The sequence below is a fragment of the Pseudonaja textilis genome, chromosome 12 (assembly GCF_049901715.1).
Source record: "Pseudonaja textilis isolate UNSWEBS1 chromosome 12, rPseTex1.2, whole genome shotgun sequence".
Lineage (NCBI taxonomy): Eukaryota > Metazoa > Chordata > Lepidosauria > Squamata > Elapidae > Pseudonaja > Pseudonaja textilis.
Window position 1 is genome coordinate 16959626 of NC_142001.1, and position 141038 is coordinate 17100663.

Here is a 141038-nt window from a genome sequence, read left to right on the forward strand (position 1 = left end):
TAGAATAGAATAGAATAGAATAGAATAGGGAATAGGAATGAGAATGAGAATGAGAATAAGAATAAGAATATGGATAAGAATAAGAATAAGAATAGAACAGAATAATGTTATTGTCCCCTTGAATGTACACTAATCAGCATATATTTAAATGAAATTTCGTTGCATACAGCCATCATATTGGAAAATGCTATCACGTCTCTCCTGGTCCTTCGCTTCCCTAGACTAGCCAGGCCCAGTTCCTGCAACTGTTCATTGTATGTTTTAGCATCCAGTCCCCTCATCATCCTGGTTGCTCTTCTCCGCACCCTTTCTAAGAGTCTCAACATCTTTTTTTATAGTATGGTGAGCAAAACTGGACAGTACTCTAGCTGTGGCCTTACTAAGGATAGATAGATAGATAGATAGATAGATAGATAGATAGATAGATAGATAGATAGATAGATAGATAGATAGATAGATAGGCAGACAGACAGACAGACAGATAATGGATAGATAGAGAGATAGATAGATAGATAGATAGACAGACAGACAGACAGACAGACAGACAGACAGATAATGGATAGATAGAGATGATAGATAGATAGAAAGAAAGACAGACAGACAGACAGAGATGATGACAGATTCGACCAGCCAAGCCCAATTCCTGCAACTGTTCATTGTTTGAGCCTCCAGTCCTCTCATCATCTTGGTTGCTCTTCTCTGCACTAGAGAGCCTCTAGAGTGTCAACATCTTTTTTATAGTGTGACGACCAAAACTGGATGCAGGATTCCAGGTGGGGTCTTACTAAGGAGACGCGGGCATTGCGCGTGTCATGGGAACGCAGCCTCGGGGGCTTGGCAAGATCCTGGGAGCCAAGAGGCGGAAGGCGCCCGGGAGGAGCCCGGCGTTGGCCTCGGGAGCCTGGCAGGCAGGCAGGCAGGCAAGCAGGCAGGAATCAGCCCGGTCCGCTCCCCGGCCGGGAACGCCCGTGGGCGGCGACTGCTGCTTGGCCCGGCCGCGGTGGAAGCGGCAACCGGGCGGCTGGAGGAGGCAGGAGAGCTCGGGGCAGAGACCTGGCGGGCAGGTACCGGAGGGGATGCGTGCAAAACCCTTTTGCAAGAGGCGGAGTTGGGGGTTGGGGATTGGAGGGGGAGGAAGCCAATGGGGGGGTGTCTCCCTATTTCTTTCTCCCACCCATCCACCCAACACCCCTGTTTGCATTGCTCCAAGTGGGGCGCTGGGCTGAGTTTCACCCCCTTTGCACGGTTTTTTTTTTCCCCCTGCACCCTTTTTTTTAAAAACAGATAATCAGAGTGGGAAGGGACCTTGTGGGACATCTAGTCCAACCCCACCCCCGCCTAAGCAGCAGACCCGACACCCATTTCTGACAAATGGCACTATCTCTGCCTGTTTCCCCGCCTCCCCTCCGTCGGTGGGGGGGTCTTTGGTGACCCACACGTCCTTCCCGTTGGGGGTGGGAACAGTAAATGAAAGCGCCCTCTGCCCATGCTCGGAGGCGCTCTCGTCGCCTGGCTTTTTTAAAAGCTTCCCTTCTGGGGGCTCCGGCTGGGCTGGCTCAAGGGAGTTGTGCGGGTTTGCCGTGTCGGGAGGGAAGGGAAGGGAAGGCAGGGTTGTTGTTGCTGCGGTCGGGGCGCTTCCCGGGACGGGTCGGGACTTGCCAGGGCCCGGAGCTCTTCTCGGAAAGAGAAGCGGCGCCTCTTAAAACAAACCAGCGGTAGATCTTCTGCTCGCAGCTGGGACTGGCCCGCTCTGGGAGTGTGTGTGTGTGTGTGTGTGCGTGCGTGCGTGTGTCCTTTTTGAGTGGGGACATATTCTTCTCTTCCTCCTCTTCCTCTCCTCCTCCTCCTCTCCTCCTCCATCTTCTTCTCTTCCTCCTCTCCTCCTCTTCCTCCTCTCCTTCTTCTCTTCCTCCTTCTCCTCCTCTTCCTCCTCTCCTTCTTCTCTTCCTCCTTTTTCTCTTCCTCCTTCTCCTCCTCTTCCTCCTCTCCTCCTCCTTTTCTCTTCCTCCTCTCCTTCTCCTTCTCTTTGTCCTCCTCTCCTCCCCCTTTCTCTTCTCCTCCTCCTTCTCTTCCCCCTCTCCTCCTCCTCCTCCTCTCCTTCTCCTTCCTCTCTCCTCCTCCTCCTTCTCCTCCCTTAGTGACAGAGGAAGAACCAGGTGGCCCAAATGGAATTGTGCTGTAGAGAGGGCATTGCCTTTCCCTTGTTCCTAGACAGGAATCTAGTGGTTTGTCTCCCTAACCCAATTTCGTTTCCAGGAAATCTGGATTTAGAACGAGACCCTCGGGGTTAAACAGTGCAGTGAAAGAAACAGGCTGGGAATCTCTTCCTAGCCTTAATCCTGGAAGGCCAGCCAGCTCATCCTGGCATCTTATATTCAAATTAAGGTGCAGGAGGAGCGAGGAGTTAAACTCAGGAATTTTTAAACTCAGCATTTTTGAATGGTGTGGTGTTCACTTCCCAGAATTCCTCAGCCAGATCACATACGGACTTCATTTCCCAGAATTCCCCAGCCACATCACGTATGGACTTCACTTCCCAGAATTCCTCAGCCACATCACGTATGGACTTCACTTCCCAGAATTCCTCAGCCACATCACGTATGGACTTCACTTCCCAGAATTCCCCAGCCACATCACGTATGGACTTCACTTCCCAGAATTCCCCAGCCACATCACGTATGCACTTCCCAGAATTCCCCAGCCACGTCACATATGGACTTCACTTCCCAGAATTCCCTAGCCACATCATGTATGGACTTCACTTCCCAGAATTCCTCAGCCATGTCATATATGGACTTCACTTCCCAGAATTCCTCAGCCATATCATATATGGACTTCCCTTCCCAGAATTCCCCACCATATCACATATGGACTTCGCTTCCCAGAATTCCCTAGCCATCACATATGGTTTTCCACTCCCGTGTTGACTGGAGAATTTTGAGCTGAGACGGACATATCTTAAGAGTTATACCCAGTTTGAAAAACTCTGTTCTTAGCTGATTATGATATTTGGAGAGTGGATTTCTAAGAGACCCTTAGTGAGGCGTTTGAAAGTGTGTAATGGAAATGTTGTGTTCTAGCAGGAAAAGAGAGAATGACTCTGTTGTTGACGTGAGTGCCGGAATGTTCCTTCCTCTTTAAAATCCACCCCAATTGCAGCTTTAAAGAGCTTTTATTTCTAAACCAGTAACATGACTGTCGTTATGGTTTGGTCTTTATTTTTTTTAAAGTTCATTTTCCATAGTTTGGTTTCCCTGCTATTTTTTTGCAGTCTTCTTTCTTTTTCTTTTTTTTACAAAAGCTGCTTTTCCACTGTTTTGTTTCCTGCTAATTTGTTCCACACACCAGTTATACAGCCTGGTCCCATGTATTGGTTTTTTGTAAGACCATGTTCTTAACCTGAGAGGTATTTTGCTTAAACTGTAGTAAATCAACCTTAAACTGGCAAAGTTCAAAGAATTTCCTTCACTTCCACTTTTTGTTGGCCTGTGATAAACCACAAACAAATGTCGGTTACAAACTGAATATATTATGTGAACACAAGCCAGACTCAAGCCAGACTTAAACCACATCTCGCCTCTTGTGGTTTAGTCAGCATGTTTTACTACAGCTGTCTTTGTGCAAATCCAGTTGGGTTTAATGTTTGTTGGATGCATGTTCAGTTTTAGCGTGGCTTTCTTGCAAAACTCAGGATAGCATGGTGGGAGCACCACAGAGCAGAACTTTGGCAGAGCTGCTCGTATTTTGTCTTTCATTGGTACTGCATATTCTTTTGCATTTAAATAAAATATTTTAGGTGTTAGAGGTCCTAAGTGACACAGAAAAACTCCATACCATTCAACCACCTGATTAGAGAAGGGAGACCACCAGAAGATGCTAGGATTGTAGGCTTGGTTGAAAAAGAAATCTTATTCAAGGTGAACCATTATGCAGCCAAGAAAGAATGACTTGGATATGTTGATATAGACAGAAGAAGTTAAATACCCCACTAATTAATTTTGGAAATATTGACAAATAATCAACCAAACTCAGCAAGCACCAAAGACTCTAAATGTTCATAAATACAGATAGCCCTCCACTTATGACCATAATGGAGGCCAAAGTTTCTGTTGTTAAGTGAGACATTTGTTAAGTGAGTTTGGCCAAATTTTCTTGCCGCATTTTATTAAGCGAATTGCTGCACGTTATTAAGTTTGTCACACGGTCGCTAAGCAGAACAAAAGCTAACCAAGGGCCTCGATGAGAATCTTACAGCAATTTTTATAGTCAAGGGGTGGTTGCATTCAATCTTGGTCCTTCCCCTAGTATTGCATGCATAACAGATAATATTGATTGGTTATTTGGATCTCAGCCCCCTACATAGCTAAATGTCACATCACCTGTGTTTCACCCCAGCTCACAGGTATCTTACAAAGTATCCTCGTTTCATGTGCCAGCTATGTGGTTTGGGGTTTTTTTTCTTATAAGCAAGCTATTCTTATTCCTAATATCCTGGCTAGTGGTTTAAGGTGCTAACTTCTGCCTCGCTAAGAATGTGCGGTTCCAACCCCTTTCCTATTGCAGAGCAACTCAAAGCAGCACCTCCACTCCCTGTGACCCCCCGCTCCTTCCACAGAGAAAAGTAAAAGCAGTTTTAACTTTGTCTGAGGCAGCACTCCCACTCCCCCCAAGGCCCCCCTCCTTCTGCAGAGAGAGAGAAGACAGGAAGGAGCCAGGCTGCCCAAGGCAAAGAAATGAAGACAAGAGAAAATGTTTTTTATCAGAATTCATATTCCTCACTCTCATGTCCATTCCATCCACACCTGGGTCCTATCTCCACAAATGACCCTTCCCCTGATCCTCAGGGCCTCCACTGTACATACATCCCATCATCTGATCCTTCACTGCAACGGTCGTAACTGTGAAAAAAAAAGTTATAACTCTCCTTTTTCAATGCTGTTGTAGCTTCAAATGGACACTAAGTACAGGTAGCTGAGTACATTGCACATTGTCCCCTGCAATTAGCAATGATTTGTTTCTGTAGAAACAGCAGCGCATTATAATTCTGCTGAGTCTACACTTTAAACCCACATATCCTCCATCCACTGGCCGATCGAGTGAGGAACGATGCAAGTTGAAGGCCACACCATCTGAGAACAACGCAGAAGGAAGCATCTCCCCCAAAACATTATTATCTGAGAAATAAGTTTGCTTCTCGATACATAGGAACTTCTGAATATTTTCCAGACTTCCTAACAAAAGAAACCTTGTCTCTCGGTGGCTGCAAGATCGTCATTCGTGGTTAAACCTTCCATTTTGAGGACGTATCCCTTTGTACGCCTCTTGGAACTGAACAGGCGTGTTTCGTGGAAGGCAGGAGGTTCTCTTTCTGCTTTCAAGCTGAGATTTTATTTATTTATTTCGTCAAACCCTTACAATACAATAGAAATAAGAATAAACATAAGTTTAAATATAACAAAATTAGGAACTAATAAATGGGGACAACAGGACAGGGACGGCAGGCATGATGGTGCACTTATGCACGCCCCTTACACGCCCTCTTAGGAATGGAGTGAGGTCACTAGAGGTTAGTTGGAGGATAAAGGAGTGGGGGTTTGAGCAGGTGACAACAGAATCAGGTAGTGAGTTCCAGGCATTGACCACTCTGGGGCTGAAATCTTCTGCAATCTGTACTTCCTGCAATCAATCTTGGAGTGGTTTACATTTAGTTTACATCTGTTGTGTGCTCTTGTTTTGGGTGCCTCTTTTTCTCTGGAATCCATCAGCCTCCAAATCATATCATTTGAGCACGGAAAGATGAACAAGTGGAAATGAAACAATTGCTCTTCTGTCCCAAAGGTGATTTTCTTTTTTTTTCAAGAGGCAACTGGACCTGTTTTTCTTTGAGGGCGTTTCGCTTCTCGCCCCAAAAGCTTCTTCAGCTCTGACTGGATGATGAGGAATGGAAAGATTTATACTCCTTGCAGACAGCTGGTCATTTGCATCCTTTCTGAGGGTCGTTGAGGCCACTTGGAGGTTTATCTCTGTCCTCAGGGTCACCTGAGTGGTGCAAATGGTTCTTGTAGTCTGCAGTTTTTTCCTCTCTGGAAATCCATTCCTGCTCCCACCCCATTCCAAGGGTCTTCATCCCAAATTGCAGAGTTAAAAGTCTGTAGAGATTCTCAGTCATCCAGGTCACGGTTGTCCCAAAGGTGCTCTTTCTTTCTTTCTTTCTTTCTTTCTTTCTTTCTTTCTTTCTTTCTTTCTTTCTTTCTTTCTTTCTTTCTTTCTTTCTTTCTTTCTTTCTCTATTTATCATCCATCCATCTATCCACCTATCCATCTATTCATCCATCCATCCATCCATCCATCCATCCATCCCATCTATCCATCCATCCATTGTAAAACAGGACAAAATTCACTCCACACGTGTCTCTTTTAGCAACATAAATTTTGAGCTCAGTTGTGGTAGTTAAGTCAAGGACTGCCTGTAATAATTTCCTTACTCCTTTGCGCAAAGTGATAGTAGCACCATTGAAGCTTTCTTAGGCCTCCTACATCCAGAGGACTTTTATTAAACTGTCAGCTCAAGTTAAATTTCAATTTATGGTGTGTGACCAGCACTGATAATAAAATTTCAGACAGAGTTAAAATTACATTTTACATTTTAAAGTTACATTTGCAAAACAGTCTAACAACTATGAAGTTTTTAAGAAGAGGCTGGACAGTCACTTGTGTGAGATGGTATAGGTTCTCCTGCTTGAGCTGGACTAGAAGACCTTCAAAGTCCTTTTCAGCTCTATTTTATTGTAAGTGAGATCTAGGATGCAGCCTATATTAAACCGTAATGTAAACACGGAAATTATTTTAAGTGGGACAGCCTCTCAGATTACATTACAGTGAAAGTATCTAAAAACTGTTATGTCAACAAATCATGCCTAAAAATGTCATGAATTACAGTGACAAAGTATGCACTGCGGGATATTGGCGCATCAGCACCAAGCAAACAGGAATGTTGGTTTGTTTGAACTTGCTCAATTGGAAATGAATCAGGTAGGGTTAGTCGATGAATCTGCAGATGTTCTTCAGAACAAAAGACTTAATCGTGTGTTTATGGGTTATGAGTTATGGCAATCCTAATTTTCATTTTCTTTCTTTCTCTTTCTTTCTTTCTTTCTTTCTTTCTTTCTTTCTTTCTTTCTTTCTTTCTTTCTTTCTTTCTTTCTTTCTTTCTTCTTTCTTCCTTCCTTCCTTCCTTCCTTCCTTCCTTCCTTCCTTCCTTCCTTCCTTCCTTCCTTCCTTTCTTCCTTTCTTTCTTTCTTAGATTTTAATGCTTGCATTTAAATCTGGTATTCCTGATACACAGGAATCACTTCTATTCTGGAGGTTGTTTACCTCCAATGCTTGTTGAGATGGCTGGCTTTAAAAATGGATTAACCCAAAGAACTACGAGTTCAGGTTTTGGCTGAAAGCAGTTTACACCACACAGAATTGCATTGTCTGATCAGGCCTCTCTCTGAAATCAAAGATAATCCAAAGGCTGAGATTTGACCACAAATCATGGTTTATTCAAGCTGCCAGGACTGTGTTCAACACATACACTGAACCCCATCCAAACAACCTGTATTTTGGATCTGTAAAAGTTAGTTGAGTGAGACCAAAAATTAACTTTGAGTACATACTTTTATTTATTGATTAGTTTATTAGGCCGTATCAAAGTGCAGAGTTCCAGAAACTAATGATTATTAAAATTGGATGTAATTTTGCAAAACAGTAAGCATTGGATCTCTGCTTTCAGGAAAAAAATGCTTTAATTACAGATAGAAAAAAATATTCTCAGTGCAGATACAGGTCGATATACGACCTCAATTGAGCCTAAAATTTCTGTCGCTAATCGAGACATTTGTTAAGTGCCTCCTTTTACGACTTAACATGGTTGTTAAGTGAATCTGGCTTCCCCATTGATTTCGCTTGTCACAAAAGGTTTACAATAACTTGCAGGCTTGTCCCAGGGAGAAAACTCTGAAATGGTGTGAATTAATGGCAAATCCCGATTAATTAAAAAATGATAAGGTTGCTAGATTGGATGAACCACGTTTCTCACGTATTTCTGATGTGAATGCTTTCTCTCTGAGTCAAACCGGCACGTAGAATTAGACAGATCTGCCCAACTTCTGCAAAAGTTCAAAAAAAAAAAAAAAGGAAGCGAAATAAGAAACACGAAAATGACTGGCCATCGGATGTTGCTGGCCACAGGAAGAAAAACGGATTGGTTGAACTGGTGGGAAGCCCAGTCAGAATATATATATATATATATATGTTGCAACAGTTTTGAGGCATGTTGGCATTTCTCCTTGCCAAAAGGAACAATTTGATATTCTTCCTGATAAACTGTTGACGCAGAGGCTTTTAGTTCCCTCACTCGTTCCAAATGTTTATCTGGAATGATTAAAACTATCCCTTTTTAAATAAAAAAATAAAAAATAAAATTTCCCAGGGAGATGGGACAGTTCCTTTTTTTTTTTTGTTCGTCCGGAGCCTCTTGTTATCGCTGCCCAAAAGAAAGCAATGGTTTAAGATTTGGAGCTAAGATGCTGTGGTTTGGTTGAGCTGGAAAGAGAGAGAGAGGGAGAGAAAAAGAGAAAAAGGGGAGAAGAGAGAGGAGGAAGGGAGGGAGGAGAGAAAGAGAGAGAAGCAAGAGAGGAGAGAAAGAGAGGTGAGAAAGAGAGAAGAGATAGAGAAAGAAGGGAGAGAAAGAGAGGAGGGAAAGAGAGAGTGGGAGGGAGAAAGAAAGGAGAGAGAGAGAAAGAAAGGAGAGAAGAGAGAGAAAGAGGAGAGAGAAAGAGAAGCAAGAGAGGAGAGGGAGAGGGAGAGAAAGAGAAGAGAAGGAAAGAGAGAGTGGTGGGAGAAAGAGAGAGAGAGAAAGAAGACAGAGAAGAGACAGAGGAAGGGAGGAAAGAGTGGGGAGAGGGAAAGAAGGGAGAGAGAAAGAGAGAGAGAGAAGTGAGAGGAAAAGAGAAAGAGCGAAAGAGTGGGAGGGGGAGAGAGAGAGAGAGAGAACAAGACAGGAAAAAGAGGGGAGTGAACAATTCGTACCAGTGTTGGGAACAATTCTGCAAAACCTACTGTGACTTGACATTGTATCAGCAAACCGGCTGTTGTATCTTTGTGGTTGCGTTGGGAAATTGGCAAGCGTGGATTTTCTCAGTGTTCAGTTAAGCAGCTCAGATGGGGGCAGGGAGACCCAGTTCTGCCTGCAAGATGAACCCTCAAATATTTGCGGATTGAGCGGCTGTAAGATCCGTATAAAAGATCATGGCAGGTTTTTACAACTGCCTGAAGACGAACAAGTAAGTGGATTTTCATTTACGCTTTCTTGCTTTTTCCTTCCTTCCTCTTCCTTCCAAAGAGAGCCCACGTTGAGCGGATGCTGGAAAGCAAAACACAACTCCTTACTTTACACTTACTCCCACAATGCGTTCCTTGTTACAACCTCTCTTCTTTCGTAGTAAATAGTTTTGGGGGTTGCTGCAAACCTGCAAGCAACCCCCTGCAGATCTTGAGATGCCTTTTGGAAGGAAAACACGCTTCAATTTGAGGAGTTTGCTAATAAAATTTGTTGCTTTTCTTGAAGTGTCATTAAATTAAAAAAAAGGTGGGGTGATATTGATCAGGAACATCACAATTTCTGCTGTTTTTTTAGAAAGAAAGAAAGTCCAGAGAGCTTCATAGTTGGGCAACCAAGAATTTTTCAGATACTGAACCGGTTTTTGATTGCAATTGATTAGTGATTCGTAATGGATTAGTAATGGATTAGAATGGGATTCTCTCGCATTCAGGAGGCATGGTCATTCAGAAAGAAGGATGCTTGAGTATAAGAAAGCTTTGGAGTTTCTATCCTTTCTGGGATTTTGGAAAGAGACCACAGTGAGCTTGCGATAAGAAATCAAGTCAGAAAAACTGTTTTATGAAGCCTTGGGTTGAACGAAGTGGAGGAGGTTTCACAACTGGACAGGACTGGAACATACAATCACAAAAAAATCCCCTATGCTGTCTGGGGAATTTTGGGAGTGGAAGTTCCCACATTTTTCAGTTGCCAAGTTTGCAAAATACTAATCTACAATTTCTGGTGGTGCAGGACATCTTCATTCTGGGATATCTTTAATACTACTCTGGTGTACAGTTATATATTTTCGGAAAGTTCTCCATCCATATACTATATTCAGGTTGAACCCAGCTCAGCTTCCCCAAATCAGCCTTTGATAAAATTATCCATCTTCAGTCAGCGGGACCCAAGTCGCGGCTGTGAGAACATTGTTATCAAAGCAAACCTTTATGATGGTCAAAAAAATCAGCTTAGCATTGTCAATATAACCTACTGAATTAGTTGGGACTCGATAGAAGCTGCAGTAGGGAGACAGGAAGAACAATTAACCAGTGGAATGACTTGCCACCAGAAGTTGTGGGTGCACCATCGCAGGAGATTATTAAAAAGAAATTGGACAGCCATCTGGAGGTACTAATACCACTCTATAAAACCTTAGTAAGGCCACACCTAAAACTTCATTCAGTTTTGGTCACCACACCATAAAAAAGATGTTGAGTCTCTAGAAAGAGTGTGGAGAAGAGCAACCAGGATGATGAGGGGACTGGAGGCTAAAACATACGAAGAACAGTTGCAGGAAGTGGGCTTGGCTAGTATAGGGAAGAGAAGGACCAGGGGAGACAGGATAGCAGTCTTCCAATATTTAAGGAGCTGCCCCAGAGAGGAGGGGTGTGTGGTTCAAGCTATTTTCCAAAGCACCCAAAGGCCAGACGAGGAATAATAAATGGAAAGTGAACAAGGAGAGATTCAACCTAGAAATAAGGAGAAACTTTCTGACAGTGAGAACAATCAACTAATGCCGTTGGAATTTGTGGGAGCACCATCACTTGATACTTTACAGCCGAGACTGGACTCCCATCTGTCCAAAATGGTGTAGGGTCTCCTGCTTGGGCAGGAGGTAGGACTAGATGACCTACAAGGTCCCTTCCAACTCTGATTATCTGTTATCTGTTAGAGAGAGAAAGAGACCCTTCTGGCAACTCAACTTAAGGGCGCCTTGCAGAATGAATTCCTTGCCCGCAGAACATCTGTATTGAATCCACTTGGACTCAAATAAACCAAGGGAGGGAAATTTAATCTCTCCACATTGCCTTCCGCCACCCGCCACCCCTCTTTAAGATGCCCCTTCCCCCTTCCAAGCCAATTGAAATGTAATTCTCCGAGCACTGCTGCGTCTCGGCGAGCTATTTGAAAAACGCCGAGCATTTTTCAGCAGGCCTCTCTGATCCGCTTCCAGAAGTATGATACCATATCCTGCATTTGTGGGAGGGGGGTTGGCGGTGGAGAGGAAATGAGAGGGGTGGGCTGGAGAAGGGAAATCGTTCTTGGTTTTTTGCAAAAAAAATTTTTTTTAAAGAAACAAGGGGGTTGCCAGGCTGAGTGCTATTCAGAGGTGGAGTTGGGACTGCCTGGGGAGTGAATTAGAAACACACTGGGTCCAATGTTTGTGGAGTCCTAAACATGGACATGAGGTTTCTTGCGGTGTTGTAGGACGGGCAAGAAATAACACTAAGCCCACACACGACACTTTCTCCACCATCTAGCTCAAGGGTCTTCAAACTTGGCAACTTTATTTTATTTTTTTTTAATTTTAAAAATAAACTTTATTAAATGTTAAAAAATATATATAGATAATACAAAACATTTCATAAAATATGAAACTAGAAAGTTATACATAACTAATAAACGTAAAAACATAAACATATCTAATTGCTTAGATGGTGTGATTATATCAAAACAGTTTTTCAATACTTAGTTCCTATAGGTGGTATATACTCCTATCATGACCTCTTCATATTTTCCCTTGCCTATCTGTTTACTCACAGGTTTCTATCCTTTATCCAATTATACCAGTTTTCCCAAACTGTAAAATATTTTGAGTCTTGCTTATCTTTGAACTTTTGGGTGAGTTTATGCATTTCCGTGCAGTCGTAGATCTTCTGGATTATCCAATTATCTGTTGGCATCTGGTCTCCCTTCCAACATTGAGCAAATGCTATCCTTGCTGCGGTTATTATATGTAAAAAAAAATGTTGGGAATAATAAAAAGGTGAAATCGCAAAAGAAATCAAACTTGGCAACTTTGAGATGTGTGGACTTCAACTCCCAGAATTCCCCAGCCAGCCATGCTGGCTGGGGAATTCTGGGAGTTGGAAGTCCACATGTCTTAAAGTTGCCAACTTTGGAGATCCCTGATCCAGCTTGTGTCACAACTGCCGTTCAGAGCCTTAAGAGCAAGCAGTAGAGACAATCATCCCACACGTTGCATGAAAGCCAGAGTTGGTTTGGTTTTCACACTTCCACACCACACTTCCTGAAATAAAGCAGAGAGGGATGCCATTTCCTCCTTCGTTGTGTTTACCTAACAAATCCTGCTGTAGAAATCACAAGGTGTGTGTGTGTGACACATAGAGCCTAGACTTGGCTATGTTGTGATTTAGTGGGTTGGCTGCCTTTAAAATAATTGACTTGCGCTGAGTGTGACCTGCTCAGCACGAAAATGGCATTTGTCCCATCCTGTTGGGTTGTGCTTTTTTTTTTTTGAAAAACATTGAACTGTTTAAAGATAATATATGTATAAATGCAAGACAGAAGATGGAAAAGAATAAAATAATGTGTCTATAATGTTAAGGAGATGAGATAGATAGCTGATAGATAGATAAACAGACAGACAGATAGATAGATAATGTAGGGGGGGAGGAAGGGAGAGATAGATAGATAGATAGATAGATAGATAGATAGATAGATATTAGACAGACCGACAGACAGACAGACAGACAGACAGACAGACAGACAGACAGACAATGTAGCTAGGGAGAGAGGAGAGAGAGAGAGAGAGAGATTTATAAATACAGGTATACATGTATGTTTGTATTTATATTTAGACAGACAGACAGATAGGGTACGTAGGTAGGTAGGTAGATAAGGTAGGGAGGGAGAGAGATGGTAGATAGATAGATAGATAGATAGATGGATGGATGGATGGATGGATGGATGGATAGATAGATAGATAGATAGATAGATAGATAGATAGATAGATAGATAGATAGATAGATAGATAGATAGATAGACAGACAGACAGACAGACAGAAAAGAAGGACTAGGGGGTGATATGATAGCGGTGTTCCAATATCTCAGGGGCTGCCCCAAAGAAGAGGGAGTCAAGCTCTTCTCCAAAGCACCTGAGGGCAGGACAAGAAGCAACAGATGGAAACTCACCAAGGAGAGAAACAACCTAGAACTAAGGAGGAATTTCCTGATAGTGAGAACATTTAATCAGTGGAACAACTTGCCTCCAGAAATTGTGAATGCTCCGACACTGGAAGTTTTTAAGAAGAGATTGGACAACCACTTGTCTGGAATGGTATATTTCTGACAGATGGCAGTCCAATCTCTTCTTGAAAGCCTCCAGTGATGAAGCTCCCACAACTTCCAAAGGCAACTTCTGTTCCATGGATTGATTGTTCTCACTGTCAGAAAATTCCTCCTTATTTCTAGATTGAATCTCTCCTTGTTCAGTTTCCATCCATTATTCCTTGTCCGGCCTTCAGGTGCCTTGGAAAATAGCTTGACCCCTTCCTCCTCTCTGAGGTAGCCCCTCCAATATTGGAAGGCTGCTCTCCTGTCTCCCTTGGTCCTTCTCTTCCCTAGACTAGCCAGGCCCAGTTCCTGCAACAGTTCGTCGTATCTTTTAGCCTCCAGTCCCCTCATCATCCTGGTTGCTCTTCTCCACACTCTTTCTGGAGTCTCAACATCCTTTTTATAGTGTGGTGACCAAAACTGGATGCAGTACTCTAGGGGTGGTCTTACTAAGGCAGAAATGTAGCCTGCCCTCTGTTCTCTTTGGCTTGGGTAAATATGCCCAAAGAATTCCCTTCTGGGTTGCTTTCAGAGGGGCAGAAGACAATCCACAGAGCAGATGCTTCCTGTTAGGAATTGTTTTATGGACACCGCTAAGTGGGGGATTCCCTTTTCAGGTGGCTCAAATGCTAATAAAAGCCTTGCCCTTCCTTGTGTTTCATGCTACAATGAAGGGACTCCCACTGTCCCTACTGTCATCTTTCCTCCACTCGGACAAATCTCTCTTGGATTGGGCAGTTGTCTGCAAAAATAAAGAGCAAAAGCCACCTTCATGCCAAGGTGCAATTGGTGACTTTCCCATAAAAGTAAAAAGGTTCCCCTTGCACATACGTGCTAGTCGTTTCTGGCTCTAGGGGGCGGTGCTCATCTCCGTTACAAAGCCGAAAGAGCCAGCGCTGTCCGAAGACGTCTCCGTGGTCATGTGGCCGGCAGGACTGCACGGAACGCGGTTCCCTCCCCACCAAAGGGGTCCCTATTTTTCTTCTTTCGTTTTTACATGGTTTAGAACTGCTAGGTTGGCAGAAGCTGGAACCAGTAACGGTTGCTCACTCCGTTACGCAGCACTAGGGATTCGAACTGCCAACCTTTCTGATCAACAAGCTCAGTGTCTTAGCCACGGAGTCACCACGTCCTCTCATGGTAGCAAAATAAAGTTTGGGATTACAGTGGCAAGCCGACCTTTGGCTGCACCTGATTTTTTGCCAGCGGTCGTTAAGTGATTGCTTGAAACCCACTGGTGGGATTCACATTTTTTTATTCCTAGTTCTGTGGGTGTGGCTTGGTGGGCATGGCAGGGGAAGGTTATTGCAAAATCCCGTTCCCTCCCCAGCCTACTAACCTGCTTTCCAGCTCTGTTCTCCTGTGCAGGGCAACCAAAGAAGATCCAGCCAATCAGCTGGGACTCGGGAGGCGGAGAATAGATGGGGGTGGGGCCAGTCAGAGGCGGGATTTGCCGATTCCCCAAACCACTCAACATTTCCACTACCTGTTCTCCAGAACTGGTCTGAACCAGCTGAATAACACCTCTGCTTGAAACCTCTAATTTTTATTTTTTATTTTTAAAAAAGTTACATTTGGTTAGAAACACCCATGCGGTGACTCTGTGTTTTCTTATCAAAAACACGAAGGACTAGAAGAGCCTTACCCTTAAAAATATTCCCAAGCCACAGTTTGGGACTGAGTCAATTTCAGGCTACAGCTTCCTGGATGGATGCCTGTCTGAGGTCTCCTTTTCAGCCGGAAAAAACATATTTAGGGTTGGGCCTGTGAGTTTCTTTCCTCCAGCGGTGTTAAAATAAAAATTAAAAAAAGCACGCAGCCTTTTAATGGTTCCTTGCCTCTCCTGTAAACCTTGATCCCGACTTCCTGAAAAGCCTTTCCGCAAAGCAAGGAGACTTTTTCCAGTCTGAGCCGTAGTAGAACGGGAGGCTTTGAGAAGCGCTCCAGCATCCTGGGGGCTCCCCAGAGGAGCTTCTGTGGTGTTGGCTGTGGGATGAATCCAGTGGATCGTGACCCCCCTGGATAAATGTCTTCCCTGCTTCCTTTGCGTGCAAATTTAGGAACTGCATCGCGATGACCACCCCAGAGACACTGGAAGGCGAGGAAGGGACCGACGCGTCTGCAGGTGAGTTCTTAAAAAGTTTCTTTCTTTCTTTCTTTCTTTCTTTCTTTCTTTCTTTCTTTCTTTCTTTCTTTCTTTTTCTTTCTTTCTTTCTATTCTTTCTTTTTCTTCTTTCTTTTCTTTCTTTCGTTCTTTCTTTCTTTCTCTTTTTTCTTTCTTTCTTTCTTTCTCTTTTTTTCTTTCTTTCTTTCTTTCTTTCTTTCTTTCTTTCTTTCTTTCTTTCTTTCTTTCTTTCTTTCTTTCTTTCTTTCTTTTTTCTTTCTTTCTTTTTTTTCTTTCTTTCTTTTTCTTTCTTTTCTTTCTTTCTTTCTTTCTCTTCTTTCTTTCTTTCTCTTTTTTCTTTCTTTCTTTCTTTCTTTCTTTCTCTTTTTTCTTTCTTTCTTTCTTTTTTTCTTTCTTTTTTTCTTTTTCTTTCATTCTTTCTTTCTTTCTATTCTTTCTTTTTCTTTCTTTCTTTCTTTCTTTCTTTCTTTCTTTCTTTCTTTTTCTTTCTCTTTTTCCTTTCTTTCTTTCTCTTTTAAATATACATCAGTGTCAATACACAAACAGCATGGCACCTGAGTGTCATTCATTTTGATACAAATAACAATATAATGATAATATTTATCACATTAATTCAACGTAATTTTACCATTACTATGCATATTCGTATGGTGCTTGATTTTATCTTGCGAATAGAGTAGGATAGACTAGAGTAGAATGTAGAATATGAAAAAGAGAATATGAAATGGAATAAGGACTAGAATAGAATAGGATAAAATATAATATGAAATGGAATAAGGAATAGAATGGAATGGAATGGAATTCTTTATTGGCCAAGTGTTTTTGGACGCACAAAGAATTTGCATAACCCTAATGCAGAAAATGCTCCAATTCAATCCACTATTCTGGGTGGCACACCCACCAAAGTTGTGTTAATTGCCTCTCTGGCACCCGCAGTCTCTCCAGCACAGCAGAGGGAAAAGCAGGTAGCCATTCTGTTGTTTGTGTCTCCCGAATGGACACGCCGCCTGCAGCGAATGGTGGTGTCACAGTCTCGTTCGCACCCTCCTCCCCTGGCACCAGAGTGTTTGGGCAAAGGGAGGGGGGGGGAGGTTGGGGATTTTAAAAAATCTGATTTGCAGAAAGGAGACGACAAAAGTCCCCCTTAAAGGAGGCTTTGTTTGTCTTTTGTTGCAAAGGAGTCCCCCCTCCCCCCCCCCAGCTGTGAGAAGGGACTCCGTGGCTGGTCTCTGGCGGAGGCAAAGAATGGGCTACAGTCCCTTCAGAGCCGGCCTCGGCCCCATCTCAGGATGTCTCCACAAGCCACAGGCGTCGGCCGCCTCACGCACGAAGCTGGCTTGCCTTTGGCACGGGGGCTCAAAGGGTTGCAAGCTTTCTCTCTGTGCGGCAGACACGCAGCCTAGAAACGCTGGGTCGGTTTTGGTAAAGGAGAATATTGGCAGCTCAATCCAAAGTGAAAGGAAACGCCATGCCTTAGTAGCACTGATGAGGTTACCTAGTTCGGTAATGAAACGTCTGAAAGGAAGCAACCAAGTTCAGAAAGCACCAAGGACCCCACGCTTCTCTTCCTTCTTCTCCCCTTCCTCTCCTCCCCCTTTTCCTTCCCCTTCCTCTCCTCCTCTTCCTCCTCCTCCTCCTCTTCCTTCCCTCCTCCTTTTTCTTCTTCCTTTTCCTCCCCCTTCCCTCCTCCTCCTCCTCCTCCTCCTCCTCCTCTACACCCCCTCCCTTCCAGCACTCATGACGTTCTCTAGTTTGGTAATGAAACGTCTACAAAAAAAATCAACCAAACAGTTATGATGATGCAGCATTGCAGGCTGACTCTGCTCACTGCCAAGAGTTCGAGTCTCACTGGCTCACGGTGGACTCAGCTTTCCATCCTTCCGAGGTTGTAAAATGAGGACCCAGATTGTCGAGGGCAAAATATTGACTCTGTAAACCCGCTTAGAGAGGGCCCGTAAAGCACTGTGAAGTGGCATGTAAGTCTAAGTGCTATGGCTATTGCTAATTCTGCCCACTGTCAGGAGTTCAATCCTGACCAGCTCAAGGTGGACTCAGCCTTCCATCCTTCCGAGGTGGGTAAAATGAGGACCCAGATTGTTGGGGGCAAGAGGCTGACTTTGTAAACCGCTTAGAGGGGGCTGTAAAAGCACTGCGAAGCGGTATATAAGTCTAAGGGCTATGGCTATTACACCAGTCAACGCTGGTGAGTTTTGTTTTGTTTTTGCACAGGGAAGAAAAAATCCAAGTTCCAGACCTTCAGAAACTTCTTTGCCAAGAAAAAGAAGGGGAAAGACCTCCCGTCCTCCCCAGAAGAGACGGAGCGGAAGCCAATCCAGGACCGCAGCGATGGCGGCGACTCTCCTCCACTGGACTCCATCTTGCTCCATTCGCCTGGGGAAATCGAGTGAGCTTTCCTGCTTCCCCTTGTCTCCCTCCAAGAGCCCGCAGGCAGCAAGGAAGCTCTTGGTCGCTCCTCTTGGTGCCACAAACGAATCTCACTGCTGGGTTTTGGAATTCAAGGAATTTCCTCTTTCCCTTTTGCAAGCGTGCCTCCCCTGCAGTTTCAAGCGGCCAAACGTTTTCCCTCGGGGTGGTTTCACTTGCAAAAGAGACGAAGTTGGGCTGCCCTTTTCCTGAAAAGCCCATCCAGATGGGGCTAATTAGCGGTGTGGGGGGGGAGGGGGGCGTTGTTGGCTTAAGTGGCCACATGTGTGTTGGTGCGTGTGTGCGCATTGTACTACAGTACACTGCATTGTGCAGGTAGTCCTTGAATTATGACTACCCCTGTTTCCCCATAAAGAAGACCCTGTCTTATAATTTTTTTTTGCCACCAAAAAAGTTACCGGGTCTTATAATTTAATATATACGATACAATATATATTTTATTTTATTTAATATATATTATATATAATTTAATATAGTATGTATAATATATTATATATAATACAATAGATAATATAATAGATAATATATAATAATATAATTTTTCGCCACCAAAAAGTTACCGGGTCTTATAATTTAATATATACGATACAATATATATTTAATTTAATATATATTATATATAATTTAATATATTATATATAATATATTATATATAATACAATAGATAATATAATAGATAATATATAATAATATTTTTTTTTGCCACCAAAAATGTTATCAGGTCTTATAATTTAATACATACGATACAATATATATTTAATTTTATTTAATATATATTATATATAATTTAATATATTATGTATAATATATTATATATAATACAATATATAATGTAATAGATAATATATAATAATATTTTTTTTTGCCACCAAAAATGTTACCGGGTCTTATAATTTAATACATACGATACAATTTATATTTAATTTTATTTAATATATATTATATATAATTTAATATATTATGTATATTATATATAATACAATAGATAATATAATAGATAATATATAATAATGTAATATAATTTTTCGCCACCAAAAAAGTTACCGGGTCTTATAATTTAATATATACTATATAATATATATTTAATTTAATTTAATATACATAATATATAATTTAGTATGTTTAATTTAATATATGCTCCCAAGTTCCTGGCAAGGCCCAGAGGAAAGTGATCACACACACACACACACCCCTCAAGCATCCTCTGCCTGCAAATAGTGCAGCACAACGCTTGGTTGCAAAGCAAGACATCCAGAAAGAATGCAAAGAATCCAGGGAAGTTCAAACGTCAGCACGCAACTCTCCAGGAATTCAGCATTTATTCCTCACAAACGCCCCTCCCGACGGCATCTCCTTAAGTCTCAGTCCCCAGGTGTGCCTTGTGGAGAGGGGTGGGGCGCTTTCCTCCCTAGTAGTCGGGTCAGCCTGCACTGTTCCCACCTTCTCTCTACTCTCCATGCTCAGGGATCAGGAGGGGGCGGTCCTTGCACATTGCCTGAGCTCCGTCTCTCCTTATGTCCATTGCTTGCCCTCCCTCAGTCGTCCTGCCCCCTTCCTCCCTGCCTACAAGCCATCCCAATCCTAAAAGGCCCCTGGCCTAACTGGGCCCGCTCCTCCCCATTTCCGTCTCAAGCCAACGAAGCCATCCCTTCGATCTCTGTCAGATGGTAACAACAGTTGTTAACGGAACCTTGGCTTCCCCATTGACTTTGTTTGTGGCCAAATGGGCTCATGTGAACCCCGCGATGCAGGCAACCGTCGTAAGAACCCGCCAGTTGCCAAGCCTCTGAATTTTGATCATGTGACTGCGCGGAATGCCGCGATTCAATGTAGAGAAAAGTAAGTCCTACACGTAGGCAAGCCAACATCTTTGCTCCTAGTTGGCTGTAGCAATCTTCAATTTACGGCCATATTTAGCAAGCTTTTGAAGCTATTTTCCACGAAGTCGTGGAAAAAATGACCTATGGATGGTTCTTCTACTTATGACCGTCACTGTACATGTCACTGTGATTCAGGTGTGGCACCTGGAATGTGTTTCTGGTGGTTGCAGAGTTCTTAACTCATACAATCCCCAGGTGTGTCTTTTGCAACCTGCCGACTTCCGACACGCACAGGGAAAAGCCAGATTCACTTAAGAACCGTGTGATTCACTTAAAGACCGCAGCAAAAAAAAAAAACAGTCTTAACATTTGCTTTCTCCTTTCTAGCGGGTGGCAACCTTTGAAAAGCTCAAATAGATTTATTTTAACTTTCAGGTTCAATGGAGGCACGAGGAACCACACTTTACTGCAGGACGACAAGTTCCCTTTCGAAGTGTTGTGTGACGTGGTTGGAGATGCATCCTTGCAGGAGAATTTCCCTGGGAAGGTGAAGAATTTCGAGGTGAGAGGGTTGATTTCTTGGGAATCCTAATCCCTCTTGTGCAGGAAACCATTTGGGCCTAAACATAAGCCTCAAAAAACCCACATGAGCGTATCCCTCTGTGATGACCCAAAGGAGCGTGGCACAAAGGCAACACAGTCAGATAATCAGTAGGAGTCCCTTTATTAGCTCCAACTTTGCCCCCAATGTCCAGGTTACCTTCTAAGCTGGAGAAAAACTCTCCCAGGAACAGCCTTTGGCTGCAGAGAATCAAGTCCAAAACGTGGTCAACAAAAACTGTAACTATAAGTCCAATCAAGGCAAAATGAGGTAATTAGTCCAGCAGGGCAAGAGAAGGAATTCCAGATGTGAAGGCACAGCAGTAATTCGAACCAGTTGGGAGGATGCCAGGAACCCAGATAAGCAAAGTCAACATGGGATAAACTCACGTTTGTTCCCAGCAGCTGCCTCTCTCAGCTTGCGTCTCTTTTAAACTCTCTTCCCAGCTATGATTAATGAAGGGAATCAGGGCCGTTTCCTCCCTTGTAAGCCACGCAACCCACATTGCTCCCTTCTCCGTTCCTCCCTGCCTGACCAAGGATGAAGAGAGGATGGGCCTTGGTCTTCCTCTGAACTTCCTCTCCCTTGTTCTACCTCTCCCCTGCTTTGCCCAGGCAGACTTTGCCCTTCCTCATTTTCCTCTACAGCCAACGGAGCCACACTCCTACTCCCTGTCAGTTGTCCGTCTTCCTCCTTGGCTCCACACTCTGACAGGGGCATGACAGCCTCCATAAAGAGAAGCGACGGCTCTAAACTTACACAATTCTTGAATTTCAGCCTTAGGTCTGGCAGTAAGACAAGCCCAAACTATATGAGTTCAAGGTTTCAATTTTGGAACTGCTGTTTCCAACCAGAAGGTGATTGTAATACGAGGTAAACCTGGCTAAGGAAGCTGTACAGGTGGGCTTTGACTAACAGCAATCTGTTTATCGACCATCTAAAGTTGGTCCGCACTGAGAAAAAGGGACTTATGACCGCTTTTCACATTTAAAACAATTGCAACCTTCCTATGGTCACTTGATCAAAATTCAGCCGCTTGGCCACTGACCCGTATTTATGACAGTTCCAGTGGTCATATGATCTCCTTTGGCAACCTTCTGACAAGCCCAAATCCATGGGGAAGCCAGATTCACTTAAGAACCATGTGGCTAATTTAACAACCGCAACGATTCGCTTAACAACTGTGGCAAGAAAGCTCATAAAACAGGGCAAAACTATTTCATAAATGTCTCACTTAGCAGCAGTCATTTTGAGTTCAATTGCGGTCATAACATATAACAGATAATCAGAGTTGGAAGGGACCTTATAGATCATCTAGTCCAACCCCCCGCCCAAGTGGGAGACCTTAAACCATTTCTGACAAATGGCAGTCCAATCTCTTCTTGAAAGCCTCCAGTGATGAAGCTCCCACCATTTCTGAAGGCAACTTCTGTTCCATGGGTTGATTATTCTCACTGTCAGAAAGTTTCTCCTTTATTTCTAGATTGAATCTCTCCTAGTTCAGTTTCCATCCATTCTTCCTTGTCTGGCCTTCAGGTGCCTTGGAAAATAGCTTGACCCCTGCCTCTCTGTGGCAGCCCAGAGAGAGGATTAGGTTACGTCGAGGATTACAATTCTTGAATTTAGCCCTAGCTGTAGGACAAGCCCAAACGATATGAGTTAAACGTTCCAATGCTATTTTCAACAACAGGCTGATTGTAATAAAAAGCCCAACTGATCTGGCTAAGGAAGCTGTATTTCCAGGAATAATTTTCTCCCAAAGCTAGCAATCTTGACATTTGGCTTGATATTTGACTCCTTCAGCCCAATTCATCCATAAACAATAGAAACAAGAGGGGTTTTTCTTTAAATCCTCTTCTTTTGTTGTCATTAAAAAAAAAAAAATCCACCTTCTACATTTCCTGTTGTAGCAAAATCTCTGCCTCGAGTCTCCACCTGTAATTTGCACCTGCGAAAGGATGGATGATCTAAACACTGTTTCAGATGATGATGGCTTGCCCAGAAGCCTGCTAGACATCTCCACCATCCACGATGTTTTGGCATCTTCTGCAACTCAGGTATGATCTGGTGAAATTTCTTAGCCGAGAGGTCACAGAGAACACCTCTGCTAAAATACAGCTAGTCCTCAAATTGCAACCGTTGTGTAGTGACTCAAACTCAATGTAAACCGCTTCAAACTCGATTGCAGAAATGCACCATTGTACCTACTGTCCCTGTCCTATTGTCTCCATTTATTCGTACCTATTCCCTGTCTTCTTACTCATGTTTATACTTATACCTATTATCTTGTAAGAGATTGACAAATAAATAAATGAAATAAATAAATAAAATTCAAAGTTATGACCAACCTGAAAAGGGGGACACGTGGCCCAGATCTGAAATTTAAATGCTTCCCCCCCCCCGGACAGTTATGGTTCACTTAATGACTGCCATGTTTACTTAACGACCCCCCACAAAAAAATGTAAAATCAGGTTTTGTCATGTGGACCGATCAAGTTTTTTTTAACCAATATGACTTAGGACCATAATCGTAGGCATCCATCATGGTTGTAACTCAAGAATGGCCCGTAATACATTTTGTGTATGTAGTTCACAACTCGCAGCAAATACAGTTATATCTCCACCAGAATTAATTTTGTCCTGCATTGCCTCTCTTTATATTGACCCATAAAGCCACATCCATCAAGTTTCTTTTGAGCAGAGATCGCTTGGATTTAAGGTTCTGTTTCAAGCAATATTCACCGTTCTTGGCCAGAAAATCCAGGTACAGAATTTGTGGTTATTTAGAGATGTGTCCTTGCCATCAATTGTGGAAAATATACAGATTAACAGAGTTGGAAGGGATCTTGTAGGTCATCTAGTCCAACCCTTCCCCACCCAAGCAGGAGATCCTACACTATTTCTGACAAGTGGCAGTCCAGTTTCCTCCTGAAAACTTCCAGTGATGAAGCTCCCACAATTTCCAAAGGCAACTTTTTTTTCATGGGTTGATAGCTCTCACCGTCAGAAAATTCCTCCTTATTTCCAGGTTGAATCTCTCCTTGATCAGTTTCCATACATTATTCCTTGTTTGGCCTTCAGGTGCCTTGGAAAATAGCTTGACCCCTTCTCCTCCTCTCTGTGGCAGCCCCTCAAATATTGGGAGACCGCTCTCCTCTCTCCCCTGGTCCTTCTCTTTCCTAGACTAGCCAGGCCCAGTTCCTGCAACCGTTCATCGTATGTTTTAGCCTCCTGTGTATAGAGAAGGAATCAGTAGGAATTAGAAAGTAAGATTATTACGAGGTTGTTTTTTTCCTCCATTTTAATGAAAGCTTAAAGGATTGTCTCATGGGATCAGCCTACTTTTTGGCAGACAAGCAAAATACTCGTTAGGTTTATTTATTTATTTTCCCTTCAGTCATCTTTCTTTAATCATTATTTGGATAGTCTTGGATGGTTCATTTGCTGTCTGAGTGATTTCCTTCTTTTTGTGGTAAAAGACCTCCAAGCCAAGAAATAAAATAATGAAAAAATTATTATTCCTGTAGCTCTTTCCAAGCCAAGTGCTTAGGAAGTAGGAGAAAAAAATCGTGTTTCTTTCTCCCTTTGTTAGTTTTGGATAGGGTGGAATTGAGTAGCCTAATGTTGAATGAGCTTTATGGGGTCAGAATATATGCCATTTGGTAGGTTCTCCAAAATCCTCTTTCTTATTTGCCTTAATTTTCTCGCTCTCTCTCCTACCTTGCAGCCTTCCAACCCTATCCAGCTCTGCAACTCTTTGAGTTCAGATGAGGCAGACGGCGAAGACAATCAGGTAAATATCAGTCAGGTACATACAGGTATTCTTCCGCGTATGACATGAATTGAGCCTAGGATTTATGTTGCTAAAGTGAGTTTTGCTTTGTTTTATGATCTTTCTTGCTACAGTTAAGTTTTATTGATTAATTGACAGATTAGCCCTTGGGCCATAGCAAAGTGCAGAGTTCCAGAGACAAATTCTTACTGAAATTTGATAAAAGAGATTTAAAACGGAATTAAAATGGAATCCATCTCATTCTGGGCACCCTTTTTTTTTTTTTTAACTATTACCATCTGGCAGACGGTACAGAATATTAAAAACAAGCACAAATAGGCTGAAAAATAGCTTCTATCCCAGGGCAGCAGCTCTTTTGAATTCTACTGTATAGTGCAGTGTTGGTGCAGCGTTGCGGGTTTTCGGTTCAATGTATAGAATGTGAAGGACGTGTGTTTGTGTTTATTTTCACGGTCATGATGTACATTGAAGAAAGAAATGGAAGAAAGAGGCTAACGAAAAACATATATTAAAAGTTTAAAAGTATGGCATGTAGAACGTAGATGAGAGCTGAAGTACGTTGTCATGTCTTCTTTTGTAGGTCACTTTGGGGTCTCCTTCTAAGCATCGTGGCTCCTTTTCTCCGGTGAGTCCCCTCTCGCCCTTCGGCCATGGGATTCCGGTTGATTTCGACACCCCGGCTTCTCCCCAGGCCTGCCTGGACACCTCGGCGGCCAGGCACAGGATTGCAATGAACCCACGGAAGCAGAAGGGGTTCGCGAAGAAGACTCACCCTTCTCCTGTGAGTAGCTGTTTGGGACAAGCAGCGGTGGCATTCTACCGGTTTAGACTAATTCGGCCGAGCTGATAGCTCCGACGATCAGCTATGAGTGAATCAGTTTGCTCTGACAATCAGCTGCTGGCCCCTCCCACCTGCCTTTATTTCCTGGTTTTCAACCTCATTGCTTCGCGCAGCACAGCGGATTGCAGTGCCTTGGCTGTTTAAGACACAGGGGGAGCGCAGGATTGCAGGAGAAGGTTAGTAGCAAATTCTCTGTGCAACTGCAAAGCCCGCCCGCCAAGCCGCATCCACAGAACCAGTGGTAAAAAATTTGAAAAGCACCACTAAGGACAAGATCCTTCAGGGAAAAAGAAAGAGAGAGAGTTAGAGGTTTAATTAGTGATGGTCACGAGACCACTTTATGCCCCAAAATGGAAAGATGTTTTGATCCCCGCCACGGTTGAATGACTGCAAAAGTGGATGGAGTTAGTAAAGATGGTTAACTTGTCTGTTTTGATCAAAGAAGAAAAAAAACCCCACACAATTACTTTTGTTTCTCCTTGGAAATCGCAACTGGATTGGTCTTTGACTTATGAACATAATTGAGGTTGGAATTATGGTGGGTTAAGTTGTACCGGCCACTAAACAGGTCACCTCTGTCACATCAGGTGGAGCAGATATTGGAGGAGCAGCTACTTTTGGAGCCAGGGGAAGAGAAAAGGAGCCCCTTGAAAATCCTCGATGAAACTGCTGGTCAGAAGAAAAGTTGGGAAGGTAAGGCCAATGGTGTCAGGGCAGGAAACCAGGATCCAGGAGAGAGTTTGGTGAGAATTGGCCCCAGATAAGAGTCAATGGAGTTGCCAGGGGGAGGACAGGACTTAGGCCTCTTTTGGGGCCATAGAGACTCCAGGCTGATGATGCATTTGACCCCAACCTCATGTTCAGCTTGGTCATCTCCTATACCCAGCATGGGATACATATTTCTGGAGGCAACAGAGAGCTTTCTTGTATTGAGATTTGAAGGGTGGAAGATGATGATGATGATGATAATGATGATGTTGTTGTTGATGAAAATGGTAGTGATGGTGATGAGATGGTGACAACGAAGAAGAAGATGATAGTTGTGACAGTGATGATGATGAAGTTGATGATGATGATGATGATAGTGGTGGTGTGGTGAAGAGGGTGGTGATGATGAAGATGATGATTTTGGTGATGATGATGTTGAAGATGAAGATGTTAATGATGATGAAGATGATGTTGATGATGAAAATTATGATGATGTTGATGAAGATGTTAATGATGAAAATGATGAGATGGTGACAATGAAGAAGAAGATGATAGTTGTGACAGTGATGATGATGAAGTTGATTATGATGATGATGATAGTGGTGGTGTGGTGAAGAGGGTGGTGATGATGATGATGATTTTGGTGATGATGATGTTGAAGATGAAGATGTTAATGATGATGAAGATGGTGATGGTGATGATGAAAATTATGATGATGGTGATGAAGATGTTAATGAAGATGATGTGATGGTGACAATGAAGAAGAAGATGATGATTGTGATACTGATGATGGTGGCGATTGTGATGAAGATGGTGGTGATGATGAAGATGATGTTGAGGATGATTGTGATGTTGCTGCTGCTGCTGAGGATGATGATGATGATGTTGATAAAGATATTGATGATGAAGATGATGGTGATGAAAATTATGATGACGATGTTGATGAAGATGTTGATGATGAAAATGTTGAAGATGAAGATGCTAATGAGATGGTGACAATAAAGGTGATGGTGATGATTGTGATGATGATGATGTTGAAGATGACAATGATGGTAATAGTGCTGATGGTGATGGAAGCGACAATGCTGACGACGTTACCCATTCAGGCTCTCCTGACTCTTGGTGATTCCATGTGTCTGGCCTCTCCACATCTTCTGATCTTTCCCTGCTTCTTTGAGTCATTCCATGCTCTGTGTCATAAAATATTGCTATGGTCTTTTTAGAGTTGCCAACAGAAAGGCAGGAGGGGGAAAGAGGTTTGAAAGAGCAGTGCGGCAGCTTGGAAACAGAAAGCGCATTCCATAAATAGTTTTTCAAAGATAGTAACCAGGTGACTGAAATTTTTGCCACACAAAATTCTAACTGGAGAACATGATTGATGACTCTTGGCTATGGATGTGTCCCATTGGAGAATGTGAATTATGATACTCCCAGGGGGGTGGGGGAAAACCAGGATCAAGGCTGACAATGAATGATGTGCCTCAAAGTCGGCTACACCCAGACAGTGCCGGACATATTAACTCCCAATAAATCCTTTAGAAGTTTTGGAAGTTTGGCTCGAGATTCATGATTTAATTGGGAGCAACTGCTGGAATCCTGACACTCCGGTTGGTATCAGCTTTAAGGGTGTCCAGCCATTTTGGCAATCTGGTTTCTTTCTCCTGCTACCTCTTCCCAACATAATTGCTTTCTCCAATTAATTCCCCTGCATGACATGGCCAAAAGAAATGAGATGCAGTTTTGTAAATTTTTGGAAACCCTTTGACTTTCTTTTCTCTTCATTTTTCTCATCTAGGCTTGTTGAGCCACCGTGGGGTAAATGTCAATGAAGATGGGACTGACCATGCATCAGCTGTGACCAGAACCTCTGAAGCATTGCCTTCTTCTTGCAGCACTGGCCTCCAGGGAGAAGGAACATCTGCCTTGATATCAGATGCCCAAAACTTGCTGGAGACTCAGCTCCAGTTGAGTTCCACTGAGCCCTCTCCAAATGTACCATCCTCTCTCATCAAAGATGGAGAAGGAGAGAATACGGACAAGAAGGAGAAGAAAGGAACTTGGGATCAGAAAACACAGAGTGGTCCAGAAGTCACGGAGACCTCCGAAACTTTCCACTTGAAGACCAAAGCCGTTGGACACCATAGTGCATCACCTTCTCCTTTGCCAAACAGTAAGGCAGGGAAAGAACTTGGAGCAGAAGATATCCAGATAGCTCGCTCACAACGAATGGAGGTCCGAGCAAATGTTTCTAAACCTGCCAGGAACCGACACAGAGCATGTGATACAGCTGTCTGCGGAGAAGCTTCTCCTTCCCTGGAGGTGGATCCTGTGCTGTGCGTTCCACAGCTTTCTTCGTCTGCTCTGAAGACTTCCTCAGATGCCCCAAAGGACTTAACGAAGAAGAACAGGCATGCTGTCAATGAAGATGGAAGAAGGCCTTCAGATATGGAACTTCAGCCTTCTGAAGGCCCTGGGAAGCCAATGGATTCTTTGCAGGGCACAATGTCTACGTTGGAGGTTGATCCTGATAGACCTGTGCTTCTGAATGCAGCGGGGAAGAAACCATGCTTTCTACCTGCAGACAGCATCGTTCAAGAGTTGGGGAGTCTTTCTTCTGGAAGATCATCCGTTGTGGGATCGACCGAGGTTGCTTCCAAAACTCGCCTTCCTGGAGTTCCACTGGGAAACATCATCGTTGAGGAAGAAAGCAAAGCTACAGAGATGATCCAGACCCAGACAAAGCCTTCTCCTGTGAAGCCCGTGAGATTCACCATCGCTCCGGCCTGGCAGAGGTCTCTCTCAGGAGGTTCAAGCTCCGTCGACAATTCCTGCCCTCGAAATTCTCCAACATCTCCTGTCAAACCAGAGCTGTTTGAAGGAGTGTCTCTGCTAGATGCAGGGTCACAAATATTAAACACTCCTGAAAGATCTGACAGGGCTAATAGAAACACGGGGGTCAACTTGAATTCTTCCAGTGAGGAAGTCCAAAACTGTGAAAGTCCCTTTGGAGTGAAACTAAGGAGAACTTCTTCTTTGCTAAAGTACCAAACAGAACATCACTGGGACCCGCCCAAGCTGATGCCACTGGCAGTTCCTTCACCATCCTCTGTAAAAATTGAAGCCAAGGCACCAAATTCTGGAGCCAACCTTCACAATCTTGCCACGGGTGTTAAGGGTTTGGTTGCAAACTCCGGCATCCAAGAGAAAAATCTGCAGAAGACCAAAGCTGGAGAAGAAGGCACCAAGCTGAAGAAGACCAAAGCTGGAGAAGAAGGCACCAAACTGCAGAAGACCAAAGCTGGAGAAGAAGGCACCAAGCTGCAGAAGACCAAAGCTGGAGAAGAAGGCATCAAGCCACAAGCAAGCAAACCTTCAGGTATTTCTCTTGTTGAGATGGGAGGACGTTGGCCAACAAGGTAGACCAAATGAAGTCACCAATGAATGCCACAGAGGTCATTGTTAAGCCATGCAACTTCCATTATAACAGCTGTAGTATCAGAATTGTGCAAATCTGATCCAGTTTTTCCTTTCCTCACATTTTCTTTGGGTGAAGGGGAATCTTTTCTAGTTGCTGTACAGTGGGAAATCGATGGGTGTTGTAGTAACAGAGCATACCCCAAGGTCTCCATTTTGCAGAAGGCCTCAGGCATGAAAAATCAGCGCCTCACATTAATTCCAGTTGAAGTGATTTATTGCTCACGCCTCTACACAAGAATCTAGTCAACTTGTGGTCAGCACTAAGCTGGTGCTGGATAAGAGTCAACAGAAGTTGAGAGGGTTGAACTTGGACCGGTTGTGGGAACGCAATGATCCCAGGCTACTTCCTCTCTTGATTCCTTCCCCTACATCAGGTTGCTTGCCATGCTAAACAAAGTCAATCTCTCCACAATTTTAATAGAATAACAGGGTTAACCTTGGAGGTCTTCTAGTCTAACCCCCCCGTTCGAGCAGGAGATGATGCCATTTTGGACAAATGGCTGACCAGTCTCTTCTTAAAAACCTCCAGTGATGGAGCACCAGAGGTGGTATTCGTCCGATTCTGACCAGTTCTGGACAACCAGTAGTGGAAATTTTGAGTCGTTCAGAGATCCAGCAAATGCCACCTCTGACTGGCCCCGCCCCCATCTATTCTCCCCCTCCCGAGTCCCATCTGATCGGCTGGGTCTCCTTTTGCTGCCCTGCAAGAGGAGAATGGAGCTGGAAAGCAGGTTAGTGGGGGGGGGAAAGGGAATGGGGATTTTGCAGTATCCTTCCCCGGCCACGCCCACCAAGCCACGCCCACCAAATAGAGGTGGTTTTCAGCAAGTTCTGACTAGTTCTGGAGAAGCGATAGCGGAAATTTGGAGTAGTTCATTGAACCGGCAAAGTCCACCTCTGACTGGCCCCACCAACCCCATCTATTCTCTGCCTCCCGAGTCCCAGCTGATCGGCTGGTTCTTCTTTGGTTGCCCTGCACAGGAGAATGGAGCTGGAAAGCAGGTTAGTGGGATGGGGAAGGAATGGGATTTGGCGGTATCCTTCCCCTGACATGCCCACCAAGCCACGCGCACAGAACCGGTAGTAAAAAAAAAATTTGAATCCCACCACTGTGGAGCACCTACAATTTCTGAAGGCAAGCCATTTCCATGGGTTTGTTATTCTCACTGTCAGGAAATTTCTCCATAGTTCTAGGTTTTTTCTCTCCTTGTTGAGTTTCCCTCCATCATTTCTTGTCCTGCCTTCTGGTGGCTTTGGAGACTAGATCCCTGCGGTGTTTTTCTTTCAAAGTCAAGAAAAGAACGGAGGGTGGTTTGACTTATAATCGTAGGCATCAAGAGCTGCGCTTTTGCTGTACCTACCAGGGGAGCCTGTTCCACCTGCCGCAGGTAGATTCTCCCTCGAAGGGGAAGAGTCAGGCTTCGAGTAGGGCGCAGGTGGGTCCCAGCGGAGAAGACAAATCCTGGAAGGCGGAGCTGTGTTTTCAACTCTTTTTCTTCTAGAACAAATCCCTGCCGTGGTTTCGGGAAGCGCCTCCGTTCATCCGACGTGGCTCTCCGTGGCAAAGCCGAAGCAGCAAGGATCCCAGAACGACACAGCTGCCAAGGGACGGAAAAAGAGGGAGGAAGTGACAGCCAAAACGGGAAAAGAGGGCGCCAAGGTTATAAGCGCCTCTCACCCAGAAAAGGTACGGGAGGACCACACAAACGTTGGAGTAACAGAAGTGTGAATCTGTTGGTGTGTGGAATGCCACAGGAATGATGGAGTCCTCCACTTACAATTGTTCGCTTAGTGACCGTTTGAAGTTACTGTGGGACTGAATGTCAGGACTCAAGAGGGAAATGAATGATGTATTTTAGTATCGGCTGGCTGTCAGGACTCCAACAAATCCACCCCCATTCAAATCATAAGTCTCTAGCCGCATCTCTCAGAGACAATAAAATGGACTTATTAGAAGTGGCCATGTTGGTGTTAGATGGATGCAGCCGATACTAAAATTCAACATTCATTTCTCCCTTGACTCCGGTCTTCCCGCCACCCCACCTGGATGTATATTCTCCAATGGGACACATCCATAGCCAAGAGTCATCAATCGTGCTCCCCAGTAGTAGTCTTGCGCGTCAACAACTTTAGGCTGCCAAAGCGATTATCTAGGCACTTAAGGAATGCACTGTTTTTCCCCCCTCCCTTTTTCTGGCAGCTAAAAAGACCAAAGGGGTGTCTTTTTAGTGGACACTGAAAAGAGCAACTTAGGATCGTTTTTCACACATACGGCCAGGGGTGGGCTTCAAATAATTTAGCAACCGGTTCTCTGCCTGGTTGCTGTGTGGGCATGGCCTACTCAGCTTCCTGCACCACCTGGGAGAGAAAATGGGCCCACGGGGGGGATTTTCAGCCTCCCCGGGCTCCAGAGGCTTTCCTCAAGCCTCCAGGAGGGCAAAAACAGCCTCCCTGGACTCCGGAGGCTCTCTGGAGGTCAGAAATGGGCCAGTTTCTGGCCTTCCACAACTTCCAGGCGGCCCGTTTTTCGTCTTCCTTGAGCCTCTGCACGGACCCTGCACTTAACTGTGATCCAAAATGGGCCATGTGGGGACTCCTGAGAGGGAGGGTGGGGTGGGGTGGGTGGGGCCAGCCAGTCACCGGAACTACCGGTTCGCCGAACCAGATGTAAAATTAACATCTAGTTCGCTCGAACCGGTGCAAACCGGTGGCATCCCGCTCCTCCATATGACCAGCATCCCCATGGTCACTTGAGCAAAATTTGGATGCTCGACAACCGACTTGTATTTATGACAGTTGCAGTTTCCCAGGCTTACGTGATCCCCCTGTTAGGATTCCAGAAATCACTCTAATGAAATCATGATTCTCGAGCCAAACTTCAAAAAGCTTCAAAGGATTCATTAGAGGCGACATACTGGCACTGCCCTGTATGAAGCCGACTCTGGCATGTGAAATTTAGTCACCTGTGACATTTCCCCCCCTTCACCCCTGGGTGTCTCATAAATCAGGTTCTCCAATTGAGCACATTCACGGGCTGGGTGTCATCAATCCCATTCTCCAATTAATATATTCGCGGGCAAAAACTCTGGTATTTTAGTTACAATCTTTCAAAGATAAGAGTTGGAATGTACTTTCGCTTTCAACTGCTCTTCCAGATTTCCTTCCTCCCTCCCCCTTTTTATGGCAACTACTAAAACAGGCATAGGAATGTTTTTTGAGTTGACATTCGGCTCCCCTCACTTCTTGAAGGTGACCTATATAAAGCAAAAACAAATTGTGTGCAGATATAGAATTTAGGGTTTGACACCCGTGGTCACTCGAGCAAAATTTGGATGCTTGGCAACTGACTCGTATTTATGACGGTTGCAGAGTCCCAGGCTCACATGTTCCCTTTTTGCGACTGTCGGACAAACAAAGTCAAGGGGGAAAGCCAGATTCACTTAACAACCATGTGACCAACTTAACAGCTGTGAGGATTCACTGAACCACTGTGGCAAGAAAGGTCATAAAATGAGACAAAATTTTCTTATAACTGTCTCGCTTAGCAATGGAAATGTTGGATCAGTTGTGGTCGTAAGCCAAGGACTACCTCTATTGCAAGCTGCCTTACATAAAGGGTGGATCTATCTTGTTGGCGCGAGCCTTCAGAAAAAACTCCCATATCCTCCTGAAAAATCTTTTTAATTTTACATGTCATGTTTTTTTAACTTTTAAAAATGTCATGTTTTTTTTATTTATTTTTTTTAAAAAGTATGAAATTTTCTTTTTCTTTTTTAACTTTACAGCAAGGACAGAAAACTGGCCCAAACCAAAATGTACGTCTGTTGGAGAGCAAAGTACCATTGAAGTCAGCGCCATTGCCTTCCAGAGGTAATAATGGAATAACATAATTGGGAGGGACCTTAGAGATCTACCAGTCCAGCCCCCTGCTCAAGCGAAAGACCCTAAGCCAGGGGTATCCAAACTTATACGCTCTACAGCTTGTGGATTTCAACTCCCAGAAATCAGCCCTCCAGAGTCTCAGCATCAGGGTGACCAAAGCTGGATGCAGGATTCCAAGTGTGGCCTGATCAAGGCCTTATAAAGTGGTATTAACACTTCACATGATCTTGATTCTATCCTTCTGTTAACAGAGCCTAGAACTGCGTTTTCTTTTTTTGGCAGCTGCCACACACTGCTGGCTCATATTTAAGTGATTGTTAGAATTAGAATAGAGCACGAAGGGACCTTGGAGGTCTTCTAGTCCAGCCCCCTGGTCAAGCAGGAGAACCTACACCATTTCAGATAAGTTGCTGTCCATTCTCTTCTTAAAAACCTCCAGTGATGGAGTGGCCACTGTTCCTCTGGCTAATTGTCTTCCCTGTTAGGAAGTTTCTAGGTTGCTTCTCTCTTTGATTAGTTTCCATCCATTGTTTTTTTGTCCTGCCTTCTGGTGTTTTGGAGAATAATTTGACCCGCCTCTTCTTTGAGGCAGCCCCTCAAATACTGAAATATTGCCATCATGTCACCCCTAATTCTTCTTTTCTTTAGACTAGCCAAGCCCAAATCCTGCAGCCGTTCTTCATATGGTTTAGTTCCCAGACCTTCAATCACTTTAATTGGTCTTCTCTGAACTTTTTCCAAAGTCTCAACAACCTTTTTGTACTAGGGTGACCAAAGCGGGTTGCGGTATTCATTGTCCACTACGACTCCCAAGACCCCTCTCGCAATCCCTGCTATTGAGCCAGGTACCACCTATATACTACTATACCTGTGCATTTGGTTTTTCTTGCCCCAGTGTAAATCCTTACTTTTGTTCACCATTGAATTTCACGTTGTTGGAAGTCAGCATTGATCTTGTCTTTCTTGGACAATATAAATAGCTGCTTTTGTTGATCTAATTCAGAATTCCGGAAGGTCAACGAAATGTTCATATTGCATGCTCAAGCCCACTTCCTGTTCCTTTCCTTTATTTTTACTTTTTTTTTTCAGAAGAACAGCTGTCTCGCACCAGATAAAGAGGCCCATCTCGACCCCTTGCAAGACATTAGCACAGCTGTCTTCGCTCCCTACAATGCTAAGAATAGGAATAGGAAACAGGATTCGTTTCCCTTCAAATCCTATTGCTGGCCAAATAGATCATACCACGAATATTGCAATGTTTTTCGGTGTGATGTCAATTTCCCCAAAACACAATTTCTTAGGAAGAGCCTAAATGCTCTAAGATCACACCTAGAAGGCTGCATCCAGTTTTGGTCACCACATGATAAAACAAGATGTTGTTGAGACTCTAGAAAGAGTGTAGAGAAGAGCATGATTCGGAGACTGGAGGCTAAAACATATGTAGAACGGTTGCAGGAACTGGGCCTGGCTAGTCTAGGGAAGAGAAGGACCAAGGGAGACAGGAGAGCAGTCTTCCAATATTTGAGGAGCTGCCACAAAGAGGAGGAAGGGGTCAAGCTATTTTGCAAGGCACCCGAAGGCCAGACAAGGAACAATGGATGGAAGCTGATCAAGGAGGCATTCAACCTAGAAATAAATGGGAAATTTTCTGACAGTGAGAGTCAGCCTTTTGCCCCCAACAATTTGGATCCTTATTTTACCTACCTCGGAAGGATGGAAGGCTGAGTCAACCTGGAGCCTGGTGGGATTTGAACTGCCAAATTGTAGGCAGCTGGGTGCAGAAGTAGCTTGAAATACTGCACTCTAACCACTGTGCCACAGCGGCTCCTATGATGTGATGTGGTTCTACTTAAGTATCCAGAGTCTTCAGGTGTTCTTGATGTCCCACATTGTTTTTCAGAAGGACGTGCCAGGATCCTCCCCCAGGAAGGTCCTCGGGTGGAAAAGGACACCAGGTTACCACCAATCCTTCCCGTGGCTTCCTGCAGCTCCACCGAACCTCCATGGCTCTCTCTGGCGAAGAAGAAGGCCAAAGCGTGGAGCGAAATGCCTCAAGTTGTACAATAAGCCAACGAAAAACACACACATCTTCTCACAACCTCCTGCCAGTAGCGGTATTAATAGCTGAGAGGTGACGGCGTGGACATCTTTGTAGACGTCTTGAGAAGGGGAAGGAATTGGTCCAGGAGGAAACAAGGTCACGTTTTCACTTAAAAGGAGGCATTTCTGCTTGGCCCGACTGTTCTGACCCAGGCTTCGTCAAACGTGCTGGAACACCTACTTGTTTGAAAAGCAAAACCTACTTTAATGCAACCCTGGGAATTACTTTAATTCCCAGCCAGAATTAATCTTAAATAGTTCCCCAAGATAAGCACACGCTTTTCAGTGCTGGGGAATGCTGCCAAAAAGAGAAGTCTCCAAAGTAATTCTAACAGAACCCACCCGAAATATCAGAAAAAAAAAATGACCGGAATACACAGAGCTTCAAGGAGGGCTCGGAATCTAACGAACGACTTTGCTTCCTGCAAAGAGTTCATCATTGAGGTCTGACTTTTATCCCTTATGAGAGGAGAAATCACCTCCCAGCTTTACTCCCGAGTCGACCCTTTTGTTTCAGCTGCTCTCACCTTCTAGCAGCTCTGTGCACAGCTCACTGGGAACAGGCTCCCCTGGGTCCTCTGCCTCGCTGCTGCCAGATTCCGAAGGCTCCAAAGACAGCACCCCACTCCCAGATGGTCCTGGCCCCATCCCTGCATTGGACGGAGGACCCTCGTCTGAGTCCTCCCCAGACTGGTCCCCTTTCTTCCTTACTGTCCCAATTCCGCTGCCATCTGCACCGGCAGCTGGTGAACCACAAAACTGACCATCCAAGGTCCTTTCCGTGGGGCCACAATCCAGGTGGGTAAGCCTAGCCGACTCCTTGAGGACCAAAACTTCTGCTGAGATGAACTAGGTTTGTCTCTTGGGTTCAATTCCTTCCGCCGATCAGTGTTTTTGCCCAAGGTAGAGTAAGCTTCTGCTGGCACTTCTTACAGCCTGTTGGGACCTAGTAAAAGATCTAAGCCAAGACTTCTCTGAGTTGACCGCTTGAAGGTGGGTGGCCTTCAATTTCCAGAGTTGGTTGGCTTGCCAAACCCTGACAAATATGGATCCTGGCTTGTAGTTCTCCAAGGGTGAAGATATGAACCTCTGCTATTGTGCCCACATCAATAGACTTTCTTATTCAAAATGGATATTTTTTATAGCTACCAGATCAAGAAATCGGTCCTGGAATTAACTCTTCCCTCTTGGAATTAACCTGTTTCCATCCTACGCTGACCACTTGCCCTAACTTCCCAACTCTTGGAGCGAAATCTCTTCCACTCTGCAAAAGCGATCAGAAAAGCAATGCATTTTTTAAAAAAATTTTCTCGTCTGTTACAGTTGGGATTTTTTAAAAAACATGTCAATAAATAGCTTTGAAATAGAGTACATGGGAAGTAGATGCTGTTGGATAATTTTCACAAGTCTTTTGTCTTTCTTGGATCTCCAAACTTTTTGTCTTTCTTTTTGTGTCTGTTTTATTCTTAAATGTTCCAGTTGCCTCCTGGGCCTTGATATAGGTCAGTGGTCGCCAACCAGTGGGCCAGGACCACTGATGGTCTGTGAGAAAATTTTGGTGGCTCGCACAGAAATGTCACCCCCAAAGCAATTAATCCAGGCTGCGCAGGAACACAAGGCTTGTGTCGCTTTTTACGAACAACACGAGGTAGTGAGGGGAGGGGGGAAAAGGGCGGAGGGGGGAAACTGGCCCCACTCGCCTGGCCACCAGGGCTGCTTCTTTCTTTCTTCTGCTTTTGGCTGCACACACGGAAAGCAGCAAAAGTCTTTCTCTCCGCCAAACTCTGCCAGAAATGAGACTTTGGGAACCTGCAAGACATCCTGCTCCAAGAAGCTACAGAGCAGGAAAGAGGTAGAACAAGGGAGAGGGAGTTCAGAGGAAGTCCCAGACCCACCCCGTCTTCATCCAAGGGCATGCAGGGAGGAACGGAGAAGGGAGCAACGTGAGTTGCATGGCTTATGGGGGAGGGAAGGGCCCTGATTCCCTTCATTAGCCACGCCTAGGAAGAGAGTTTAAAAGAGATGCGTGCTGAGTATGGTGCCTCCTGGATGAGTGTATCTTTTGTTGACTGTGGTTATCTGTGTTCCTGGCATCCTCCCAACCGTGTTGAATTACTGCTGTTCCTTCACATCTGGAATTCCTTCTCCTGCCCTGCCGGACTAATTACCTCCTCTTGCCTTGGACATGTAGTTAAAAGTTTTTGTTGACCAGGTTTTGGACTTGATTCTCTGTAGCCAAAGGGAGTTTTTTTCTCCAGCCCAGAAGGTAACAGGACATTGGGGGCGAAGTTGGAGCTAATAAAGGGACTCTTACTGATTATCTGACTGTGTTGCCTTTGTGCCACGCCCCTTTGGTCATCACAGTTTGTGTTGGTTTTATGCAAATTAGAAAAGCCCATTTGCAAGTTGAGTAAAACCAAGGCCCTGCAGGGACCTGGCGAGGCGAGGTGGGAAGGAGAGATAGGCAGGGGTGGGCTCACTTCTGCATCCCTGAATAATCCCTGGGTGGGCACTGCAGTGGTTGTAACTTCAAAACCAGGTCATAAGTAGGTTTTGGTGGTGCAACGTATCTTTGAACCATTGCTAAAGTGACTGGCTGTCTCAACTCTCTGCAGACCCAACTATATGTTATGTGTGTATATATACATATATGTGTGTATATATGTGTGTGTGTGTGTGTGTGTGTGTGTGTGTGTGTGTATGTATGTATATATGTTTTCAAAGATTTTCATGGGTACAGGTATGCAGGTCTTGGCGTATTCGGGTCTTTTCCCGTGTAAGATTGAGAGTATCTTGGCGACGTTTCGATAATGTGTATATAAACACACATAAACATACACAGTTCACAACTCTAAGAGCACTCAGGAATAAGCATCATTAAATGCAATCGGATTTACTTTGGAGTTAACACACAGAAGTTCTCGCACTTACTTACAACTGGAAAAAAAAAAAAGAAAGAAAACCTGTGCAAAACCAAAATTCAAGCGAAGACATCTGTGACCAAAATTATACAGTTATTCCTGAATCCTTAGGAAAACAATTGTTAAACAATTCAGACCTTTTAGAAGACAGTCAGGTTAGCGTATGGTAGCAAAATAACAACAACAACAACAAAAAAAAAACATTCAGGAAGAATCCAAGTGGCCTCTATTTTGACCGGCAAATTATTTTATTTAAAGACAGCCATTCTGGACTAAGCCTGGGCCTTGAAGTAAAGGGATATATATCAGCCGGCAAAGGGGCTAACTCGATTCTTCCTGATTTGTGAATATTTTAAGCTTCACATTAACTGGGTTGGTTTTAATGCAACGGTTCCAAATAAAGATTACATTAAATAATAACCCCTCGACTGAAAGGACGCTGTGACGAATAAACTTGCGCTTCTTGCTTTGTCCAATTCTATTACAATATATAGACAGGCGCCTCTGTGAACAACATAGGAAGTTTGCTTGAAAAGGCAGCTGCTGAAAAAAACACTTCAAAATATATTTATATATATATATATATATATATATGGAGGAGATACACAGCACTCCCTGGGACTTACGAGTAAACCTTGCTCAGCATTGCCCTGCTGGTGGCGTCTCCTGTTGGATATTTAGTCTGTTTCTGCTTTGTAGACCAAGCTGGGACCAGCTGGAAGATTATTGCAGCTTAGAGGGGGAAAGGGATTTTCCTTTCCTTTTCCATTCAAGAGGTGGGAAGAACTTTGAGTCCTGAGGTTTTTAAGGCCCTCCGTTAAGTTCGTTTTGCCTTCGGGCACCATCAGTTAGTTGGAAGAAGCCGTGCGAGAGAGAGAGAGAGAGAGAGAGAGAGAGAGAAGGCCTCGGATTGCAAGGGCATTCACACGCACCCCGTTCACTTCCTCTGAGTGAGGAAGAGGAAGGTCAAAATGCTCCTGATGCCTTTTAGACGCGCTTTCAAGGAGGTCATCGCTAGGAAGGGAAGCTGAGCTTTGTTCTCCAGAGGAAGGACGGCCAGGATCCACCAGCACCAGGCGGGACCATTGGGGTTCACCTGTAAATGAAAAAAGGCACGCCTGTAATCAAACCTGTGGGAGATGGCCAGCCTGAGCTGGAAGGAGGGGTCAAAGGCGTCATCAGTCATGAGTCCGTGCACACCCGCAAGAGTGCGCACAACCTTCAATTCCTTCCTTATCCCCCACTCATTTCCCTTGACTGTTAGTTGACCAGATTCTTGTAGAGAGCTTAAGCTTGTGGCACATCTTGATACTCAATTGAACTGCCCAAATCTCCCAATTTCCCAACCTTGTATATATGCGTACTGGTGGTCCTTGACATACCGCCATTTGCTTAGCAACTGTTCAAAGTTACAACGGCACACGAAAAGAGTGACTTGCGACTGGTCCTCGCATTTACAAACATTGCAGCCTTTGCCCTGGTCAAACGATCGAAATATGGGCAATTGGCAACCGGTGTGTATCTACAACGGGTTGCAGCGTCCTGTGGTAACATGATCCCCAATTCATAACGTCCCAACAAGGGGAGTCAAGGGGCGGGGGGGGGAAGCTGGATTCTCTTAACAACTGCATGATTCACTTAATGAATGTGGTGGTTCACTTAACAACCATGGGGGGTGGGGGGAAAGGGCATATAATTGGGCACTTAACCACCATCTTGTTTAGCACTGGAAATTCAATTGTGGTTGTGGGTCACGGACGATTCTTAACATTGCCTGCCACAGAGGACATCCTGGCTAGGATGAAGCTGGCTTTGCAAAGGTAGATATTCTCTCAGTGTCGGATAGGAGTCAGCAACCGGCGGCTCTGGAGCCGCATGTGGCCCTTTCACCCCTCTGCTGCAGCTCCCTGTTGCTGGTCGGCTCCACAATTGATACGGCTTTTGCTTAGGACAGGTTGAGGAAAAAGGATGCCGCGCTAGGAGGAGACTCCATGGTTGGGGGAACCGCCATAGAGTCTGGTCGGCTCCAGAATTGAATGGAATGTGGGGGCGGGGGCTTCCAGTTAGGACCTTTGTGGCTCTTTGAGTGTTTTAAGGTTGCCGACCCCTGGTTTAGGATTAGGAGGCGAACAGTGTTAACTAAGGGCCGTGCCTTTTTTGGGCTGGCTTGCTTGCTCGTCGTACCTGCGGGTCTGGTTCTTTGGCGGGCATTGGACCGAAATGATGGATAATGCGTACTCTGAGTGAGGATTTCAGAGTGTTGAACCAGGTGTGGGCCTGATCGTACACAGCACTGTGAAGGATTGTCAAGTATTCAGAGGCCTCTCCGTAGACCTAAAATGGGCACAGAAGAGAGCAAAGAGTTTAGGCTGAACCTGGAGATACGGGAGAAGGAAGAGAAAGATTTTTTCTCTCTCTCCCAGATATGTTTATGATAACAACAACAGAAAACTGAGGGTTGGCCAGGGCTCAGCTGCCCTACCACCTAGGCAGGGTGTCAGCAACTCGCGGCTCTAGAGCCACATGCGGCTCTGCTTTGGGCCCTCTGTTGTGGCTCCCTGTTGGATGATCCCACCAACTGACTGGCCCCACCCCTCGCCCTCTCCTCCCAGTCATTCCTCGCCTGGCCTGAGAAGATAACACACACACACACACAGAACAGAAATGGGAGGGAGAGAGGCCCATTTCCCACAGAAAACACCGGGAGCCACAAAACCTGGGTAGGCGTGGCAGGATGTGTGTGTGTGTGTGTGTCATGGGACTGGGAGGGAGTGACGTTGAGTTGGCCACACCCACTCAGGGTGTGTTTTCTTTTTGGATGGGAAATGGCTCCAAATGTCTCTTTGAGCATTTAAGGTTGCAAACCCCTGTCCTAAGTTTATTGCTCCCTCCCCCAAAATAAATATTTTTTTTTAAAAAAGCAGGTGGTCCTCAACTTACAACAGTTCACTTAGTGTCCTTCAGAGTTACAACACGGCATGGGGAAAAAAGGGGACTTAGGGCTGTTTTTCACAGTTATGACCTTCTATTTTCTATCTTCTATCTATCTTCTTTCTTCTTCTATCTTTCTTCTATCTGCTATCTTTTCTTCCTCTATCTTCTATTTTCTATCTATCTTTTCTTTTACCTTCTACCTTTCTTCTATCTTCTACCTATCTTTTCTTCTATCTATCTTCTATCTACAGTGACTTTAGTTATCTGTGTTCCTGGCGTCTTCCCCAACCGTGTTTAATTACTGCCATTCCTTCACGTCTGGAATTCCTTTTCCTGCCCTGCTGGACTAATTACCTCATCTTGCCTTGATTGGAGATACAGTTTTTGTTGACCACGTTTTGGACTTGATTCTCTGCAGCCAAAGGCTGTTCCTGGGAGAGTTTTTCTCCAGGCCAGAAGGTAACCAGGACATTGGGGGCAAAATTGGAGCTAATAAAGGGACTCCTACTGATTATCTGATTGTGTTGCCTTTGTGCCACGCCACTTTGGGTCATCAGTGTGCATATTCCTGTGCCTCTTAAAGCTACAACCCACCTTCTTGTCTTCGATGTACTCGATATCCGCCGTGTTGTAGCCGTCGCACTTGCCGTGCTGTAGGACCTTAAACCGCCTCTTACCAATGCTATCCACCACCGAGCGCCCATCGCCGAAGACTTCCATGTTCCTGATCTCTAGGATGCAACCGTAATCTGCAAACCTGTTTGCCGGAAGAGCGGAAGCAAAGAGAAGAGGATGAAGAATCCGGGAATCTGCAAGCTCATGTAAAGCTTACACATCTCACTGTCTCGGGCTTCAAGGGCTGTCTAAACACAAGCCACAACTGGCTAAGTTAGGTGTGAGCTCTTCAATAAACTATGGGTATGAGATGTATGACCCTATGGAAGGAGGAGGAGGAGGAAGAGGAGGAGGACTATGGGGTCCTTGCTGCTCTCTGAGCTTGGTTGTTTTCTTGCAGACATTTCATGACCAAGCTAGGTAACATTATCAGGGCTGGAAGGGAGTGGACTTTGCAGGGAGGAGGGTGGTGGTGGTAAATGATTAAAACTCTACCTGGAGAAACCAGGAGATGGTGAGTTCTAGTCCTGCCCTAGGCACGAAAGGCGGCTTGGTGATTTGGTGCTAATCACCAGGAGACGGTGAGTTCTAGTCCCGCCCTAGCCGTGAAAAACGGCAGGGTGACTTTGGGCCAGTCAATTTTCACTCCCCCCAACCCACTTCACAGGGTTGCTGTTGTGGAGAAAAATTGGAGGAGGAAAGGTGTGCTGCCTTGAATTATTTGTAAAAATAATAAAGGCAGGTTATAAATAAATAAAATCTTGGGGACTTTCCAAAAATGCCAATATTAGGAGGGTTATAGTTTTCCAGCCTTCTACTACTTGAATTGAATTTGAATACTACATTGCTAACAGGAGGTATGGAAGCGGCTTTCTTCTCTTTGAAGCTGAATCTCGGGAAACTGCCCAGCTAGGTTGGAAGGAGGAGTTAAGCGAGGCCCTAGCTTGGAATCATTGCATAGTTACAAATGGCAGAAGCGTGATCTAGAGCGAAATGCAGGTCATTCCCAGAGGAAGGTAAGCAATGCGGGAAGATTCTTGCATACAAAGTTAGCGACCGTCATTATTCACAAGTGGCTCCTGTTGCAAATGGCCCTTAAACATGGAACACGTGGGGTCATGCTCATCACATGCTACTTACCCTTTGACCGGATCTCTAATGCACATGCCAAATTGCCTAGTGCCGGTTTCCATGCATCTCCTAACCATCAGTCGGTAGCAGGGCTCAAAAATGTGTAGAGGGCAAGGAACGGTGGGATAGGCCATTGTGCATACAAATATAGGGACATTCTTATTCAAGCTGCAGTGAGAAATTTTATATTAAAAAAGTAAATAAGCAAACAAGTACATTTGTTTGCTTATTTTAATAAAACACAGGAGAAAGATAACTCGTAAAGGATCAAATACTTATGCTTTTGCAGTTCCATAAAACTCCTGTATTTTGTTTCAAATTGCACAGTATTGTTACGTTTCTGGACCTTCAGTTCCCAGAATTCCCCAGCTAGCATGCTTCTTTGGAAGGAATTCTTTGCAGTCCTGACATATTGGCTGGGGAATTCTGGGAAATCCAGACCATTTAAAACCGCCAAACACTGCTCTAGATTCGTAACCTTTTAATATCGTGGAGAATCTATACGCCTCTTTAAAAAAAAAAAGAAAAACTATACGAAATGCATAACACAACATTGTAATTTTTTTCCCCCCACCCAAATTTACAAGTTCCTAAATTTTATCCATGGAGTCTCAAGGAGGTCTTGTGGGATCCCATATTAAGAACTTTCACTCTACATAAATAACACAGCTCAACCTGTTCCTTGAAAGCTAACTTAACAACCAGTTCTAACAGTTGAAATCCAGAGTTATATAGTCACACTTCAGATATCAGAATGTACCTTAAACACACAACTACCTAGCCGGAAGCAGAATATTGAAAGCAGTGGTAGAATTCAAATAATTTAACAACCGGTTCTCTGCCCTAATGATTTCTTCCAACAACCAGTTCACCAAACTGCTCAAAAAGTTAACAACTGGTTCTCCCAAACTGGTGCGAACTGGTGAATCCCACCATTGATTGAAAGCAGGAATCATTTGAAACACCTAATATCACCCCAAATATTCTTAAAAACTAGTCCTCTAGTCCCAAAATGATGTCAACTCCAGCTGAGCTGCCAAATAATTTTTTCCCCTCATGATTTGCAAGGCATAGAAAACTGGGGTCACCTACTTGGAAAATTCAGCCATTTCTTCTTCATTAAGCTTTTTCCTTTCGGCGAGTTCCGCCGGAAGATACTTGGCGATCAATTCTTCTATCACCACCGTCTTGCAAAGCTTCTTCATGGCCAGGCACTGGAGTGAGAAAAAGAGATCTTTCAGAAAAACAGTGTGGGGTTCAATCATAGCTCAGGAGGAACGATGAAGCAACCACGGAGAAGGCCCTTTCACGTTGTTCCATCACTTCGACGGGCTAATGCTTCTAAATTCTACACGCTGCTACCGCATTTCTCCGAAAATAAGACTCTGTCTTAATTCTTTTTTTTTTGCCACCAAAAAAAGGCACCAGGTCTTATTTTGGGGGGATGCCATCCACTGATTAACCTCACTTGTGTGCAACAAGACTTTCCAGAAGGCCTCTGAAGCCAAAAACAGAGCTCTGGATCGATCCAGAGCTTTGTTATCAGCTACAGAGGCTTTCAGGAAATCCTTGCCAGCCTTGCTGGCTGAAGAAATGGGCTGGCAAGACAGGTGTCGGGGTGTACAAGACCTGGCTACAACTGTCCAAAGGTAAGTAGTAGGGCAGCTCCACCCTCCACCCCCAACCTAGCTTAATTTTACCCATCTACTCTGGAGTGGGCAGGATCTTAATTAGGGCTTGTTTTGGGGATAGGGGCTTATATTGGGCGCACGTGTAAAATCAAGCTAGGACTTACTTTCAGGGTAGGTTGTATTTTTGGAGAAACAGGGTAGTTTTACCATGTTAATTTACCTCTAAGAGGTTTTCTTTGCACAAGGGGCACTGTGGGTTGTGATCCAGGCAGCGTTCAAGGCACCTTAGGCAAAAGGTGTGTCCACACGGGGTGGTGACAGGTTCATAGAAGAGTCTGGGAGAGAAAGAGAGGGGGGAAAACTTACCATCTTGTAAGAAAACTCAAACACGAAAAGACATGAAAGCATAACTTCTGAGCTGGGGCCAACAAGCGATGTGGTAGATGAGCTTGGTCAACCCAACCTGGGTTTCCAGGCCTCCATCGGGCCTCGGGATTTTATGGGTTTTGGGGGGGGGGTGTCTTCCTTTTAAGTGTGCATTATTTCTGTGACCCTGTGCTTCCCTCTTTATTGTGAACTAGCTGATAACCTGGCATTGCCGGGTATTTATTTATCCCAATCCTGTATTAAGACAGGAAAATGCTGTAGTCACGCTGTTATACTGTCTTTCGTGCAATTCTTCTATTCCTCCACAAGAGGGAGCCCTGTGAAGCCGTTACCATGGCAGAAGCCATTTTAAGGCACCCCAAAAAAAAACAAACTCCCTTCCAACTCCGTTCTTTGGTTATTCATTGCACGAAACTGAAGACAATGCAACCACAACTTTTCGAGTGTGGTATCTCTTAGAACTGGAGGGATGCTTTTGAACTGGCCTGTCCATAGGAAAAAACACATCAGGTACCTCATACACAGGGCGCACTCCATGTCAGATGGATCCACAAAATCGAAGGCGATGCCATTTTCAGCATTGGGTTCTTCTTGTTCGTCACTTTGATCTACCAGAAAGGAACAAAGGAGAAGAAAGGGGGGCAGGGGGGAGAGGAGAAAGGAGAAGAGAGGAGAGAGAAAAGAGAGAGGAGAGAGAAGATAGAAGAGCAGAGAGAAGAGAGAGACAGAGGAAAGAGAAAGAGAAGAAAAAGAAAGAAGAGAGAAAAGACAGAGGAGAGAAGAGAGCAAAAGAGAGAGGCAAGGGAAAAAAGAGGAGAGAGAAAAGAGAAAGAGGAGAGAAGAGAGAGAAAGGGAGGGAGATGAAAAGAGAGAGAGAAAAGAAAGAGGAGAGAGAAGATAGACAGAAGAGCAGAGAGAAGAGAGAGAGAGGGGAGAGAGAGAGAGGAAAAAGAAAGAGAGGAGAGGGAGAAGAGAGAGAAAGGGAGGGAAAAAAGAAAAGAGGAAAAGAGAGAGGAGAGAAGAGAGCAAAAGAGAGAGGCAAGGGAAAAGAGACGAGAGAGAAAAGAGAAAGAGAGAGAAGAGAGAGAAAGGGAGGAAAAAGAAAGGAGTGAAAAAGAGGGGAGAAAAGGAGACAGATGAAAAGAGAGAAGAGAGAGGAGGAGGAGAGATAGGCGGGAGAGAAGAGAGAAAGAGAGAGAAGAGAAGCCAGTGCGATTGTTAGGAAAAAAATTATGCAAACTTCATTTTCTCCAAGACGTCTAAACTGAAAACAAGCAATGCATTCGGGGCTTGAGGGCAACAGAGAGATGCTTGCAAATGGAACAATCAATTCGTTAAACTTCGGCAAACTTCCCTTGGATGAGAAGCAAAACGTTTTCAAGGGGAAAAACAAAACAAAACAAGTCCAGTTGTCTTTTGGGAAAAGCACCTTTGGGACAACCGTGACCTGGACGACGGAGAAACTCCATAGATTTCCTGGGCTGGTTGACACCTGGTGATCTGACCCTTGCCAGAGTGCAACTGGCTTTGTTTAACACAACTTACCCATTTTGGCTATTTTGGGGGGAAGATCCGAACCCGCAGCAACTTCAGCCTGGCGCTTATTGTTTGGGGGTCTTTCCTTCCCAGGGTTGGTCTCCACAGGCGAGGCGACATCTCCGTTTTCATCCAGGCTTCCTTCCTGGCTAAGGAGAGGTTTTCCTGAGGGGTCACAGTTGGCCACGTTCTGGTCTTTGCGGTTCTCCTGGTCCAGGTCAACCTGCGCCAAAGAGAACTGCACTGTTAGGATTCCGGTAGTCACCCCAATTAAATCATGAGTCTTGAGCCAAACTTCCAAAGGATTTATTGGGAGTTAACATGTCCGGCACTGCCTGGGTGTAGCCGACTCTAGACATGTAATTCATTGTCACCCTTGACCCTGGGTGTATAATTCATATTCTCCAATGGGACACACCCAGAGCCAGGAGTCATCAATCATGTTCTCCAGTTAGAATTGTGCACGGCAGAAACTTCAGTCACCTAGTTACTATCTATCTTCAGTCAGTTACTACTATCTTCAGTTACCTAGTTACTATCAGGGTGGGATACAAAAGCAACGAAGTCACAACAACAGCTGAAGTCTCTTTAATTCCTTCAACTTGGCTTCAAAGGTCCAATTATCATTGACTGGAGAAAAAAACTCCCTCACAAACTGTTGTGAAAAAGAAGAAAATCCGTGCAAACTCAAAATACATATAAATTATAAATAGAAAAAAACAACACAAACCACACTGAAGCAATTAATGAGACAAGGCAGGATAAGGGCTTGAAGACGTCCACATACACACACTGGGAAGGACGCCAGAACTCAAATAAGAAATGAAAGACTAGAATTATTTCCAGCACTGGGCCATGCGCAGTTTGTCCTTTTAAACAGTCCTCACAGCTGCCGCCCATGAAGGGGATCAGGGCCCTTTCCTCCCTCGTAGACCATGCCATTCACGTTTATCCGCTCCTCCCTGAGTGCCCTAGGATGAAGAGGGGATGGGCCTGGGTCTTCTTCTGAATGCCAGGGGTGGTTCACAAGGTCAGAGTGGGGCCTCCAAACCGCATGTTTTCTTAGCCAACAGATACACCAAACCATCCCCAAATTTAATCCTCTGGCACCCAGACAGCACCATTGTGTGTTTTGGCATTCCAACCCATCACCGCCTGTCAGGCGGAGGTAACAGGCGATTACAAAGGTATGAAAATCAAAGGTTAGTTGTCTCCTGCTTTTATAAAATACAAAATTCCAAGCTTCTTGGTAATACGGGGTTTGGAAAACACTAACCTCAGAAAGGAGACCCCCTCAAATATTTTTGGTTTTTTGCCAGTCCAGGAAAAAGGATAGAGAAAGCTTGAACTGAAAAACGGTCTTCTGCAAGTCACGACATAAACCCGACATTGAAAAACCAGGATTGCCAGATGCTGCACCTTTTCTATCCTGCTCTACGGAGTAGAGAGTTGGTCTCTGGACGGAAAGTCCCTTGGAAGAGACCGGAAGAAGCATTTGAAATGTGGATTTACAAACGGCCGTTACGTATAAGCTGGGTTGACAAAATCAGAGAGGAGGAGGAGGAGGAGGGAATAAGCTGCCTGGGAATCATCAAAACCATAAAAAAGTGGAAGTTAGAATATTTCAGACAAGTGATGTGGCACCGGGAAATATATGGCATCCTTCGCTTAATCCTCTCCAAGGAAAGATTGAAAGGAAATGAAGGTCCAGGCAGAAGAAGAACATTGTGGCTTCAAAATAGAAGGGAGTTGTTTGGACAAAACTCAGCAGCCCTTTTTCGTGGGGCTGTTGATCAAAATACGATTGCCAACATCTGATGATGGATATGAAAGGAGAAGAAAGGAGAAGTAGAAGGAGGAAGAGGAAGAGGAAAAGAAACAGGAGGAGGAGAAGGAAGAAGAGGACGAGGAGAAGAAAAAGAAGAAGTGATTACAAAATATTTTTTAGGGGTCTCCCAGTTATAGACTGTGTGCTTCTGTCTATGTTCAACAACTGAAAGGAGCCCCCTAATTCCTTTGTTTTTTATGAAAGCCTAACTTCATTTTCAACTTTTATTCTTTATCTCAGGGCGAAAGAGCAAAAGCCGAATTCTGCAGCTTCGTATCTGATGAGTCCAAGGAGACTCCCTACTGGTTGTCTCCAAATCTTTGCACTGTTGTGGCTTTGCGCACAGTTGTGGCTTCACACCTCGTGCATGACTGGCAAAACCACAAGGGCACACAACTCTCTCTCTTGCCGATAACATGCCTCCTCTCCTTCCTTCTGTTATCGCAAAATGACTGGGTAGAAATCTCTTTACAAAACCTGGAGATTATATGCCTAGAAAGAGGTCCTGGATTTATTTTCCATCATTATTATTTATTTTTTTTAAGGTGGCGAGCACGCTTAATAGTCCCCCTTCCTATTTTCCTCACAACAACAACCTTGTGAGGTGGGTTGGGCTGAGACAGGAAGGGACTGGCCCAAAGTCACCCAGTTGGCTTTCATTCCTAGGGCGGGACTAGAATTCACCGTCTCCTGGTGATTGGCCCAAAGTCACCCAGTTGGCTTTCATGCCTAAGGCAGGACTAGAACTCAGCACAATACTGGAATTTGGGTTCAGAATCTTGCATGGGGAAAAAGTTGGGGGCCTCCAATTAGAAGGATGAATCTTTCATCACTATAGATGTTTTTCCCCAGTTGTAGGGCCAGATTCCAGCCTTGCCCGTCCCCAGTTTTGCAAACTTCTATCAGGAATGTATCCATAACTGCAAACTTTTGAAAGTCCCAGGTGCTGGTTGTCATTTGCTTGTTTTGCAGGCATCACTAGAGCAAGATACACAAACACAACTAAGATGTTTAAAAACCTGGAGACTAAGACATATGAAGAACGGTTGCAAGATTTGGGCTTGGCTAGTCCAGAGGAAAAAAAAGGGTTAGTGGAGACATGATAGTATTCCAGTATTTGAGGGGTTACCACAAAAAGAGGAGAGGATCAACTTGTTTTCCAAAGCCCCAAAAGGCAGAACAAGAAACAATGGATGGAAACTAATGAAGGAGAGAAGCAACCTGGAATTAAGGTGAAACTTCCTAACAGTGAGGACAATTAACCAGTGGAACGGCTTGCTACCGGAAGTTGTAGGTGCTTCATCACTGGAGGCTTTTAAGAAGAGCCTGGACAGCCGTTTGTCTGTAATGGTTATAGGTCTCCTGCTTGAGCAGGGGGCTGGACTAGAAGACCTCCAAGGTCCCTTCCAGCTCTATTCTGATTGATTGATGTGTCAGGAAAGCAGAAGAGCTGTTTATGGGAGGTGCCTGTAAGTTTTTCTTTCTTGCATAATCAAGAGAAAAAAAATTAACCGGCAAGCATCGAGGTTGCTCACGGGACTAACACAACGAAGGATGGAGCAGAGTTCAGGCTGCAGAGGACAAAATAAAATTATATTATTTCTAGTTCAACCTCAATCCGGCTGAAACCTTGCAAAACTGGATATTCCTAGTTGGAACTGGGTCAGAATCCCAGTGAAAAAAAGTGCTGGTTTGATGCCAATAAGACTCTTTCCCTTGAACTATTTCAACCACTTTTAAAAATTACGTAAGCCTCCCACATTGGAGAGGTTTACGTAGGGGAGGATAAATTCAATGCCAGATCCATAAATCATGGGGTTCTTTTGTATTCTGATGTTGTTCAGAAAGCAGAAAGGTATTTACATCGCATGGAGCACTAAACCAGGAACAAGACAGAGCCTGTAGGGTTTTCCATGCACTCTTGCGATTCACAATCACAAACAAAACAATTCACATTTATTTGTCTTCCGCCTGATTTAACAAATCACTCAAGATGGCGGACCTATCCAACACATCCTCTTATTTTCCCCACAACAACGATCTCACAACAACAAGTCACAAGCCAGCTATCATGGCTAAGGCAGGACTCAAACTTGCCATCTCCCGCTTTCTAGGTTGGACGCCTTAACCACTAGACCAAACTGCGCTCTCTCTCTCTCTCTCTCTCTCAGGGAGCGGGGCAGGGGTGTTGTGCGTGCATGCGCAGGGGTGGCGTGACACATTGCATTGCGGGTGCCGGCACACAGCAACAAAAAAGGTTCGCCATCACCGGTCTGGAGGAATGTCTCCAGTTGGGATGACGTATTGGGCCATGTGATGGGTGCAGGGAATAGATCTTTGAATTTCTATTGGGAAGGGAAAATGCGGAACTCTCAAATTCGGATTTTCCCAGATATGCCAATATGACGACTCTAATAAAATGGAACTTTGAGGAAATGTTCGTCTCGGAGTTTATTAGTTTGGAGTCGGTTGGTTAGTTGGAACGCTGGCACAAGGCCACACCTGTACGCAAAATGAAAAATAAAATTCAGGGAAGGAACATTGTACTGCTTAGCCCTCAACATACGACCACAATTGAGCCCCAAATTCCTGTGGTTAAGTGAGACATTGATGGGAGTTTTGTCCCATTTTACGACCGACCTTCCCTCTTGTTATGAAGTGAATCACCGCGGTTTTTAAAAAGTTAGTAACCTGGTTGTTAAGTAAATCCGGGCTTCCCCCACGGACGTTGCTCGTCAGAAGGTGGCAAATAAGGGAGTCACATGTCCTGGGGACCCGGTGACCATCATTAAAATGAAACCAGATGTCCAAGCACCTGAATTTCGATCACGTGAGGATGGGGACGCTGTGACGGTCGTAAGGATGTAAAAAAAATGGGCGCAAGTTGCTTTATTTTCAGTTTTGAATGGTCACTAAACGAACTGTTGTAAGCCAAGGACTGCCTGCTCTCAGTAGGCAAGACCCTTCTATATACCAGTTCCCGCTTCCAACAACTTTACAAAGCAGAGAAGTATGAAGTGGGTACCAAGTAACTTTTGTTTCTTCTGCCAAAATCCAGTGCAATTTGATAAACTGGTTTCCTACTCTTTTTTAAAAAACAAACAAACAAACAAACAAACAAGGAGATAAAACTAGGTTGCATGGTAGCCAAAACGTTACAGCCTCCTGTTATGGCCTGTTGGCTGCCACCACCTCCTGCAGCTGAATTGGGGGAGGAGGATTTGTGTCAGGGTCAGCATCAAGACAACCTGGGAACTTTGAGGGGGAAGAGGAGCGAGAGAGAAAGAGAGAGAGAGAGAGAGAGAGAGAGAGATAGAGGAGAGAGAGGTGGAGCCTGGGCCATCCATCAGCCCTCAGATGGAGAGTCAACAGACCCCAGGTCAGGAGGTGGCTGATGAGTAAGAGGAGGAACAGCCGGGTTCAGTGCCTGACTACCGATGTGCAGAAGGCAGAGGAGAGGAGAGCAGTGGAAATCTATGGGCTGGTCCTTGGGACAGAAGAGCCACCGCTGCTAGTGAAGCCCCATCCTAGCTCTGGGGATAAAATACAGGAGGCGGAGATGAATAGATATGGCAGACAACTATTCATCTTCCGGCCAGCCGTACTTGTTAGTCTGCAAGTGGAACTTTCTTGCCGGCGCTCCTAATAAAGGAATCTTTGATTTAACTTCCGAGGGTTTGTCGTCGTGTGGGGAGCTTCAGAGCAGCTTCCTTACCTTGGGCATCTCGGATTTTGCCTTCTCATTCTCGTCCTGAAGAACGAGGCACAACAAAAACTCGCGGAAAGCTTCGTCGGTCTTGCACAGTATATTGAGGACGTGGCCCTTTCGCACGTGGCCCTGAAAAAAGACAGAGCAGAGGAGCGTATCGCCACGTTGGCCGTGGATGGTGGAAACAAAACAAAAAACCCCGGCATGGCAGGCCGATGAAAAATCATTTAAAGGAGCTGCTTTAAGCTGGGCAGGCAGTCCTCAGCTTACAACGGTTCGCTTAGTGACCAAGAGTTCGCTTAGGGACAGTTTTGAAGTGACAAGAAAGGTGAAAACAACTGACGGACGGCTTTTGTCCCCACACTTATGACAGTTACAGCATTTCTCTCCCCAACCCTTGAGGTCAGAATTCAGACTCTAGGCCAGGGATGGTGAACCTTTTTGTTGTGGTGTGCCGAAAACCTGCGTGGGCCGGCACCCACAATGCAATGCGTGTGCAACACCCCCACCCCGCCCCCTTACCTGCACTGCACATGAGTGCGCCTCCCAGCTGATTTTCAGCATGCCAGAGAGAGAGAGAGAGAGAGAGAGAGAGAGAGAGAGAGAGGACAATATGAGGCAACTCTCTGGAGTTTCAAAACTCACCTTCGCCCAATAAGGTTGGACCTCACAGGCTATTTTCGCATCCTGCAACGCCTCCTCATAGCATTTCAAAGTAGAATTGATTTGCGACCGGTTGCAATACAGCAAATGATCAGAAGGAGCTGTAAAAACAGTGGAAAAACATCTCCATAAATTGACTGATTATTTATTTGATCTTATTTGTTCTCACTCAGGACTATTTCTATGTTTTGAGCTTCCAGGGAAAATAGTTCCTTACAGGAATCCTTTACTATTCCTAATATTAGGAATATGACTGTTCCTTTACCATATTAATATTCCTTTACTATTCCTAAAATATTTCCTTAAAGGAGTCCTTTAATTAGGAATATTAGTATTCCTTTACCATTCCTAAAATATTAGGAATATGACTATTTCTTTATCAGTCCTAAAATATTTCCTTTAAAGGAATCCTTTAATATTCCTAATATTAGGAATATGACTATTCCTTTACTATTCTGAAAATATTAGGAATATTACTATTTACTATTTTGAAAATATTAAGAATATTACTATTACTTTATTATTTTGAAAATATTTCCTTAAAGGAATCCTTTAATATTTCTAATATTAGAATATTACTCTTCCTTTACTATTCCTAATATATTAGGAATATTTCTATTCCTTTACTATTGCTAAAATGTTAGGAATATCACTATTCCTTTGCTATTCCTAAAATATTCCTTAAAGGAAATATTCAGGGGAAGAAAAAAAAAAATCTTTTCCTGAAGATTTAAAACGAGAAAGTTTAACAATGAACCAGAGAAGTGCTTGCTGGTTTTATTCTCTCTCCACGCCACCCTGGTGTTTCTCTTAGGGAATGCTGTTCTCAGCCATCCCATTTCTCTTATATAAGCACTTTGAGGGTTGCATAAATGTGTGAAATGCCAAAGCAAAACAGCACCATAACATTCAGCCAGAGGAGGGAGGGTGGGGGGGAGGAAGAGAGAGAGAGAGAGAGAGAGAGAGAGAGACAAAAAAGGAAGCAATATTGCAACTGCTACACCCAAAGAGGGTGGGAAAACATCGTAAAACTCTTTTGAGTATGCCTAAGTTTCACACAGACACATACACACAAAAATAGCCGAGAAGACAACTGTCTGAATTTTGCACACTGTCCGAATTTCCACACTGTCCGAATTTTTTTTTCCCCCGGTCGCTTTCCAAGTGCCAGGGGAATTCAAAGTTGGCATTTGCTGGAAAGCCCCCTCCACCCCTCAACGCCTTCTGATTTTTACAACTCTCCTACTACCATTAAAAAAGACCCCCCAACTTGGCTGGAGGGTCCCGGCTGGAAGCTGGAAACCAGCGGACGGAAGGTCCACGGCTGGCCATGTCCGCAAGGGTGGCCATTTTAGATTGCCGCAGTACAGCCCAAATTGATGAGGGTGGATGCTCCAGCCAGAAAGCTTCAGTCATGAGTGAGAAATCTCACGGCGGAGGTGAGGGGGGTGTGTGTGTTTGAAAAGCTGCCCCGAGACCCCTCCCCGATTCAATCGGTGGTGTTGTGGTTTCCAACGCAGATCAATTCCTGGCTGGAGAAGGTGGACTGAAAAGACAGCAGTGCGGTGGAACAAACTCCAGTAATTCCCTTTTAAAGTACCGTTAAGGTTTGGGTGTCTGGAGATTAGATAGATAGATAGATAGATAGATAGATAGATAGATAGATAGATAGATAGATAGATAGACAGACAGACAGACAGACAGACAGATATGATCTTGCTAGCTACCCTTCGGAAACGAAATGGCTCACTCACTAAAGTCTTTGGGGTCCTCCCTTTTGCTGTTTTGCAACCCACTTCCCTGTCTGAGAAATGGGCAAAATGACCCATGCCCAATTTCGTTAAGCTGCAGTCGTTAAACGAGTCATAGGGTCTTTAAACGAATCCGGCTCCCCTCCCCCGCCGACTTGGCTTTTTAGAAAGCTGTAAAACGGGATCTTCTAACTGCCCTCCAGCTCCCAGGGACCCTGTAACTGTCATAACTGTGAGTCGGTCGCAAAGCCACTGTGGGGATGCTGCCGTGGTCATAAGTGTGAAAAATCAGTCGCAAGTCATTGTTTGTTTGTTTTCAGTGCCGTTGCAACTTCCATCACTAAGCCAACTCTTAAGTTGAGGGGCGACCTGTATTTAATCAGGCACAACCAATCTTAAAAACCCTCCTTTTTATCTGTTCATCCAATAGATAATAAATCCAACAAAGAAGAGAATATTTGTAGGTCAGGGTTGAAACGAGGGGTCCTTGGTGGTCTCCAAGCTTAGTGGAATTATTTTTTTGGGGGGTAGAAGTTTGGGTAATAAAACATCTGCAAGTCGGAAATGGATAGTTTTAACATTAAAGGATAAAGAAAATACAGATTTTTTTTTTTTTTAAACATGGGATTTCTTCTATCAATGGCTAGAGATGAGAGGCGAAAATTAGAAGCTGGGTGAATACCACAATGCACAAGCAAATAATATTATTACTATTATTATGTATAAGTAAATCGACTCGGACGATATACGGTTTATTAAGCACTTATGTAGGTTAAAGAAAACTGTATAAATAATAATAATATACAAAAACAAATTATATGTGTGTGTGTGTGTGTGTGTGTGTGTGTGTGTGTATGTATGTATGTATATTTGGTTGTTCGGGTTTTCTCCCGCGTAAGATTCGAAGTATCTAGGCAACGTTTCGATGAAGTCTCATTCATCATCTTCAGGCTTCTGTCTCCGGCTCTGTGCTTCTCAGAGTGAGATATATATATATATATATATATATGTGTGCATATACAGTATATATGTGTGTGTGTATAGTATGTGCATATATATGTGTGTGTGTGTGTGTGTGTGTATATATATATATATATGTGTATGTGTATATATATGTGTGTGTGTGTGTGTATGTGTATATATCTTTTGTAAGAAAACTATCAAGCTCAGAGAGCAAGCAAGGATCCCTGATCACAAACCCAGATTGCAGGCCAGTTGAAAGGATGCGGGGGCAGGTTGGAGGAATTCTTTGGCTGGGGAAAATGTGCGAATTGGAGAAGAAACAGCTCACCAGCCAGAGTCCTTGGAGGATGACTCAACAATAGGTTGTAGCACAACCGGGGCAGAGCGACCTGCTGTTGATTTTTGAGGTTTCAAGGCCTTCTCTTTTCTTCTCCCCCCATCCCTAGTTATACAACTGTTAAGGGAGGGGTGTGGTGGTGTGGTGGTGGAAGACACTCGGTCCAAGCTAGCTTATGCAACCAGCTGTCCTCCTGACCTATTTTGGGTGCTGATTTAAAGAGAGCAGACTGCCCGTTCCGCTCTGGGGGCAAAGAAACCCATTTCACAGACGTGGGAGGATTCATGTAGCAACCTTGGCCAAAACGATGCATTGGTTTGCTCACGCCTAACAGTATGCTACATGGAATCTCGGCTTATCGGGAAGAGAAGGTCATTGGGTTTGAACCCAGGATCAGCTGAAATTTATCGCCGGTGCGCCTGTTCCAAAGGTCAGCGCAAGACCTGAGAAACGAGCTGCAAACTCCTTCAAAAGACGCTTTCCAACAGAGCCCAGCCCCAGAAATTCCCACTAAAAGTTGGAAAAGCATCGTCTTCCCCATTTTTTGGGAGTTTCGGGACTGTCTGCATTCAGGTGTTTGACATAGACCATGATCCGGTGACTGGCAAAGTTTTGGATGGTATATTCTGCATTTGTCTCAGTCTTAGCCTTGAATGGAGGCCTCCGAGAAAACCTGGGCTAGTTTGAGGAATGGTTTTAAACTTTATTCTGTGCTATTGTCCCGAAGGATATCGGGTTTGCTGTTGAGCCGGGGGGGGGGGGTGAACTAGAGGATCTCTAAGGTCCCTTCCAATTGTTACTCTATTAATAATACGGTTCTGGTTGGTTATTATCTTACTGTCCTGGGTGCAAGGCAGAAATGCAAACTGCACAAAGAAGATAGAAATCCAAAGATGTTTGAGGAATGCTAGTTAACTTAAGTCAAGAGCCACGGATCAAAGCTGAGTAGAAAGGAGGAAGGATGCGGGGAAGTGGGTTTCTGGAAGACCATCCTGGCTTGATCAAATCTTGAGAGTTAATCAAACCTCCGTGAAGATAATGGTTGGGTTTGTTGGCTTGTTTTTTGGGGGGGACAAACACTGCCATTTATGCATACATAATAAATAACTTTTACACTGACTAGGTGTAGCATAAATTATCCGTTTAGGAGAAAACTTTTCCAGAAGTTAAGTTTACTGAACTACTCGCTAGGTTTCAGCCAAAAGCCTGTTGTATAACCCAGCTTATCTATGTTACTGAGGGTTATGCAAACTCACAATGTTGGGCTAACGGAATAAGCCACAATCATGGGTGCCGATACAGGCAAGAGTTGATATGGAATAGAATGGTTGTCTGAAGGTAATGTCACTTCCTTGCAGAGTGCAGGAAGGGCCTGGCAGTTCGAAGAAAAACAGTGAAAGTCACACATAGCAAGGGGTGCTTTTGATGAAAGACAAAATAACGCACCAGCAATAAACTGAATCCGAAAGGGAAGAAAATGGAAACGGAAGAAAGAGGAAAAGGGATGCTTCAAACCATGGTCAGAGTGGCGCCAATCAAAAAGACCCAGCAAAGCGTTGCTTTCCCGTCAGTTCTTAAACCGACTTTTTCCTCCCCCCCCCCAAACAGAAATGAAAGTTAATGAAAGTTAGCAAACAGGAAGCAGCAAGCTATCTCTACTCTTAATGGGTTCCACTGAACAAAGCGCAGGCGGATTTGCACCATGTAGAAACCCAGAACAAAAAAAATGGTTCAAACCTGCATGTGTTTGTTGCTCAGGAAGCTCCCTCCCCCCACTTTACCTGTTGAATTTCTGCCTGCCAGCAAAGGTCAAACCCCCCAGGGATAGCTTTAAAAATTGCAGGAGCCAAGTTTCTCCCTAGCTCAGAGGAGAAAAAACAGCTAGCCTCCAGCAGTTGTGAATGCTCCAACATCAGAAGTTTTTAAGAAGAGATTGGACTACCATTTGTCTGAAATGATATGGAGTTTCCTGCCTTGAGCAAGGGAGGGTTGGACTAGAAGACCTCCAAGGTCCCTTCCAACAGAACTCTGTTCTGTATTCAAACAGAACAGAGGAAAGTTGCTAGTTAAAGAGGGGGACAAGTTAAGTGGGGTGTATTGAAGATCCCCCCCCCCCAGTTGTTTGAAATGGTAGAGGAGAGCAGGGGGGGGGGTTGGACTAGACGTCCTCCAAAGCCCCTTCCAAATGTTATTCTGTATTCCAACATAGAGGAAAGTCGCCGGGTAAAGAACACGGGGACAAGTTAACCCGGGTGTGGTGAAGGCTCCAACGTCCGTCCCCCACATTTGTCCCAAACGATAGAGGGTCTCCTGTCTGGGGGGGGGGGGAGTAGATGACCTCCAAGGCCCCTTCCAACTCTGTTGTTCCGAATTCAAACACGGAGGAAAGGTAACCCGGGTGTATTGAAGGCTTCCTAGCCCCACCCCCGGTAGCTCACTTCCACCCGCTCCAAACGCCCCTTCCGAGTCAGCGCTTGACACGCGTCATGTGTGAACGCCCCTCTGCAACCCCCCCCAAAAAAGTGACTCACCCAAGCGGAGGGCTTGGTCGTACTTCTCCAGCGCCGCTTGTAGCCGCCCTTCCTTGCACAGCACGTTGCCTTCGTGGCGGAGCCGAGCGGCTCGCACCTGCTCGGGGAAGCCCTTGGCTAACAGGTGGGTCAGGAGGACGTTGACCCGCAGGCGGGACGGAGCCATCCGGGCGCCCGGGCAGAGGCTGCAGGCGTCTCCGGCGGTCCCGGGGAGGGTGGTCGCCGCCGCCGCCGCCCCCCGCCGCCGGGCAGCAGCCCCGCGCCGCCTTTCCACGCACTCCTTGCAAAAGGTGTGGCCGCACAGCAGCGAGACCGGCTGGCAGAGGAAGCCGCCGCACTCCCCGCAGCCTAAGCCGGGGTCCCACGGCGGCCGGCACCCGTCCGTCTTGCCGGCTCCCAGGCGCCGCTTCAAGCGCTCCACCAACTCGCGCAGCGCCGGGAAGCGGTGCAGCATCGCCGCCGCCGCCTCCGACAGGGAAGAAGAAGCCGGGCGAGAGGCCAGCAGTGCCCGGGAGCCCCGGAGAAGCGGCGGCGGCCGCCGGCGGGTGCGGAGCTGCGGGAGTCGGCCGTAAGGGTTGCGGCTCCGGCGGTTCCGGCGGCCGCCACCGCTGGCCGGAGCCGCTGCAGTGGCTGCCGCTGTCGTCGCGGCTCCTGCTGCGGAACCGCGTCCCATCCCGCTCGCTCGCTCTCTCTCTCTCTCTCTCACACGCCCCCCTTTGCGCCCACCCCGCGCGCGGGCCCGGGCTTATATAAGGCAGGTCGGGCGCTGATTGGCCAGCGGGATCCGGTCGGCGATGCGGATTGGTTCTCGTCACACGACGGATTGGTTACAAAACCGGACACTTCCCCCCTCCCCGCTGGAGTTTTGTAACAGGCGCTTTTGTTGCAAGCGGGGCGACGGGGAGGGGGGAGGGTTTGGGGGCAGTGGGGTGGGGGCTCTGTTGATGAGGAAAAGTGTGAACAAGTATTGAGTGTGCAAAAGACCCAAGTCCCTTTTTGCCTCCCACCTCCCCTTTGTGACTCCGAGCGGCCACTAAAGGAGGACTGCCTGTGGGGAGGAGTTTTTTTGGGGGGTGGGGGCTCCGTTGAGGAGGAAAAGTGTGAACAAGTATTGAGTGTGCAAAAGACACAAGTCCCCCCGTCCGTGACTCCAAGCGACCACTAAATGAACAAGTTGTAAATTGAGGACTGCCGGTGGGGAGGGTTTCTTTAGGGGTGGGGGCTCCGTTGATGAGGAGAAGTGTGAACAAGTATTGAGTGTGCAAAAGACACAAGTCCCCCGTCCGTGACTCCAAGCGACCACTAAATGAACAAGTTGTAAATTGAGGACTGCCGGTGGGGAGGGTTTCTTTAGGGGTGGGGGCTCCGTTGATGAGGAGAAGTGTGAACAAGTGTTGAGTGTGCAAAAGACACAAGTCCCTCCCCCCTCCGCTGGTTTGTGACTCCAAGCGGCCACTAAACGAATGGTTGTAAATTGAGGACTGCCTGTGGGTGAGGGGTTTTTTTAAGGGAGAGGGGTCTCTGTCGGTGAGGAAAAGTGTAAACAAGTGTTGAGTGTGAAAAGAATCAAGTCCCTTTTTTTCCACAGCTGGTTTGTGACTCCAAGCAACCACTAAACGAACAGGTTGTAAATTGAGGATTGACTGCGGGTAGGGTTTTTTTTTTTTTTTTTTTTGGAGGGGGGGCTCCATTGATGAGGAAAACTGTGAACAAGTGTTGAGTGTGAAAAAGATACAAATCTCTCCCCCCCCTCCGCCGGTTGCTACTCCAAGTGGCCACTAAATGAAGGCTTGAACTTGAAGTCAAAATCTCCTGCTAAATTGCCAAGTTTGGAAAACCCTGGGATCATTACAGGTTCTGCTTTTGATCTCAAAAGTCCTTGTAAGCAGAGCCAGACGGCCAAAAATTTGGGAGGATCTTGTAATCCTATCCTATAGACTACACCTGGAGTACTGCATCCAGTTTTGGTCACCACACCATAAAAAAGATGTGGAGACTCTAGAAAGAGTGCAGAGAAGAGCAACCAGGATGACGAGGGGACTGCAGGCTCAAACGTGCGATGAACGGTTGCAAGAACTGGGCCTGGCTAGTCTAGGGAAGAGAAGGACCAGGGGAGACAGGAGAGCATCTTCCAATATTTGAGGGGCTGCCCCAGAGAGGAGGAGGAAGGGGTCAAGCTATTTTGCAAGGCACCCGAAGGCCAGACAAGGAGTAATGGGTGGAAAATGAACAAGGAGAGATTCAATCTAGAAATAAGGAGGAATTTTCTGACAGTGAGAACATGGAACATCCATCCATGGAACCGAAGTTGCCTTCGGAAGTTGTGAGAGCTTCATCCCTGGAGGCTTTCAAGAAGAGACTAGACTGTCATTTGTCAGAAATGGTGTAGGGTCTCCTGCTTGGGTGGAGGGTTGGACTAGATGGCCTACAAGGTCCCTTCCAACTCTGTTCATCTGTTAATTTCTCAATGTTTTTTTTTCTTTAAAGGCCTAGGCTATGTGAGCTGCACTTCCCTCCTTCATTTGTCCCCCAGTCCATCAATCCATTAGAGCGGTAGCTAAATAATCTTTGTTTGGTCAACATGCACTTTGGCATTGTGTATTTCTGCCCAGATGTGAGTCCCGGCCCACTGCCTATTGCAAGAGAGGAAACGGTTTGGGACAAATACAAAGAGCTCTCTTTAGCCAAAAAAATTAAAACAATGAAGTGGTGTGCCAAGAACAAGAGATTGATTGTCTCTTTCCTGCAGTTTATGATGTAAAAACAAAAAACCCAAACAAACCCAAGACTCTAGAAATTGAGAATGGAGGAGGAAGGGGGAAAAAAATAAATGAAAATTTGGGAAGATTGCTTTAGACTAGATGAGCCCTGGGACCCATTCTAGTTCTGTTTCTGGGACTTTGTTTGAAAGGGCCATGGTTGTGAAACCCTAAAGAGGCTGTGGGGTGTGTGTACCCTGAAAGGGGTGTGTGTTGTGGGTCATGACAGCTCTGAGGATGTTTTCGCTGGCAATGCTAGCTGGGGCATTCTGGGAGTTGAAAGTCCACACATCTTAAAATGGCCAAGGTTGAGAAGCCTTAGGACTTGGACCGAGCAAAAATAGGAATAGCAGTAGCCCTTAGACCTATATATCGCTTTACAGTGCTTTCCAGCCCTCTCTAAGTGGTTTAGTGTCAGTATCTTGCCTCTGGCTCCTCATTTTACTGACCTTGGAAGAACGGAAGGCTGAGTCAACCTTGAGTTGGTCAGAATCGAAGTCCTGACTGTGGGCAGAGTTAGCCTGTAATACACCATTCTAACCACTGGGAAGGAAGGAAGGAAAATAGCCATAGACTTCTAGATCACTTCACAATGCTTCAACAGCCCTCTCTAAGCAGTTTAGAGTCCGCCTCTTGTACCCTAACAACCTGGGTCCTCGTTTTACAGACATTAGGAGGATGGAAGGCTGAGTCAACCTGGAGCTGGTCAGGATCGAACTCCTGGCAATGGGCAGAATTATCCTGCAATACTGCATTCTAATGGAAGGAAGGGAGGGAGGGAGAGAGGGAGGGAGAGCAATAGCACCTTGATTTATATACCGCTTCACAGTGCTTTTACAGCCCTGAGCAGTTTACAGAGTCAACCTCTTGCCTGGCCCCCAACAATCTGGATCTTCATTTTACCCACCTCGGAAGGATGAAAGGATGAGTCAACCTTGAGTCAGTAAAGATCAAACTCCTGGCAGTGCGTAGAGTTAGTCTGCAATACTGCGTTCTAACCACTGGGAAGGAGGGAAGGAAAATAGTAGAAGCACTTAGACTTATATACTGCTTCACGGTGCTTTTACAACCTGCCCTAAGCGGTTTAGTCAGCCTGTTGCCCCCAACCATCTGGGTCCTCATTTTATCCATCTCGGAAGGACGGAAGGCTGAGTCAACCTTGTGCCACTCAGGATCAAACTGCCGAATTGCAGTCAGATGGCAATCACCAGAAGTAGCCTGCAGTACTGCACTTTAACCACTGCGCCACCACATCTCATTAAAAATGAACCAATCGGCCCTCATAGGAAGAATAGTTGGCAATTTGCAGCTTCTGGATCCCTTTGGAGCCTTGGAATCCCTGGGTGGTCCCTTCCAGATCCCATTTCCTGAGGCATTCAGGTAGCAAATACAGACTGTCTCACTTAACAACATATATTTTGGACTCAATTGTAGTTGAAAGTCAAGTTCTACCTGTTTGAAGGGGTCCTTGTTGCTTTCTGAGCTTGCTTGTTTTCTTGCAGACATTTCATTTCCCAGCTAGGTAACACCATCAGTGCTAGTAAGGAGTGTTGCACTCTTTACTCTAGCATGGATGCTGTTGCTTAGCTTGGCAATGAAACGTCAAGAAAACAAGGAAGCTCTGAGATCATCCAGGACCCCTCATGTCAACCCTGAGCTACAAAGCATCCTCATTTAACAACCACATAATCCCTTGTGGGGTGAAGTCTGGGCAACTGAATGGAGCTGAGTGTTTACTGGCCGGATGTCCTTCCTGTTGCCAATGCGGAGTTTTGTTCGGCAGATATTTTCTCATTGTGCCCAGAGAGAAATATCTGCCTCTACAATTTCTGAGCTACAAATATTCTTTGATACATAGTAATGACATATTTGATTGTGAAATGAATATGAACTAGACATTGCAAAAGTTGCGATTTGCTCGAAAAGGATAACATATAATCGAAGTCTAATAATGGCTTGATAACAACATGATATAGTTGATTTACATAATATGAAAGTTTAGGAGGGAAAGACTGTTAATATTGTGCACAAGAGGTATGTACCAACCGACACACTGTACAATGGAAAGATGGTTTTATTTGATGTTTTGTGTATGTTTGTTATCAAAATAAATTCTTTAAAAAAAAAAAAAGACTTGTGGACTTCCACTCCCAGAATTCCTCCTCCAGTCATATTAGCTCAGGAATTCTGGGAGTGGAAGTCCACAAGTCTTAAACTTGCCAGGTTTGAAGACCCTTGCACTAGACCAAACTGGCTCCTTGCTACAACTGAACTGAGTTTTGTTGGATTTTGCTGATCTTTAACTGGAATTTCCCCCACCACCACCGCTCCCCCAAAAAAGACTAAAACCCATTTCGGAGCACGCAGATCCGACACTCTGAGATTAACCAGGCAAACAAGTCACACAGTTCACCTGAAAAGGCTCCTTTTGTCCATCAGGATAACAATTATTTTTTAACCTTTAAATTTTCATTTGGAATGAATCATACATAAAAAGGGTTAAATAGGAATTAGGCTATTAACACTCCGTTGGAGAATTCAAAGGTTGTTATTTTAAAGTCACGTAAACAACCTTCTAACCAGCAGTTTCTGACCCAGAAAATAACAAAAAAAATAAATGTACAGCCAGCTCTTGTCAGGTTGTATAACAACGCACATAATCGCACACACAAACAGGTGTCCTTGTGTTTTCTCTGAGTGTAAACTCTTCCAGTCTTGAAAACTCGAGTTTCTCGTTTTTAAATGCTCAGTCCTGTATCTTCAATATGCTCCTTTTCTCCAAGTCATTCATCTCCTTTAAAATGAGAGCGATGTTGTATCTTAATTCCTGGAATTTGGCCACGGGGACCTGACAGACAAAACAAAACAGAAAGAATGTCAATTGTAATTGATGTGACTATTAAGCTTGCCCTGTTTAATATTATCACTATGTTTTTACTAGAAGATACGATAAGAGGGAGGAATGGAAAGTTTTATTATATGCAATACTAGCTCGATACCCGTGCTTCGCTACGAAACTATGCGGTCAGGCTTAGTTTTTGGGGAAGGAAAATAAGAGGGGGAAAGCATCCATCGGTATTCGTCAGAACAGTTTCCTAAGTCAAACATTTTCTACATTTAAAACATGTTTTTTTTTTAAAAAAAAAGTCCTCGTGAAACTACACATTTTTGTAAAAAAGAAAATAAAAGTTTTCCATTCCACAACGTTCCTCGTAGTCTAACGACTCGGATTCTGAGAGAAGTCAGAATGCCAGACATAAAACGCGGATTCTGGAGAGAGTTTTGGAGATGAAAAATCTACGGTAAAATTCAAAGGGACTTTGCCCCAAAACAACTTGCTAGCAAGACTCACTTCAAAGCGATGAGTGGATCCATCAGAGATCTTCAGCTGCATTAAGATGGAAGGCTGCAAAGCCCGGGCAAGAGAGCTGAAAACAAATATATTAAAACACCCCTGAGAGGAGACATAAGAACGCAGGAAGAGGCTGAATCAAGATTTGGCAAATTTATTTCCATTATTTTTTTCCCCCCATCACCAGGAGAAGCCAATAAACGAGAATATATGTTGCTCGGGGTTAAACTCTGGAATCCTTGGTGCTCTCTGAGATTCCTTGTTTTCTTGCAGATGTTTCATAGCCCAGCTAGATAACATTATCAGTGCTGGAAGGGAGGAAGGGTTTCAGGGAGGAGGAGGAGGCGGCATGTGGGGTCCTTGGTGCTCTCTCGGCTTGCTTTTCTTGCAGATGTTTCATTATCAAACTAGATAACATCATCAATGCTGGAAGGGAATGAGGTTTGCGAGGAGGAGGAGGAGGAGGAGGGTAGGAGGAGGAGGAGGAGGAGGAGGAGGAGGAGGAGGAAGAGGCATGTGGGGTCCTTGGTGTTCTCTGAGCTTGCTTTTCTTGAAGACGTTTCATTACCAAACTAGATAACATCGTCAGTGCTGGAAGGGAATGAGGCTTGCGAGGAGGAGGAGGAGGAGGGAGTAGGAGGAGGAGGAGGAGGAGGAGGAGGAGGAGGAAGAGGCATGTGGGGTCCTTGGTGTTCTCTGAGCTTGCTTTTCTTGAAGACGTTTCATTACCAAACTAGATAACATCGTCAGTGCTGGAAGGGAATGAGGCTTGCGAGGAGGAGGAGGAGGAGGAGGAGGAGGAAGAGGCATGTGGGGTCCTTGGTGTTCTCTGAGCTTGCTTTTCTTGCAGATGTTTCATTATCAAACTAGATAACATCATCAATGCTGGAAGGGAATGAGGCTTGCGAGGAGGAGGAGGAGGAGGGGGAGGAGGAGGAGGAGGAGGAGGAGGAGAAAGAGGCATGTGGGGTCCTTGGTGTTCTCTGAGCTTGCTTTTCTTGAAGACGTTTCATTACCAAACTAGATAACATCATCAATGCTAGAGGGGAATGGGATTTTCCCTATATTTATATACTAGCAGCTGGAACCAGCAAGAACATGTTCACCAACACTGAAGGGCAAGCTGTTTGTACAGATAGAATAGAATAATCTTTATTGGCCAAGTATGATTGGACATACAAGGAATTTGTCTTGGTGCAAATGCTCTCAGGGTACATAAAAAGAAAAGAGACATTCGTCGAGAGTCAAGAATCATAAGTTACAATATTTAAAACAGTCATAGATTGCCAATAAACAATCAACTCATACTAGGAAACAGTCAATAAATATCTATACATACAGAGGCCAAATTCCACCCCTTTCTAGCACTGATGACGTTACCTAGTTTGGTAATGAAAGGTCTGCAAGTAAACCACCGAGCTCAGAGAGCACCAAGGACCTCACAGCAGAAAACAATAAATTGGGAGGAAGAACTCAATGGAACAGAACGGTCTTCCATCTGTATCATAAATGGGGACAATAACTTGTGTTTGCAACTCAATACCTGGGTTAGGGTAGGCCAGGGAATACCAAGCATCTCATTTAGAAAATTTAAAAACAAAACGGCCCTAAATCACAGAGCCATTCCTGATCTTCCGTCAATCACCCATCATCTACAACAGAGGGTATTGTGGGAGTTGAACTCCGCAGGTCTTCAAGTGACCAAGTTTGGAGTTCAAATTCTGGGAGTTGGAAGCCCACGAGTCTTTAAAAAGTCGCCAAGTTTCAAGACCCCCCCTGATCTAGAAAACTCAAATAAAGCAAACTCAAACCACCTCCCCACCGGGAGACCGGCTAGAATTCCCAACCTGGTTGAAAGGGCGACATCCACTCTCCACTTGAAGTCTTCGATTCTGGGAAGCCGGTTTCCTTGCTTCTGAAGAGCGGCTTCGAGGAGGGGGCGTCTGTAAGAAAGAGGAGGGGGGAAAGTTGCCTAGAAAGCAGACCACGGGCTCTTAAAAGGCAGCAGGTTGGAAAAACAAGCTGTTTCTCCAGGCAAAAAGAAAGGAGCGTTAGGATTACCCCAATTAAATCCTGAGTCTTGAGCCAAACTTCCAAAGGATTTATTGAGAGTTAACGTGCCCAGCACTGCCTGAGTGCAGACAACTCCGAGACACATCATTCATTGTCAACCTTGACCCTGGTTCCCCCCGCCTCGGGTGTATCCTAATTCATATTCTCCAATGGGACACGTCCATAGCCAAGAGTCACCGACCATGTTCTCCAGTTAGAATTTTGCACGGCAGAAACTTCCGTCACCTAGTTACTATCTTTGAAAACATTTATGGAATTGCACTTTTGATTTCCAAGCTGCCGCACTGCTCTTTCAAACCCCTTTCCCCGCCACTCCCTGTCTGTTGGCAGCTCTAAAAAGACCATAGAAATATTTTATGAGTTGACAGGGACATGACTATTTTGTTTCTGGAGCGTAGTAGAGTTAGGTTTGCTCGCTGCTAGCTTAGTTACAGGTTTTCCCCTCCCGCTTCCTTGAGAAGTTTTATTGCCGGAAACAAGGCAAGGCTAAGGAGAACGAAATGGGAAGATGGACTCACCTGTTCCCAAAAACCACCGTTGCAAAATCGGCAATGAACTCCTCCGGTATCCTGAAAAAAGGAGGATTGAGTAAGGGAAAGGCAAATGGGCTTTAATAAGTGCTTTCTGTCTCAAATTACCAGACAAGAGGGAGGGAGAGGAAGGAATGGAGGGAGGGAGGGAAGAGAAAGAAGGGATGGAGAAAAGAAGGAAAGGAGGGGGAAGGAAGGAGGGAAGAAAGGAAGGAAAGGGGAGAAGAAATAAGGGATGGAGGAAAAGGAAGAAAGGAAAGGAGGGATAGAGAAGGAAGGAAAGGAGGGAGAAGAAAGGGGGAAGGAGAAGAAAGGAAGGAAGGAAAGGAGGAAGGAAGGGAGGAATGGAGGAGAGAAGAAATAAGGAATGAAGAAGGAAGAAAAGAAAAGGAAGGAAGGAAGGAAGGAAGGATGGAAAGAAGAAAGGAAGGAATGCAAGGAGAAAAATAAGGGATGGAGAAGGAAGGAAAGGAAGGATAAGGAGGGAGGGAGAAGAAATAAGGGATAGAGAAGGAAGGGAGGAATGGAGGAAGGAGAAATAAGGGATGGAGAAGGGAGGAAAGGAGAGAGGAGAAAAGAGGAAGGAAAGGAAAAGAAAGGAGGGAGGGAAGGAAGGAAGGAAGGAAGGGTTGATTCTGAAGTTGTTTTTTTCCAGCTGCCCTGGAAGATTTAATAAAGACCCCCACACACACAATTTACAAACATCACCCCTCAGAGTTGGCCAAATCCCTTGCAGCATCTAATTTTTCTGGTTAGGTTAGTCGTAGGAAAACGAAATGGTTTTTCAGCCAAGTGAAAACCATACTTGGTGTGGGAGAGAAAAGGAGAAAGGGAACACAGAGACAAAAGTTGTTAAAAAACAAAAATGATCAAGACATTTAGAAAAGCAGTTCAGAGAGAGGAGGAGGGACTGCATAGCTGGCTGGGGAATTCTGGTCGTTGGAAGTCCCCGTATCCTAACGGATGCTTGGCCTATTATCACCGGAAGCCTCTTGCAAAGCAGCCCACCCCGGACCACAGGGCCCCCTCACTTACGCAAAGGTCCCTGCCAGCAGAGGAAAAAGGACACGTACCTGAGCCATTTCAAATCTTCTTTAAACGCCTGTCGGGGAAAGGAGGAGAAGACATTAGGCGGGGAGTGTTTGTAGCTCACGATTAAACTGTGGGGTCCCTGGTGCTCTCCGAGTTTGGTGGCTTTCTGGCAGACGTTTCACCACCAAACAACGCAACATCATCAGTGCTAGAAGGGAGGGGAGAGGTAGAGGAGGAGGAGAGCTGTGGGTCCCTGGTGCTCTGAGTTTGGTTATTTTCTTGCAGATGTTTCATCACCAGACAAGGGAACATCATCAGTGCTAGAGTAGTGGTGGAGGAGGAGGAGGAGGAGAAGAGGAGGAGGTAGAGGAAAAAGGAGGAGGAAGAGGGGAAGAGGAGGGGGAGGATGAGAAGAAGAGGAGGGGGGAGGAGAAGAAGAGGAGGAGGAGAGCTGTGGATCTCTGGTGCTCTTTGAGTTTGGCTGTTTTCTTGCAGATGTTTCATCACCAGACAAGGGAACATCATCAGTGCTAGAGTGGTGGTGGTGGAGGAGGAGGAGAAGAGGAGGAGGAAGAGGAAAAAAGGAGGAGGAAGAGGGGAAGAGGAGGGGGAGGAGGAGGAAGAGGAGGAGGAGAGCTGTGGATCTCTGGTGCTCTTTGAGTTTGGCTGTTTTCTTGCAGACGTTTCATCACCAAACAAGGCAACATCATTAGTGCTAGAAAGGATGAGAGAGGTAGAGGAGGAGGAGGAGGAGGAAGAGGAGAAGAGGAGGGGGAGAAGAGAAAGAGGAAGAGGAGAAGAGGAGGAGGAGGAGAAGAGCTGTGGATCCCTAGTGCTCTGAGTTTATAACCAATTTTATAACCAAACAAATAACCAATTTTCTTGCAAACGTTTCATCACCAATCAAGGGAACATCATCAGTGCTAGAAGGGATGGGAGAGGAGGAGGAGGAGGAAGAGGAGGAGGAGGAGGACAAGGAGGAGGAGAGCTGTGGATCCCTGGTGCCCTTTGAGTTTGGCTGTTTTCTTGCAGACGCTTCATCACCAAACGAGGGAACATCATCAGAGCTAATTCGCCGTCAGAATTTCCTTGGTATTTCACCAAATAAGGCACTAGAAAACCGATGGGCACCTCCCTGTCCCCATTCTCCTCTTTTGCATCCAAATTGAAAGAGGAACACTCACTTCTTGCTTGAGAGAAGACAGAGGGAGCCGCAAAGCTTCGCGGAGGAGGCTGTACATGCCAGCCAGGAGGATGGCCAACTGCTCCTCCGACAGATGGGCACTCTCGGCGACCGTCTTTACCAAGGCTTGGCACTCCTTTCCTTCCAAGGCGCCGACGGTGGCTGTGGAAACCCAAGACAACGAATAAAGACTCCCAATTCCCATAAGGCTGAGCCCGAAGTAGCATCACGGACCCCATGATGCCTCCATAGCCGTAAATACTCAAAAGGCACAAAAGTTTAAAGACGCATCTGACATCCACCCCCACCTCCAAGTATCAGCCAGAAAAAAAATAATAATCTTATTTTCAGACTGTTTCCATTCTCCAAAAATCCACAGGAGCATTTGCAAAAAAAACCCCCCACTTTCTTGACAAGACTGTCTGCCAGATGCCCTAAATTCCCTGTGAGAAGGTCACAAAAGGGGCTTCCGATTCAGATTTATGACAGGCCCCCCCCGTCGTAAATATGAATCGGTTGCCCAGAGTCCGAATTTTGATCCCATGGCCATGGGGAATGCTGCCACCATCGTGTGAAAAACCGGGACCTGTCCTTTTTTTTCAGTGCCGTTGGCAACTTCGAACGGACGTTATATGGGACTGTTGTAAGTTGAGAACTACCTGTATTTGCTAGCAACGAGGGTAGATTTCTTGAAGTGCCTTTCTCAGATTTCGAAATGGACTCTCGAGGCCTGGGTTACATACCTCTTTTATGCCTGTGTATCATGCTAGCATCAAACAACTGACCCAAATATTTTGCATTATTTGCACGACGGTACCATGGTTTTTAATCAATGCTTATTGATTGATTTCCAGAAAAAGTTTTAGGGGGACGAGGAATGCTGGGAAAGCTAAATTCAGTGGTTGGATCTTACATATCCAGGGAGATGTCGATCTCATATTGGCTAATTATGAATTAAATTCTTCCACCAAGGTCTTTCTCTAGGCCCAAGATCCCCTTTCCAAAGAATTTCACTTCTCCGTTGCTATCTTTTCAAGGGCGGATAAAAAGACTGCTGGTCTGCCAAACATTTTAGTTTGTTGCAAATTTCTCTGTCACATCCCCGTTTTGTTTCTGATTACTTATAACACAAAGTTCAAGGCCTGGTCACCTAAGCAAACCTCCGGGAACACAAAAATATTTTGAATGAAGGAGGAAAAAAAAAAGTTGCCTCTTTAAGTGAAGCGAGATGCTGTTGAGAAACAAATTATTTTATTTCCAGAGAAGAAGATAAAAAATTTGCTTTGACATTCTCTCAATTGTTCTAAGGCAAAAAAAAGAGTTAATGTTTTGTTTGTGTTTTGGTGCTTTCAAGGGTTTCCTGCCCTTCACATCATGGGGTTGGACTAGAAGACCTCTAAAGTCCCTTCCCTGTTATCTTCTTACTTCTTTATATATATAAAAGCGAAATACCACTCACTCACCATCACAAAATCTCCAGAAACATAAAGCCTACCGTCCCGGTCTTACTGTCCTCACTTATTTGTTCTTATGTTCATACTTACACTTGTTATCTTGTACATGTTTGAGAAACAAACAAATAAAATAAAATAGATAACGTTCTCCCAAAATTGCAGAAACGCTGAAAATAATAAAAAGGCAATTATTTTTCCTTCCCCCGCGTTTTTAGGAGCTCGCCCTGTAAGAGGGTTTTTTGTTTTTTATTTACCTTTGAGGAGTTTCCGGAAAATCTCCTTTTCTAGCTCTTGTAGGATCTTCGCCATGGCTTCTACCTGGGGGGGTATGCGAGGCCCCCAAAAACTGGCCCTGTTCAGGCTGCTTTCGCCGGCTAGTCCCGGGGGCAGGTAAGGGGGAGACACCCCCTTCCCGGCCGCCGTCATGGCAGCTCCTTCGCCCCGCCAAAAAAAAAAGAAAGAAAGAAAGAAAGAAAGAAGGAAGGCGAGGCAGGCGCCGAGTTTCTGCAAAAAAAGCGCTGCTTTTGCAAAAAGCAAGCAAAAGCAAACCCTGCCGGATCGCCCACGTGACCTCTCCCCATTCCCGGGGAACGTTCCATTCCTCGCGGGCGCGCCCTAGCGACAGAAAGGCGTAACTGCCCGACGCATATTTTTTTATTTTATTTTTTTGGCCGGAGGCTCGCTTGGCGATTGGTCGGATGTGACCGAGAGGCTGCTGGGAGTTGTAGTTCTCCACCTCTGGATTTGTAAGTTTCATTTCCAGAGGTGTGGTAGCCTTTTTCCTGGCTGCTTTTGCGTCCTCCAAGCCAGCCTGATGGGTTCTCTTTACAGTGATCACATGTCCTTTATTGCAAAGGGAAGTATTTTATATCAGAAAATACCGCTTTATTTTTATTTTTTGTAAAAAGTCACTTCTCCCTTCTTTATTTGGGTCATTTAATTTTTTATCATATCCATGGTATCACTTGCAACACTCTTCTTCATGTTCGTGTGAAAACGATGGATATCTTTTAAGAATGAATTTACGTATAATACGGTTTGATTGTAGATATTTTTTATTAGAAAGGGTCCTTTTGAAAACTGTTCCTTGGTTTGTCTCTTGAGTTTTTTTTCTCCTCTGCAAAGCAATGCTTTGAACATCACTTCAAAATCCTCGTAACCTTTTTATTTCCAGATTTCCATTTATTTTTTTCCAAGAAGATAGGGTCATTGGAATTATCTTCCACATCTTTCCTTACCTTGAGATAGAGGCTATCCCTGCATAATGTGCTGAACTAAGCAAGGCTTAGTTGGGACATGGCCCAAATCCAGCTTGTGAGATTAGTAGAGCACTAATAAATTAATTAATCAGATTAACACTGATCAAGTTGCACATTAGACTGGATAAGTTACTCCAATGTTTCTCAGCCTTGGCAGCTTGAAGAACTATAGACATCAGCTCCCGGAGGTCTATCTTGGTTGGGGAATTCTGGGAGTTGAAGTCCAGATATCCTCAAGCCACTGAAGTTGAGGGACATAAGAGTTAGCCATTACCCCTTGTTCATTTGGATATCTTCAAGAAAGGGTCAGAATTTGAACCTGGGGCTCATCTTCATTGACTTTATCAACTGATGGCAGTACTTGGCTGATCTTGCCTGGGCTGGAAAGGTAAACAAAGCTAGAGTTGGTTAATGCTTGTCTGGGCCCAAATTGCAACCAAGCTGGACAGTAGAACCGATATAAGATAATATTTGTAGCTCTGGGCTCAACTATGGGGTCCTGGATACTCTCTGAGTTTGAATGTTTTCTTGCAGATGTCTCATGACCCAACTATGTAACATCTTCAGTGCTAGAAAGGGAGTACAGTTTGCAGAGTGGAAGAGAAGGAGAAGGAAAAAGGGAATAGGAGAAGAACTGTAGGTGCTCTCTGGGCTTGGTGGTTTCTTGCAGATGTTTCATGACCCAACTAGGTAACATCATCAGTGCTAGAAGGGGCTTGTATATAAACAGAGAGCAAAGCCCCACTGCCTTCTAGCCCAGCCAGAAACACTAGTGCAAGTGGATGGATGGATGAGAGACACTGATTTAGATAAATAAATGGGATAGATGGATGGATATGGATAGTTGAAAAATGCTGGTGTAGACAGAGAAATGGATGGATGGATAGATAGATGGATGGATGGATGGGTGAATAGTTGAGAAACACTAATCCAAATAGAGAAATGGATGGATGGATGAATAGATGGATGAAAAGTTGAGAAACATTAGTATAGATCGAGGGTCTTCAAACTTGGCAAGTTTTAAGACTTGTGAACTTCAAATCCCAGAATTCCTGAGCTAACATGACTGGCGGAGGAATTCTGGCAGTCGAAGTCCACAAATCTTAAAGTTGCCAAAGTTGGAGACCCCCGGTGTAGATAGATAAATGGATGGATGGACAGACAGACGGATGGATAAAAGATGAGGAGGATGAGGATGAGGAGGACTGTGGGGCCTGTCCGCCTGTCCGTCCATCTGTCTGTCCGTCCATCCGTCTGTCTGTCCGTGCGTGTCTGTCCGTCCGTCCAGCCGTCCGTCTGTCTGTCCATCTATCCGTCTGTCTGTCCATCCGTCCGTCTGTCCCAGATGGACGGACAGATGGACGGACAGCCCTTGATGCTTTCTGAGCCTGCTTGTTTCCTCTCAGACCTTTCACGACCCAACTAGGTAACGCCACCAGTACCAAAGGCGAGTGGGGGGGGTTGTTTGCTCTTATTCTTACATATCAGTCTTGGCGAGTCATACAAAGAAACCTCCTCCAATCCCCTCCTTCCTTCTGGCTCCCAGGGCGCATTCCCACCCTCCAACGCAGGGGGCGCTGCAGAGCGGAATGAGATCGCCCTCCTTGCGCGAGCGCGCTCTCCCTCGCCCCCCCCACCCCACCAACCCAGCGGAAGTTCGCGAAAGCCACTTCCGGCAGCCGGCCTGCGCTGGAGCCTGAGGCGATTTTGTTTTTTTCTTTTTCTTTCTTTCTTTTTTTTCCGTCGTCCGGCGCGGCGGCGGCGGGACTTCGCCTCATGGCGGCCGGCTGAGGAGGAGGAGTAGGAGCGGCGTAGGCCCGGCCTTTCCCACCCCCCCCCACCCCCTTTGGCGGCATGGCCGGCGAGGAGCCGCAGAAGTTCCTGGCGCCCGACGAGCCCGGCGCCGTCCTCTCGCCGCTGCAGCTGCCGCCGCCGCCGCCGCTGCGCCACCCGCCTCGGCTGGGCGACGAAGGCCCGGCCTGCCTGGACGTCAGCGACTTCGGCTGCCACCTCTCGTCCTGCCACCGCACCGACCCGCTGCGCCGCCTGCACGCCCACAGGCGAGGCCCGGGGGGATGCGGGGGAAACCCTCCGCCCGGCCTACCTCGCGGGGTTGTGGTTGTTGAGGAGACCGGGCTCTGTTTTTAGGCAGCCTCCCCTCCCCCACAGACTGGTGGGCCCTTGAGGCAGAAGGAGGGCGGGGATGATGGGTCCTGAGGTCGGGGAAGGGGGGGTGGGCCTACCTCGCAGGGTTGTTGTGAAGAGACTGGCTTCTTTCTGTTTTCTTAGGCAGCCGCCTCCCTATCCCCCTCTCAGACTGGGAGCTGCCTAATGGGCCCTTGAGGCAGAAGGAGGGCGGGGATGATGGGTCCTGAGGTCAAGGAAGGGATGGAAGCGGGAAAGGGGGCCTACCTCACGGGGTTTTGTTGAGGAGACCGGGCTCTTTATCTAATCAGCCACCCCTTTCCCCCCCTCCCTCGTAGACTAGGGGCTGCCTGATGGGTCCCTGAGTCAGAAGGAGGGTGGGGATGATGGGCCCTGAGGTTGGGGAAGGGATGGAAGGGGCGGGCGGGACCTCCGGCTGGCCTACCTCGCAGGGTTGTTGTGAGGTCTGTTTTTAGTCAGCCACCCCTTTCTTTCCCCCCCACTCGACTGGAGGATGCCCAATGGGCCCTGAGGCAGAAGGAGGACAAGGATGATGGGTCCTGAAGTCGGGGAAGGGCCTGAAGGGGGCGGGCAGGGGGGGGGTCTTCCCCTCGTACTCCTTCTCCATCCATCCATCCATTCAGCTGGAGGAGGAAGAGCCATGTGGAGGGTTGCGGGTGGATCCAAGCCAGTGCAGGAAATTAATAGTTATTTACTGATTTTGTCTTTGGGAATTCTCTGCATTACTCCCCTTGCGATTATTTTTCTAACAGTAAAATCAACATTTTTGGTGCCTTCCGTGCTTATTTTTTCTGGACATACAGTGGCAAAATATTTGTGTTGCCTGACACAGCTCTTCCTAGCTGAGGTTTTAGCATTGGCTAATTCACTATTGGCAGCAGCTTTATAAGGAACATAGCTACTACAATATTGCTGGTAGAGGAGTACTGTTTTTGAAATGCTGTAGGAAGGAAGTGAGTTTTGATCTGATTGCTTTTGTAGGAGACAAATGTAGGTACCTTCTATTTCTTTCATAATCCCAGCTTGGGACATTTAAGGTAGGGTGTTCGGGTCATTTCTTGCAGAAAATTTGTATGGTTGCTACAAAATAACACGGATTTAATGACACATGATTAGTTGGGTTACTTAGAATACTCTGCTTTGTAAATGATAATTTATTGCATCTGTATGTTACCCAGTTCCCAGCAAAACCGAGGGATGACAGATTAAAAACATTAAAACTAAGTAAAAAGTACGGTGGGAAGCAAACCAGTGAAAGGTGGGAAGGTTGGCAAGATTCTTGAGATAGTCCTTTAAAATAAGTCGCATTTCCTGCTTCTCTGACTATGTTTCAATTTTGACATTTTCTTTTTCAGATGGAACTTAACTTCTTGTGGCACAAGCGTAGCCAGCTCCGAATGCAGCGAGGAGCTCTTCTCTTCGGTCTCTGTGGGCGACCAGGATGATTGTTTCTCTCTCTTGGATGACCAGGAATTAACCTCTTTTGACCTGTTCCCCGAGGGGAGTGTCTGTAGCGATGTCTCTTCCTCCATTAGCACATACTGGGACTGGTCAGACAGTGAATTTGAATGGCAGGTAAAAAAAAGAGTTTGCAGTGGCTTGGGTGAAGGGGAGAAATTGTGCTGTCCAATGCATTTAGAAGCTGCCAGAGTTGTTAGAACAGCCCTCAAAATGTTAGACCAGTTTCTCTCTCCTTGATGAGGTTCCATCCACTGTTTCTTCTCTTGCCTTCTGGTGCTTTGGAAAATAGCTTGACCCCCCCCCCCTTCTTTGCAGCAGCCCCTCAGATATTGGAAGACTGCTATCATGTCTCTCCTAGTCCTTCTTTTCTCTGAACATACCCAGTTCTTGTAACTGCCCTTCTTATATCTTTGTCTTCTATTACAAAGGATTGTGGAAGTCCTTTGAAAGGATGGTGGGGTCAGGTTTCTCAAATTTAAGATGTGCTGGCATGGAAGTCTGGGAGTTGAAGTCCCCATGTCTGAAAGCTGGTGAGGGTTGAGAAACACTGCCTTAGACATGGTTATTAAAAAAAATAAACACTGCTTCTACAGTGGAATGTCTTTCATGTTACTCCATTTAGGCTCGAGTGTAGATTTAATGTATACAGCAAGTGTTAATCATCTGCATTATTAAGCGCAGTATTCCGATTCTCTTTAAGCTGCCCGGCAGTGACATTGCAAGCGGGAGTGATGTGCTGTCCGATATCATTCCCAGCATCCCGAGCTCTCCTTGCCTGCTTCCCAAAAAGAAAAACAAACACCGGAATCTTGATGAACTTCCCTGGAGCGCAATGACCAACGATGAGCAGGTAAATCCTTGGCAATTTGGAGGACCTCTTCCAAAATACGGTCCTGGACTTGGGACTGGGAGCATGGGGTATACGAAGGAGCCAGATGAAATAAGAAAGAAAGAAGAGGGTCTCTGACAGTAAATTATACCAGCAAGAGAGTCAATTAGACTAGTTAATTGGTTAGTTAGACCCAAATCTGAAGGAATGCAGGTAGGCACCACATTGGGACCAGAATTTCTGTTGTGAAGCAACGCAGTCACACCTGATTTGATGTCCATTCTTGCTGCAACTGTTAAGCGATTCACTGCCGTTGTTAAGCGAGTCAGGCAGTCGTTTAATGAATCTTCTCCCATTGACTTTGCTTGTCGGAAGCCAGTTGGGAAGGTTGCAAATGGCATTCACACAACTCTGAGATACGGCAGCCATCATAAATACATGCCAGTTGCCAAGCACCTATCTGGCTTCTGTAAGTGACGCCTTTCAGCAACATTAATAACGTTAAATATGTGTGGGTTTTGTTTCCAGGTGGAATATATTGAATATCTGAGCCGGAAAGTCAGTATGGAAATGGGCCTTCGAGAGCAGCTTGATATAATCAAAATTATTGATCCGACAGCTCAGATTTCACCCACGGACAATGAATTCATTATCGAACTGAACTGCCTCACAGATGAAAAGCTGAAACAGGTATGTGAAAGCAGCCTCTGGTCTTGTAAATCCAAACGCTCTGCTCCCCTCTCACAGTCTGTCTGAGGTTGCTATGCTGCGTGTATCTCTGTAAATATGAACAATTCTGTTCCAAGATCCTCGACTTTATACTTGAACGAATTCAAACAGCAAATGCCAGACTGGATTGACTGTAAAATTAATCGAAAGTAGTCAGTGTAATACAGTCAAGACATAGAGATGGGAAGGCCTGAAAAAAAAAAAAAACCCAGAAAAATTGGATTAAAAAAGGGTCAAGGAGGAGATTCTTTATTAATCTGTAGCCTTGATACAGATAGCTGGTGTTTCTTTACTAGATCTGTGAGAGACCTAAAGCAAAACTTGGTACAAATACACACAAAAAAACACATGTAGAGAATTTGACGCCTAGGGGTTGGTTTTGAGTGCAAAATTAAAAGGTTCCACACAGAGATTTGCGAAAAGGTCCATTGCCGAGAGCTGTGGTGGCACAGTGGTTGGAAGGAGGAATTGCCGGCTAATTCTGCTGACTGCCAGCAGTTCGATTCTCACCGGCTCAAGGTGGTCTCAGCCTTCCATCCTTCCGAGGTCGGTAAAATGAGGACCCAGATTGTTGGGGGCAAGAGGCTGATTATAAACCACTTAGGGATGTAAAGCACTGTGAAGCGGTATATAAGTCTAAGTGCTATTGCTTGAGAAGGAAGGAAGGAAGGAAAGGAACGAAGGAAGGAAGGAAGGAAGGAAGGAAGGAAGGAAGGAAGTTAGTTGTGGGAAGCTTTCAAGAAGAGACTGGACTGTCAAAAATGGTATAGAATCTGCTTGGGCAGGGGTTGGACTAGATGAACTACAAGGTCCCTTCTAAATCTATTAATCTGTTTCTGTATAGGAAGGAAGGAAGGAAGGAAGTCATAGTGGCAGAGTTATGATGATGCAGTATTCTTTATTGCAGTAATACTTATAGGGACAGAGGAAATCATTTTGGTGTTGCTCTTAGTTATAGCTATTATGAATCAGAACTTCATGCTCTGAAGTCATGCAAGGATCTCTCAGCGCAAGCTCTTAAAGCATTTGGGGTGCCCAAATATCATCGGACTCATAAAAGATGCCCCAGTATTGCTAGTCAGGGCTGGAAGTGACCCGATGGCGTTGAACACCTTTAAAAGTCAGTTCTGCATAGAATTCGTTGCCGTAGTGCCCTTTTTTTATTTGTGGGGGCAAAGTCTATCCTGGCTCCTAACCCCCTGCCCCTTCCCTGTCCCTTTAGGTCAGAAATTACATCAAGGAGCACGGCCCCCGGCAGCGGTCTGCCAGGGAGACCTGGAAGCGGAGCAGCTACAGCGGGGGCAGTGCCAGCGGTGTGAGCGGCGTCAGCGCCAGCAGCAGCAGCGCCAGCATGGTCAGCTCGGCCAGCAGCAGCAGTTCGAGCATCGGCAACTCGGGTTCGAATTCCAGCGCCAACCTGAGTCGGGCTCATAGTGAGAATAATTTATCGACGAGCGCTGCGGAACGCATCCGGGATTCAAAAGTAAAAGCTCCCACTTGGCGCTCATTTAAGCAAACCCCTTGTTGGTAGGGGAGGTTTTTGCCCCAAACTGGAAGTCACTGTAAATACAGGACTGAATTGCGGTCATGTGGGAGGAGTGCGGCAGCTGTTGGAACTTCCGAACTTGGCCCTAGGTACCCTTTGAGGGGTCAAGGACTAAGACACCTGTACCTGATTAGAGTTGAGCCTAAAAAGCTATGCGTACAAAATGGACTGTGATTTGTACGTGTGTGTGTGTGTGTGTGTGTGTGTGTGTGTGTGTTTATGTGTGTATATTGGGTGGGATTCTACCAGTTCGGACCAGTTCTATAGTTGTTACGATTCTGCGCAGTTCGGAGAACCAGCAGATCGTGCTCCTGGCTAGCCCCGCCCCTCTCCGCCCACCTCGCCCAGTCAGTCCTTTTATCGCATATGCACAACATGGCTGACGGCGATCTCCCCTGAATGCCATAGCATACGTACATACGTACATATGTCTAGGTGTGTTCGGGTCTTTTTCCGTGTAAGATTAAGAGTGTGATGTTTCGCCGAGGTCCTACTCGCCATCCTCGGCCTGGTGCTTTCGGCTTCGTGCCAGTGCAAGCCGTTGCTACAACTTTAAAAGCACAACTATAATGACGTGGGAAAATACCCGAACAAAGCCGAATATTATATGTGTGTGTGTGTGTATGTATATATATATATATATATATAATCTATCTCACACATATGTAGTCCTCAACAGTTCATTTAGTGACCTTTCAAAATTACGTCACTGAAAAATGTGGTGACTGTTTTTCGTAGTTACGACCTTTTGCAGCCTCCCCGTGCTGCCAGCTGACTCACATTTATGACAGTTGCCCTGTCCCGGGGTCGTGTGATCCCTTTTTGCAACCTTCTGGCAAGCAAAGTCAATGGAGAAACCAGCTTCACTTAATAACCTGGTTACTAACTTAACAACTGCAAAGGTTCACTGAACAACGTGTGTGTGCGTGTGTGTTTATTTATTGAGAGTGGGCCTCAGGATTTCATGTGCCGATGCATTCACAGGAAAAAAAAAAGTGACAATGAAAAGCTCCTCTCATCTGATCTTAAAAGTGGGAAAAAAAAACCCCGAGTGTGGCTTCTTTTTCTTCTTCTTCTTCTTCTTCCCCTCTCGTGTTTCAACAGAAACGCTCCAAGCAGCGCAAACTCCAGCAAAAGGCTCTGCGCAAGAGGCAGCTGAAAGAGCAGCGGCAGGCACGGAAGGAGAGGCTGAGCGGCTTGTTCCTCAACGAAGAGGTCTTGTCGTTGAAAGTGACTGAAGAGGACCACGAAGGAGACGTGGACGTCTTGATGTGAGACGGGGAATGTCGCGATCAGTGTTCTTTCTAAGCCTTAAGCTTCACTCTCTTGTTTACATAACACTTGTACCAAAACGAGGATTGAATCAGGATTAGCTATGCTCCTCTTCCTCTTCCTTTCTTCCTTCTCCTCCTCTTCCTCCTCCTCCTTCCCTCCCCCCACTTAACCTGTGATTGCTTAGTTTGGGTTGTTTGGCTCTTCTTTTTTTGCAAAATTGTAGGAAACCAGGAAGATGTTCTTTAAAAAAAAAAATACATAGGCCGGAGTATTTTGCTGGTTTAAAAAGAAAAAAGCTGCATTTCTGTCTTTAATTCCATTAAAATTATGGAAAGAAAGCCCTTGGGTTTAAATTGGAAAGTATTTTCTTTTGTCTTCCCATGATGTGAGTCTTAACGGTTAAAGGAATACAGTCTGTGAAAGCAGGAATGCGCTTTTGCCGGGACTTTTTTTCCCTTCTTTGCCACTGCAGTTTTATCAAAGCCTAAAACTTTATATCTTACGTTTCCTGGAATTGCCACTGTAATTTCATTTAATGTGGGGTTTTGGAGCTGTGTGACTTAACACTGTGTGACAGGGCCGTTCTGGTGATATACAGTAGTTGGTGGTTTTAAACCTGTGTTTTTCTCCCTGTTTTCCACTGCAAAGCAAGCCAGTATATTTTGGATTAATCGCAAAAATCCTTTACATGTAGAGCTTGGTAAAGCAGGCATCTTATAGGTGATCTGCAGTGGGCAACCAATAAGAAACGCTTATTGACAAATGCATATTCCTTTTTTTTTCCCCCAGTGCACGTATTTCTTCCTCTGTTCCAAATCCCCATAGTGTCTTGTGCCTTAAAATTAATTTGATTTCTTTTTTTCTTGTTGCTTAATGTGGAAGTTTGGGGACAAAAATGGCAAGAAGAAAGAAGATCAAAGCACCCCAAAGTTCTTCAAAGCATAATTTAGCTCATCCTGCTTTTTTTTTGTCTTGAAGAACCCCAAAGCGAGCCACCGTTGTACATAAAAGAGAATTTTTTATATTGGAAAAAAACCACGTTACCAATTCAGCTGAAGGGCCGCCTTGCCCTTTAATTAACATTGATAAGCTAATATTGAAGAAGTGCCACGAGATGAAGAAACTGCTTAGGCAAATGTATTTGAAAGAATATTGCAATATTCTGTGATGTTGCCTCAAAGTAATTTAAGCTTCCATTATTTGTGCAGAAGGACTGAGATGCGTTTCTCTGTTCCAAATCCCCACAGGGAGATTAATACTTTGATTTTAGATGCACACGCTTCCAGATTCAAGCTGTGTATCGGCTTGCTTTCGGATGGAAACACCTTTCTCTGTTTTAAACTCACCATTTTGTTCTTTCATCTGATATAAAATCTAGGCGTGATTCGACAAAACTGTAGTTTGCCTGTATTTTACTCATTCCAGCATTTTCAGATAATCTGTAATTAAGAAAAAAAAAGATTTATTCCAGGTATGCATGAAGCAGTAATATTTGATGACCAGAACAGAATGTGAAGCTTTTCTGGTTTTTTCCTTCCCCTGTGCTTTATATAGGGGAACTATTTAAATTGTATTTCAACATTCTAGTTGATCCATATTAGGGTAATGTACGCAATATTGGATAGATGTCAAATATTTATAGATGTTTAAAATTCACTAGATTATAAGCCAAATTCTTTGTTTCAGTTTTTAATTCTGGATTGTAGTTTTGGAGCATAGTTACATTTAGTTATAATCATTGACTCTGCTCAAGAACAGGAAAATTATTCTGAAGTACTGTAGCCAAATCATACTCTGTGAGTACTAAGGCAGATTAAAATATTATTGTAGCCCAATACTCAGTATTGTAACAAACTTTGGAGAAGTGTGACCCCCCCCCTCTACATCTTCTAATCCTTTGTTTCTATAATTACCCCAAAGTTTCCAATTACTTTAATCCTGCCCTCCTCAGCTAATTTTTCACATGTGTGTGTATGTTAAAATAATGATTATTTACAGTGACTCACATATTGATTCCTGGTTAACATCTGCTAAGATCGTTTTAAAAATTCAAGACTCTTTTGACTAAGCTGTGGTCTAAAGCCACGTGTTTTTTGGTTTTTTCTTTTTCTTTTTTTTTACATATTTAAAAGCAATGTTAGAATATAGAAAGGAGCTATTTTGTAGCCCGTTGCCTGTGTTCTATTTATTGTAAGCTGTTTACAAGCTGCATAAATATTTAATAAAATAACTTAAGCAATTGAGAGAACAAGTAATCCACTTCTCTTGCAAAGCTTAGAAGGAGCACTGAAAACCTGAATTTTTTTTAAAAAAAATGCTGTTCTGTTAGCTGAATGTAACTATGAAAAAAACCTGTTTACATTTTGTGTCTGTCTGTGCATTCTGTTTCCTCACCCACTACAAATGTTCCAATAAACCAAGTATTTGACTTTAAACAAAGGAGGAAAGTTCGTGTAAAAAAAAAAAAAGATTGCCTAGAATGCTTTGGTAGTTCCTAACAGCTGAGATATTTTCTTGATCTAGAGTAAAGACTTTACTCCTTTCCATTTTGTTTGTTTTATTTTTCTACATGGTGTTGAAAAGAGTTTCTAGAGAGAAATTATTTACATCAAATTGTATATATACATGACTGTAAAGTCCTTTTCGAGGATCTTGTATCATAGCTGTAGAGAATCTTATAGAACATTAGCCAAATGTCTTAACTCTAAAAGAAACATTAATACGTTTGTGCTCTATCTCTTCTTGAATTATTCCCACCTCATCCTTCTGGATCACTTCAGCAATAGTTACCTTGTCGATCCTTTTGAAGGTTAGTAACCCATTTTTGGCGACCCAACAGATCACGGTGTTTCTCATGGCATTCTCTGTTCATTTGGTACGTTGGTTTAGGACAGACGTCTCCAAACTTGGCCACTTTAAGACTTGTGGACTTCAACTCCCAGAAGGCTGGTTTAGGATTCAGTTGCCGGAGGCTGAGCATTGAGAAGGTTACTCTTCTTCCCTCTGAGGTCAATGCTTCTGTATTCTCTTGAGATCTTGTGGGAAACCTGGGGTGATTTATATGGCAACTTGATCAATCCATTCGAAAGCGATCGTTGTTAAACCAGGTCGAGATCACGAGCTTCTTACTTCAGTGTGGGCATGTGTGAAGGCAGAGAGCAGCGCATGCGGCCTCAAATGTGCTATTTATAACCCGGTTGAGAGACAGTAGCGTGTAAAATGGACGAAAAGAAATGTGAGCTTCGTAACCAAAGCAAAGAGAAAGTTTTTAACTTTGGCAAGGATGCTTCGGATGGAGAGCTATCTATCTATCTATCTATCTATCTATCTATCTATCTATCTATCTATCTATCTATCTATCTATCTATCTCTGAACTGTTTCCTAATTTTCTGCCACAATGTATATTGAAACGGACTTGTATATACAATATTTCATTGTACATTCTGTATCTACTTAACTGCAATGTTTGTAGAATCCACTCTTCTTTTGTTCTTGATGTTATGAAGAATTAACTGCTAAGTATGAAATACTGGGCATTGTGGTCTGTTTGTTTATCCCCCCTCCCCCCTCCCCTTTAGCTCTGAATTGTATTTAATATTAAGAGTCTGGGTTGACATTAAAGGCAAGATACGCTGATGCAAACGAACATGTGCCATGTTGTATCTGGAAAAGGGGTAGCCTGAAATTTTATCTAACATTTGGTGGGTAGAGAATGTCATGCTCACGTTTTTTGGCCTCTCTCTTCCCTTCTCTTTGTTAAACCTACTCTAGCTTTCCCACACAAATAGCTTGTGCAGGGTTCCACATCTGAACAGTAAGAAACCAAATTGCTTTTAATTATTTTATCCTACAGGAATTCTAGAGGCAGCCAAAAATAGAAATGTACATTCCTGATTCGAGGTAGAATCTTACAGAATTTGAAGTCTAAAGCAGGGGCTGTGATTCAGGAGAACATAAGCATTAAGGACAAATCCTGCCAAAGGCAGATAAGTTTGTAACTACAAAATTTAGGAGTTTGGAGATTTACGTTTAAGAAGGGTAAATAGCTCCTTATTCACATTCAGAAAAGCCATTCTATACGTCGTCATCTTGTAACGACCTCATAATCCCTTGGGGGGTGTGTGGAGTCTGGGCAACCGAATGGAGCTAACAGAGTGTTTAATGGCCGGATGCCCTTCCTGTCACCAATGCGGAGTTTTGTTCAGCAGATATATTCTCATTGTGTCCCGAGAGAGAAATACCCGCCTCCTACCTAGGATCGAACTCCCAGCCTCCTGATTGTGAGGCGAGAGCTCCGCCTCTAGGCCACCGCCCTGCTCCAAAAGCCATTCTGTACATAAGAGAAATAAATTACTTTTCTTTTAAGACCAGTCTTTACCTGGCGGAAGCCATTTTTATTAATCATTTGGAGGGTTAGGGTTCGAGCCAATGTTACACAAGGGAGTAACGTTCACTTGAACCACGAAAGGAATCCCGTGCTGGAATGCAACGTCCTCAGAGGAGATGGCCTCATCTCATGTGGAGATTTTGCCCTTATCCCTTGTCAGGAAGGCTGCGGCAGCATCTTGCATTTCTGATCCCGGACATTAAAAGATTAAATTGTCCACCTGTGCCAAAACGGATGAAGAAGCAAGTCTGTCTATGGCTTATGCTCTTTAAATACACACCGCTGCTTCTGCCCCTTATTCTCTTGGTGTTGTCTACTAAGCAACCCTTGCTAATAGAGAAAATAGTGTCTGCTTGGATAGAGTATAAAAGAGCAGCTAATCCAGAGTTGTCGGGCAGAATTATTACAGTAGTAAATCTCCCTCAGATTACTTGGTTTGAAGTTCTTCATCACTCCCACAAGAGGGAGCCGTGTTTTCACACTTACCTGCTTTTAGAAACATCCCAAAGTTGCAGACTACGAGCAATAGTTTTTTTCACCCTCAACATAAAATAACGATTTAGGGCTCAGCCTATTCTCCAAAGCAGCAGAAGGCAATTTAGAAGCAACGTATGGAAACTAATCAAAGAGAGAAGCAACGTAGAACGAAAGAGAAATTTCTTGGCAATTAGAACAATTAACCAGTGTTACCTTCACAAAATGGTGGGTGCTCAATCCCTGGAGGTTTTGAAGAAAAGATTGGGCAGCCGTTTCTCCAGAAATGGTTACAGGATCCTCCTGCTTGTACAGTGGGTTGGACTAGAAGACCTCCAAGGTCCCTTCCAATCGTGTTACTTTGTTACGTGTTCATTCTATATCTTGCCGTTCCTCTTACGTCCTTGAAATGATTAAGTGATCACTTATTCTGCATGGTTGGTGGTCTTAAGCTGCATGGAAAAAGCAGATCATTATTTGATGGAACCCCTAGCTAAGTTTTACCTCGTAAGCAAGTACATTTTTTTGTGCGCCGAATTATGGGAACACTAGAAATGGCCTTAGATAAAATAGCCTCTTCCAATCCAGTATGATCCTTCCCAGTGGGTCTTCCAAGTTCTACAATAGAAAGAGATTTTTTTCCCCCCATTATGTGCCAGCTGATCTTTTGATTATCTTTGGAATCAGTTACGTTGAAAGAAACTCATGTTTAATTATTCTTGTGTCCTTAATCTTTATAGAAGTTTGTATAGTGGCTCTGTTTTGGCTACAGTACATCTCTATCAGATGAATTGAAAGCAAAGCCCAGAATTGGAGAAAAGGGGTGGTTTTATTGCACGTTCATAAATTTTCACGCTTGGCTGTCACCAGGGTAGATCTGCCAAAACAGGAGATAGGGATGTTTTAAGACCAGCAGGCAGAATAATAGTCGATTCTATGCCCTTAAAAGAAATGTATCTATTGACTGATAACAAGTATTTGCAGACACTGATAGAACAAGTAATTAATGGAGCCGAACACCTTCTAAGGGCCTGTATTAAAATTCGGAGAGATCTCCCATCTGCTTGCCGATTGCCACTTAATGCCATTCATATAAGGCTCAATTTCATCTCTGTATTTGCTGAACAAGCTATCGGATGTGCAAAGTACCAAAATATATATATACCAGCGGGTCATCACCTGAACTTAATTGCGCACAAATTTCCAGCGGGGTTCGTATAAATGCATTAGCCTATCAACCGTGTATCTGTTATATTGGGATAAGTGGATCGCCTCAGATACAGCTGAGTAGTGACATCGATTTCTGATTAATCATTTTACTTAATGACTCATCTGCAATCACACTGCGGTGAAAAAACATGGTGTTTGTCTACCGGGCATCAAGTCACTTTACATTTTGTTTGAAGAATCAGCCTACCAGTGTTGGATAGCAAATTTATTACAAGTCTACAAAGGGAGGAAGCCGTTGTCAGTATTTATAGAGGGAGCCCTCAACTTACAACAGTTCGTCTAGTAACTGAAGTAACAAACAGCACTGAAAAATGTGACTTACGATCGTTTTTTCCACACTTACGACTGTTGTAATGTCCCCATGGTCACGTGATCAAAAATTCAGAGGCTTGGCCACTGACTCACATGACAGTTGCAGTCATCCCTGGGGGTCACGTGACCCCATTTTGCAACCTTATGACAAGCAACGTCAGTGGGGAAGCCTGATTTCACTTAACCATGTCACTTAACAAATGCAATGGTTCCCTTAACAACCGTGGCAAGAAAAAATTGTAAAATGGGGCACAACTCACCGAAAAAACGTTTCACTTAGCAAATAAATTTTTGGGCTTGATTGTGGTCATAACTATTCATATTAAAACAGATCCAAGAGAAGTTTTTTTTTTAAAATTTTAGCTCTTCTCTCTACAATAATCTGACAGAGAACAGTTTAAAAATCACCCTACATCCCTTTCACCATCTTTTCTATGATTCTTAAGACAACTGCTTGATTGTTTTCCCAAGAATTAATTTTTTAGAGTATCACTCTCGGAGAAACGAGAGAATCTTTGCAACCAATAAAAACATTTTTAAAGCAGCAAATTTCTGATGGTTTCCATCGCTTCCCCCTTTCATCTAATCTTTCCTCCCCTCTTAGTGCTTCTCAAGATGGCTGTTGATCCCAAAAGATAACCTCTTTAACAATTCAAAAATAATGTTAACTTTGCAGTTGCTAAGAGCAACATATATATAGCGGATATGATTGAAGCAATTTGGAAGACAATTTGAAATTCTTCAAATACTAATGCTGTTTGTTTCGTGTTTCTTTCTCTCTCTTCCTTCTTGTTTGGTCTAACGTGAGTTCACCTTCACACCGAGAGGTGAAAGGCAAGAAGATTTAACATTTATGTTTGCTTTTCCGTAAATGGAAGGCTTTCAAGGAGGAGGGGAATTGACAAATCCATCAAGGTACCGTAGTTTTATTTAAATTAGGAAACATATTCCTAATAAACAGAGGCCATTCTGGTATACATCATAATGGTTCCTTGGAATCAAAAGTACGATATTCATTACATTTAGATGGCCTCCATAGAATTCATAAACCTGATAACAAGAAGACAACAGGTGATCTTCGATGTACGACAACAAACAGTCCAAAATTTCTGTTCCTAAGTGAGACATTGGTTAAGTGAATTATGCCTCACTTTACAACCTTTCTTGCTGTACTTGTTAAGTGAATCACCACAGTTATTAAATGAGTAAGACAGTTGTCCCGAAGGTGCTTTTTTTTTTTTTTTTTCAAGAAGTAACTAGACTTTCTGGTTTTTCTTTGAGGACGTTTCGCTTCTCACCCAAAAAGCTTCTTCAGCCCTGAGAGCAGAAGCAGCGTCTGAGAGAAACTGAAGAAGCTTCTTGGAGGAGAAGCGAAACCTCTTCAAAGAAAAAGCAGAAAGTCCAGTTGCCTTTTGGGACCTGGATGATTGAGAATCTCTATAAGACATTTAGTAAGACAGTTATTAAGCGAATCTGGCTTCTGGTTTTATCAGAAGATCGCAAGAGGGATCACCTCACCCCGGGACAGAGCAACCGTCATAAATACGAATCATTTGCCAAGTGTCTGAACGTTGATCACGTGACTATGGCGATGCTGTAACGGTCATGTGAAAACCCGGTCGTAAGTCATGTTCTTCAGTGTTGTTTGAACTTTGAACGGTCAGCAAATGAGCTGCTTTAAGTTGTGGTCTCCCTCAACATCATCATCACCTTTTAACAATCCCATAAACTCGCGAGGTGGAGTTGAGAAATACACACAATAGCTTGTGCCTGATTCCACATCTGAATGGTAAGAAATCAAATTGCTTGTAATTATTTTATCCTAGAGGAATTCTAGACGCGGCCAAAAATAAGAATGCACATCCTTCATTCAAGGTAGAATCTTACGGAATTTGAAGTCCAGATCAGGAGAACGTAAGCATAATAATGGACAGATTCTACCAAAGGCAGATAAATTTATAACTACAAAATTTAGGAGTTTGGAGATTTACGTTTAAGAAGGCTGACATATTATGCTCCCAATATTGGAAAAATGAAATTATACCTCCAGAAACAGAAATAATAAGAAAAATTATGGCATGTGAAGAATCTGATAGGTTAAATTTAGAAATAAAAGACAAAGGAGAGTCTAAATATTATAAAACATGGAATAAATTTTGTAAGTGGTTATATAGTGACTTGATTAATTAGTAATTAATATATTAAACGAGATTATAAATGATGAAGTAAAATGTATCTATGTATAACAAGGATAAGTTGGATGTATTGTGTTGTATTCGCATAATTAAAATTTAAAATAAATTTAAAAAAAGAAGAAGGGTCAAATAGCTCCTTATTCACATTCAGAAAAGCCGTTCTGTATATCCTCACCTTTTAATGACCCCATAATCCCTTGAGCGGGGTGGAGTCTGAGCAACTGAACGGAGCTGAGTGTTTATTTGGCCGGATGCCCTTCCTGTCACCAGGGTGGAGTTTTGTTCAGCAGATATATTCTCATTGTGCCCAGAGAGAGAAATACCCGCCTCCTACCGAGGATCGAACTCCCAACCTCCTGATTGTGAGGCCACCACACCAGTCAACGTTGTGGTCTACCCCTTTTAGTTAAATTAACTTAAGATGCCACAATCATCTGGTTGTAAGAGCTTAGGTCACATGGGTGGCCGTGGCCGGAATGGAGGTACGATCAAAGAATTATTTGGGTCCCAACCTCGATGGGAGCGGTTCTTACTTCTGAATGGGCCACTGCAGAGCAAGTTTCTTGAGAAGGAAGATCTGGTGACATTTTAAAGACTAACTCTTTTTATTACGGCGGTGAAACTTGACGGGTTTCATCAAAAGCACCGAGTGAAGCGGAACTAATCTAGGCGAGCTTAATATTTGTTTCTGCTGTGGGAAACCCGGGTCCGGAGGAAATGAAGCGTTCTTGGGTAATCCATACGGATTTCCTGTGGTGGCAACTTTCCCTCGAAACGAATAGTTTCTAACTCCTTCGGAGGAGGAAGAGAAGGCGGCTAACGAGGCTGTACTATAAGTGCACCGTCGTGCCTCCCGTCCCTGTCCTATTGCCCCCATTTAATCGCAACCTACTTTCTGTATCCTTACTCATGTTTATGCTTATAACTATTATTTTGTGAGCGACTGACAAATAAAATAAAATAAAGATAAATAAAATAATTGTCTCAACGGGTCGGGTTAAACTGGGAAGTCGAAACTGGAGGAATGCGTGGTAGAAACCCTTCTCCGTTCTTGTCAAGGAAGGTAAGTGGAGGTCTCTGTAAAAGCCCACCAGGAATCAAAAGGTGACTTGGAGAAAAAAAAAAACCAAGCCCTTTTTATCAGAGGTGGGATTCAGCCGGTTCTGAATAGTTCTGGAGAACCGGTAGTGGGAATTTTGAGTAGTTCAGAGAACCAGCAAATCCTGCCTCTGACTGGAGATTTGACAGTCTCCTTCCCCTGCCACACCCTCCAAGCCACGCTCACAGAACCAGTAGTGAAAAAAATTGAATCTTTTTATCCTGACTTAGCGCTTGAAACCCCAATCAGGAAAATAACACCCTTTTTTTCTTTTTCTTTTCCCAATAAATTTTTATTTTCCACCAGTACAAACATCAGTTACTTTTTCAACAGTATTGACATCCACATACAATATTATCTTATACATTAACATCTATTCGTACCTATCTTTATCTATCCTATCTTTGTTTACCATTAATCATCAATACATATTGCCTTTATATTACAGTTATTATATATCTTTAATATTGCCTTATTCTTTTAACATCTATTCATACCTATCCTTAATACCCTTATTACACTTATTATTATACATCTTTAATCCTATTCTATCTTGTGTATCACTTTCTTGAGAATTCATGTTTAATCATCTTTTCTAATTCTTATTTCTCTTTTTCTAGTCATATGTACCACCTATGCCAAATCGAGCAGTAGTCTGATTCTTCTTTCTGTCTCATATTGAACATATCCATTTCAGCACAATCTGCTATTTTTTGTATAATTAACTCTTCAGTTGGAATCCTTTGCTCTTTCCACGGGTTTTTTTTTCCCCCTTCAAAAGGGACTTGCACTAATGTCCTTCTGGGATATGAAAGAAAAGAACATTAAAAAGTCAGTCCAAAGCTGCTGGCACAACTAGATACAAGTTCCAATTCATCGCATTTCCAGAAGGATACAGGCAGGTTTGAGATGTCCAGGCAAGAACAATCAAGTTGAGTTGAGCATACATAAAAGGAATATAGGGCCTTCTGTCTGAAACCTTAGAGAAGACATGACAGCCATATTCCAGGACAAGCTATATAGAAAAGTTTTGCGTCATCTGGAATTGCGGAATGGTAGAGTTGAAAGGAATCACAAAAATTAGTTTCCCAACCTCGACCATTTTAGGATGGGTGGACTTCAACACCCAGGATTCCCCGTTGTGACAATGGTGGAATTCTGGGAGCTGAAGTCCACACACTTTAAGCTTGTCAACATGGAGAAACTCAAACTAGTCCAATCCTTTCACAGCACACAGAAAATCCAATTAAAGCATCTATGAGGTGTGGTTTTCCAGGATCTCCTTATAAACCACCAACCACGGGTATCCGTGGGTAGATTGTCCAACTTATACAGCTCTTACATCAACAAATGTCCTTACATTTAAAGGAAATCTAGACAGTTTCAATTAATACTATGCTTATTTTTAGTTCTGTAAATGTGGGGAATTGGCCAATTTCTAGGGTTCTGCAATGCCCACAAGTCACACAGCCAATTAAATTAGTGACTTTAACATGTTACAAACACGTTACAAAGCTTAGCGTGAGTACGATGAACAACAAACAGTAGACCTCTCTATATATTTGATTTAGTTCTTATTTCTTGTCAACAAGTCCTTGTAACTGAAAGCATTCTTAGCCTCTCACTTCTCAGCATATTGGATAATTTTTTTATACACAGTACGATTTAGAGTTGAGAGCCTTTGCTTAGGTAAGAATGGAATTTGGGCTCCTAACATCCTGCATAAAAGCAAAAATATTTAAGTCCCAGTCCTTGAATTACCGCTCTTCTAGCCGCGCTAATTTGCCTTTGTCCCTGCAAAACAGGCTTGGAGGGACAAGGGGTGAGAATTTCACTCACGCTGAAGGCTTGCATTTGCTGTAAGTAATTTAAATGGAACTATTGACGGATTTATTCTGTTTAGAATCAATAATAGGTGGCTTTAAAGCAAAGCCCTATCAATTTTGGTTCAGCAGCTCTTTGTATCCACTGGCCTACCGGCCCGCTCCTGAATTTTAGCAATTTGTCTTTGAGGGTGGGGGGAAGACAAGGACTATGTTTTCATTAAATTGACTGTGATGAAAGTCCCTCATCTTTTCAACGGAAAACAAAGACTGGACTTTAAAATAGGCCATGCCACTCATTTCGGTGCCAGTGGGGGCTTCGGCTTTGCATTCTTCAAACCGTAGTTCGGCCGTAGCACATAGCAACTCGGTGTGGAAATGGAAGAGGCATTCAAAAGAAGTCCTGGGGGAACAAAAAGGCCTCCAGAAGTTCTTGTTTCCTGAAGTTGTGGGAGGTTTTCAAGAAAAGGCAATTCTAGATAGTTTCAATGTCTTGAAAACCTCCAATGATGGAGGCTTTGAATGGTATAGGGCCTCCTGCTCGAGCGCTGGACTTTGAGAAGACCTCCAACGTCCCTTTTAATCCGTTATTCTATGTCCTATGTTCTAAGTTTGAGGATGGGGATGGAGAACTTGGATGTCAAAGACGAAACAGAAAGTTCCTCCTGATTTCCAAACTCAAAACTGTTTCAACTCCTTCCCTCAAAATGACGCTATGGAGCCCTGCACACCAGAACAACTAGACACAAGGACAGTTTTTTCCCAAACGCCATCACTCTGCTAAACAAATAACTCGCTCAACACTGTCCAACTATTTATAAAGTCTGCATTACTATTAATCTTCTCATCACTCCTTATCACCCTTCCCCTCCCACATGTGACTGTATGACTGTAACTTTGTCGTTTGTATCCTTATGACTTATATTGACTGTTTCCTAGTATGATTTGATTGCTTATTGTACCCTATGACTATTATTAAGTGTTGTACTTTATGATTCTTGACTCTTCACAAACGTGTCTTTTCTTTTATGTACACTGAAAGCATTTGCACCAAGATAAATTCTTTGTGTGTTCAATCACACTTGGCCAATAAAAGAATTCTATTCCATTCCATTCCATTCCATTCATTCCATTTCTATTTCTATTTCTATTTCTATTCCATTCTATCCCATCCCATCCCATTCTATTTAAATTCTATTCCTATATTCTTCTATTCTATTCTATTGTGCCCTATGACTATCATTAAGTGTTGTGCCTGATGATTCTTGACTCTTGACAAATGTATTTTTTTTCTTTTATGGACATTGAGAGCATTTGTACCAAGACAAATTCCTTGTGTGTCCAATCACACTTGGCCAATAAAATAATTCTATTCTACATTAGAATCTAGGTGAAATACAGGTCCAAGGACAGGTTGAAAAAGCAGGCTGGTACAAAAGAGAGGTCATTTTCAGATGGCCAAATGTTCACATGTATTTTTTAGTGTTTGGGATGTCCGTTGCTATTGGACAAAGAATGCACACTTATCCAAGCTGAACACAATAGAAGTTGATGGTTGTGTCATTGTTTCTTTCGTTTTACTTACCTTTGTCCTATGGCCAAAGCCACTTTTTTTTTTGTTAAACAAAAGAGACATCTGCTAAGAAGAGTCATACTATAGGATTTGAGGAGTTCTTTGAAATATTAAAATATTCAAACCAAGAATCCAGCTGTATCTAATTCCCAAGAATCTGGTTGGGGAAAGACCAACCAGATTCTTCTACAGGCACGATGGTGCCTTGCATTGGTACCGTTGGACCAGCAGGTCTGTCCTCCATACGGATGATGATTGCGTTTAAATCCAGGGTTATGCCTCGCCGCTAAGCTTAAAATATCCTCTAGCTAGCCAAGATGCCATATCTTTCCTTCTTTTTTTTTTTTAAAAAAAAATCTACTCCAGCCCTTTACGCTCATTTTTGTTATCTTCCAAACAAGCTCGAAGAGCTAATATCATCTTTTTGTGCGGTGAAACAGGGCTAGGCAGAAAACATCAAAGGTTTGAATAACAGGGGAGCTCTGCGTTTTATAATGCCTGCCTATTGAATTTCCATTTTGTGATTCTACTTAAAGTGCAATGTTTATCACGCCCCATTTCCTTGCTAGCTCCTTCTATTTCCCTGCACCACGGGGAGGCAGGGCCCTTTCAGGCCTGACAGAATTATCTCCCCGTAAATTATTCCTAACTCCATTACGGAATACTAAACGGGCCGTACCTGAGTCAGGTCGGAAAGATAACACAGCAATTTACGTTTGGCATTGTCACCTCTGCCTAGGTGAGAAGGTTGGGCCCGTTGGATCTGGGCAGGATGATAAACACCCAAATGCATTAGATCCAGATGCAAAAGTTTACTTTGCTTATGTATTAAATGTCCCGGATAGGTTTGGTTCTTTTGTCAAGTTAGACAGCTCTCCTAACAGATAATGGGTTGCCTTTTTTCCCCTCTTTTTTTCCATGGATGATTGGAGGCTAATTTTTTTTTCATCTAATCAAGGGGCGAGGAGTGGAAAGTGACTTCCAAAGTAGTCTTGAGTTCCCCCTCCTCCCCCGAAGGGAAATCACTCGTGAAATTATTTTAACATTTGTTTGGCATGTTGCATTCTTTATTTCCTTCTCCACCCCACTTAAAGCCTCTTCTTTTGCTCAGGTTTGATGATGGGTGTTCCAGCAATCTTCGGCTCATTTGCAGTTATGGCGAATGATCTTCCTGCGTTAGAAATGATTGTTTCGAAGAATGAATATTTGCAGTCTGACTTGCAGGTGGCTGTGAACAGCTCCGCTGGGAGATCTCCTCCTCCTCCTTTTCCTTTCCTTTCCTTTCCTTTCCTTTCCTTTCCTTTCCTTTCCTTTCCCTTCCCTTCCTTTCCCTCCCCCTCTCTCCCTCCCCAGTCCTTCTCCTCTTCCTCTCTAGAAACACCCTATGTTGGGCTGAGAAGCCAAGCAGGGAGAGTTTTCTGGATGTATTTGTTTAGCCAATTCACAGCCCGTTTCCTTTTGCTACCCTTTATTTATTCATCAGTTTATTCTGACTTCTGCAAAGTCAGAAATAATGCCTCCATTTCCTCTTCCACCAACATTAATCGTGTGATTTTGGTCAGTGCTAAAATGAGTCTGCCGAGAAGGTGTTGTCTGGATCAGACTTCTGGGAAACCAGAAATCTGAAATTATTTGGGTTAATTGGGCGTGAAAGTCAACTTTTGTCAAAAGCCTCTGGCTGAAACTGGACGCTTGCAAAACGCAATATATTCTTTTCTTCACTTTACCAGTAGTCCTTCCTTGAACCAGATGAGTCTATAATTCCAGCTGTCTTACAGTCTTCTGCATTAGTTCACAATAACATATCGGGGCGGTTGATTTCCAAGTGTGTAAAGTTTTGCACAAATGTGATTTCTCCATCTTCCTTCATCTGTATCAATCCATCAAGTAGACTTAGTTACTTTGCTTAAATCATTTCCTTTATTTTATTTTATTTTATTTTATTTTATTTTATTTTATTTTATTTTATTTTATTTTATTTTATTTTATTTTATTTATTTTATTTTATTTTATTATTTTATTTTATTTTATTTTATTTTATTTTATTTTATTTTATTTTATTTTATTTTATTTTATTTTATTTCATTTCCTTTTTTTATTTTATTTAAGGGGTCTTCTGGTGTTCTGTATGTTTTTCCACTGCTAAGAATTTAATATTTAATCCATTGCTACATAATCTTGTAATTCCACTTCCCCTTAGCTTTATTCCTTTCTTTTATTCTGGTTTCTTGGCTCTTGGACCAGATAAAACCATTTCTTCCTCTCCCTTCAAATATTTTGAGAGCTGGATTGCAAAGAGATAAGCTGAATACCAACAGAAGAGGACCTTGTGTAGCTCAGGGTTGAACTGTGGGGGTCCTTGGTGCTCTCTGATCTTGGTGGTTTTCTTGCAGACGTTTCATGACTCAACTAGGTAACCTCATCGGTGTTAGAGGGGGCTTGTATATAAACAGAGAGCAAAGCCCCACTGCCTTCTAGTCCAGCCAGAAACACTGGTGCAAGTGGATGGATGGATGGATGGATGGGAGACATTAATTTAGATAGATAAATGGATGGATAGTTGAAAATCACTAGTGTAAATAAATAAATGAATGGATAGATAGATAAATGGATCGATGAATAGATAAATGGATGGATGGATAGACAAATGGATGAATGACGGATAGATAAATGAATGGATGAACAATTGAGCAACAGTGGTGTAGATAGATAAATCGATGGATGGATAGATGGATGGATGAATATTTGAGAAACACTGGTATAGATAGTTTATTCATTTTTGGAACTCACTTCTCTTGTATGGAGTTTTGACCTAAGGAAAATACCCCAGATATTTTTTTTGCACTGGATCAATGGCTTATTAATCATACCAACAAAGTCTTCCAAGTTCTGAAGCTCCAGAACTTCCTTAAAGCATCACTCTGTTCCAAAGTGACCTGCTATATTTGATACTGGTGGGTTGGAATGTTTTTGACCATGCCGCATTAACTCAGCCCTCAGTTCAGGGACTTTGCAGAGTTTTATGGCTGGGAATACTTAACCTCTCCTCTTCCCCTTCTCATTTTCCATATCCACGGTGGCTTTGCTCCACAGACAGCCAAAGCAGGTGCGACTTTGCCATTCACAAGACTCGGGGAGAAAACTTTTGTTGGTGGAAAATCTTTTATCTCCATCTGTATCTAAAGCTTAGAGCTCCTTTTCCAATTACTCTCTTAATTGTTTAAGAGATTGCCAGAATAAAAAAAGCAAAAGCTGAAGTCTCTAATCTTTCTTTTTTTAAAGGACTCAGAAAAGAACCAGGGCCACATACTTCTTAAATTAATTTTCTTCATGAATACTTCTTTCTAAATGCAGATTTGTGAGTCAGGGGGCGACTTTTGTCTGTCTTCCAAGCACCTGGCTTGCTATTTGCACATTTCTCTCTCTTTGCCACCCCTCCCTTCTTTCCATGTAGTTCTTCCACTGACTGTGCTCAGAACAAGCCTATTTTGGAGAAAACCATGGAAGATTGGTACACGATTTGCTATTTATTCATTTCAGAGTAGAAGAACTTGGCTGGGCAAACCATCAGCTCAACCAATTTCCTCGTAGTTGCTACAAGCCTCATCTTGCCTCTACAGATGTGAAAACTGCACATGATGAAGAAAACAGGGTGCAAAGAGGAGGAATGTTAGTATATTATTACGGGGATGATGTTCCTAACTCAATCTAAGATGCCAGAGCTTCCAAAATGGAACTTTTGATTCCTGCTATTGCATTATTTGCAATATCGGAATTGCCTGGATGAGAGGCATCCTTTAATTTTGAATTTTCCCAAGTCTTATATTTTAAAATAAATATATATTTTTAAAAAGTATATATTATAAGCTGATACAACGGCTGGCAGCACTGGATGCTCTGGGTCAGAGGAGGTATTCAACGGGTTCTGACCACTTCTAGAGAACCAGTAGCGGAAATGTTGAGTAGTTCGGAGAACCGGCCAATCCCACCTTTGACTGGCCCCACCAACCTCATCTCTTCTCTGCCTCCCGAGTCCCAATTGATCAGCTGGGTCTCCTTTGGTTGCCCTGCACAGGAGAACGGAGCTGGAAAGCAGGTTAGTGGGGTGTGGAGGGAAGGGGGATTTTGCAGTATCCTTCCCCTGCCATGCCCACCAAGTCATGCCCACCAAGCCATGCCCATAGAAACGGTAATAACATTTTTTGATTTCCACCACTGCTCTGGGTTACCTCGCCCATGAATGAAATCATAATTGTTCAAGATCTGTGCCCATTTCAAGTTAACTGTTGATTTTACCAAGGGCTTAGCTTTTCCATGTTTTTTTAAATAGGAAGTTTTATGATTACAGTCACAATTTCTTCAAACACAACCAGGTTGTGCAGCTCTGTAGCAACCACATTATTTAGTACAGGAATATATTTTATTAGTTTCAAAGATGACAAAAGAGTTTAGAAAAAAGAAACCTGATGTATTCATGAGAGCTTTTGTGTGTGTGTGTGTGTGTGTGTGTGTGTGTGTGTGTGTTAAGGCAAGGCCTTGAAAAGATGACAATTCTGGCACTGACTTTCTCCCTTCCTCATTTTGCAAATGAATCATCTGCGGGCAAGTCAGGTTGGCTGCCCAAACAGGCACAAACATCATACGAAGCTGGATTTTTATCACGGTTTATTAAAGAAACTATCAGCCTGGTTCACCCAGTTAAGTCATAACCCCAGTTTACAGATCACGGTGGTTAGGTAGATAACAGGGAGTCCTCAACTTACAGTTGCAATTGAGTCCAACATTTCTGTTGTTGATAAGCGAGACATTTGTGAAGTGAGCCTTGTCCCATTTTACGACCTTTCTTGCCACCATCACTAAGCGAATTGCTGCTGTTGATCAATTACTAATCTGGTTGTTTTAAGAGTCACAAACGGACAGGCATACGGCCACAATCGGGCCCCAAATCCCTGTTGTTAAATGAGACCTTTGTGAAATTTGAGTTTGGTCCCGTTTTACGACTTTCCATTGATGCTATTGAGCGGTGAATCACTGCCGGCATTAAATGAATCACACATGTCAATTAAAAAAAACACTCCTTTGGTCTTTTTAGTTGCCAGCGGAAAGGGAGTGGGGGAAAGCAGTGCATTCCTTAAATGCTTCAGATAATTGCTAGGCAGCCGAAGCTGTTGGCGCACAAGATTATTACTGGAGAGCATGATTGATGACTCTTGGCTATAGGTTTGTCCCATTGGAGAATATACATCCAGGGGGTGGGGCGAAGACCAGGGTCAAGGGGGAAATGAATGATGTATTTTAGTGTCGACTGCACCCAGGTAACGCCGACATGGCCACTCCTAATAAATCATTTTTTTTTAACTCTGAGAGATGCGGCTAGAGACTTATGATTTGAACAGGAGTGGATTTGTTGGAGTCCTGACAACACGGTTGTTAAGCAAATCTGGCTTTCCCCATTGACTTTGCTTGTCAGAATGGGACACTGTGACCGTTGTAAGTATGAACCAGTTGCCAAGTGTCCAAATTTCGATCACATGAAACACGCTGCAAAGGTCGTGACGCTGAAAAACGACCTTTTTCATAGGTCCCTTGTAACTTTGAATGTACAGATCTGGATTGCTACTGAATTAATTTGTTCAAATGAAATTTTCTCCTTTTATTTGTCGGATTACATCTGACCGGTTTTGAATTCAACCAAGCGCTTGTTACAGTTGCTTAACGAAATCCTAAAGCCAAGCAGAGGGGCAATTCTTTAATCCATCTTAAAGAAAGAAAAAGAAAAAAAGAAATTGCAGATCTAAAATGAAGCCTGTTTTGCACGCGTCTTGCACCAACGGCTCCCCATGCCATGTTGATCAAAAATCCAATTTTTTTTTCTGCTAGCTTGAAAACATTTCGTACTTAGGCTGAAGAACAGAACGTCCGTTTCAACTCAAACGCTAAAACGTTTGAGAAAATAAAGAGGCTGTAACCAATGGATCCAGGCAACCCTTATTTTCAGCTAATTGTTTAAATAACGACAGTTAGGATAAAAACGTTTTGTTTTGCAATTTGGTCCCTTTTCCCAGAATTCCTCAACTTTGACCACACATTCTCCTTGGTACAGTACAGTAATATTGGCAGGCGTTTCTTGCTTTATAAAATAGGAATCTGCCGAAGCGTATGTTCCTTTCATGATGGCTTCCGCATGGTTTCCAAAAAGAAACAACCTTCTACTTTATAGATTAACAGAGTTGGAAGGGACCTTGTAGGTCATCTCACCCAACCTCACCTTCGCCCAAGTAGGAGACCCTACCGATACCATTTCTGACCGATGGGCGTCCGGTCTCTTCTTGAAAGCTTCCAGGGATGAAGCTCCCACCACTTCCGAAGGCAACTTCTGTTCCATGGGTTGGTTACTTTCCAAAAATCCTACAGACGAGGCCCATCCTACTGGCAAGAATTTTTTTTTAAGCACCAACTTTCCTCGGGAGTGTTCATCCTTCATCAACACCCTCCAATCATCATCCCCTCACTTTTGAATAAAAATCAGTCTTTCTTAAAGAGCGACCCAGGCATGGAAAGAGATGAATTTTAGATGGCCACAGCATAGATCAAGGGGCAGAGCCAGGCTGTCTCTGTTATGAGAGAAGTTGGTGCCTCTCTTTGGCCAACAGACATCACCCCCTGGTTGATCAGTAGAGAATCTTCTCCGTACTCCTGTGATCCGGCGACAGGTTCAAAGGAGGCACCTGGCCAGGGCCGTCTCTGCCTTTCAGTCTCAGGTCTGCAATGTTTGAGTTTTTGGTCTCGGCCAGGATAGGATTGGAGAAGGTGGTGACTGCGGCGTTTGTGGGAGCTTTCATTAGAACGGAGGTGGGGCTCATCCACGGATTTAATGCACTAAGGAACCTGTATTCATGAGAAGGAGGAGGAGGACAGAAAGAAGAAGTCAACGGTTGGAATGTTGGAAAGATTTTAGTGTCAGGGCTCCAACAAATTCCCCTCATTCAAAGCAAAAGTCTCTAGTCGTATCTCAGAAAAAAATAAATTGATTTATTAGTTCTTTGCCATGTTGGTGCGTCGCTGAGTGCAGCCGATACTAAATCACATCCTACATTTCCCCCTTGAGCCTGGCCTTTCCCCTAGCCCCTGGATGTAACTTATCCAATGGGACACATCAGTCTCCAAGAGTCATCCATCATGGCTCTCCAATAACCTCCTTATGCTCCGACAACTTTGGGCTGCTGAGTTGATATCTAGGCATTTCAAGAATGCCTTTTTTTAAAATATATCCTAAGTTTCTAAATATTCTATTATTATGTTTTATTATCTAACCATTGATAAAAAAGATCCCAAACTTCATAAAATTGTTTATCTTCTTGTTCTCTAATTTCAAATGTCAATCTACTTATTTCAGCACAATCCACTATTTTCTTAATAGTTTCTTCCTCTGATGGAATTTTCTCACTCTTCCAATTTTTAGCAAATACAATCCTAGCCGCTGTTAATACATTTACAATCAAATACTTCAAATTTTTATTATATGTATCAGGTAAAATTCCCAATAAAAAAAATCTCTGGTTTCAAGTCTTTGTCATTTTTTCCAAAATGAAAGACCAAAGGAGTATCTTTTTAGTTGACATTTACACAGAAGCCTCCAAACACAAGGCCAATTTCAGTTTCTACTTCTCCTACATTTTCCATCCAGGATTCTCCTGAAAGCTACTCCACTCTCTTTCCTAGATTTTAACAGGGATGACCTGCATCTCCAAAGCTTTCTTAACACCTGCTACAATTCCCAATGTAAATCGTTACTTCCTGTTAATCTTCCATCATGCTAAATATTCTGATGAAAGGGACCTTGGAGATCTTATAATCCAACCCCCCTCCAGATGGTTTCGTTACGTTTCACCTCTATTGTCATCATCCGAAGTAAGCATCAGGGTTGCTGCTGCTGGGGGTTCGCAGGGGTTTCGGAAGAGCCTCCTAGCTAAAATTCTGTGCAGATCAGAAAACCCCCAAATCCCATGCCTGGCTGGCCCCTCCCCTCCCCAGAGTCCCCAGGTGGCCCGTTTTAGATGCAGGTAAGTGCAGGGCGTGCACCGATGCTCAGGGAGGGTGAAAAACGGGCCTTCTGGAAGTTTGGGAGGGCCGGAAATGGGCCTGTTTCCAGCTTCCAGAGAGCCTCCGGAGCCCAGGGATGCCCTTTTCACCTTCCTGGAGTCTCAAGGAAAGCCTCCGGAGTCTGGGGAGGGCAAAAACGCTCCCCCTATGGTGCAGGAGGCCAACTAAGCCACGCCCACCCAGCAACCGGGCGGAGAACCGGTTGCTAAAATTTTTGAAGCCCTGGTAAAGCACCCACCAAAGTCCACTCAGATCAAGAGGCTAGCCAACCCAGGAGAAAACACACACGCACACACACACACCTTCGCATCATCTGTCCACCTTGTTTAAGTCACTTGTGCATTTCTGGAACCGTTACCTTCCAAGTTGAGGGTTTACCATTGAGTTTCGGAAAAGTGACGTCCAGCCAAAACTACCGAGGTTGAATGGTGTCAACGTCGTTGGGGTGAATGCTGGGGCCATGGGAGGCACGGCTATGGCAGAAATGGGCAACGTTCTCCAGGAGGAGTCGAAGAGGGGCATCTGGGTCAGCGGGATGTCCAAGTACAAACCCAGAGGAGGCCCCCAGGAGACGCCAGGTCTGTTTCCTGGCATCTCTGCTTTTTCCCGTTTCCTCCACTTCGCCCTCCGGTTCTGAAACCAGACCTTTGAAGACACAGAGAGTGTGGGAATATGCCTCTCCGAACTGACCCACGAAGGATCCAATATTAAGACTTCCTTAGAACAACTTTATTGTACTTTATTGAATGTCCACTAATCGGCATGCGTTAAAATGAAATTTCTTTAAAAATAAAAAATACATTTTTTATTTTTGTTTCTATAGACACATCATTGTGTGAAGGGTGTTTCCAGGGTGTTTTACATTTTAAAACAAACATGACTATAATTAGCTAGTTAGTTAGTTAGTTTACTTTATTGTCATTGCACCTCGTACAATGAAATTAAATAACATCTTCAGTGTACATTATGACTGAAAATAAACACCAACATACATTGTTTGTATAGTTTAGCATTGATATTGTTAACTTTCTTACATAATTTGATATTAATACATATTATCGGTCTTAATTATTCAATATTCTCATGTATTATTTTGTGTCAATCTCTACCTTCACTTCTGTTATTATAAATTCTATATTATAGTCTTCAAATTGAAATTGCGTTGCATACAGCTCTCAAAGGGTCACCACCTCCAATATACACTACATAAACATGGCAAAATAAATCAATACAAAATTATGCATAAACCTACTTATATTATACGTCACGGAGAAACAAACACAGCCTAGTTCGGATATATACAGGTACGTGACTAGAGAAACAAATCTTGCGTCTTTACCAGGTGGATGGCATGCCATAGAGGACAAAGCTGTTACAGAATTGGGTAATCCTGTTAGAAATGCTTCGAAACCTCCTCCCAGAGGGGAGCAACAGAAACAGGCCTTGAACTGGGTGTGTGGGGTCTCTAAACAATGCTTTGAGCTCTAAGCACATCGCGCTTATAAGCATCATCCTGAATAACGGAAAGCCAGCTTCCTATAATAATCTCTGCTGTCCTCACCACTCTCTGTAGGGACTTTCTATCTGAGGCACTGCGGCCACCAAACCAAACAGGGATGGAGTTTGTTAAACGCTCTCGGTAAAAAGCGGCCAGGACAGAAAGAGAAAGATTAAACCCATCACCTACCATTTCCATTGCTGTCTCCTCTTCCACTGATGGTTTTCACACGTTGCATCACCTTAAAAGTGGTTAGCTTGATGCCACTGCTACTTGAAAATGACTTGAGTACACACATTCAGACAGGGCACTTAAAGACAGGATATCATTCAAAGCTGAAATTGCTTTATCCTGGGTATCTTATTTCTTCCAAGCCCGGAAGAGAGAATGAATCAGAAATCCTAATTCCTTCCCCTTCCTATTTTCAGCCAAGCTAAGCACACCTGGAAAAGGAGCAAAATTCAACCGTTCCCCTCTCTACAAGTGTAAAAACGAAGCTAAGCGTTCCCACTCAACCTGGTTGTGAGTTTTACACACTTCCAGAAGATGGTAGATTTAAAAAGGGCCATAACCTTTGAGTGAAGCCCCGTTTGTAATAACATCACAACAGAAAACAAATGCTACCTAAATCCTCCACCTTATTACTGGGTTTTATGCACAATCCTGCTTATTATTATTGTTCCTATTTTTGACTGTCAGGCCTTTAAAATTGTACTGTGGATGTTTTTTTTTTAAAAAAAAACCGCGGCAGCCTAGCAACATGTTCAATAAATAAGTAACTCTCTCCCATTGGGGAGAATGTGATTAGGAAAACATTAGAATGTGCAAAAATGAACAGATTAACACTGGCAATTAAAGAAAAGAACCAACTGAATATAATACGATATGGGAATTATTTTATCAGCGGTTGCAAAACAAAAATGGAAGTTAGAAATTAAATGTAAGAATATAGAGGAGAAGGAATTAAGTAGGGGTGGTTATACCGATGAGATATATCATGTGTGGTAGGTTTAAATAAGAATGTAATTATTGTTGTTATGGTAAGGAATTTGTATTATATTATCGCACAAGATATTTGTACCCAGACGGCACACTGTTTAAACGAAAGATGGAATGTTTGTAAAAATAAAATATTTTTTTTTATTAATAAGTAAGTAAGTAAGTAAGTAAGTAAGTAAGTAACTAACTAACTAACTAACTCTCCTTGGATTCCAGCAGACGTTTTGGTATCTGATCGCTGGATAAGTAACATTGCCTTACTTCACCCTAGTTCCAGAAGAAAAGACATACCTGTCACTCACCTGAACTCGAGCTTCTGTGAGGTCTAACTGCAGGGCAAGTTCTTCCCTGAAACACAAAGACAAACAAGCGCATCTTAATATTGAGACAATTCACCAGTCACCAAATCCCTCACCCAATGATACATGATCTGACTTCTCAAGAGGCTGCAGTGCCAAGTTCAACAGGGGAAAAATACCCCCCAAAGCTGGCTAAGCATATGGAGATGAACTGGGCAATGCCCTTAGATTAATAATCAAGCTGGCTTGCTTAATGGTGGTTTATCAAAAGTTACATCTCTCAAGAGGAGGCAGAAAACACCCCCCACACACACCCAATGAAGACAACTACTACTACTACTACTTCTTCTTCTTCTTCTTCTTCTTCTTCTTCTTCTTCTTCTTCTTCTTCTTCTTCTTCCTCTTCCTCCTCCTCCTCCTCCTCCTCCTTTTCTCCTCTTTTTTCCTCCTTCTCTTCTTCTTTCCTCCTCTTTTCTTCCTCCTCCCCTCCCTCCTCTACCCCTTCTCCTCTCCCTCTTCTCCCTCCTTCTCCTCCTTTTCTTCTTTCCTCCTCCTCCTTTCTTCCTTCTCCTCCCCTCCCTCCTCTTCCCCTTCTCCCCTCCTTCTCCTCCTCCTCCTCCCTCCTCCCCAAACGGGGGTTCTCCGGCAAAGCCCCCCACCTGGCGAAGACGTCGGGGTAGTGGCTCTTGCGGAAGGCGTCCTCCAGGCCCTGCAGCTGGACGTGGCTGAAGGTGGTGCGGTACCTGCGCTGCTTGCGCTTCTGAGGCTCCGGCGCCTCGCGGACGTCGGATGGGGCGCCCGGCCCGGGAATCAGCCCTCGCTCGCCCGGCTGCCCTTCCTCCGCGCGGCTGCCCGGCTTCTTCTGCTCCCGCTGCTGGTCCCGCAGCTCCGCGGCTCCCTCCTCTCCCCCGCGCTCTCCCTGCTGCAGGGGCCCGGGAGGCTGGGGGGGCTCCTCTGCGGCGTCCCCGCCGGCTGCGGAGAGGAAGCGAAACGGGGTCTCCCTTCTGCACACCGGCTCCCCCCAAGGCTCCCCCAGGCAGGGTTGGTCTTCGGGACGGACCCACGCCCGCGGAAGCCCTGGAAGCCCTTTCCACGCGCGAAAAAGCCGCGGAAGCCGTTCCCACGCGCGTAGAAGCCCTTCCTACGCGTGTAAAAGCCCCGGAAGCCGCGTCCACGCGCGTGGAAGGCGTTTCCGCGCGCATCGAAGTCGCGGAAGCCGTTCCCACGCGCGTAGAAGCCGTGGAAGCCCATCCTACGCGTATAAAAGCCCCGGAAGCCGTTTCCACGCGCATCAAAGTCGCGGAAGCCGTTCCCACGCGCGTAGAAGCCGTGGAAGCCCTCCCTACGCGTATAACAGCCCTGGAAGTCGTGTCCGCACGCGTGGAAGGCGTTTCCGCGCGCATCGAAGTCGCGGAAGCCGTTCCCACGCTCATAAAAGCCCCAGAAGCCGTTCCCACGCGCATAGAAGCCCCGGAAGCCGCGTCGACGCGCGTACAAGCCGTGGAAGCCGCTCCCACGCGCATCAAAGTCGCGGAAGCCGTTCCCACGCGCGGCGGGGAAGCCGTGGCAGCCCCGGCTTGAGCTCCGTCCCTCCGTCCCTCTCTCCATCCCAGCGCGGTTCCATCGCCCGCGCTCAACGAAGGGGACCCTCCTCCGTTCCCCGCCCGACGTCCAGGGGGACCCACTCCAGCGGACGCCCCCCACCCCGGCCCCATCCCGCCTGTCGGGGTCCCACCCGCATCGCGTGCAAAGTCGGTGGGGGCTTGGGCCCCCCCTTCGCCCCCTGCCCCTTACTGCGATCCCCGGTCCCACCCAGGAGGCTGTCGAGGAAATAGGTGGTCAGCAGGTGCAAGGCGGGGGCGCCGCCGGGACCGGCGCTCTGCATGGCTACTGGCCGGTGCAACGTCCCGCGAGGGGTTTTATCCGCCCCGGAGGCGTCCCCGGTAGCAACTCAGGGGCGGTCTGGGGTGGATGGGGTGGAGGACAAACCCCTCCCGGGCTTAAAGCAGGTTGTCCCTGCGCCATAGTAAGCTCCACCTCCCCCCCAGCCTTCCTCCGCGGAGGGAAACCAGGTAAGGCCAGGTTTCTCTTTGAGACTAAGTGGATTTTGGGTAGGTGGGTGGGAGTTCCCCTCTTCCCTCCTCCACCCCCCGCAAACCAGAGCCGTAGCCGACAGAATTCGTTTCCTCTAATTAATTCACTTCAGCTGGGGTGTATTTTAATTTTTTCTCCAGCTAGGACTTTATACCGAATTCTGGTTGCAGGTTTCCCTGCTTTCCCCTCAAGTTTTTATTTAGTTTTTACTTTTTTACAAACATCTCAAGGCGTGAACAGTGTGTGGCACCCGAGTGTCATGCATTTTGATACAAATAAAATAGCATCCGTCATGTGGAGCTGCTGATCCGGTTCTACAGAGGAATGATTGAGTCTGTCTCTATAACCTCTATACCCTGCTAGGAATTAATTATCCGAAAAATTCTCGATTGTGGTGAAATGGATAAACTGACCTTAAAATGAAAAGAGAAAGAAGAGTCAGAGTATTATGAAATTTGGTATAATTGGTATCATTGGTTGAGTAAGAGAAACAAAGATAAAGGGAAATAAGAAAGTTACAGATAAAAACATATAAATGTAGATATTTATATGAGGTTGGTTTGTATAACGATTTGTATAATAATGAGATTAGTTTGTATAATAATGTGTATAATAATGATGACACAGTACGGTTAAAATTAAGATTTACATGTTTTTAAAGTTGGAAAATAACAATCAAAATTATTTTTTTTAAAAAGCTGAAACTGGTTGGGTGTTTCGAGTGGTTGCATTGGGCATTGCAAGGCGTATTTGCCTTCGCAGGACAAGCGCTGGGCCACGTGTGTTAAGAGCTGCACGGGAAAGAGGCACCTTTTATTTTTAGAAATAAAACCACCTAGGTTGCAGAAAAAGAAATAAGTCAAGAATTTTACAAACTCTGGACGATTTTCAGGTGAGGGGACTCCAACTCCCAGAATTCCCCAGTGAGCAGCTAAAAATTGCCTGAACAGGCAAGGCTGCAAAGATATGGATGACAGCTAGGGGGCTGCATGAAGTTTCTGAAAGCTCTTCTTGGCTGCCCTCTAGTGGTCATTTATGTTTGTTTTTAATGATCTGTATAGGGTAATCTTGACTGTCATCCTTCAGGAAGCCAATGAAATACATCTCTGAAGTAAGAAGGCTGTGTGAATAGAACAAGAACAGAACAGAACAGAACAGAACAGAAATAGGAATAGGAATAGGAATAGGAATAGGAATAGAATAGGAATAGAATAGAATAGAATAGAATAGAATAGAATAGAAATAGAATAGAAATAAAATAGAAATAGAACGGAAGAGAACTAGAACAGAACAGAAAAGAACAAGAACAGAACAGAACAGGAAGAGAAAAGAACTAGAACAGAATAGAAATAGAATAGAAATAAAATAGAAATAGAAATAGTATAGAACAGAACAGAACAGAACTAGAACAGAAAAGAACAAGAAGAGAAGAGAACAGAACAGGAATAGAATAGAGTAGAACAGCCCGGGTTGCTCAGATGCCTAGGAAAAGGCTTGTGTATTGGCTTTTTTGTGGTGGAAAGTCTGCTTTGCATAAGGGAGCCAGTTTTTTTTAAAGGCACAAAATTTCAGCTTTGCACTTAAGTTTCTTTCCAGCATCTCTGAAAAATTCTGAGGAAGGCTGCTCAGATCAGATTGGCTTTCTTCACTTGCCCAGAGTAAAAAGTGTGCGTTTTGGACCAGCCTTTGCAAAGAGATTTGATGCGATCTGAAGCACTGTGGTGGTGGGGGTGATATGGAAGGAGAAGTGAGGAGGTAACAAGTTTTCCTTTGCAACTCTGATGATCCCAGATTCTCGATTCAAAGATCAGTCCAGTTGTGCAGCCTGTTTGGAGATAAACAGCTGCTAAAAAGTAAATTCCCCACTCCCTCTGCTGGTGAATGTGGGCAAAGTTATCAGAATGATGTTTTCTTTTCCCCTCAATTAGTAATCAGAATTAAGTAGAATCAAATTCACTGAGTTTAGCTATGGAACTCAACTGGTGGTTTTCAAAATTGGCAATTTGAAAATGTGCAGGCCTCAACTCCTCTAGTTCCCAGTCTGAAAAACACCGAGTTAAACCCAGGACGGACTGCTGAGTTGAAATAAGTTCGTTATTGTGCGCCAAACGTCCCTTAAAATCTGGATAACTGGGAGACACACACACACACAGGCAGAGGGAGAGAGAGAGAGAGAGAGACAGAGGCAGAAAGAGAGAGACAGAGAGATAGAGATCGAGAGACAAAGAGACAGAGAAAGAAGAGTGAGTGAAAGAGAAAGACAGAAAGAAAGAAGAGAAAAAAGAAAGAGAAAGAAAGAGAATCAGAAAGCTAGAGAGAGAGAGAAAGAGAAAGAAAGAGAGAGAAAAAGGGAAAGAAAGAGAGACAGAAGAAAGAGAGAGACAGAGACAGAGAAAGAAGAGAAAAAGAAAAGACAGAAGAAAGAGAAAGAGACAGAGAGAAAGAGAAAGAGAAGGAAAAAAAAGAGAGAGAGCAATGATGGTGCTTAGCAGCTTAGTGAATTAACTAGATTTAAATATTGCACTCTAGAAAGGGTAAGTTTCAATTTATAGCCTCCATAAAAGCAATTTAATAGGTCTTGGACTAATTAATATAGAAGAATTGTTTCTATTAAAGATTATGTGATACCCCAGGCACTGTTTGTAGTGTTTTTTTTTTTTTTTTCTTTTACAGTTCAGTTTAAAAGAATGGACTTCGTACTCCAAAACAACTTTCTCAGACAGAGAATGAAAGAAGTTGTTTTCACCAAAAACAATATTTGGAAGGTGTGTGCCTCCAAAGGTAACTTTGCATCTCTTTGTCAGTTCATTCATTTTTTTTATTTTTTATCTTAATTTTGGTCTCACGGGTAGATTTATTAAGGAAGATGCAACGCCATTTCACCAATTGGCCATTTTGGTTGTGATGTTCACGCTGTGTCTTTCAATTATGCACTGTGTCAAATATCCAAGGGCCAGTTGGTTATTAGCATCCAGGATAATTTATGTTGCCTCCCACCGTAATAAGTTGTCAAATTCAGCAATTAAGCGGCTTTGATTTATTTCTTCCTTCCTGACCTCCTCAAAAAAAAAAAGGGGGGGGGATTTTAGCCCTATAAGATTGACAAGCTGCCGCCCCCCCCTTCTGCAAAATGTTTGTAGAAGGGCTAAACTGAAAGGCGTTGCAATTTGTGACTCATATTATTAGGGGGGAAAATATTTGAAAACTTGGTTTTGTTGTGAAATCTGTGCTTGGTTTTGCGACAAATGTCTTGCATTAGAGGATTTTGTTTGTTTGCTCATTTTTGGAAAACCTGGTTGAAGGTGGCTGGGTTTGCCTTTTTCATTACCATGAATTAGGGAGCCTGACAATCATTTGTTAAACTGTGGTTTGTTTAACTGGGCTTTGTTGAATAGCCGAGCTAGTTATTGCTGCCCACTGCAATTAAGTCATGAATCACGGCTTGCAAATCACGCTGTAAAGAGGTTGTCTTGAAAATGGGACGTAAATGCCAGAAATAAGTAAATGGAAGGCAACCAAATTATAAGTTTGGCTTAGCATCTTTTATGGAACTGGTGTGCATATAATTAGGGTTCTTTTGTCCAAGTAGGTGTGAGACAGCTTAACAAATGCACACATAATGCAATGGTTAAGCTCAGAGGTATCCAAAGGGAAGGTCAGAAAGATACTGGCCATTGCTACATCACAAAAGAACCAGTTTGGACCAGTGGCTAAGGCACCAGGTTAGAAACTGGGAGTTCTAGTCCTGCCTTAGCCATGAAAGCCAACGGAATGACTTTGGGCTAATCACCAGGCAACTGTGAGTTCTAATCCCACCTTAGCTATGAAACCTAACCAGGTGACTTTAGGCCAATCACCAGGAGACGGTGAGTTCTAGTCCTGGCTTAGCTATGAAACCCAACTGGGTGACTTTAGGCCAATCACCAGGTGACGGTGAATTCTAGTCCTGTCTTAGCTATGAAAGCCAATCAGGTGACTTTGGGCCAATCACCAGGTGACTGTGAGTTCTAGCCCTGTCTTAGCTATGAAACCCAACTGGGTGACTTTGGGCCAATCACCAGGTGACTGTGAGTTCTAGTCCTGTCTTAGCTATGAAAGCCAGCTTCTGTAACGTTGGGTTAGTCCCTCTCTCTCAGCCCAACTCACCTCACTTGGTTGTTGACGTGTTGAATATAAGAGGATGATGTGTTGGATATGTTCCTCAACTTAAATTATTTGTAAAGAATAATAAATAAAGGCAGGATACAAATAAATAGAAACCTGCCCCCCTTTTTTTAATACTTGTATTGCAACACACACTAAAGAAAGGATCAGGTTTTCATTGCCTAGCCACGCCTACTATTTTGATATTTCTGTACCCTTCCTATGGCACCCCTGATGCAGCTTTCCAGAAAACAGTGGGAGATTTCCATCTGTTCCAGGGAGAAATTTAAAAAAATATCTCCTCCCCAAGAGAACTCATGAAAGTATATTGGCAGACCGAATAAGCATATTCTTGATTAATGGGGTCATTTGCAGGCCTGACAGAGAATCAGAAGTACAATAAATCAAGGAACAAATTTTATACACACACACAACTGTGGTTTAGTGGATTTAATATTTCCCAGCTCCTCCCTCCCCACCACAAACCCATAACTGACCCAATGAAGTCCAGCCACGAGCAGACCAAGGCGAGTCCACAGAGCAATGGCCCAAAACTCCACAAGGCACTTGAACCAAAATAAACCCACCAGGCGAAATTAAATTCACAATGCAAGAAGGTTTACGAGGCAAGAAAAACCCCAAGTTCACAAGTCAAGGTGTCATTTGAAAGCGAGACAAGAATCACAACGACCGGAAAACACACAGCTAGGAAACCAACACATTCTTCTCACCTCCATCTCTCATCATCCTCATTTAATGACACCCCCCCCCCCATGATCTTTTGCGGGGTGGAGTCCAGGCAACTGAATGGAACTGAGTGTTTTTTACTGGCTGGATGCCTTTCCTGTCACCAGTGCGGAGTTTTTTTCCCTCATCATGCCCAGAGAGATAAATATCTGCCTCTACTTAGGATTGAACTCACATCCTCCAGATTGTGAGGCAAGAGCTGCACCACTAGGCCACCGTACCACTCTTGGTTCATACTTTATCCTAAACGCAAATAGAAGTAATCCTCTGTTATTCTGCCTTCTGTATCCGTAGAAGGTGACTCTTAAAACAACGTTTGTGCAACACGCTATGCTAGGGTTGACTGAAACATGGAATTAGGCCAATTTTCTCCATTCAGGCAACGCACGGAACTGCACATTATTCACAAGAACTGGAATTATACAAGATGGGGGCTGGCTTCTCTGTAATCCAATATATCCTGTGGATACGGCCTAATTTTTTTTTTTAAAAAAAGAAGTATTTAGAAGGAACACTGCAAACTTGTGGGAGCCATGAAGGAAGCTCACCACAAGATGTCACTAGCTTTTCGTGTGCCGAAGAAATTCGTTTAATGCTTCTTAAAAGGCTGGAGGAAAATTGCTACCTCGCTCTGAAGCCAGGTTTAAGGGAGATGCTCTTTGATGCTCTGAAAACTTTACTGAGGGACCAAGGTGGAAGAAACAGTCTTGCTTTCACGATGAATAATGTTTCGTAAGATGCGTGCAAGGAAGATGCGTATTTATGAATTTTTCACTGGGCAGCATTAATAACCGACTAGAGAAGGAATACGGGTGGGAGCAGGAGAATGGAGAGACCTAGATATTTGTGGGTAGGACTTGTTTCCCTGGGAACTTGTGATATAAGAGAATAACAGAGTTGGAAGGGACCTTGGAGGTCTTCTAGTCCAACCCCGTGCTCAGGGAGGGGATCCTATACCATTTCAGATAAATTTCAAAGGGCAGGACAAGAAGTAATGGGTGGAAACTAATCAAGGAGAGAACTAAGGAGAAATTTCCTGACGGTGAGGACAAGTAACCAGTGGAACAGCTTGCCACCAGGAGTTTTAAATGCTCCAACACTGGAAGTTTTTAAAAAGAGATTGGACAACCATTTGTCTGAAGTGGTGTAGGGTCTCCTGCCTGAGCAGGGGGTGGACTAGAAGACCTCCAAGGTGCCTTCCAACTGTTCTATTTTATTTCTATTCCATTCCATATTCTGTTCTGTTCTATACTTTCCTGATTTCTATTCTATTCTATTCTATTCTATTCTATTCTATTCTACTCTACTCTACTCTACTCTACTCTACTCTACTCTACTCTACTCTACTCTACTCTATTTTCTATTCTATTCTACTCTACCCTACCCTACTCTACTCTAATTCTATCCTATCCTAAAATAATTGTCCAATCTCTTCTTTAAAACCTCCAGTGATGGATGGCCCACAACTTCTGGAGGCAAACCCTTCCTCTGATTAATTGTTTTGTCATGGAATTTCTCCTTAGTTCAGCAGCAAACATATCCAACACTTATTTGTTTATTTTTCCCATAATAACTGTGGGGAAATGTGAGGTGGCTTGGGGCTGAGAGAGAGAGAGAGAGAGAGAGAGAAAGAGAGAGAGAGTGGTCCAAGGTCACCTCGCTAGATTTCAGGCCTAAGGTTGGACTAGAACTCACAGTCTCCTGCCCAAAATTGGCTTAAAACCACCCAGCTGGCTTTTCATGCCTGAGGTAGGACTAGAAACAAGCTGAGTTTTTTTTTAACAACAACCCTGTAAGCTGCGGCTAATAAACAAGGTCAATCCAACTTAATGTGTCGTGGGAATGCGTAGCTTGTTTTGTTTTAAAGGTAAAAGGTAAAGGTTCCCCTTGCAAATACTTGCTAATCATTCCCAGCTCTAGGGAGCGCTGCTCCTCTCCGTTACAAAGCCGAAGAGCCAGCGCTATCCGAAGACGTCTCCGTGGTCATGTGGCCGGCAGGACTAAACGCCGAAGGTGCACGGAACGCTGTTCCCTTCCCACCAAAGGGGTCCCTATTTTTCTACTTGCATTTTTTACATGCTTTCGAACTGCTAGGTTGGCAGAAGCTGGGGCAAGTCACGGGAGCTCACTCCGTTACGCGGGGCTAGGGATTCGAACCGCCAAACTGCCGACCTTTCTGATTGAAAAGCTCAGCATCTTAGTCACTGAGCGTGGGGAATGCAGCCAAAATTAGATCCGGGAGCAATCACTGTTGGGTTTCTGGGTCCATGAATAGCGTTCCTATAAAGCAACCCTCCCTATTTGAGGAAACAAACGCAGCCGAAAAGCAGGAAAGGTAACAGGTGGAAGAGTTAAGCGCAAGCTAGAAATGACGAAGAACGAAGGACGTCGGCACATATTGAACCAACTGCTCAGCCTTATGTCGAAACGAGGAGACAGATTGAAGGTCTCAGAGCATTTGGAACTCCGAGGAGATGCAATTGAGAATAGCATTAAAGCCTTAAAATGCTAAGTTTTGCCTCTTATCACCTTGGTATGGATAAGCCTGGGATATTTAGAGTTCAAAAGATGGCGACTTCATTGGCAAGAAACGACTGGGGTGTTCCTGAAGCCCCAAAGAGTCCCACATCGGATGGTTCTAGAATGAATTTAATCTCATTTTGTTGGATCAATTACAATGGGTTAGCTTGGCTCAGTCAACATCCTGTGATTGATCCAGACCTGATCCAGGTGTTACGTTCCACTAAACCATAGTGTGGTTTGTTTGGCGTTATCTCTATTGCAGAAACTTAATTACAGTGATTTGCGAATTATGGCTTGGCCCAGGGTGTGAGCTCAACAGACTAGCATATTTAGCAAGCTGTGTTGAAGAGTATAATAGGAGCTGTGTGATGGCCTAATGGCAAATACGCTCGCCTCCCACTCGGTGTTCAATCCTAGGTAGCAGTAGAAGGTTCTCTCCCAGGCTGCACAGAAAAAAAAAATCTGCTGTGAACTCCATGTAGGCATCAGGAAGGGCATCCGGCCAGTAAATGCTCAGCTTCATTCCCGTTGCCCTGAATTAAGGGATTACACCAGGGGGTGGGATTCAACCAGTTGGTCATTTTATGTCTGGTTTGGCAAACTGGTAGTTCTGACAACTGGCTGACCCTGCCCCAATCTGCCCCTCTCCTCCCAGGTGTCCTCATGCAGCCCGTTTTGGATCCCAGGTAAGTGCGAGGTGTGCACGGAGCCTGGGGTGGTAGAAAGGGCAAAACCAGGCCTATTTCTGGGCTCCAGAGAGCCTTCGGAGCCTGGGGAGGCTATTTTCACCCTCCTGGAGGCTCGAACGAAGCCTCGGGAGTCCGGGGTCAGGATGAAAACATCCCCCTGCCACCATGGTGCAGGAGGCCGACTAGGCCACACCCACCATGGCCACGCTCACCCAGGAACCAGGCAAAGAACTGGTTGCTAAAAGTTTTGAGTCCCACTGCTGGATTACAAGGTTGTAAAAAAAGAATTTAAGAATGTCATAGGCGAGCCAATTTGTCGCTTTAGAGTATTGCGTGTGCCACTCCAAAAGTCTGAACGTGCAACTTTCTGTAATATTAAGGTAAGTACTAGAAATAGTCTCGGATATGAAATTATTAGGCACAAGAGCCGCCGCATACCAGCTCTGGTCTATAATAGGATTGCCTCGGTTTTCCTTTCTTTTGAAGGCGGACTTCAAAAGGGCCCTTGGTTAACAAGTTGGCTCTTAAAAATGGATGGTAGATAGAAGAGTGTTGAGGGCGATTAGGAAATGAGAAATGACTCGAATAAGGAGCATTGTGTGATGATCGCATTTCTCCGTGCTATTTTTTTTTTTTTGAAGGGGACAAAGAAAAGAATTTGATAGCCATTGTGCATCGGCAGAAGGGGAACGTGGTTCTCTCTGGCTGCGTTTCACACAATGCCTGCGACTGGCTGGCTAAATTAACCCATTTGATGATTTTCGGGATACAGGTAGTCTTTGACTCATGACCACAATTGACGCCCAAGATTTCTGTTGCTAAGTGAGACATTTGTTAAGTGAAGGATTTAAGAGATTTAGGGTGGTTTTTAAACTGTTCTCGATCAGATTGTTGTCAAGAGAAGAGCTAGAATTCAAAATACTTCCCTTGGGTCTGTTGTAATGCAAGCAGTCCTTGAGTTATGACCATGACTGAGCCCAATTTAGGTTGCTGTCTTCTCTTGGATCTGTTGTAATGCAAGCAATCCTGGAGCAGCATTTACTTGGCAAGGAGTCAGGAAGAGATCTTCACTCTAATGAATTGAACTGATTATCTCCTGTAAACCCCACTTCCCCTTTCATTCCTCTTTATCCTCTGTGGGAGGGGCCATTCACCGTCCACCTGTGCCTTTACTCCTGAGTCAACTCTTGTTCCTTAACTGTTCCCTTCTCCTGGCAGCTCTGTGCATGTGCACACTGGGAACAGGCTCCAGCTGTTCTTCTTCCTCACTGATCTCCAACTCCGAAGGCAGCTGATAACTGCCAGATGGCCCTGGCCCCATCTCTGCCTCCAACGCTGAGCGCTCCTCAGTGCCTTCCCCAGACTCCAGGATGGGCCCGTGTTCCTCCCCAACCTCCTCACTGTCCGAGTCTGCCGCCAGCTCCAATGGCCGCTGGTGAGCCACAACATCGGCCTCCATTTTATTTCCAGCATGTTTCTCTCACCTTGGAATTGAACCAGATGGATTTTCCTGTCAAAAGAGTGATTGTAAGTCCACGACTTTTCTGAAAGCTCCGTTCAGAAACTTGTCCCACCTTCCAAAATCCTATCTGGGTTTTTTTCCCCCAATGTTTGATTTTTTTTTATATCCACCTAAATTCAGGGCAGAGAAGGGCGGTTTTTTTATTTTTCCAGTCCCTTTATTGTCTGAATGGCTGGGATTCAAACCTCCTTCAAGAATCGGCTGCAGATCAGCCAGAAATATACTGGTAAACCAGCATCTGTTCTTTTTCTGTTCCTCCCCCCTTGTGCTAATCCTCCAATTCCCCCCTCCCCAAAATATAACGGAGCGAAAAAGCTCTTCATGCAAATTGCAATCTGCGACCTTCACCCCCAATCTCCTGGACGGCCCCCGGGAGGCAGATGATCCTAGAACATCCCAGACAGCGCAAGCCATCATCCCATCAGCGTTGACTGAGTTGGCTTTTATAATTGCCTTTTTCAAAATAAAAATGGGATAACAGAGCCTAACTCGTCGCAGCTGGGCAATTTCAAAGCTAAGTAGCTGGGAAACGCACTGGAACCCAATCCGTCCTTGGGGGAAAATATAGTATTTTGTTTTGGGTTTTTTTTAAAATGTTTTGTCAGTGTGGCTGGCGGATGATGGCTTGTTTCAAGTTTTTCCATTGCTGGTTTTTTTTGTTTTTGTTTTTGCATTAATGGGGACTTCTGAGGTTTCGGCGATGCTATTTGTGGAAATTCCCCTTAGTCCAGTCTTTAACGGCTCTAAGCGAAGGAGGAAGTTGGAGCGAAACATTGAAAAATGCTGAGTTATTGCTCTGCCTTCAAATAATGTTCGATCAATCAGGTTTAAATAAGCGGTCCCCTTAATGTCAGCTGCCAGTCTAATTATTTGGGTGACGTGCAGTGTGGTCATTTTGACTAAAACAGACTAACAAACCAACATACAAAGAGTTGCGGGGCAGAAGTAAAAGTTGGGGAGAAAGAGAGAGAGAGAGAGGAACCGAGGCATCACACAATTAAACAGAATGCAAGTTGCAAATAGTTAATAGTTAATTCAGTCCTGTTTTACACCAAGGCGTGTAAAATGAAATTAATTAATACACAGAACAAACATTCCATGCAAGTTCAGTGGCGGCATCTGTCAGCCAATTGTTCCAAAATGTTGTGTTATGCCGTGTTGTTTATTCTTATGAGAGACTGAGATTCTGGAGCCCTGGTGGCACGGTGGTTTAAGATGAAGGGTTTCAGTCTGACTCTTCCCACTGCCAGGAGTTCAATCCCTGGCTGGCTCAAGGTGGACTCAGCCTTCCGTCCTTCCGAGGATGGTAAAATGAGAACCCAGATTATTGGGGGCAAGTTGCTGACTCTGTATACCGCTTAGAGAGGGCTGTAAAAGCACTGTGAAGTGGTATATAAGTCTAAGTGGTAATGGTAAGTGGGAAGGAAGGGAGGAAATGGAAGAGGGAGGGAAGGAAAGAAGGGAGGGAGGAAATGGAGGATGGAAGGAAGAGAGGGAGGAAATAAAAGAGGGAGGGAAGGAAGGAAGGAAATGGAGGAGGGAAGAAAGGGAGGGAGGAAATGGAAGAGGGAGGGAAGGAAGGAAGTGAGGAGGGAGGAAATGGAGGATGGAAGGAAGAGAAGGAGGAAATAAAAGAGGGAGGGAAGGAAGGAAGGAAATGGAGGAGGAAGAAAGGGAGGGAGGAAATGGAAGAGGGAGGGAAGGAAGGAAGTGAGGAGGGAGGAAATGGAGGATGGAAGGAAGAGAAGGAGGAAATAAAAGAGGGAGGGAAGGAAGGAAGGAAATGGAGGAGGGAAGAAAGGGAGGGAGGAAATGGAAGAGGGAGGGAAGGAAGGAAGTGAGGGAGGGAGGAAATGGAGGAGGGAAAGAAGGAAGGGAGGGGAGGGAGGGAGGAAGGAAGGAAATGGAAGAGGGAAGGAAGGAAGGCTTATTAGTTGCCTTTGGAGTTGGACATCAGTGAGGCAGAAGAACAGCTGGAGCCTGTTCCCAGTGTGCACATGTGCAAAGCTGCCAGAAGAAGAGAACAGCTAAGGAACAAGGGTCAACTCGGGAGTAAAGCCACAAATGGATGGTGAATAGCCCCTCCCACAGGGAATAAAAGAGGAGCGAAAGGGGAGTGGGGTTTTTGCAGGAGACAGTTAGTTCATTAGGGTGAAGATCTGTTCCTGCATTCTTGCCAAGCATTGTCTGCTACAGTGTGGCATCTGAAAGATATCGGCCTGGCAACTCTCCAAGCCTGATCAAAGGTCTGTAACTGCGAAATGTCTCGAAAGACTGTTTGCTAGGACTTTGCCGGAGAGGAATTCACTTTACCCTAAATAAAAGGGGTTCTGTCCGGACGAGGAATGATTTTGGGAAGCCTAGGTCAGGACAAGTATTTACAATGAGCTCACTTTAAATTCCTACTTCATCTCTGAGGGGGCATTCGAGGGGCTGTCAATGCTTGCTTTTCGTCAGTCAGTGAAAGCTTGCAGATCTTCCGATTGCCATCCACCATCGTGCCGACGACAGTTCCTTCTCGGTGGCACGTTTCCAAGTTCCCTTTCATCTTTTATATTCCGAGCCCAGAATGTGTCTTTCATGGTGGGCAACACCCTTCTAAGGAAGTGCTACTCAAATTAGTCAAAGTGAAGCTTTCGTGAATGGGTTTTTCGTTTTGTTTTGTTTTTTGCTACTTTGGGGGCGGGTGGGTGGGGGTGTTTGACTGCTGAACCTAAGGACCTCAAATTACAGTCTAAAGTTAAATTAAAATCTCAGTGTGAATTGGTGAGCATGTGTCTCTTTATGGTGGCTTTTCAGGGTTACTTGAATTTCTTCATCTTGGAAACAGGTTGGCATACATATTAATGAGACCCAGGTGTTAATGCCATGCTGTTTTATTTTTAATCATAAAACAGTCTTTACATTAAAATCAGTGGAAGCCGCTGCAACTGGGTTTTTCTGAATAATTATGCGGCAATGCTGTAGTTCGGAGGCACGTTGCGTTTTTTCCCTCCCTCCGGAAGAACCGTAGAAGAACCAGTAAATGGATTTGGCAGCTCACCTAAACCAGCTGTGAACCATCTCATGTGGCCGAGAAGTTCACCAACAGGACAATAACAGCTGGAATCTTTCAAGATCATGGACGAGTTCACCCTTTGTGCAAAACAATCCTGTTATTTGTGTCTCTCTGGGGGTTGTGTGTTCACTCCTATACTATAGGTTTATGACACCTTTATAAATCAGTTTATAAATCGTATGGATTTCTAAGAGGTGAATCCACATGAACTTAAAGTTGCCACGGTTGACAAACATCTGTCTACCAGTTGGAGAATTCTAGCTGATGTGTGGAATTTATTTCCCAGCATTCCATCGTGGCTACTTCAAAGAATGCTGGGAGTTGAAGTTTCCAGATCTGGAGGATTGCCTATCATGAAGTGGGCTGACGACCATCATTTAGATAAAGTATGAGCCAATTAACTATGAGCCAACGGTGTGCAGTGGCAGCCAAAAAAAGCCAGTGCAATCCTAAGTTGCATTAACAGAGGGATACAATCAAGATCAAGGGAGGTGGTAATATACTCTATAAAGCCTTAGTAAGACCACACCTAGAGTACTGCATCCAGTTTGGGTCACCACACTATAAAAAAGATGTTGAGACTCTAGATAAGAGTGCAGAGAAGAGCAACCAGGAGGATTAGGGGGCTGGAGACTCAAACATACGATAAACGGTTGCAAGACCTGGGCCTGGCTAGTCTAGGGAAGAGAAGGAGAAGGGGAGACAGGATAGCAGGCTTCCAATACTTGAGGGGCTGCCCCAGAGAGGAGGAAGGGGTCAAGCTATTTTCTAAAGCATCCGAAGGCCAGATAAGGAACAATGGATGAAAGCTGAACAAGAGGAGATGCAACCTGGAGATAAGGAGAAACTTTCTGACCGTGAGAACAACCAACCCATGGAATAGAAGTTGCCTTCAGAAGTGGTAGGAGCTTCATCCCTGGAAGCTTTCGTGAGGAAACTGGACAGCCATCTGTCAAAAATGATGTAGGGTCTTCTGCTTAGGCGAGGGATTAGATTAGGTGACCTACAAGGTCCCTTCCAACCCTGTTGCTCTGTATTTAAGGTTTACCCTTTAAGATGTTCTCCAAAGAGAACATCTTAATGGTCCAGGAAAGAATAACATCTATTCTTCAAAGCCCCTGAGGGTAGGACAAGAAGTAATGGATGGGAAGTTATCAAGGAGAGATGCAATCTGGAATTAATGAGAAATTTCCTCTCGGTGAGAACAATTAATTTGTGGAATGGTTTATGGATGCTCAGGAGAAGACATTGTCCGGAATGGTTCAGGTAGTCCTTGATTTATAACAGTTCATTTAGCGGCCATTTGAAATTCCAACGGCCCTGAAAAAATGTGACTTATGACTGTTTCAGCATCCCCATAACCACACGGTCAAAATTTAGGTACTTTGTAACAGACTCATTTTTATGATGGTTGCAATGTCCTGGGGTCACATGATCCTCTTTTGTGACCTTCTGATAAGCCAAGCCAATGGGGAAACGAGGTTCACTTAACAACCACGTGACTCCTTTAACTCCTGCAGTGATTCACTTAACAAATGTTAAAGGAAATCCAGGAGACACCATACTCAGCATGCATCTCTCTTAAACTCTCTTCCCTGCTGTGCCTGAGGAAGGGAATCAGGACCCTTTCCTCCCCCATAACCCACACAACCCACGTTGCTCCCTTCTCCATTCCTCTCTGCATGCCCTAGGATGAAGAGGGGGGGGACCTGACTCTTCCTCTGAACTCCCTCTCCCTTGTTCTACCTCTCCCCTGCTCTGCCCAGCCGGACTTTGCCCTTCCCCAGTTTCCTCCACAGCCAACGGAGCCACACTCCCTGTCAGCTGTTTGTCCTCCCCCTCAGATTCAAACTCCAACAGAGGCATGACAGTTAATGAGATTTTTTTTCCCCTGCTAAACCCATCGGGCTTGGCCTTTGCCTTTTGTGGGCAGCCATGTGTGCAGAAAACATCTTGCCCTGGGATGTCTGAAGGCGTTTTTGGAATGCTTGATGGTTTTTTGTCACTTGAGTTAAACTGAAAGGTTACCAAAAACAAGGCAACAGCAATTCTACTGTAGAGAAAACCCCCTTGCTTTGCACCACTTCTTTCTGCCTTTATTTATTTCCATCCCCTGCCCCACTTGCCAGTATAATTTTATTTTAAATCGCTTCCCATAATCCAAAGGTGGTATCGGAACGGCAACGGCTGCAGTGAAAGAGATTTCGAAATGGCCTGGGCGAAGGCACGAGACAAAATCAATTTACTCTGCATTTCAATTGGAATTTTATTTCATTTTTGATCAACTCAAAAACATAATATCCGTGCAACGCTTGGTGTCTTTGAAGACAATTCATTCCCTCCCCGCCATCCCCGCAACCACGACACAGAAATGGTTGGTCAGCATCTTTTTTTCTTGATTTTTGCAATCTTGAGAGAGTGGTTGTTTGTCACCTCTGTGGGGGCCAATCAGGCCTGAGCCTGCTTAGCTTCCAAAGGCAATCCTGGTTTGGTTCACACATTATCACCTTCTTTTAATGGCCCCATAATCCCTTGTGAGGTGGAGACTGAGCAACTGAATGGAGCTAGCAGAATGTTTTACTGGCCAGATGCCCTTCCTGTCACCAGAGCAGAGTTTTGTTCGGCAGATATATTCTTATTGTCTTGTTCTCTACCTAGGATCGAACTCATCGCCTCCTGATTGTGAGGCAGGAGCTCCACCTCTAGGCCACCACACCATGCTGGGTTCACACATTATCCTAAATGCAAATAATCCTTCACTTACAATAGTTCATTTAGCGACTGTTCGAAGTTAGAACGGCGCTGAAAAAAATGTTTGACTGATGACCGTGTTCCACACTTATGTCCGTTGCAGCATCCCCATGGTCACATGACCCAAATTCATATGCTTGGCAACTGGCATAAACTGTATTTATGATGGATGTAGTCTCCTGGGCTTATGGGGTCCCCGTTTTGTGACCTTCTAGCAAAAGAGAAGCCATATTCCCTTCCCACCAAAGGCGGTCCCCTATTTCCCTACTTGCATTTTTTACATGCTTTCGAACTGCTAGTTTGGCAGAAGCTGGGACAAGGAACAGGAGCTCACTCCATTTCGCAGCGCTAGGGATTCGAACTGCCGAACCACCGACCTCTCTGATCGACAAGCTCAGCATCTTAGCCACTGACCCACCGTGCCTCTTTATGTACCTACTAGCTTGATTTTTCAGTCTGGGGTTGCCCCTTAGGGAAAGTCTGGGGGAAAAAAAAGGGATCCCTTATGCCTCCTTTTGTAATATTAAATCGTACAGCAGAACGTGCTTTTCCCTCCAGAGGTGAAAAAGGTCACTCGGTGTGTAGTTTCTTAAGGACGAGCACACGTTTTGTTTTGTAGGCATTGTGCGATCCCTGGGTGAGCGGCTTAGAAAGATGAGATAATTAACATTAAATCTTCAATGATTGCCAGAACTGAAAACTCACCTGATTGTTCCGCTCGAGGGAATTCGAGACATTTCAACATATTGTGCATTTGGCTGAGCGGGGAGGGGATAGATTTTGCAGGATCGTTGGAATGTTATTTCTTCCATTGTATTGTTGTTATTGTTGTTGTTAATTAAAAAAGCCCAGAGGAATCTTTAAAATTAAAAGAAAAGAAGGCGTGCAGGGGCTAATGTTATATGCTAGGGGATATTTCTTTGCCTACTGATTATTATTATTATTATTATTATTTTTAAATGAATCCTTTATTTCTGTAATCTTTTGTCGTCCCCCCCGTCCCCACTCCCCAAGGATTTTGCGGCTCGAAGGCCTTGTTCTGCTAGCTCTTGAATTATATATTAGTTCAATAGCAGAAGGATTGATTGACACCTAATAGATAGAATTTGATGGGTGGATTTTCCACGCCCCTCATCAATTGTTGCAATGAATCTATATTTTTTTTAAAGCCCTGGAGATATAAAGACTGAATTTATTTTATTCAGTGTAAAGATATACAGACGACTTACAAACAATGATGGTTAAGGGAGACATTTGGTAATTGAGAGTTGCTCCTGCCATCATCATCATTAAGTGCATCACTGCAGTGGTTAAGTTACTCACCCGGTTGTTATGCGATTCTGGCTGCCCACGTGTCCCTGGAATTGACTCATATTTATGACGGTGACAGTGTCTTATTGTGGTGTTCAACTTTCCATCAGTGTGACAGAATAACAGAGTTGGAAAAGGACCTTGGAGGTCATGTAGTCCAACTCCCCCTCCCTTAAGCTGGCGACCTTTTGTCATTCCAGACAAGTGGCTGTCCAGTCTCTCCTTAAAAGCCTTGGATGATGGACTTCATGACTTCTGAAAGCGAGCCCTTCCACGTGGTGCCACGTTTTTAGTGGTGCAATGGGTTTAACAATTCAGATTGAAGAAGTGCATGTGTGTCCTTTTAACACACATGTGCAATTGAAGAACGCGTTGAAGAACTTGCAAAAACAAAGCTAAAGTCCAAAATACAAGAGAATATTTGTATCTTAAGACTGAACTGTGGAGTCTTTAATTCTCTCTGAGCCTGGTTGTTTGCTTGCAGACGTTTTATTACCTGACCATGTAATATCATCAATATGATTGACTGTGAAGTTTGCTCCTTGTTTATATATCGTAGCCATTGTTGGAGGGATGTGATTTTTCTCCTTAGCATTTCCTGGATAAACTATTGTTTTCTTCTTCAGAAAATGCAGCTGGTGAGTGTGGTTCATTCTTAAAAAGTGAAACTGATAACTATGGTGGAATAAGAGCTGGTGAGCAGACCAACTCTTTAATATTTCCTCTCTCGACAAAGAGAAGATGTAAGATTGCCCACAAGTGCTCCGGACAGCTGTTTCTTGAGAAGAGACTGTTAGGTACCATAGGTTATTGTTTATTATTATTATTATTATTTATTTATTTATTATTATTGTTTATATTATCTTTATGCAACAACTACAGTAATATTCAGCAGTAGGTGGCAGTGTTTACAAGTTTGGATCTATGGTATTTACTCTGTGTTCTTTTGTACTGAGAAGAGTTTCCTGTTTTCCTGTTACAGTCGAGCAATTAAGCAGGAAAGAACATGGTGATTGTATTTTTTATTTGTGGAGCTTTCCAACAGTTATAAATCATCTAATTATACACATAATACATGTACTGTAACATACAAAGCTTATGCAGTGGCTTAACACAAAGTGAGAACTTTGCCCAAGACTCATTTTTTTTATGGGACAAGTTTGAAAGAAAAGATTTTTTTAAAAAAAATCACTGTTGATCCAATAAAGCTAATTGTCCATTTTAGAACATTAGCTTTATTGTCTCAGGAATTTCTTAAAAGGGTGCCAATTTGAAACTGTTCAAATTACTCTCTCAACAGAAGGCTCTGGATAAGAATGTAAAAAATAATGTAGGATTGCCTCGCGCTTTTCTTGATTTGCAGTTTGCGTTTGTGTTAGACAAACATCTTAGTGTTGAGGGTAAACAAGACAAGACGGATAGATAATCCATAAATGCTGCAAGGGAGACGAGAAGACCAACTGTCATGGAACTATTAGAACATCTGATAACGAGACAGCGAATGCGGTAATTAAGTGACTTCGTGTTTTGTGTAATACTGTTAGGTTTCATCTCACTCATCCTAAATAGAATTAATTATGAGTTAATTAAGAAGCCCTCCTGTCTCCCATTCAGAAAAAAAAAAAACCCCACACACAGAGACAGAAACTTAAACCCGCTACCGCTTGACAAGAATGTATTTAGGCGTTCGTGGATCGCCATCAATCTTGGCTCAGTTTAAGGGGAAAATTGATTACAATTCTAATACTTATTGAACACTTATAACAGATGTTTAAATCTTTCCAAGCCAAGCATAATTAAAATCATAAATCCGTGCTTATTTGGATGACAGTACAAGCCAGAAAACCAAGGTGTAAATAACCAGCTGGACTGGGAAGGCTTTTTTCTGCTAACCTGGGTGATTGGGAATTGGTGTCATCATCGCCGTAGGCTGTGGTTTACTCGCTGGGCTTCACCAAATCAATTAGGCACTTAATAGCTTCTTTCACACAACGTGTCAAGCTTGGTTGGGTTTACAAGGGCCCTGATGTCTTGTGTGAACCTCTTCAGTTTAAGAATGATTCAACATGAGGCACCAGTAGAGAAACTCGGTTTCTTCGAGAGAAAAAATAACTGTATGATATGAACCCAACCTCTCTCTGGCTCTGCTTAAATGATACTGTTTAAATAACCCACTGCTTATTTTCATGTATAAGCAGTACATAAAACAAAGTTAGCAACTAGCAGCCATGTTCTGAGCTCTCCAGCCCTCCCTCCCTGCCTTCTTTTCTCCCTCCCTCTCCCTTCTTCCTTCCTCCCTCCCCCCTCTCCCTTCTTTCCTTCTTACCTTCGTTCCTTCATTCCTTCCCTCCCTCCCTCCTTCCTTCCTTCCTTCCTTCCTTCCTTCCTTCCTTCCTTCCTCCCTCTTCCTCCTTCCTCCCTCCCTCCTTCCCTCCTTCCCTCCTTCCCCTCTCCCCTCTCCCTTCTTTCCTTCTTACCTTCGTTCCTTCCCTCCCTCCTCTCCCTCCTCTCCCTCCCTCCCTCCTCTCCCTCCCTCCCTCCCTTCCTTCCTTCCTTCCCTCCTCCCTCCCTCCCTCCCTCCCTCCCTCCCTCCCTTCATGAGGACATGCACCAAAGTAGCCCACCTTATTTTTCAGGCCTTTGACCTGTTAGTAGCCCACATAAGTAGGACTGCGATTGGAAAATACCCTTCAGACCCGGTCAAAAGAACCCAAATTACAATGAAATCCATTTGACGGAATGCATTAAAGCACCTGCTTTCCAGTGATGGCATTCAAAAAATTTTTCCACCGGTTCTGTGGGCCCAGCTTGGTGGGCGTGGTAGGGGAAGGATACTGCAAAATCCCCCTTCCCTCCCCACCCCACTAACCTGCTTTCCAGCTCCGTTCTCCTGTGCAGGGCAACCAAAGAAGACTCAGCCGATCAGCTGGGACTCAAAGGGAGGCAGGGAATAGAAGGGAGAAGGGCCAGTCAGAGGTGGGATTTGCCAGTTCTCTGAACTACTCAAAATTTCCGCTATCAGTTCTCCAGAACCGGCTGAAGACCACCTCTGCTGCTCTGCGTGTGCTAAACACCTTCTCCGTTCTGCCTCATTAAAAGTTACACGTTTGTCTCAACTTTTGCAAGAACCCAAAGCCCCACGGTCTCATCGATCGGCCTGGATTTCATGTCATGCGTCTGAGCACCGTTTATCAGAAGTTTTTTGTTTGTTTTTTTAAAAAAGGCCCAATTAAAAATTTGTGCACATGGTCTAGTCATCCTTGCGTTCTCCCCTGCCCCCCCTCGCCCCTCGAGTCTCTGACCTCGTTTCTCCTGTGCCGAATTTAGAGGCAGGATTAACAAGGAAGGAGGAGGAATGGCAGGAGAATAAATTATAGCATGTTATTGAGGTAGCAGTTAGGACTGACACCGAAAGTGGCATCCTAAAAGAAGAAGAAAGCTTTAGGAGTGGCCTTGGGTGTCAAGAAGAACAAAAGACCTCCGAGAAGAGAACAGGGACGTGAAAAGCAAAAGGTCTCCGTATTCGGGTGAATGTAATGAAGTATGACTTGCTAAAACGGAGATGCTAGGAGGACCTTGGATCAAGATAGTGCAGCATATATTAAGTGAATGTGCAGAGTAGGGCAGAGATCTTCTAGTAACCATATATAATACATATATATTTTCAAGCTGAAGGAGTATCTTAATTGAGGATCAAAAATTGACACGTCGGCATTGCCGGGGGTAAAATTGAGGCTGTGTTTATACAGCAAACAGGAAGGGCATTGTTGTGGGAAAATGTTATACCAGAGTCCCAAAGGTGCTGTGATGACCCGGGTCTTGGCACGAAGGCAACACAGTCAGATAATCAGTAGGAGTCCCTTTATCAGCTCCAACTTTGCCCCCAATGTCCAGGTTACCTTCTGGCTGGAGAAAAACTCTCCTAGGACCAGCCAGTGGCTGCAGAGAATCAAGTCCGAAATGTGGTCAACAAAAACTGTAAGTCCAATCAAGGCAAAATGAGGTAATTAGACTGGCAGGGCAAGAGAAGGAATTCCAGATGTGAAGGATCGGCAATAACTCAACATGGTTGGGATGATGCCAGCAACACAGATAAGCAAAGTCAACACAAGATAAACTCACGTTTGTTCCCAGCAGACACCGCAGTCAGCATGCATCTCCTTTAAACTCTCTTCCCAGCTGTGGCTAGTGAAGGGAATCAGGGCCCTTTCCTCCCCCGTAAGCCATGCAACCCACGTTGTTCCCTTCTCCGTTCCTCCCTGCATGCCCTAGGATGAAGAGGGGGTGGTCCTGGGTCTTCCTCTGAATTCCCTCTCCTTTGTTCTCCCTCTTCCCTGCTCTGCCCAGCCGGACTTTGCCCTTCCCCAGCCTCCTCCGCAGCCAACAGAGTTTTGTTCATTGGTGACAGGAAGGATAATCCTTTGTCCTTCCTGTCACCAATCCATTCAGGTTGCGCTGAACATTTTTAGGGAGTAGAGCGCAGTGCTTAAACCTTGAAAGGGAAAAATCTGAGGTGGCGTTCTCACTGTTCCTTTCTCACAAGTTTCATAAAAACTCAGCGTTGGAAAAATTCCATAAGGTATCAGCAGAGGAGTGCTTGATTCAAAGAATAATAAATAGAGCATTATTCCTCTGATTGCAAGACACAGGAGCAATTTCTTTAAATAAAATAAAATAAAAATAGAGGGAGGAAAAAGGCAGTTCTTGCTGTACTTTTGCTTTTGTGGGATTTGGCACTGTGTCTTTAGCCGAGGACTCCGATTCTGGCACCTCTGAACACCGCAGGCAAATAGCTTTGTAAAGCCGTAAGCCTAAAGTCTCTCACTAGGGTACAATCCCCAGTGAGAACATAGGCTGACATGATTGGGTGAGATAATCCGACATGGTTCTAACATGGTTTTGTTTATTGGCTCAAAGAGCTGGTTGTCCATCGCTTTGCAAGAAATACATCGCACTTCCATGTTTCAAATGAATATATCACCTGTTTCTACATCTTTGTCTTTGGCAAGAAATCCGGTGTTGAATTTAGATGTTACGATGCCTTTATAGAAGTCATCAATGTTGGATGACAAGGTGCCTCTCTGCATCTTGATGGAAATTTCTTGTTGCTGCACCGGTAAGAATAAAAGCCGTTTCTTTCATGCCGCTGAAAAACAGAGTGGATATCAAAAGAGACACAAGTGTCTTTTAAGCGTATACAAAATGACGCAGAGAATTATTTGAATGTTAATATCCACCCAACATCCCTTTGTTATATTTGGGGCAAGCTGGAAAAGAGAGAAAAAAAGGTCGCGTTAAGGTCGGCTTTTGATACAGACAATTTCCGCTGCTGGATAAGTTCCATCTGAGGGGATTTCCTTATGTTTTAGTCAACCGTATCATAATCTTAAATGATTTGAAAGCCAGCTAGATCTGGATTAGAGAAATGCTTCAAACCACAGCATACAGAAAGACACAAAGGTTATGTGGCAATAATGAAGGAATTCAGGAGAAACTTCCTAACAGCGAGGACAATTAACCAGTGGAACTGCTTGCCACCAGAAATCATAGGTGCTCCATCACTGGAGGTTTTTAAGAAGAGACTAGGCAGCCTATTATCTGAAATAGTATAGGTTTTCCTGCTTGAGAAGGGGGCTGGACTAGAAGACCTCCAAGGTCCCTTCCTGCTTCTATTCTATTCTATTCTATTCTATTCCATTCCATTCCATTCCATTCCACTCCACTCCACTCCACTCCACTCCACTCTTTCTTTTCCAATAACCTATTCTACCCTACCCTACCCTACCCTACCCTACCCTACCCTACCCTACCCAACCCAACCCAACCCTACCCTACCCTACCCAACCCTACCCTACCCAACCCAACCCAACCCAACCCTACCCTACCCTACCCTACCCTACCCAACCCTACCAACCCTACCCAACCCAACCCTACCCTACCCTACCCAACCCAACCCTACCCTACCCAACCCAACCCAACCCTACCCTACCCTACCCTACCCAACCCAACCCTACCCTATAGAAAAGCAATTTAACCACCAAAGGAAGCCAGGAATGTGTGTGTGTGTGTGTGTGTGTGTGTGTGTGTGTGTGTGATTCACATCGATCTCTTTGAATAGTTCACTTCACAAGTGCCTTACTTTGGGTTCTGTTGTGGTCGTAAGCCAAGGACGACTCGTGGACTGCTTTCATGACAAAAGGCTTGCTTTTCTCAAGTGCCCCTTAGCATGTCTTCCTCCTTCTACCAAAGGATAAATCAATACTAGCAAATTGACATCTAAATTCAGCACAATATCTCTGCCAATAACTCTCTGGCCTTAATGCTGGCCCCATGGCAGGGCTGAGTTCCTTCAGGATAGCCAGATGATCCAAACTTGATTGTCAAACCCTGCAAGCTTTTTTGAAAGTTGCTATGGACCAATGGCTATTTTATTACCCTGCCTGCCTCGTGCGAAGCTCTTTTAATTGCCCTGGGCAAGAGACGCTTGAACACTGGAGTTTTCAAAGCTCTTTCGACCTGCTGTTTTTAATTTTTATCTCTCTTAATTGCATTGTGTGCTTTTTTAAAACTTCAGCTTCTGAAGCCCGAGCTCTCCAGGTAAATTTTACAAGAAACAAAATAAATATCCAGTTGAGTTAATTTTTTGCCCAGGTTTGTTAGTAACTCTCTATGAGCCTCTTGGCTTTGAGAAGGATGATATTAGAAGCTTCGTTTTTCGTTCCTCAAATTCTTCGGGTTGTCCTGGAAAAAGCTAACAAGGGGTGGGGAAGTGAGTAGAGGAGTAGCAACACTGGGCTGAGTTTAATCAGCCTGTTAAGCTATAATTTACACATTATAGTAGCTGGGTTCACGCTGTTGTGGTTTGCTGGAAGCCTGCACAGACGGCAGCGGAATCAGGCAGTGGGGACGAATGGGGACCAGTCTGGGAGTCTGGGGAGGACTAAGATGAGGGTCCTGTGTCCAGTGCAGAGATGGAGCCAGGACCATCTGGGGGTGGGGTGCTGACTCCAGAGCCACTGGAGTCTGGCAGCAGTAAGGCAGAGGAACAAGGGGAGCCTGGTCCCAGTGCGTGTGTGCGCAGAGCTGCTAGAAGGCAAGAGCAGCTGAGACAAAAGGGGCAACTCGGGAGTAAGGCTGGGAGGTGATTGCTCCTCCCATAATGTATAAAGGACAGGCAAAGGTGGAGAAACCTTTGCAGAAAGCAAAGTCGTTCTCTCTGTTCCGATTAATCCTTGAAGCTCTGTGTGGACTTTGTACTTCAGTTGGGGTTTGTTTGTTTTTTTCAGTTCATTTGGCATGTTAGTTGTTGGCAGCAATTCAAAGGAGAGAAAGGTGGGTGCTTATCTCGAGCGACTGTTTGGGACTTCACTACGGGCTGGGAATGAACATAATTCCCAGCGTTGAAATAAAACAAGAGTTATTTTGACTAAGTGTGTGCTTAATTAAGGTCTTGGGAAGCCTTGGTCAGAACGCACACAAAGCACTAAGATGAAAGGCAGTAGGATACACTGACTATCTCACACTGAAGTAACTCTCCTTAACCATGGCTAATTGGATGAAGCACAATTGGCGGGAATCAGTGGGTTGCACAACACAGGGTTTACAAGCAACGATGGGTGGAACTGCATCACGCACACCTTGTCCTAAACTATAATTTGTATTTAAAAGCGCTTGTGATTTGCACTCTGGAAGTCGCCCGAAATCCAACCTTATCAAATCGGTGTGACGGTGAGCCACAGCTGGTGTTTAGATGACACAGCCTGGCTGCCACTCTCTTATAACTTATTACCCTTAGCATTGCTCAGGGAGCTTGTACAACTGAAGACAAATTCCTTGTGTGTCCAATCACACTTGGCTAATAAAGAATTCCATTCTAAACAATCGTCCCACATCTCATCAAATTAGGAGTGGCCAAGATGTCTTGGATGGATTGCCAGGGTCACAAAGATGGCTGGCAGCTTGCTCCCTAAAAAAAAAAAAAGAGAGAGAGAGAGAACACATCTGTTTTTTTTTTCTACTTCTGTTGAGAGTTCTACTCAAGCTTGCGTTCCTAGAGCGACCCTGTTTTGTGAGGCCTCTCTAGGACTTTATATTATAAATAAGAGTCCGTCACCAAGCGACTGAATTTTGATCACGTAACTGTGGAGAGGCTGCGACTGTCGTAGGTGGGAAAAATGGTCATATGTCATTTTTTACTTCCAACGATCAAATTGTAACTTCCAACGGTCGCTAAATGAACTTGTGGCAAGTCAAAGATTGCCTGCATTAAAAATGGGCTGTTCTGTTGTTTTTTTCCCCCCTGTTCAATCTAGCTCTCAAGTTTTGAGTTGGTTCGTTCGTTGCATGCAAGAGATGTTTCCTGAGACCGCAGGAATAAAATCACGGGAATGTGTTTTTTTTATGAATCATAATATTGATGATTGCTTACCGTGTTTCCCCCAAAATAAGGCCCCACTTTATTGTCAACTCATAAAACATTGCAACTCTTATCTTTAAAAGATTGTAACTAAACTACCAGAGCTTTTGCCCGCCAATATATTTAATTGGAGAACGTGATTGATGACATCCAGCCCATGAAGGTGCTCAAATAGAGAACCTGGTTTATGAGACACCCAGGGGGGCGGGGGGGGGAAACAGGGTCACAGGTGACTAAATTATGTATGCCAGAGTTGGCTTCATACAGGGCAGTGCAAGTATGTCACCTCTAATAAATCCTTGGAAGTTTTTTGAAGTTTGGCTCAAGAATCATGATTTAATTAGGAGGATTGCTGGAATCCTGACACTTACATTTTTTTTTGCCACCAAAAAAAAGGCACCAGGTCTTATTTTCAGGGGATATCATCCACTGACTAACCTCACTTGGCCACATCGCCCCCGGCTTCCTTTTTGCTGTCTGAGGCCTTCAGAAACTTCTTCTGCAGCGGGCAAGATTTTCCTGAAAGTCTCTGCTGCTGATAACAGAGCTCTGGATCAATCCAGAGCTTTGCTATCAGCTCCAGAGGCCTTCAGGAAAGCCTTGCCAGCCTTGCTAGTTGCAGAAGAAATGGGTTAGCAAGGCAGATGTTGGAGTGTGCAAGGCCTGGCTACAACCATCCAAAGGTAAGAAATAGGGTAGCTCCACAACCCCCCATCTCCAACCTAGCTTAATTTTTACCCATCCACTCTGGAGTGGGTTGGGTTCTTAATTAGGCCTTATTTTGGGGGTAGGGCTTAAATTAGGCACATGTGTAAAAATCCAGCTAGGACTTACTTTCAGGGTAGGTCATAGTTTTGGGAAAACAGGTATTGGTAACCTATGACTATCACTCAGTGTTGTATCTTATGATTCTTGATGAATGTATTTTATTTTTTCTTTTATGTTCAGAGAGAACATATGCACCAAAGACAAATTCCTTTTGCGTCCAATCACACTTGGCCAATAAACAATAATAAATCTAGGTTGTTGTTTTTTTTTTAAAAAAAAGTCTTCCAGCTTGACTTTGAGTGATAGGTCCACCTGTTCACGAAGATATTTTTTGGGCTAGCAAACAACAGCGAGCGTGACAACATAAGCATATGATCCCCCCTAATCCATAATCCATAAGCAATGTGCACAGCAGCGAGATCCTAGCATCATAAATACGATTTTGAAACTTGATGCGTTATGCAAAGAGATGTGCTGGTTCATTGCCAAGGTAAACAAAGCAGCATACTAGTCCCCTGTTTTCAGTCCCCTCTGATAAAAATAAAATAAAATCCATAGAAAATTTCACAGAGGATGATGCCCGCAACTCATCTCACGTGTAGGATTTGCTACTCCTCCAGAGTCAACAACTGGTGTGAAATTCGGGGCGGGCTGTTGGACACTCAGCTTTTGTTGAAGGAGCAGGTGGCAGCTGTGGCTGGAGGGGGATAAACCTTTGCACAAATCCATTTTGGGTATCAGTTGCACTTTTTCCCTGGATCAGGAGCCCCTGTTCACAATTCCTCATGCCTTACTCACCGCTTGTGTTGGCTGTGGCGTTGTGTTCTAAATGAGGTGGAAAACAGTCTACAAAGGGAAGAAATGCAGTCCAAATCCAAAGTACAGATAAATTAGAAATAAGAAAAACCAACACAAACCACGCTGAAGTAATTAACACAACAGGCCAGGATGATAAATTGCAGACTTCCAAAAGATTAACAAAGCACACACAGTTGGGAGGATGCCAAAACCCAGATAAGCCTCGACAAAGATAATGCACGCTTTGCTTCCAGCAAGGTGCTGTGTGCAAACGCCCTTCTTATATCCTGTTCTCCCAGCTGCAACTAATGAAAGGGATCAAGGCCCTTTTCTCTCCCATAAGCCATGTTGCTCCCTTCTCCGTTCCTCCCTGCGTGCCCTAGGATGCAGAGGGGGTGGCCCTGGGTCTTCCTCTGAAGACCCAGCCGGCCTGTGCCCTCCCGTCATTTCTTCCACAGCCACCGGAGCCACACTGCCACTCCCTGTCAGCTGCTCAATCTCCCCCTCAGAATCAGACTCCAACAAGGGCACGACACTGCTACGGTTCTAGGTAATGATTTAATAAACCATAATTTTCCTGAATTAAAATTGGCTCGGCGGCTAAGATGCTGAGCTTGTTGATCAGAAAGGTTGGCAGTTCAGCAGTTTGAATCCCTAGCGCTGCATAACGGAGTGAGCTTCCGTTCCTTGTCCCAGCTTCTACCAACCTAGCAGTTGGAAAGCATGTAAAAAAATGCAAGTAGAAAAATAGGGACCCCTTTGGTGGGAAGGGAACAGCGTTCCGTGCGCCTTCGGTGTTTAGTCCTGCCGGCCACATGACCATGGAGACGTCTTCGGACATTGCTGGCTCTTCGGCTTTGTAACGAAGAGGAGTACTGCCCCCTAGAGGTGGAAATGACTAGCACGTATGTGTGAGGGGAACCTTTCCCTTTAATTTCCCTGAGCCAGCCACGATTCCGTGCAGCATAGGGGACTCCGGCGCCAAACTAACACAATGTGTTAACCTTGCCTTCCTTTGAAACAACGATTCCTCGTTTAGGTCCCTGTGAGATTTGGTTACCTTGTACAACTGGAGCCGTCTTCCTTTGGAGGAAATTAAATGAATCTCGGTGTCACTTTCGTGTAGGTACCATCTGGTGGAGTTCAGGTGAGTCCTGCTGTCTCCCTGGTCTGCCTTTCAAGTCCTGGCTTATGCAGAGGTGGTCTTTGAAAGCATTTGCCAGGAAATTTAAAAAAAAAAAAAAAAAGGCACGATGAAAGATTTCGACCAGAATAGAGCTGGAAGGGACCTTGGAGATCTTCTAGCCAACCCCCCTGCTCAAGCAGGAGACCCTATACCAGCGGTGGGTAACCTTTTTGGGCTCCTGTGCCAAAGATTGCACGCGCACCAGCACACACTCACATGCCAGCACCCAGAATGCAATGCGCTCCCCCCTCCCCTGCGCATGGGCACGCAATTCCACCCTCCCGCCACCTCCTCACCTTCACTGTGCCTCACAGCTGATTTTTCAGCTGGTTTGAAGCCTTTTTTGGCCTCCTAGAGGCTTGGAAAAAGCCTCTGCAAGGCTTTTCAGGCCAACTAATAGGCCCGTTTTGTCACTTCTGGTATTACAGGTATTATGGAATAAGGAATATTGTAACTTCGAACGCACGCTAATCGGCATACATTAAGGTGGAATATCGTTGCATACAGCTCTCAAAGGGTCAGCACCTCCAATATACACTACATAATATAACAGAATACATCAATAAATACAGATAAATACAGAATTATACAAATAGCCACATATATTAGATGTATATGGAGAAAAGATGAATGAAGTTATGTTCATAAGTGTGAGGGCTAAACTTCCAAGATGAGGCTGAGGGATTTGAAAAAGATTGAATTAACAATTTTGCAAAGCCTATAGGAACCTCCCTGGGGCTTTGCTTTCGCTTCCCAAACTCAAATGCAATTTCCCCCCAGAAAAGAACAAAATTAAATCCTCACCCAAGGGCTGCAAAAAGAGAGAGAGAGAGAGAGAGAGAGAGAGAGAAACTAGCATGCCTTTCCCTGCCATGTTTTGATTGTCCAACACCTTTTTTTATTTTATTTTGTTTTTGTTTTTTAGGGTGTCCTTATTGGTTTTATAATAAAAGAGCCTGCAAAAATGGTTTTATTTATAGTCAAGCCATCTGTGGGATTTCATGAGCTGTCCAGGATCTGGTGAGCCGGGGCAAGATAGCATTTGGGTATGTAGCAGATAGATTTTAAAAAATGGGTGAGAAATAAATATTTTCTTTCTTTTTAACTTCGCTCAAGGTGGTGTAGAGATTCTCAGTCATTCAGGTCATAGTTGTCCCAAAGGTGGTTTTTCAGGAGGCAACTGGACTTTCTTATTTTTTTTTCTTCTGAAGATGTTTCGCTTCTCATCCAAGAAGCTTCTTCAGCTCCGACAGGATAGTGGGGAAGGGAAGGATTTGTACTCCTTGCAGACAGCTGGTCATTTGCCTCCTTTTAGAGGGTCGCTGAGGCCACTTGGAAGTTTGTCTGTCTCCTCAGGGTCACCTCAGGGTCCTGGTTCCTGTAGTCCGCAATGTTTTCCTCTGAAGATCCATCCCTACTCCCACACCCCCATTCCAAAGGTGTCCACCCCAAATTGCAGAACTCAAAGTCGGTAGAGATTCTCCATCATCCAGGTGATGGTTTTTGCAAAGGTGCATTTTTCAGGAGGCAACTGGACTTTCTGGGGGTTTTTTTTCTTTTTCTTTTGAAGATGTTTTGCTTCTCAGAGCTGAAAAAGTTTCTTGGATGAGAAGCGAAACGTCTTCAAAAGAGAGAGAGGAAAAAAACAACAACCCCAGAAAGTCCAAATTGCCTTCTGGGGGAAAAAAAAAGGAAAAAAAAGCACTTTGGAATTCGCTTCAAGGTATTAAGAACTTGGACCTCAGGGGAAAAATTGCGGCGTCTGGGCGCTAGGAGGCGCTACCGCGTCGCGCTCTTCCCGGCTGGAGAGGTAAGTCAAGGAAAAGGATATTTTATTGTTATAATTATTATTATATGGATTATTTTTTTGCCTCCCGAAAAGAAGGGGCGGGTGGGGAGCCAGCTTTAAAAAAAAAAGAAGAAGAAGAAAGAAACAAACCCCGAATGTCTGGGCAAAGATTCTTTGGCCACCTTCGGTTTGCTCCGCGGCGCTCCGGCTCCAAAGCTGCAGGAAGAAGAAGAAGAAGAAGGGAAAAGCTGAGCTGAGCTGCAGCGCTTTGACCCGGCTTCGCTCGGGATGAGGCTGGAGGGGACCGCTCCAGACTTGGCCGGAGGAGGGGTCGGAAGGGGCATCCTGCACGGGGCGGCGAGTTGGGATTAAGGGAGAGAAGAGGACCCCGGGCTCCTTGGAGGCAACTTTTAAGCGTTTTGCAAGGGTGCAAATTGAATTCACTGCAGGAATCCAGCCTTTGCATCCCTTCCTTCCTTCCTTCCTTCCTTATTGTTCCTTCCTTCCTTCTTTCTTTCTTCCTTCCTTCCTTCCTCCCCTCCCTCCTTCCCTCCCTTATTGCCTTATATTTCCTCCCTCCCTCCATCCTATTTGTTTCATCCCTTCCTTCTAGTTGTTTCTTTCCTTTCTTCTATTTCCTTCCTCCCCACCCTCTTCCCTTCCACCCATCTATCTTTCCTTTCCTTTCCTTTCCTTTCCTTTCCTTTCCTTTCCTTTCCTTTCCTTTCCTTTCCTTTCCTTTCCTTTCCTTCTTTTCCCTTCCCTTCCCTCTTTTCCTGTTCATCCTTTCCTTCCCTTCCTTTTTCTTCCCTTTCCTTTCCTTTCCTTCTTTTCCTTCCCTCTTTTTTTCCTGTTCATCCTTCCTTTCCTTCCTTTCCTTTCCTTTCCTTTCCTTTCCTTTCCTTTCCTTTCCTTCTTTTCCCTTCCCTCTTTTTTTCCTGTTCATCTTTCCTTTCCTTTCCTTTCCTTTCCTTTCCTTTCCTTTCCTTTCCTTTCCTTTCCTTTCCTTTCCTTTCCTTTCCCTTCCTCTTCCTTTCCCCTTCCCTCTTCTCCCTTCCTATTCCTTCTTTCCTTCTCTCCCCTCCTCCCCCTCCCTCTCCCCTCCTGGCTCCGAAGGGCTTCCCCAACTCCTGGCTCTTCCATGCAGCGCCCAAGGAAAGTGACTCAACTTTCTCCTGTCTGGGGATGTAGCCTCCACCGCCGCCGCTGCTGGCTGGCTTCCGAGGGGAGCTTGGCCAGGCCAGGAGGGACGGCGGTGACAAGGCGGGAGCCAGCCAATGCGTGCCAGAGAGGCTGGGTGCAACTTCGGTGCCCCTCCCGGATCTGCTGAGTCCAACCTTGGCTTCCTTCCTGCTTTTGCCCAGCCTTCTCCTGCCCAGCCGCGAAGAGAGCTCTCCTTTGCCCCTCTGCCAGCTGCCTCTCCCTCCCGCAGACCCCGAATGATGTGAGACCTTCTTTTTGTCCTGGTGGCTTTTGATCCCTCTCTGGAATTCTGTATTTTTTTTTGCAAGCATGGAACGCCGGGACCTGTGAGCTCCAGCTGCAAGTAAGCCTCATGTGTGAATGCGCGTTTGGTGGGTTGGGTGTTGGGTTGGCTTGCCAGTCAGGTGGCCTCCTCGAGGGTCTCCTCTCCAGTGCCAAGAGGGCAGCCAGACCCCCCTCTCCTGCCCCCCAGGCAGGACCTGAGATTGGTCTTCAAGTTCAAAGGTGTGTGGGGGTTTGCCTACATAATCTCCCTTGTATCCTTACGATCTATATTGACTGTTTCCTAGTACGATTTGATTGCTTATTGCACTCTCTGACTATCCTTAAGTGTTGTACCTTATACAATTCTTAACTCCTGACGAATGTATCTTTTCTTTTATGTACCCTGAGAGCATTTGCACCTAGACAAATTCCTGGTGTGTCCAACCACACTTGGCCAATAAAGAATTCTATTATTATTATTCTATTCAGCAAAATAAGCAGACCCCCTCCTCGCCTCTGCAAATCTGGGTGAATAATTTTTGGTTTTGAAGAACAATTTGCAAAAACTGGGTGATTGATTTTTGATGCAAATCCGATATATGCACACACCACTGGCTTTTTTTTTCTTTTTAAAAAAATGACAACAACAAGAGTAGAGAGAGAAGGGTATCGTAAGGACCACCAGGGATTAAAAACACGATTTGTGCCTGGGATTTCATTAAAACGATCTCCAAAAACCAGCCGTAGTGTTTTGAGAACACACAGGAGGTTTTTCCGGGGTGGGGGTTGAAACCTGACTTCTCTGACCCACAGATTTGTGGCTTTGAAGGAAAGCTGAGTTACTTATCTTTTGGGGGGGTGGGGTGGGGGGGGAGAATGTGTGTGTGGGAGGCTGGCAAGATGAGATGACTGATTTCTTCCTTGGTTTGGAAAAAGAGATGATTGCAGTTATCAAAGATTTAGTTGCTTCTCCCTGCTACCCATCCAGTGAGGAACAAAAGGCTTGACTTTAAGAAGTTCACTGGCTGTAAAACTCTGGATAGGATCAGCCTTATGAGAAGCAGAATAGCTCAGCCAGGCATGGAAAGTTGCCCCGTGGCCAATGGTTGAGGTTCTCCTCTTGAGAAGCCGTTGACGTTGCTACTTCTTTAAAAGACATATCTTGTCCAAGATGCTCGGTATCTTTTTTCTTTCTCTCTCTCTCAATCCAGCCCTGTCACAAACCATTAGGGGCTATGGATATTCAGCCCTGCTTCTTGTATTTTGCACGAGGCCCCAGTTGTTCGGATATTAAATTATGATTAACGTCTCCTCTCCTCCTGGGCTTGAGGCTCCTTTCCCCGTATTTAAAATGGGTTTGGGGGCTGTATAGGTCCTACGCACGTCCAATCTTTCCCGCAGACAGATTGTGTGTGAGGATGTAAGTGGAGAAGAAGAAGGAGAAGGAGAAGGAGAAGGAGAAGGAGAAGGAGAAGGAGAAGGGGAAGAAGAAGAAGAAGAAGAAGAAGAAGAAGAAGAAGAAGAAGAAGAAGAAGAAGAAGAAGAAGAAGAAGAAAGAAGAAAAGGGAACATTTCAAACCTGTTGTTTAGGCGAGGAAATAATTAGATTTAGTCCTCCATTAAAAAAAACCCAAAGGATCATGTTTTGCTCATGTTCCTTTTGAGCGATATTTACTAACTGCTATCAGTTTGTCTTGGTCAAATATCGGTGCCCTGACCACATAACTGGAATCTTTGCAGGCAGAAACCACTATTTTCATCTATCTTTCTTTTCTTTCTTTCCTTCCTTCCCTTCCTTCCTTCCTTCCTTCCTTCCTTCCTTCCTTCCTTCCTTCCTTCCTTCCTTTTGACTCGGGATATCACTGCAAGCAAACTGAACCAGGTCCAATTTTGGAGGTTTTCAACTTTCATGCCTTCTAACATTTTTTTTTAAAAAATTTGTGGGAGATGGGTTGCTGATGGGATCATTTGGCTCTCCGATCATTTGGCACGCATTGGGATATAGAAATAAAGCGACTTTCTGGTGGTGGTTTCCCTCAACCGTTCTCCAGTTCTGCTTTATCGACAGCTAGGATCAGTGGAAGTTGGATCACGGTGGGATTGAATAAGCTCGTCCCTGGCCTTGTGGATGGATTTGTCACCCATGGGATCCAGGCACGTGATCGAATCCTGCCCAGCCGTAGCTGCTTTGATTAGGTGCCTGCCTGGAAGCTAATTCTGGTGCTTTGGAAACAGAAACAACCAAGTCCAACTTTGGCTGCCGGTCCATCTGGGAGACATGGCATCTGTGACATCTGGTCGAGCATCTGCGGCTCTAGCGAGCCCCCGGTGAAGGTCTCTGCCAAAAAGGCATCGGTGGTTCTGATCAGGCTGTAAGCTAGGAAAGGAGAGATCAGATTGCTCACGGGGTGGGAAAATAGCAGGGTTGGAAGGGGCTTTGGAGGTTTTTTAATCCAACCCCTGCTCAGACAGGAGATTCTGTACCATTCCAGTCCAATGGCTGTCCGGTCTTTTCTTAAAAGCTTCCAGTGATGGAAGCACCCACAACTTTTGATGGCTTATTGTACCCTATGACTATTATTAGGTGTTGTACCCTTTGACTCTTGACGAATGTCTCTTTTCTTTTATGTACACCGAGAGCATTTGCACCAAGACAAATTCCTTGTGTGACCAATCACGCTTGGCCCATAAAGAATTCGATTCTATTCCATTTAAATTCTATTCTATTCTATTCTATTCTATTCTATTCTATTCTATTCTATTCCATTCCATTCCATTCCATTCCATTCCATTCCATCCCATCCCATCCCATCCCATCCCATCCCATCCCATCCCATCCCATCTCATGCCTATCAGGAAATGGACCATTCGATCGATGAAGGAAGAGGACAAATTGCTCAGAGATCAGAGGAAAGAGATTTGGAGCCAAACTCCCTAAGGGGACATTTTGACCCAAGGTTGACTCAGGTTCAGCTGACCTTGCAGGCAAAAGATCTAGAGTCTAGAATGGCCTTTCCTGATCTGGATCCTTGAAGCTATATCAAGACCACAGTTCTGGAAGGAGGATCCTTGGGGGAAGACAAGGGTTGACATCTTACCCATCATGAACGTACCAGGTTTAGGAAGACGGAGTTCAGGGATTCCCTCCATCTTATTCCTGCCCTTCCAAGGTCAAGAGGCAGCTAGGAAGCACCCTTAGCTTCAGGGTGGTGGGGGAACCATGGACTCAAATCAATCGTCTCTTTCCTCAATGTGATGACTTGGAAACACTGTTGGTAGCCTCTTGGTTGTAAGTCTTGGTTGTTTTTTTCAGGAGGCAACTGGACTTTCTTGTTTTTTCTTCCAAAGACGTTTCACATCTCATCCAAGAAACTTCTTCAGCTCTGACAGGATAGTGGGGGAATGGAAGGATTTATATTCTTTGCAGACAGCTGGTCATTTGCATCCTTTTAGAGGGGTCGTTGAGGCCACTTGGAGGAGAAGTGAAATGTCTTCAGAGGAAAACAAAAAGCAAGGAAGTCCAGCTGACGGAGAATTGCTACAGATTCTTGGTTATAAGCCGAAGCACTCCGCTGAGTTGTAAACTATTGTTTACTCAAATCAGTTTAATTAACTCAAAGGAGCCACTTAGACCTCCAATTAGCCATTTTAGCCGGAGGGAGAAAAGAATAGCAATATATTTTCACTCGAAGCAGCCAGTCGAAGCTTTTCTTTTAAATTGGGTTCCAATCGGCTTCCCTTTTAGTCAATCTGTTTTTTGTTTTTTTTCTAACAAAGAGGTGAGGTTGGATCATAGCCATGCGAAGCCACAGGGAAATAGCTTTTTATTTTGATTCGAGTGACAAGAGATGAAACATCTGAGGCAAAAATAAGATTAAAAACCAACAAACCCATAGCTGATTAGCAAAGAGGAAAAAAAAAATGGGTCTAAACTGGGAATCCAGCTACGGTTTGCTTAAAACA

The 141038-nt window shown here is 44.3% G+C and overlaps 6 protein-coding genes across 11 annotated transcripts in view; 3 read left to right on the forward strand and 3 right to left on the reverse strand.

The window, feature by feature from the left end:
* The first annotated feature begins 936 nt into the window (after positions 1-936).
* Positions 937-36641, forward strand: KIAA1210 (KIAA1210 ortholog). 3 transcript variants are annotated; one of them, XM_087941107.1, is made up of 12 exons: positions 937-1064; positions 15504-15568; positions 17798-17972; positions 20269-20395; positions 22345-22491; positions 24162-24227; positions 24808-25008; positions 25656-25761; positions 27572-29152; positions 30756-30940; positions 33039-33123; positions 35036-36641. In XM_087941107.1, exons 2-12 carry the CDS (start codon positions 15517-15519, stop codon positions 35200-35202), a joined length of 2892 nt encoding a protein of 963 aa, XP_087797233.1. In that variant the 5' UTR covers positions 937-1064; positions 15504-15516; the 3' UTR covers positions 35203-36641. The 3 variants fall into 3 exon arrangements, with proteins under 3 accessions (XP_087797233.1, XP_026558667.2, XP_087797231.1); XM_026702882.2 differs by lacking the exon at positions 937-1064 and adding an exon at positions 8807-9328; XM_087941105.1 differs by lacking the exon at positions 937-1064 and adding an exon at positions 8873-9328 and having other exon boundaries at positions 35039-36641.
* Positions 36642-38112: 1471 nt separating this feature from the next.
* Positions 38113-58891, reverse strand: LONRF3 (LON peptidase N-terminal domain and ring finger 3). 2 transcript variants are annotated; one of them, XM_026702881.2, is made up of 11 exons: positions 58173-58891; positions 52573-52691; positions 51934-52056; positions 46400-46613; positions 45369-45462; positions 44688-44802; positions 43929-44050; positions 42846-43004; positions 41685-41847; positions 40341-40490; positions 38113-39252 (listed from the first exon to the last, which is right to left on the reverse strand). In XM_026702881.2, exons 1-11 carry the CDS (start codon positions 58843-58845, stop codon positions 39094-39096), a joined length of 2091 nt encoding a protein of 696 aa, XP_026558666.2. In that variant the 5' UTR covers positions 58846-58891; the 3' UTR covers positions 38113-39093. The 2 variants fall into 2 exon arrangements, with proteins under 2 accessions (XP_026558666.2, XP_087797234.1); XM_087941108.1 differs by lacking the exon at positions 51934-52056 and having other exon boundaries at positions 58173-58870.
* A 4096-nt stretch (positions 58892-62987) lies between these two features.
* COMMD5 (COMM domain containing 5) lies at positions 62988-71156 on the reverse strand. Its single transcript, XM_026702879.2, has 7 exons — positions 70810-71156; positions 69103-69263; positions 67960-67988; positions 66875-66925; positions 66131-66226; positions 64284-64359; positions 62988-63779 (listed from the first exon to the last, which is right to left on the reverse strand). Exons 1-7 carry the CDS (start codon positions 70979-70981, stop codon positions 63678-63680), a joined length of 687 nt encoding a protein of 228 aa, XP_026558664.1. The 5' UTR covers positions 70982-71156; the 3' UTR covers positions 62988-63677.
* Positions 71157-73451: 2295 nt separating this feature from the next.
* Positions 73452-80161, forward strand: FAM199X (family with sequence similarity 199, X-linked). Its single transcript, XM_026702878.2, has 6 exons — positions 73452-73874; positions 75336-75555; positions 76142-76291; positions 76799-76960; positions 78222-78482; positions 79650-80161. Exons 1-6 carry the CDS (start codon positions 73669-73671, stop codon positions 79818-79820), a joined length of 1170 nt encoding a protein of 389 aa, XP_026558663.1. The 5' UTR covers positions 73452-73668; the 3' UTR covers positions 79821-80161.
* Positions 80162-98241: 18080 nt separating this feature from the next.
* ESX1 (ESX homeobox 1) lies at positions 98242-105779 on the reverse strand. 3 transcript variants are annotated; one of them, XM_087941110.1, is made up of 5 exons: positions 105608-105779; positions 104557-104785; positions 103817-103862; positions 101376-101662; positions 98242-99802 (listed from the first exon to the last, which is right to left on the reverse strand). In XM_087941110.1, exons 1-5 carry the CDS (start codon positions 105696-105698, stop codon positions 99586-99588), a joined length of 870 nt encoding a protein of 289 aa, XP_087797236.1. In that variant the 5' UTR covers positions 105699-105779; the 3' UTR covers positions 98242-99585. The 3 variants fall into 3 exon arrangements, with proteins under 3 accessions (XP_087797236.1, XP_087797235.1, XP_026558952.2); XM_087941109.1 differs by having other exon boundaries at positions 98243-99802; positions 104473-104785; positions 105626-105779; XM_026703167.2 differs by having other exon boundaries at positions 98243-99802; positions 104473-104785.
* Positions 105780-136692: 30913 nt separating this feature from the next.
* IL1RAPL2 (interleukin 1 receptor accessory protein like 2) overlaps positions 136693-141038 on the forward strand; it is a 321249-nt gene continuing 316903 nt past the window's right edge. The window contains exon 1 of the mRNA XM_087941140.1: positions 136693-137154. The gene's annotated coding sequence lies outside the window, so the exon portion shown is untranslated. The remainder of the gene's footprint in view (positions 137155-141038) is intronic.

Excerpts from the sequence above, each read along its gene's own strand:
- KIAA1210 (XM_026702882.2), top strand. The coding sequence starts at position 9,294 with ATGGCAGGTTTTTACAACTGCCTGAAGACGAACAA. Across the intron at positions 17,973-20,268 it reads CATTCGCCTGGGGAAATCGA|GTTCAATGGAGGCACGAGGA; the intron begins GTGAGCTTTCCT and ends TTTAACTTTCAG. Across the intron at positions 29,153-30,755 it reads ACAAGCAAGCAAACCTTCAG|AACAAATCCCTGCCGTGGTT; the intron begins GTATTTCTCTTG and ends TTTTTCTTCTAG.
- LONRF3 (XM_026702881.2), bottom strand. The coding sequence starts at position 58,845 with ATGGGACGCGGTTCCGCAGCAGGAGCCGCGACGACAGCGGCAGCCACT. Across the intron at positions 46,614-51,933 it reads CAAAATCCGAGATGCCCAAG|GTTGACCTGGACCAGGAGAA; the intron begins GTAAGGAAGCTG and ends TCTTTGGCGCAG. Across the intron at positions 45,463-46,399 it reads CCCCAAAATAGCCAAAATGG|ATCAAAGTGACGAACAAGAA; the intron begins GTAAGTTGTGTT and ends CCTTTCTGGTAG.
- COMMD5 (XM_026702879.2), bottom strand. The coding sequence starts at position 70,981 with ATGACGGCGGCCGGGAAGGGGGTGTCTCCCCCTTACCTGCCCCCGGGA. Across the intron at positions 64,360-66,130 it reads GATGTCGCCCTTTCAACCAG|CTCTCTTGCCCGGGCTTTGC; the intron begins GTTGGGAATTCT and ends ATTTGTTTTCAG. Across the intron at positions 63,780-64,283 it reads GATCCACTCATCGCTTTGAA|GTCCCCGTGGCCAAATTCCA; the intron begins GTGAGTCTTGCT and ends TTTGTCTGTCAG.
- FAM199X (XM_026702878.2), top strand. The coding sequence starts at position 73,669 with ATGGCCGGCGAGGAGCCGCAGAAGTTCCTGGCGCCCGACGAGCCCGGC. Across the intron at positions 73,875-75,335 it reads CGCCGCCTGCACGCCCACAG|ATGGAACTTAACTTCTTGTG; the intron begins GCGAGGCCCGGG and ends TTTCTTTTTCAG. Across the intron at positions 76,961-78,221 it reads CAGATGAAAAGCTGAAACAG|GTCAGAAATTACATCAAGGA; the intron begins GTATGTGAAAGC and ends CTGTCCCTTTAG.
- ESX1 (XM_026703167.2), bottom strand. The coding sequence starts at position 105,698 with ATGCAGAGCGCCGGTCCCGGCGGCGCCCCCGCCTTGCACCTGCTGACC. Across the intron at positions 103,863-104,472 it reads TACCCCGACGTCTTCGCCAG|GGAAGAACTTGCCCTGCAGT; the intron begins GTGGGGGGCTTT and ends TTTGTGTTTCAG. Across the intron at positions 101,663-103,816 it reads TCACAGAAGCTCGAGTTCAG|GTCTGGTTTCAGAACCGGAG; the intron begins GTGAGTGACAGG and ends GTGTCTTCAAAG.